Source organism: Trematomus bernacchii, unplaced genomic scaffold (assembly GCF_902827165.1).
Source record: "Trematomus bernacchii unplaced genomic scaffold, fTreBer1.1, whole genome shotgun sequence".
Taxonomy (NCBI): domain Eukaryota; kingdom Metazoa; phylum Chordata; class Actinopteri; order Perciformes; family Nototheniidae; genus Trematomus; species Trematomus bernacchii.
Window position 1 is genome coordinate 24,236 of NW_022987881.1, and position 143,265 is coordinate 167,500.

The 143,265-nt window shown below is 39.5% G+C and overlaps 2 protein-coding genes across 2 annotated transcripts in view; both read left to right on the forward strand.

Moving 5' to 3' along the window:
- Positions 1-26,382: 26,382 nt before the first annotated feature.
- On the forward strand, positions 26,383-119,044 carry tmem132e (transmembrane protein 132E; the record flags this gene model as incomplete). Its single annotated transcript, XM_034114137.1, has 7 exons — positions 26,383-26,523; positions 45,113-45,305; positions 57,553-57,696; positions 73,710-73,915; positions 86,759-87,038; positions 108,260-108,454; positions 114,740-119,044. Coding segments are annotated over 7 exons (2,245 nt in total), but the record flags the coding sequence as incomplete, so codon positions are not given.
- A 22,643-nt stretch (positions 119,045-141,687) lies between these two features.
- The window catches only part of rad51d (RAD51 paralog D), a 38,128-nt gene continuing 36,550 nt past the window's right edge, over positions 141,688-143,265 (forward strand). The window contains 2 exon segments of the mRNA XM_034114153.1: positions 141,688-142,042; positions 142,570-142,631. Coding sequence (XP_033970044.1) covers positions 141,961-142,042; positions 142,570-142,631 — 144 coding nt within the window. The 5' untranslated portion in view covers positions 141,688-141,960.

Here is a 143,265-nt window from a genome sequence, read left to right on the forward strand (position 1 = left end):
CTGATCCATTTGCCCTTGCCCTCTGGAGTCCTTCCAGTTTGCAGTATATTTAAAGAAAGTGTGGAATGATAGGATTCGATATTTCTCGGCACTGATTAATTCGGTTTAAAGTTTGCACATTACCTGCTGAAATAGAGACGATAGTTCACACAGCAGTCTGTAAAGATTATATGCCGGCTGTTTAATAATGATGTGCTGGAACGGCATTTCAAGAAGGCAGTGTTGGATGAAAATGAGTTTCACACTGTTGTCAGATTTCTGGTTCATTTTTTCTCTCTTTTGATTTCTCAGGTTTTCTGAATCATCTCTGTAAAAATGCCGCAGGGGGCTTTTTATCTGTTCCACACCTCAATCAATTTCCCAAAGCTTTGTGTTCTTCCAAGCCTGCATTTGAACTGAATAAATGGAACGCCTGATTAAACTGTCTTATCAGGATTGCATATTTGGACTGATAGCTTTGACTAGGAAGAGATTTGAAAGAAACTACAAATCTGAAGATATTCTGTGAAGTCTGTTGTGGAATAACAAGCAATGCCTTCAAATAGATTCAAGGGGCTGACTTCATATTGCAAGAAACAAGGATTATATTTCAGTTTTTTGTTAATCTTGGTTTTAGACAGGGCCGCCCCTCCCTACACGCAGACTGCGTGGGGCCTCACCTCGCGGAGGGGGCCTCATCTAGCGGAGGGGGCCTCACCTCGCGGAGGGAGCCTCACCTCGCGGAGGGGCCTCATCTAGCGGAGGGGGCCTCATCTAGCGGAGGGGGCCTCACTTCGCGGAGGGGGCCTCATCTAGCGGAGGGGGCCTCACCTCGCGGAGGGGGCCTCACCTCGCGGAGGGGGCCTCATCTAGCGGAGGGGGCCTCACTTCGCGGAGGGGGCCTCATCTAGCGGAGGGGGCCTCATCTAGCGGAGGGGGCCTCACTTCGCGGAGGGGGCCTCATCTAGCGGAGGCAGCCTCATCTAGCGGAGGCAGCCTCATCCGGAGCGCAAATGCGGCGCACCTAGTGTAAGTGCGCCACAGTTTCGCCGCTGCGAGGCTCTGGCGCGCTCCACTAGCATTCATATGCACAAAATCTTAAGCGCAGTTTTGTCTAGGAACATTTTAACTCCCAGGCTCCAACAACGCACTTAATACTTATACTTAAGACATAAAAGAGATACAAAATAGTGCAATAGAATGTTGCACTGGACCCAATGATGCACGTTTTCACTCATCTTGGTTTTAGATATAGAAAAGAAAACTAGGAATGTGTCACATGGACCTCTTTGGTTTTAAAAACATTTGAAAAGAGGGATTACGTCTCAGATAAGGAATGTTGTCCTGTTAGTGCATGTAGGCCAAGATGTATTTATCCAACAAGATTCAAAGGCTTTATTGTCATATGCACAAGATCTTAAGCGCAGTTTTGTCTAGGAAAATCTTAAGACCCAGGCTCCTCCAACAACGCAACATGCAACATGCTTAAGACATAAAAAGAAATAAGAATAGTGCAAGAACAATACAAAATAAAATAGTGCAAGCGAACGTTGCACAGGACCGAATGATGCAAGTATTTTACGTATAAAATAGAATAAGAGTTTTAATAATGTACAGCCCTTTGAGGCATTTCTTGTGATTTGGGGCTATACTAAATGTTGGTTTTGATTTGAATTGAAATACTGAGCAGTGCAATAAAGAGAGCACTAGAGAGAGGTTCATTCAGGAAAGGCTGTTAGGAAGTCAGTGCTTGGGACTGGATTAACCTTTGCTGAAGTCAAGTTCATAGAGTTATGTAGAGTTCACTCTCTGCGATGCTTCAGGGCCTATTTTACAGTCTGCTGGAATTTATAGAAGCAATGAGAAAGTTACAAGGCTTTAAAAGAAATCGACAGACGCCACGGGACGGTCTACCGGGACGCAGGCCAGCGTGCATTTTTTGGCAGTTTCTGACACTTATATGGGCGTGTGATTTCTTTGTAATGTCATTTTCTTCTCGAAATACATCTTCAAGGCGTCGCTCATTTTCATTTTAAACTCCGTGTGGAGCGACACCCAGAAGGTTTCTGTCATCTCCTTCTGCATTTCCCTATTCAGCTGTTCAGAGCGCAGGCGGCTCTGCATAAGCTCAGAGACGATTCGGTGACGTTCAGGTGGATCCTCGCTCCATCTGGGGTGGATTATTGGCTACTTTAGATTGTATATTCATGCTTCTGTCATGAGGGATGTCTCTGTATCAATTTGATATACAGTAGGTGTACAGGGAGGGATTCCAGTGCCTAAGGGAAATAAATCAGATTAGCATTTGAAAGAACTAGATCTGCAAGGTAAGGCTCTGTCAGATATCTGGGATGCTCTCAGGTGGATTGCTGTCATGTGTTGCAGGATAATTGACATCATTCAGAAGGGTGCTGCCTGGAGCTCTGTTTGCCTCAGATTACTGAAGAGGTTTTGAAAATTGATTGTAAGAGAGGCACGAGAACGCTGGTGGCATGCTGCTGTGGGAGATGGATTGTTTCTCCTGGCTGTAGGATGAGCTGCAGGTCCAATAAGAATGTGAGGAGGGGGAGGTTGTCTGCTTTTCATCCTGTCTGCAACATGACCTGTAACACAGTGAGGTTTCTCTGAGATTCAGCTGACAACGTGCCATTGAGTTGGAAGTGTTTTACAGAACGCTCTCAGCGCCAACAGACACATCATCACGGTGTATTCTCTCTCATCATCTGCTTATGCATTACAGTCATTTTTTCCTCCTCTGCCCTTATAGAATTTGTGTTTTTTACACTGTCGTTAGTCTGGTGCAGGAATGAGTCCTAAAACCCAGAAATGAGTCAGAATTGTACCACAATAGTTTTTGGTTAGTGGTCTGAAATAAGGCAAAGAGATATCCACGTTTTCTTCTATGAAACAAAGTCAGGAAACACCCCCACTCACACCACCACAGACTTGTTTGTCTCATAAAAACAGTGATTGCTAAGAAGTGTTTCAATAAACTGCTAAAAGTCATCACACCGAAGTCATGTGACTGTGCTGTAGTTCCTTTATAGCCTAACGTTAGCTTTTGACTTCTACTGATTGCATTTACGCTTAAAAAAATCATAAAAGTGGTGTTAATGTGTTGGGATTATCCTGCTGAACAAAACGTGTACGTATCATAAACGTGTGTTTGCCACAGATCTTATTTTCTGCAATAAAACCCATTGGCTTTCATTCAAGGAAACCAGAGCAGTGCTAACTTCTGACTTGGCCTACAAAAATGTGTCGTCCATGCTCAACTATTTTACTTTACAAGGTAACAACCTACACTTTAGAGATGGCATGACCTTCTGTTAATGGTATTCAGGGAGAAAACATATTTCAAAGAATGATAATGCATTTCCTTTAGAGTCCATAACAACACCTTTCCCCTATTATCTTCATTTAGATTGCAACTGAAGTCCACTTTATATCCTACAGACTTAAGTTCTAGAGACATTTGACACTTTGAAAAGCGTAAATTGGCAAGCCCTTCAGTGTGACGTTTCACATCGAAAACCGTCCTGGATTGCCGCTTTTTATTCTTTTCTCATTTTGTGATTTATGCAGAATCAAAAATGCAAAAGAAAGTTTGACTTCTTACCCGTCGAGATGCCTCACGTCATTTTCAAAAGGGCTGAGAGTGTTTGATCTTTTGCAATTTATTCCTGACATAATTATTGTGATTATACAAATGAGAGAAGACACAGTCGGATGTCTCTGTTTTGAAAAGCTGTTTTCAGGAATTCAGACTTTTGTGTCGAATTTTTACCTCCAGTAGCATCAGAATATATTTGTTGAAAATTAACCAATTAAGGGCATAGCAGAATGTTGTATCCCCGTCTTTAAGTGATTACAGATTAGCATAATTTTCCTGTTTTGTGCCCTTTTTCTATCTAATCAAATAGCATGTCACAACAAATGCATGTTGTGTGGTTGAGAGACTTTACATCAGATAATGATTATTTTCTTTTACTTTTAGAAATAAGTATTTAAGTTTCAGAAAGTCAGAAAACACGTTCAAATGTATATTTTGTTCAAATGAACCTTATTTTGGGTAAATGAGTTCATGACAATACAACATAGAAAACACTGTTATCCTCAGAGAAGCTGTCACATGTTTTTTGTCATTGATATCTATTAAAACATTGTACATACATTTTGATTGAAACATATGTTGATGGTTTCATTGTTATGTATTTGTTTTGCAGGGATCATTCTGTGTGTCTCCAAGTTAGAAAATATATTTATCCAAACAAGTTAAGTCCATGTATGGTAGGATAATTCCAAAGCTTTAAAATGCTGTGGGCTGTTTTGATTATTATCTTCTGAAGGCATCCTTTCTTTGACTTGGTGTGTGTGTGTTAATGTGTGTGTGTTCCCCAGAGAGGGATAGCATTTCTTTTACACTGGCTTCTGTGTGTGTGAGGATCCCCAGAGAGGGCTAGTTTTACTCGAAGCTGTCCAATTTGAAATAGAAGTTCCTCGGGGGAAAAGTTGAGAAGATCAGGAGCGCAGACAACGCCCCCCTGCTGGAAAAGATCTTTGAATTTAATCTCCCATTGTCGGTACCTTGAAAGGAAGCTCGGTTGCGCACTTTCACTTTATGTAATCACTGCACCTCGCTCTATAGGAACCCATCCGTTTGCTCTATCACTTAGTGGGTGCGGAACACGGAAAGCTAACACTTTGAATATCTACCGTGAGCCCTGGCTGAAATATGATTATAATCACAATGTATGCATAGCAGTTTGAACTCTGCAAATGTCAGCTACTAGGTTGCAGCACGACCCTCAATGTTTCTTCCCCTCTGCGTCTGCTGGCAGGTCTGAGCCCTACTCGCCTTATCACATAAATTGGACAGTGGCTATTTCCCCGATTGCCTCCTCAGAAAGGTTCTGGCTCACCCGAGGGTCTTCTGCTCATGGCTTTGGCTGATGGGAAAACTACTTAGAATAATTGTCCGCCTTTCCCAGCCAACGCTGTCGCCTCCATGCTGCTGCTGTGTGCGGGGGTGCTGAGAGGGAGAGACACACTAAGGCAGGAGGAAACAGCAGCGTAATACTTCTAAGTTTATGTGTCAGGATCTGTGTTCAACATGTGCACTTCTGCCTCTTGAAAGGCCAGGTCAGATTCATTTGTAGTGCACCAAAAAGCATTTGCCTTGACAGCTGCAACACAACTGTTTTCGCTGTGAAAGTATTTGTAAGTCAAAAGTGGAGAGGTTAATGTAATATTTATGAGCACTGATGTTATCTGCAGTAAGTCGGTGTGTGTGATCACTTCATTAGACCGCAGAGAGTTTGTTTATGGCTTTTTATTTAAAACATAACGGCTCCAATGATGCAGGTAAATCTGAGGTTCTGCTGTGATATTATCTGCTGCAAAGTGTTCTAATTAAAGGGAACTGCACCGCATTAGTTTATTAATCAGGAGGAGTGCTGTTCAATAGAGAAAGCAGTGGTGTAATGTCGTCTGTGTGGCTCTGGAAGAAGCTTTACAAAGACCGGTAAAAATAACTCTGATGTCATCGGTCTCAGCTTGGATTTGATATTTGAGACTTGGCTCTATGGATCAATATACTAGTCTGTCGGTTCACAAATGAAGTCCTGTCTGAAATATCTACACAACTTTCAGATAAATAGCCAAAAGACATTTTTAACAGACATTCATTGTCCGCAGCGGATGAATCACTTTTGGTGATCTCCTTGCTTTTCCTGTAGTGGCACCAGTAGATAGTGATTGAGTTGAAATATCAGAAATATCTGAACAAATATTGATTAGCACAAAAGCTTTACCTACTCATCCCATTGTATGTTTTCTACCGGCTTTGGGGATCACCTGACTTTTCTTCTACGGCCATCATCAGGTCTATTTATTTTTCGGTCAAAAACGTTGGTTTATGACCAAATATCTGCAAAACTGATTGCTTTCCTTTCAGCCTCAGATTTACTTTCTCTTTAGTGCTTATTAACAAAAGTTAATTCAAACAAAAGTAAGATAGGGAACCTGCTAAACACTAGCATCTGAGCATGTGGAGCATGTTAGCGTTCTGACGTTAGCATTTTGATAAAAGTCGCCTAAAAGGTGACAGCATGCAATGCAAACTGTAGGTTAATTGATTCATGTAGTCTAATAAATGACTGCTTTTATCAGGTGTGTTTAATTGCAGATTCACCTTTAGCAATTTTCTCTTCTGTTGAAATGAAAACAAACTAAAGAAATCATCACTTCCAGCAATTTAGACATTTAGCTGCAGCTCTGACATACTCCATGTAGTTCACACACACATGTTGTCTTATTGTAAAGGTCTTCACATTGCAATATAAGCTGGTCAATCAATTGAATGAAATGTGCAAGTCTTTTCTGAGAGTAGTTAAACTGCATCCAGCCACGTCCCAGCAGGGTTCATTTAAACGTGGTTTACGTCTAATGTGTTTGATGTGTAGACAGCGAGAGGGCTGTAGACAGAGCGCCTGCCAAGGTCACATCGAGTCAACACATGAACATCAAGAGAGTCGAGAGAAATGCACTCTTTCTTCTAAATCAGAGGTTAAAAATCAAAGGTGACAAATACTGCAAATGTTTGCCCACGCTGCCTATGGTCCGTATGCACAGATTGCATACTGCAGCTTGGAATTGCCTGTGGGAGACTTTGCAAACTCCCTCCACCCTTTTAAGCTAAAACTCACCACAAAACCCACAAGACCCTTTTCATCTGAGCAGAGACAAACAGCCGCTGTTTTAGGGCCTGTAATTGCATTTCCAAAGAAGCCAGAATCCAGTCGAAGCAAGTAGGAACACCACTGACATTTAAACTTCTGAGATACGTAAGCATAAGAAGAGCCTCTTAAAACCCTCTCCTGTACACTGTAATTATAATGTCTCTATCTTTTACCATAGCAACAGACATGCTCTGCAGGTCCAGAGAAGTCTTTTATACGGCTGCAAATATTTGTTTAACTACTTTGCTTTTTGTCTCTGCTGCGAACACTGCACAAATACAAAACAGTGTGTAAATGTTGCCTTATTAAATCAGTATTTATAAGTTTCTCTCCATGCAGCCCTAGAACAATCCTCTCATCAAAACAACTAAATGATTTCCCTGCCTTCCACTCCTCTTTTCTCCTCCAGTGAGTTGTCAGATTAGGCCGACTCCTGACTGCTGGGCCGCGCTGTGGTGCGCATTCTTGCCTTTTTTTCTCTCAGACACGCACTGAGTTTCTCGATAAGGTCCCCGTTGGCGCAGTGCTCTCGCTGCTCTGTTTACGATCAGATGGCCGTCCTCTCTTCGGACTCTCATTAGGTCTTTTTGCATCACTCTGACAAGTCCACATCTGTGACTGACATCGCTGCGCTGCCTCATGTCGACATTGACACCCCTCCTGCCTCAAGGCTGTAATGATGAGTACATTGCATGAGCTGTTTGGGTTTCTTTTCTCGCTGAGGCCGAACATTACTGCGCTGTGTGCTCATGCTGGAGTTAGCGAGGCAGTTATGGGACGTCGGGGACCCGTGAGGTGCCGGGGAATGTCATCATGCATGCACAGTAGATACGGAGCTGTGGAGCTTTAACAAAACTTTTTCTGTGTATTTTGTGTCGTCATTTGTGCTAATCACTAATCTCAGCAGCATCTCACAAACAAATGTCAAACTTGTCAGGATGTCACAGCGCTGTGGCAATTACCGTGACATATTTATTTTTTGCATTTTTCGATTGATCATGCTTGCTTTGCATACAGCACTCTAGGGTCCTCTTTCTAACCATGCTGTACATTATTATTCTCTGTTTCCCCAAATGAGCTGTTAACTGGGAAAGGGTCTGGATCTAGCAGAGTGCCGGGAGGGTCTGCTGCACCCCCCAGACGCATCCACACAGAAATGTTTTCCTCTAGTGCTTGACTGGCAGACCAGGAAACATGAGAGAAGGTTTTCTGTCTTTCCGTTCTCTCTGGTTGGCCGATCAGGCAAAACGGTTCCCAGCTCTGGCTTTAGTAAAACTAGTGGAAATAAAATCTTTTTGACCGTGAAACTAAACGCCGTTATGCATCGGATGTTTACATTAATGTCATTTTGACTCTGTTTTGATGTTGGTTGAGAAATGATTTATTATCTGTTTTGAATGCGAACTCGATTGAGCGCTTCACTGCAAACCTTTCTGCTCCTGTACACACACACATCACACACACACACATCACACACACACACACCACACACACCACACACTGCAGTAGGAACACCATGCACAGCCGACTATGTAATGGAATCACATGTCATTGGACACATAAAAGCACCATATAACTGGCACTGGACAAATACAAAAATCTGCACTTATTGTGAATTATATATATCATCGTGGGATGGATTTTGTTGTGTCTGCAGAGTGGAAAAGTTGTGTGCAGAGTGCCCCCCCTCAGAGGAACTAATGGAGCTTCTGCCTGCAGATGAGTGGGGAAATAAAAAAGGCTTCGCTGGCCAAATGTAGCTGTTCGGGCGAGGTCCTTTTTTCTGCTATAATGTAAAAGGAAGTGCAGCTAATGCCTCTGAGACGTTCAAGTGCTGACATTTTCGTTGTTTATTTACTTTTCTGCCTTCATGTGTGCATCGCTAAAGGGACAGCGGTGGAACCACGACTCCATCCATCAGAGTTTCGCTCCACAATGGTGGCACCACGAGCGATCAAATTTGTTTGTTTACGACGTCCCGCGCGGCACTGAAAACACGCCACTCGTGAATGCCAAATCTGTGTGAGGGCTGGCAGCGAGAGGAAGGGCCTGCTCGTTTATTTGATCATTTGACAGGGGGAATTGTAGCCATGGCCCGATGAAATGCACGAACCACAGCGGGGATTATTTCCCAAAAAAAGAGATGAAATTTGAGGAAGAAAAATCAAGCTCTCGTCAAAATGTCTTTTGTGTGTGAGCTGGCAGAGATCCAGTTTGACCTTTCATGCTGAGTGGAGGGACGAGTTGTAATTAGTAACTGTTATTCACCCCAAAGGGAAGGACATTTTTAATGATCCTGTCATTAGTTATCTGTTGTAAAAATGTTCAAAATTAATTGGCAATAATGACGTTGTGTCTGCGTGCCATCAGTTAATTTAATTAATGCCAGAACCTTTGTCCTTTGGTGCATATTTAACGACACATTCTGTTTTATAACGTCTTGTTTTTCCATTTTGGCCACAGTGTGTGTGAAATAGCAACATAAGACATGAAAGAATCCTGTCCATTAAGACAAAATATGTCCTAATCAGTCATGTCATTGCTTTTAATGATGTTGTCATATTTGTCACTAATAGTATTTAATTTGACATGATGAAAGCGTTGCAGGCTCTAATGTAAAATCACTACTTTCATGTTTTATATTCACAAAGGGTTTCCATAATTGAAGAGTTATTGTGGATGGGGGTTTACTGTTTACTGAACATCAACCCCTCGACATTAATTCCTTATTTTTCTAAAAGTAACTTTCTCTCGCTATGTGCTAAGAAACACCTGACTCCCTATTCTTTTTTACTTGAGAAATGACAATATCACACGTCACCAATGATTTGTTGTATGCATGTGTTTTTATACAAGGAGGAGACAAGTGAACTAAGCCCGAGTTAAAGTGGCACTGCAGCTTTTCTTCATGATTTGAATAAGTCCTAGAATAAGAAGCTTTTAAGGTGAGAGCATCTCTTTAGTTCAAAGGAAAAGAGAGAACATTTTTATAGTTAACCCAGAGGTAAAAAGTCCCTTGCCCATTTCTCACATGTTTCGGCATCCTCTTGATGAAGAAACAGAAAGAAAATGCCCGTGTCCAGACATGTAGCGTCACGATAAAATGTATTTGTGCTTCTCCTGGCACCCTAAGGTCTTCTTAAAGCGGGCAATGCTCATTGTCTAGGTTCATATCAGTATGTAGTGTCTCTACTTTAAAGAGTCCTCTCCTGCTGATGTTCAGCTGTATATCAGTATGTAGTGTCTCTACTTTAAAGAGTCCTCTCCTGCTGATGTTCAGCTGTATATCAGTATGTAGTGTCTCTACTTTAAAGAGTCCTCTCCTGCTGATGTTCAGGTGTATATCAGTATGTAGTCCCTCTACTTTAAAGAGTCCTCTCCTGCTGATGTTCAGGTGTATATCTGTATGTAGTGTCTCTACTTTAAAGAGTCCTCTCCTGCTGATGTTCAGCTGTATATCAGTATGTAGTGTCTCTACTTTAAAGAGTCCTCTCCTGCTGATGTTCAGGTGTATATCAGTATGTAGTGTCTCTACTTTAAAGAGTCCTCTCCTGCTGATGTTCAGGTGTATATCAGTATGTAGTGTCTCTACTTTAAAGAGTCCTCTCCTGCTGATGTTCAGGTGTATATCAGTATGTAGTGTCTCTACTTTAAAGAGTCCTCTCCTGCTGATGTTCAGCTGTATATCAGTATGTAGTGTCTCTACTTTAAAGAGTCCTCTCCTGCTGATGTTCAGCTGTATATCAGTATGTAGTGTCTCTACTTTAAAGAGTCCTCTCCTGCTGATGTTCAGGTGTATATCAGTATGTAGTCCCTCTACTTTAAAGAGTCCTCTCCTGCTGATGTTCAGGTGTATATCAGTATGTAGTCCCTCTACTTTAAAGAGTCCTCTCCTGCTGATGTTCAGGTGTATATCAGTATGTAGTGTCTCTACTTTAAAGAGTCCTCTCCTGCTGATGTTCAGGTGTATATCAGTATGTAGTGTCTCTACTTTAAAGAGTCCTCTCCTGCTGATGTTCAGGTGTATATCAGTATGTAGTGTCTCTACTTTAAAGAGTCCTCTCCTGCTGATGTTCAGGTGTATATCAGTATGTAGTGTCTCTACTTTAAAGAGTCCTCTCCTGCTGATGTTCAGGTGTATATCAGTATGTAGTGTCTCTACTTTAAAGAGTCCTCTCCTGCTGATGTTCAGGTGTATATCAGTATGTAGTGTCTCTACTTTAAAGAGTCCTCTCCTGCTGATGTTCAGGTGTATATCAGTATGTAGTGTCTCTACTTTAAAGAGTCCTCTCCTGCTGATGTTCAGGTGTATATCAGTATGTAGTGTCTCTACTTTAAAGAGTCCTCTCCTGCTGATGTTCAGCTGTATATCAGTATGTAGTGTCTCTACTTTAAAGAGTCCTCTCCTGCTGATGTTCAGCTGTATATCAGTATGTAGTGTCTCTACTTTAAAGAGTCCTCTCCTGCTGATGTTCAGGTGTATATCAGTATGTAGTGTCTCTACTTTAAAGAGTCCTCTCCTGCTGATGTTCAGGTGTATATCAGTATGTAGTGTCTCTACTTTAAAGAGTCCTCTCCTGCTGATGTTCAGGTGTATATCAGTATGTAGTGTCTCTACTTTAAAGAGTCCTCTCCTGCTGATGTTCAGGTGTATATCAGTATGTAGTGTCTCTACTTTAAAGAGTCCTCTCTTACTGATGTTCAGGTGTATATCAGTATGTAGTGTCTCTACTTTAAAGAGTCCTCTCCTGCTGATGTTCAAGTGTATATCAGTATGTAGTGTCTCTACTTTAAAGAGTCCTCTCCTGCTGATGTTCAGGTGTATATCAGTATGTAGTGTCTCTACTTTAAAGAGTCCTCTTAAAGGAGACTTTTTTTTTTAGAGGCTCAGTTTTCAGGCTTTTAGAAATCTGGTATAATATATAAAAATATATAATGATGCTGATATTCTATATTTTTCTTATTTTCTGTAAAAACAGTGGATGAGTTGATGGTACAGCACAAACAAGTACTGTTTATGTAGCCAAAGCCTGAAGCATTTGTACACTGAGCCATTCAGAGTAGAGCTCCCCTGTTGTTCAAAAACGATTGAAAACTCAAAAATGAGCCACAGGGTGAGAAGGGTGACATGTTCCTTCATAACGATCAACATGGACACTGAGTCACTCCCACACACATCACCCTGCTGCTGGATATCAAACCCAAAACAGCATTCAATTCAAAATAGTCCCAGATGAACTCTCTATCTCCTCCTGTGTGATGCATTTTGTTGGAAATATATCGTGTCAAGCTGTTTCCAGAAACCTTTTTCAAGATGTACATCATCAGTAGGAAGAGCCAATGTTATAAAATGTAGAATATTGTCAGCCTTATCCTTTAAAACTCTGTGTCATTGTCTTGTTTTGAAAAAAGATAGTTAAAAAGACATTTGATGCAAATGTTCAGGGTTCATATCAGTATTTTGTGTCTCCATACTTTAATGTTCAAAACCTATTTTCACCCTCTGTCTGAAACCAGAGCCCAGTTTGCTCTGATTGGTTTGCTGGCCGGCTCTGTTGTGATTGGCCAACCGCTAAGAGATGTCCCGCCCCTTTGTCTATCACCTGAAATGTGTTGGAGCGCTTGCCAATAGAAATGCGAGAGTTACGTGATGATGTCACTGTTTTGGAAGTAAACAAAGGAGTCCAATGGAGGCGTAAACGCTGGGACGTTAGCCTTTGCAGACCATTTACACGCACAAAACCCCATATAACAGGAAAGGGAAAACCCCAAAAAGCATAAGAGAGCCACTTTTACTCCCCCGTATAAGCTTTACCATCACCTGAAAGTATTTTCAAATGCTCAGAAACAGCTCTCCACGAGCAAATGGCATCATTAAAAGTTCCAGCTTTGAGGGTAAAAAGCATCAGACTGCAGATAAAAATAAAAGTTTTATAATTGCAGTGTTTAGCATGGTAGTCCCTTACCTCAGCATTAGATGTTTTCGGTGAACGTCTGCTATAATTATCGGGCTTACTCATCTCTTCTGTTACAGTGTGACTTTATTGTTTGTGTTAATCACAGAGCGCTGTAAGGCTGGAACAAAGCAGGGCGGATGGCAGGTTCAAACCAAACCGTTATGTCTGGTGCTTTGTCTGGTTGTTTTGTAAGGAAGTTTGGGTGGTTACCAACTAGGAATCTGCTGTTACATGCCATGCTTAGAAGACATATTTACCACGGCATCTACAAGAATAACATCCCTTCGTCATGTGCAAACTAGCAGTTGCAAGTTTGTTATCTGCTCAGTGATATTTCCCCAGCTTCTCCGATTCTAATTTTCAGAGCCTGCCATTAAAAAGTCTGTCTCTGGCAGGCTTCCCTCTCCCGTCTGGATTCTCCAGCTGCACGTTTCCGGGGGGAAACCTCAAAGCTGTTAATGTTGTAAAGATAAACACTATACAGTAGATATCAAAGTGCCGGAGATGATTGATAAGATTGCCGCCTCAGATCGGAGGGTGAAGACATGTTTGTCACTCCAGAGGAAATTTGATGAAACCATTAAAGTGCCAGGGACATTTGTTAGTGGTTAGTGACATTTTCAGGAAGAAGATGGGCGGCAGATAAAGTTTTCTTACTTCCATCTTGTATGGCAGTTTGGTCTGATAATTGGTAAATCTGCCCGAGTGTTCAGGGAACTTTTGTAATTTCCCCTGGGAATTAATAAAGTATATCTTCAGTGGAAATTAACCAGGTTTATTGGATACACATTGCAATAAAGGTCCATGCACTTTAGATAATATATGCTCATGTCCCCTTTGTAAAACTTGAAAAGACTCTGAGTATCAACACTTTCTGGCTCATACAATTTTAGATAACTGTTACCACATAAAGAACTGAACTGAACCCTCCTATTGTCTTCATGTCCCCCCCCCTTACTTTGGTGTTCGCGGTCAAATTTGACCGGTCCTGTTTTAACTGCTATCACATTAACACAAAAACCATTAATCATCACCACATTTCATTTAACACCCTTTCAAACTGTACATATTGTATCAGACTACTGGTATACATGAACAACTGCAGTAAATATACAAAGAACAGACACTGAACATGTATTGCGTGTGCCAGGTGTGATTCATGTGGGGGGATGGGCACATAAGAGCGGGACATGTGTCAAATTGTTGTGTGTGTGTGTGTGTGTGTGTGTGTGTGTGTGTGTGTGTGTGTGTGTGTGTGTGTGTGTGTGTGTGTGTGTGTGTGTGTGTGTGTGTGTGTGTGTGTGTGTGTGTGTGTGTGTGTGTGTGTGTGTGTGTGTGTGTGTGTGTGTGTGTGTGTGTGTGTGTGTGTGTGTTATCTGATCTGGATGGTTACTAATTCCTTTTCTTGATGGCGGTCATGACGGGAACACCATGGGTGTTACAAAGTTGACTAAATCATCCAAAGTTCAATGAAAGTGGTGATCAGCTATTCTCTATGTTCAAATGTCTACTGTGAAGGATATCATAAAGCCTTAATGCAATCGGATGTAAAACAAAAAAGCAGAGGTGGGAGTAAGTCCTACATGTGCAAGTCATGAGCAAGTCTCAAGTCTTGACCTACAAGTATCAAGCAAGTCCCAAGTCACTGTGGTGAGAGTCAAGCAAGTCAAGTCAAGTCATACGAAATTCTGATGAAGCCCAGTTTCCGCATTTAAATCAGTTAAAAGACAGTGGTTATGAAAATGGATTTAACCCACACTATGATCTTCATTACATACACAGTTAATCATTTGAAATCTAATTTAGACCGATGGCAATCATATTAGATTCATATTAACCCTAGAACTGTAGACAATATAGCTAGGACTCAATCAGTCTGTTCAAAAAGGCAGAATTCCAGGTAAGAAAATCATATATGGCATTTGTCATTACACATATTTAATTTAAATGTCTGTTAACACTAGAACCACCAACAGCGTCAGCTCCTACATAGATATCATTTTCAAATCATTGAATTTGTTCCTCTTCATCATTTCCTTATAAACTAAAAGTAGGACGATTTAAAACTCACTTAATTGTGTTAATTTAGAAATTGCTTCAGTTTATCATCATAACAGATCAAAAAGTTCAGATTCATTTTACAATAAATCAAGGAATGATGCACTTCTACAAACAAAAACATCATAATTAAAACATTTAAACAAACTACTAAAAGTAGATGAACTACATGATTCAAACAGTTTACAGTAACTTCTGATAATAACACAGGGAAATAAACGAGGCATCTCTTTTCCTCTCTCTCCTCTCTCTCTCGTCTCTCTCTCGTCTCTCTCTCTCTCTCTCTCTCTCTCTCTCTCTCCTCTCTCTCTCTCTCCTCTCTCTCTCTCTCTCTCTCTCTCTCTCTCTCTCTCTCTCTCTCTCTCTCTCTCTCTCCCTCTCCTGACAGCCCGTCAGTATCAGGGTTAGTCAAAATGAATCCCGTGGAGGTTCTAGTGTTAATTTACCGTTTTGTCTTCTCTTTGCTTAATCGATTTGAAACCAAGTCTAGCGTAGCTTAAACTTAACGTTAGCTTTCTAGCTAACACAACACATTCACGCACCTTTCTCTGTGGGGTTTTTTGTAGTGACGAATGAAGTTGGATGTTGTGGTGGTCGTGTCACTGATCTTTATGCTGCAGACCCTGCATACCGCTGTTCTCTTCTTATTAGCGTCATCGACAACATAATCCTTGAATCCAAACTTCACTATTTGTGGAGTAACGCTAGCCGCTGCCATGTTAACTGACACTCCTGCCGTCTAGTGGGTTGCCAGGTTTGCGCGCACGGCACTATAATCACCCAATCACGTTTTTCGAAAAAACTAAATGCAATATCTCACGACAAAAACAAACGCAAATATTTCATTTTAAACAGTCAAGTCCTTTCAAGTCATCTGTCTCAAGCTTAAGTCAAGTCTCAAGTCATGAATACCAAGTCAAAGTCAAGTCAAGTCTTTTATCAATGTTAGTCAAGCAAGTCTCAAGTCAAAAAATATGCGACTCGAGTCTGACTCGAGTCAAGTCATGTGACTCGAGTCCCCACCTCTGCAAAAAAGTTATGATTGATGAAAGTAGTGAATCGGTGAGATTTGACCCGAAAACAACAGGAGGGTTAATATGTTAATACCAAGGTTACGTATCAAATATACATGTTTTTCCTTAACCCTATAAACGGTGTGATAAACACATACATCCTATACAGTATGCATATGTACTTAAGACTATTCAAATGTTTATTCACAGTCACAATTCAAAATAATAAAAGTCTAAAAGTCAGTTTCATTATGTTGTCGAAAGATTCCAGCTGCTCTGCCTGTGGGGACGCTTTCTTCAAATGTGCTCAATAAATACTTTTTAAAAGCCCATTAAAGAGAAATTAAAGACTTCAGAGCTATGATTTAATTCTGGTTTGCATATTTTATTTATTAACAGCAGAGCGGACAGTTAAATTAAATCGCAGTGTGTGGCAGTCGGTATTAATTCTGCCAGCAAATGTCACAAATGGGTCATGAGGACGTCTGTGCCCAGAGAGAGGAGTCCAAAGGTTTCTAGTAAAAGAAGAACATGGAGACTCTGCAGGCTGAAAAATAAGAGTCAAGGATGCAAAGACTGAAGACCGTAGATTAATCCCACGAAGATTTACACAAAAAAGGAATTTGCTTTGGTGTAAAGTACCTACATACACACAGAGAGAAATGAAGATGTAAAATGTAAAAGCATGTTGATATAACACACATGTCTCAAGAAGGAGTTGAGAGTCCAGACAGTTAAGTTGTAGTGTCCTAAACACCAGTATAAGTGTAATGAACATGTACAATGTGCATTTATTGGAATATACAGAATTAGTTTTACGTTTCTGATGTGCTTTTATTATGCCTTGACTGAGAAATAGATTCAAAAAGTGCAACATACAATACACTTAAAGGTGGGGTAAGTAAGTTTGAGAAACCAGCTCGAGTGCGCTAGAATTTGAAAATACACAGCCGGAGAAAATCTGCCACTTCCTTACAGAGCCCCTCCTCCAACACACACGAACGCGCACATGACCAATGAGGGCACGAGATAAGTTTGTGCACAGATGGAAGGCTGACAGGCAGGTAGGCCATCCAGTTATTTTAGCCGGGCCGGCTCAGATGATTGGTCGTGCTTTTTACAGTACTACGGCTTCCACAGATGATATTTCTTTATGGATTTGTTGTCAAAGCACTTCAGATATTCATTGCTATCAGGATGTTAAGAGCATTCCATGGAATATAACAACAAGTGTATCTCGAGCCGGTTTCTCAAACGTACCTACCCCACCTTTAAGTAACATAAATACGGTAAAATAGTGCAAGTAATACAATGGAAAAGTCACATGTAAGAATAAGTAAACTATGTACATGTAAAATTGAATAAAATGAAACTAGTTCTTCTTCTTCTTCTTCTACCACATCTAATATGAAATACTGTTCAGTATAGTCAATCCTGTTTACTGTGTAAATAACAATTGATCGGAAGTGTAGTCTGAAAACCCCCTAAAGAAGTAATCTTGCTATTAACGCTGATTGATCGCAGTGTGTTGACGTCCTTCCAGTGATTATTCTACCACTTAACACAAGAATACATTTAAGAAACCCCGGGGAGATCAGAGTTCGGCCGCTCAGAAGTCTAACCTGAGGCGTGTCGACTGAAATCTGGCCTGTTTAGCAGTCTGTGGGCCGACTCGCAGTCTAATAGGTGTTGCCATGGCAGAAGTCTGTGTGGAATCAGTAAGTAATAGCTCTGTCTTCTCTGAAGTGGCTCTCGCTGACTCTCTGAGAAGCAGCAGCAGCGGGGAATTGGCATATTCTGAGAATCTGGACTGTATTCCTGCTGCTTACCGCTGCACGGCTCCTCCATTTGCAATGCTCTTTCATTAATCAGCATTAACTGTGTTCAATGGGAGCCCGATTCATGTTGCACTCCCACGGGCCACGCTTCATCCCCCCTTTCTCATTTGTGGTGCAAAAACGAACCAGAGTCTGTGAAAAAGGGCCGGCTTCTGATTAAAAAACATTGGTTCTGAAAAAGATTATGATGAATATGTAGTGGCTGGTGAGAGTAGGTAATGAATATCAATATGAGAATTACTCACCAGGGTTGCATCTTTACCAGGAAGTACACTGAGGGTGGTGATGCCCGACAATAATGTGTTATTATCTTCTCTTATGATCAGTGTTTTTTACGACTACAGTGATCAAGTAGCAACTGGGTCACCTCGTTTACTGACAGTCTGAGGGTATTACGTTTCCCCTTTTCAACTCACATCAAAGGCAACACGCTGCATCAGGGTTCTTACACATTACATATTTCTGTTTCATCTACCCTTGACGGCGCTGAATCAGATAATTACTGTATTTTCTACAACGGGACGGGGGGAGATTGATGAACGATGACAATAAGAGCTGCAATAGCTGGAAATGTGAGAAGATGCAACCTGTTAGAACTGCCTCAGGGTTCATTTCAGACAAATAGACAAATGAAATACATATTTATTACATACTAGACATGGCACGTTTTGTACAGGAAATGCAATAGTACTCATAAAGTTTAGTGTTTATGGGTTTAGTATACAAGGATGTAGTTGGTTTCACATAGTCATGAATCATTATTCTGTCAGATCACATTCATATCACATTTAAAAAACATGCTAGCAAAATGAAAACCCTTTTGCTTTTTAGGGTTTTCCCTTTTCCTGTAGTGTGTTATATAGGTTTTTGGGTTCTGTTCTGCAAAAGCTAAAATCCCTGAGTTCCCACACACTTATGAACATTGTCACATGACATGTCACAGTAGAGGCACAACACGTGAATAATATCAAATTAGCTCCAATTTCAACACAATAATGCATCAATAATACAAATCCAGTAGTGTATTACATTGTTCTAAAAAGGGCCATTACGTTTCACGAAAACTTTTACTACTGGTACATTTTACTATACGATTATACTTTTACCTCAGTAAGCTTTTGAATGCAGAACTATTACTCGTGATACAGTATCTTTACAGTTGAGTCTTGCTATTTTTTACTTACATCTGAGTTATTTTCCCACCTCTGTATCAAGCCGTGAATAACTCAGGCTGTGTAATTATAACACTGTTTGTAATTAGCTTGCATAGCTTGCATTCATCTCTTGTTAAATACTGCCAGAGAACACGGAGAGTGTTTGTGATCACATTAAAACACAGATTGTGTTCGAGCTGTCTGCAGAAGGAGACGCGGCTTCAGCTGAAAGTCAATTGCTTTCACAAATCACGGATGAGCGGTCGATGCAGCGAGCGCAGGTTAGCGTAGCAAATGGAAACACCTCAGCGGGACTTCAGGACTTTGTATCCGTCAGAGAAATAAATGGGACGATCTGGAAGATGTCGCACGGGCTTCAAAACCGTCAGCCAGTCGAATGCAGATGAGACAGTTGAGTGGAAAATATGATTTTGGTGATGCTTTCAGGGAGTTTGTCCGGAGGAAGCTGTTGTTGGGAAGGCAGTGATGTCATGAAGGGAAGAGAAATATGACTCTGGGTTTTCCTGTAAACAAAATCATTAAGATCCCCCGAGATAAGCCTGCAGGAAAGCTCTTATTTCTTTACTTTGTAACTTTTTGTTATAAGACATAATACGAATTTTAGTGCAAAGAGTAGATAAAGTGCATGAGGTTACAGTACATATTGATTACAGTGTCAGAGTTGTTGCATATGTGAGGCGAGGTACAGCGCTAGCCAAGCACTTACCTGTGTCATATTAATAATATATAGAAAGAGATACATAAAATAAATATGAGAAATAAAAACATATCTAACTAAACTTGTGGTGTCACTTTTATTAATAGTGCTTAACTTTTAACGGTAATTCTGTGGCATTTATTAGATTAAATACACTTAATTTATCCCAAATTGGGATTATTTTTTTGTTAAAAATTGAATAAATACAAATAAATGAAATACAAATAGTTAATAATAATAAACAAATCTACCTAAACAAAAACATAAAAATAGAATCAAATTTAAAAAGGGTTAGAATACTATAATAAAATACCATTCTAGTAATAATACAAACATATATATACATGGGATACTATATACGTTATAAAAGTGTACAATTTAAATGCAGTCAGGTAGTATGAGTATGTGCAAACTAATCAGGGTTATTGAAAAATGGGAAAGGGAAAACAAATAGTGACGACCCTCTGGATAACAGTGTCTTATATATACAAATATCTTTATCATTGGCTGTTTAATATAGAAAATGTTCTAGTGGCGGTGTATGAGCTCTCATTATCTTCCAGTCTGGTTTATAATGAAGTGTGTAGTAGACACAGGGCAGACTAACAAAAGCCAAATATGTTAATAATTCATCTCTGTCTTGTATTTCATGAAAATGAGACCATCAAATCAATAAAGTCCAGGCTCTGCATGTCTGTGGAAACCTCTCGAGCATCAGAGCTGTGGTCAGATCACCAGGATCTCATGATACCGGGAAGAGAGGGCTTTTTGTTTTTCCCATTTACTACTACTTGGTATTCTGCCAGTGGACACCGTAATAGCACATCTAGGTAAAGTCACAAAGGACTGCTGCCACATATGGATTGATATCAAGCTGACAGAACATTTCAAATACTTTGTCACAGCTTCTTCTTTTAAAGGGGCACGTTTATGCTAATTTCCAAGTTCATATTTGTATTCAGTGTCTCTACTTTAAAGAGTCCTCTCCTGCTGATGTTCAGGTGTATATCAGTATGTAGTGTCTCTACTTTAAAGAGTCCTCTCCTGCTGATGTTCAGGTGTATATCAGTATGTAGTGTCTCTACTTTAAAGAGTCCTCTCCTGCTGATGTTCAGGTGTATATCAGTATGTAGTGTCTCTACTTTAAAGAGTCCTCTCCTGCTGATGTTCAGGTGTATATCAGTATGTAGTGTCTCTACTTTAAAGAGTCCTCTCCTGCTGATGTTCAGGTGTATATCAGTATGTAGTGTCTCTACTTTAAAGAGTCCTCTCCTGCTGATGTTCAGGTGTATATCAGTATGTAGTGTCTCTACTTTAAAGAGTCCTCTCCTGCTGATGTTCAGGTGTATATCAGTATGTAGTGTCTCTACTTTAAAGAGTCCTCTCCTGCTGATGTTCAGGTGTATATCAGTATGTAGTGTCTCTACTTTAAAGAGTCCTCTCCTGCTGATGTTCAGGTGTATATCAGTATGTAGTGTCTCTACTTTAAAGAGTCCTCTCCTGCTGATGTTCAGGTGTATATCAGTATGTAGTGTCTCTACTTTAAAGAGTCCTCTCCTGCTGATGTTCAGGTGTATATCAGTATGTAGTGTCTCTACTTTAAAGAGTCCTCTCCTGCTGATGTTCAGGTGTATATCAGTATGTAGTGTCTCTACTTTAAAGAGTCCTCTCCTGCTGATGTATCAGGTGTATATCAGTATGTAGTGTCTCTACTTTAAAGAGTCCTCTCCTGCTGATGTTCAGGTGTATATCAGTATGAAGTGTCTCTACTTTAAAGAGTCCTCTCCTGCTGATATTCAGGTGTATATCAGTATGTAGTGTCTCTACTTTAAAGAGTCCTCTCCTGCTGATGTTCAGGTGTATATCAGTATGTAGTGTCTCTACTTTAAAGAGTCCTCTCCTGCTGATGTTCAGGTGTATATCAGTATGTAGTGTCTCTACTTTAAAGAGTCCTCTCCTGCTGATGTTCAGGTGTATATCAGTATGTAGTGTCTCTACTTTAAAGAGTCCTCTCCTGCTGATGTTCAGGTGTATATCAGTATGTAGTGTCTCTACTTTAAAGAGTCCTCTCCTGCTGATGTATCAGGTGTATATCAGTATGTAGTGTCTCTACTTTAAAGAGTCCTCTCCTGCTGATGTTCAGGTGTATATCAGTATGAAGTGTCTCTACTTTAAAGAGTCCTCTCCTGCTGATGTTCAGGTGTATATCAGTATGTAGTGTATCTACTTTAAAGAGTCCTCTCCTGCTGATGTTCAGGTGTATATCAGTATGTAGTGTCTCTACTTTAAAGAGTCCTCTCCTGCTGATGTTCAGGTGTATATCAGTATGTAGTGTCTCTACTTTAAAGAGTCCTCTCCTGTTGATGTTCAGGTGTATATCAGTATGTAGTGTCTCTACTTTAAAGAGTCCTCTCCTGCTGATGTTCAGGTGTATATCAGTATGTAGTGTCTCTACATGTCTCCATGCTTTAATGTTCAAAAAGCTCTTTATTTCTCTCATACTGCCTGTGCTGCAGCACCTCTTTTCACCCTCTGTCCGAAACCAGAGCCCAGTCTGCTCTGATCGGTTAGCTGGCCGGCTCTGTTGTGATTGGTCAACCGCTTAGAGATGTCCCGCCCCTTAGCCTATCAAGTACAATGTGTTTTAGCGCTAGCCAATAGAAGCGTGAGTGTTGAAAACCCCAAACAGCATAATTAAAGTAGATCGCAGATTTGTCATCATATTAAAAGCCATTTCTCACCTGAAATCCTCTGAAAACCTTGCGTACACTCACACTCACACTCACACTCACAGATAACATCTTTTCAATATTTAAATTGCGCTGTTTAAGGTTCAAGTCCAAATCCCTTTTTATCTCCTGCTGATTATCTTAAACAGTGAACAATTATAAATCGAGGCCTGGCTTTTCTTAATAAAACGTTAATGCGTGCCACGTCTTACAGTAATTACAGCTGCAGTCTCTTGGTCCTTCTCTGTATGGAAAATAGGGTGATAAGTGTGCACTTCAATTCAGACTTGATTTTTTTAAAGTCATTTTTTAAAACAAGCTACCTCTTTTTCTTTTCACCAATTTGGACGTTTTTGTGTGGGTCTGTTACATACAGTACAACCCCCCAATAAATCATTTAAATAACAGATTTGAATGCAATAAATGAGTAAGGCGGGTAAATAGTTCTGCAAGGCTCAGTATATCTTGCCTTTTTCTCTTTCTTTTGAAGATATTTCTTTTTGTGCTTGCTGTTTTTAGCTTAAGTTTTATCTCCTCTCAGCAGACGGGTTTGGGGACATGTACACATTAGTTATTTTGTGCAGGGTGAACATACACAGAGTGCAGATTCATGCATGCATCTTCATGTTCTGTGCGTGCTCTGTATACAGACACGCCTGCTCAGTCTGTGAACATGCAGAAACTCTGCAGGCACTAACGTTATGAATGTATGTGTATGATGTTAGCTGCATATCTGTGTATGTGTTTGGAATAGATACACATGTAGGTTATTACTTATTACCTAAGGTGTAAGAGGAGAGCTGATTTGCTTTTAAAGTGGCATGTTTACATGTCTTCTACATGTACTAAGTATTGTGTGCATCAATTGAGTCATGTATATTTATTCACAGTGGTGCGTAAAGAATTCAGTTACTTACTTAAGTAAAATACTAATAACACACAGTAGTTAGTAAAAGTCCTGCATTCAAAACCCTACTTAAAGTGAACCTATCATGCTATATTTGAATAATATAGTATAGGACCATACCTATATAAGGCATATTTATATATATTTTTTTTCAAAATACCAAACAGATCATGCATTTTAGCCATGCCTCATTTCGCTCAATTTGACAATTTCTAGCTCTGTTTGTGCAAGGGCAGATTCAGTGAGAACAGCACCATCTACTGGCCTGGCATATGTACTACAGCGTCTCCAGCGCTTTCGAACGGCAATGGCCGTGGCTGTCTCCTCCTGATTGGTGGAGTTGGCCCAATAGCCGTAGCGCCACCGTCCTGACGTCAGGACAGTGTTCAAATCTGGATCAGTTTGTATCAGATCCGTTGCAGCCCCTTTTTTAGAGATTTGGGTATGGAGGAAAATAGAGAGGGTTGTGTTTTCTGACACTTGGTGAGTTCCCTGGAACACCGGGGACACATATTCATGTAGAAAAGACGTACAAAAGTGCATTTTGCATGATAGGTCCCCTTTAAGTGTATAAGTATTATCAGCAAAAGTCAAGTGAAAGTAAAAATGTTTGCAGTAAAATGTTCCCTAGATTAATATGACGTAATAATATAATTCCATGCAATATATCTTGATATTTTTGAAGGTAACATTGTTCCCTTGTGTTATATATATAAATGGTAAACCAAAAGTAATTTGATTAATGGAGTTTCATAACTGTGATACTTATATTAGGTTACTGATTACATCTTGTCACAGATCATTTGTAATTGTAATGGAATAAATTGTTAAAGAAACCCTCCTAACCCTGGTTAATTCTGTATAAACACCCAGTGGGTGGCGTCTAAATCCTGGTGCTCTTGTTAGTGAACAGTGTGACCTGAAGTAGTCCTAGCCCATGTTTCACCACTCTGTCATCTTTATTCATCTCCGTTATTGATTCATCTGTGAAATTGCTTTTGCCATGACGCCATACAAGAAGGAGAGCTGCAGCACAAAGAGGGCGCTGACCTCTGACCTCGCACATAAATCACCCCCCTGCTAATAAAAAGATGGCAAAAGTACACACATCCTTTACTCAAGTAGAAGTACACATACTCATGTTTAAAAATACTCTGGTAAAAGTAGAAGTACTGACTAAACTTCTTTACTCAAGTGAAAGTAAAGAGGGCTTTGAAATGTACTTCAGTAAAAAGTACCCATAACTAGCAGCTGTTTTAAAGAGTACCTGACCTCCCTTTATATTAATAGAACAATAATGTCATTGTTAGCTAATGAATGTTTCCATGCTGAACAACGGCAACATGACAACGTTTTCATTGGTCCCTCTTCTTTAGAGAAGACCAGGAAATGATGAATACACGGATCGTGTTCAAATCAATAGGCACGCAATGACTCTAAATAATAATGATCACGCCACCAGACACACATTCAAACTAAAGGAACCAGCCTGTTTGGGAAATGTGAGAAGTAGAAAGTACAGGTATTTGTGTTCAACATGTAAGAAGTAGAAAGTACAGGTATTTGGGTTCAACATGTAAGAAGTAGAAAGTACAGGTATTTGAGTTCAACATGTAAGAAGTAGAAAGTACAGGTATTTGTGTTCAAAATGTAAGAAGTAGAAAGTACAGGTATTTGTGTTCAACATGTAAGAAGTAGAAAGTACAGGTATTTGAGTTCAACATGTAAGAAGTAGAAAGTACAGGTATTTGGGTTCAACATGTAAGAAGTAGAAAGTACAGGTATTTGTGTTCAACATGTAAGAAGTAGAAAGTACAGGTATTTGTGTTCAACATGTAAGAAGTAGAAAGTACAGGTATTTGGGTTCAACATGTAAGAAGTAGAAAGTACAGGTATTTGTGTTCAACATGTAAGAAGTAGAAAGTACAGGTATTTGTGTTCAACATGTAAGAAGTAGAAAGTACAGGTATTTGTGTTCAACATGTAAGAAGTAGAAAGTACAGGTATTTGTGTTCAACATGTAAGAAGTAGAAAGTACAGGTATTTGTGTTCAACATGTAAGAAGTAGAAAGTACAGGTGTTTGTGTTCAACATGTAAGAAGTAGAAAGAACAGGTATTTGTGTTCAACATGTAAGAAGTAGAAAGAACAGGTATTTGAGTTCAACATGTAAGAAGTAGAAAGTACAGGTATTTGGGTTCAAAATGTAAGAAGTAGAAAGTACAGGTATTTGTGTTCAACATGTGAGAAGTAGAAAGTACAGGTATTTGGGTTCAAAATGTAAGAAGTAGAAAGAACAGGTATTTGAGTTCAACACGTAAGAAGTAGAAAGAACAGGTATTTGGGTTCAACATGTAAGAAGTAGAAAGAACAGGTATTTGAGTTCAACATGTAAGAAGTAGAAAGTACAGGTATTTGGGTTCAAAATGTAAGAAGTAGAAAGTACAGGTATTTGTGTTCAACATGTGAGAAGTAGAAAGTACAGGTATTTGTGTTCAACATGTAAGAAGTAGAAAGTACAGGTATTTGTGTTCAACATGTAAGAAGTAGAAAGAACAGGTATTTGAGTTCAACATGTAAGAAGTAGAAAGAACAGGTATTTGAGTTCAACATGTAAGAAGTAGAAAGTACAGGTATTTGGGTTCAACATGTAAGAAATAGAAAGTACAGGTATTTGTGTTCAACATGTAAGAAGTAGAAAGTACAGGTATTTGGGTTCAACATGTAAGAAATAGAAAGTACAGGTATTTGTGTTCAACATGTAAGAAGTAGAAAGAACAGGTATTTGAGTTCAACATGTAAGAAGTAGAAAGTACAGGTATTTGGGTTCAAAATGTAAGAAGTAGAAAGTACAGGTATTTGAGTTCAACATATAAGAAGTAGAAAGTACAGGTATTTGTGTTCAACATGTAAGAAGTAGAAAGTACAGGTATTTGTGTTCAACATGTAAGAAGTAGAAAGTACAGGTATTTGTGTTCAAAATGTAAGAAGTAGAAAGTACAGGTATTTGGGTTCAAAATGTAAGAAGTCAAAGTAAAAAGTCGTCAGAAAAATAAGTAGTGGAGTAAAGTACTGATACCAGAAAAATGTACTTAAGTTCAGTAACGAAGTATTTGTACTTCACTACTTCCACCTCTGGTTATTGATTCATCTGTGAAATTGCTTTTGCCATGACGCCATACAAGAAGGAGGGCTGCCGCACACAGAGGGTGCTGACCTCTGACCTTGCACATAAATCACCCCCCTGCTAATAAAAATGGACTCACCCTATTTATTTTTCTTTCCTGCAGGGTCAAAGCCAAGAAGGGGGTGAACCTGCTGGAGACCAAGTCCAGGAACGCCCAGTGGCAGGTGGGCTGGGAGATGCAGTCCGGAGCCAAGCACTCCATCACCACCATCGACGTGAGCAAGAACAAGGCAGCGAAACAGGGGTAAGTCAAACAGCCTCGAGCCTAAACACACCGCGGCTCCCTAACCAAGTAATGCCCTCGCTACCACCACACACAGATATATTTATCTTCCTTAACAACGGACTAAAGGTCTCCGGAAAGGTTTCCTCGCCTGTAGAAGTCATATTTCACTCTCTGATTAAAGGCAGCTTTGAAATGTAAGGGATAATGTGCAAAGAACTGGTGATAAATGAGAAAATAACCGTGACAGGGCGACAAGATCCTGATTTTGACATGGCTACTTACTAAATAATTCAATTATTTGACTCACAATATTGATTTTAAAACGGTTTGGTTGATTTTAAAATGATGGTATTGCTTCAGCTAAGAAAAAAAGAGTGAGTGACTTCCCGTCTGTCTTCTTCTGCTGTTCCCTTTAGTGTTTACTTCCTGTCTGTCTTCTTCTGCTGTTCCCTTTAGTGTTTACTTCCTGTCTGTCTTCTTCGGCTGTTCCCTTTAGTGTTTACTTCCTGTGTTTCTTCTTCTGTTGTTCCCTTTAGTGTTTACTTCCTGTCTGTCTTCTTCGGCTGTTCCCTTTAGTGTTTACTTTCCTGTGTTTCTTCTTCTGCCATTGCCGTTAGTGTTTACTTCCTGTGTTTCTTCTTCTGTTGTTCCCTTTAGTGTTTACTTCCTGTCTGTCTTCTTCTGTTGATTTCCCTGACATCCAGTCCTCTTCTTCTTTCCATTTCTTTTCTGGTTTAGCCATCATAAATCCAAAGTTTTGTGCTTTTTTCAAAATGGATTGCTTGACATTCTCTGATGGAGAAAAAGTAATTTGGCCACAGCTGACGTTAAACTGACCAAATTGATATGACTGCACATATCACATTGTTTGTTTGATTCCCAGCCCTCACAGTCAACATCTTAAAATGGTCCAAATTACTGGGTACATTTTTAGTTATCAACTGCTTTGAATTGAACGGGGTATAATCAGTCTGATCGGTTTAAATGATGGTTAATTATTCAATCCACAGACTGAACTTAATATCCAAAACTTCTCTCAAACCCAGTGACGTGCGGTGAGGTTCATGGCTGGTGAGGCACTGACTCACTGAGTCAGATTTACAAATATTATATTTTAAACAGACCGTTCAACAAAAGAAGAAGAAGAAGATTGAAGATTCAACTTATTGTCATCACATAGTACAGGTTCTATGTAACGAAACGGTTTCTCTGCATTTGACCCATCCTAGTGTTAGGAGCAGTGGGCTGCCATTATGTACGGCGCCCAGGGAGCAGTGTAGGGAACGGTGCCTTGCTCAGGGACACCTCGGTAGCACTTGGTCTTTCCGGGACTTGAACTGGTGACCTTCCAGTTGCCAAGCCAAGTCCCTATGGACTTCACCGCCGCAAAGGATACCCAAAATCTAAATATTGGATTGTTCTTTCTTAGTAAGATCCCATTTTCATTACAAATGTGGTCTTACCTTGACTTGAAGATGAAGTCCATGCTGTCCTTCTGGACAACAATCTCTATTACTGTTTTGTAAAAGTCCTCCTTATCTTCCTCTAGTTTCAAAAGTCTAGTTTGTTGTTTGCGGTAGAATAACAGTAGCAACAAGAACCTGTGGGCTCACGTGCGCCCCCTTCAGTGCGGCAGAGGTTATGGCTGCCTCCCCTGGTGCTTTTTTCATTGCCGTTGTACGATGAGACCAGCGAGCCTAAATATCATATATACGTGAAATAAGTTATTTAGAGACTATGGATGGCGAGGATAAATGTAATAAAGGGATCTACATACATTACATTGGTGACCTACAGTGAGATGGTAACAGGCATGCGCTTAGGGCCCGCTTTCCAGACAGTTTCTGTGGGGTGACGCATTCTGAGGTGAGGCAGAGCTCATCTGTGCCTCACCTTACCCCACAGTAACTGGCTTGAGCGCGCTCACAAAATAAGTGGCCGCGCTAAATTAGTGCCCGCGCTCCAGCAAGTTACTGTGGGCTTACGAGAGGCAGAGTACATCCCTGCCTCACTTCTCATCGCTCCCGTAGCGGAGCTCGGCAAATTTGCTGATTTTGACTATAAAAAGCGATTAGAATCATACATAAATCACACTTACAACACAGATCAGTGGAGACATTTTATTATTATTACTATTTAGTTTTTCTTTAGTTGTTTTTCCGTTACATTGGAGTATGGCAGGTGAGGCTCTGCCTGACTGCACGTCGCTGCTCAAATCTCATGATTTGCCAACACTAGCTCAGGCTTGGATATATATATTAGTTACAATTCAAAACAGTGAAATTCAAAAGCTCAAGCTTGGTGGGTTAATGCTGAGTTTTATATGTAAAAGCACTTTAAGGCGGCGCAAATACTGGAAACAGGCTATATAATTGCAGTCCATTTACCATTTAAAAGCAAACGCCATTCTTTGTTAATGATCTACAGGAGATCAAATGTATACTTTGACCCCCAGCAGTGACTCTGCTTTAACGTTAACTTAATGGAGATGTTATCAGTCTCTCTACATCTGCTGTTAATTCTGTCTACATGGAGTGATGAGGTAGACGGGTCTTACTGCGGGCATTAAAATACCTGAGAGATGAGATCTTGTCTGAGAGCGGTAATTATCCCAAGTCCCTGAAAAGGAGTACAAAAAACACACTGATCTCACTCCTATAGTTTCACACAGGACTGCAATGGACTCTGTCTGGACAGATTCTACTTCGCTTTATGTAGTGACACGAGAGATTTGTTATGTCCTTTGTGAGCTTATTGTGGTCTTAAAGTTGTGTAGCTGAGTTATGCTCTTTTTAGATTGCTTTTAGGAACACAGTCTAATGATACCAGTAAATAAAGGCCTGGATATGAAAGGGGAATATACCCATAACTCTTTATTTTACTACAAACTGTTCTTGTGAAAAGACTTGCAGTTACGTTCACCTCGACTGTGTTGAAGTGGTGTTCAAATAAAACTAAATCTGGATGGATACTAGGGCTGCACATTCATCGAAATGTTATCAAAATTGCAAAATGGGCTAATGCAATTTCCAGATCGCAGTAAGCTCAGTATTTGATAAAGACAAAATATGTGAAAATATCTTAATGAAGTATTGAGGAAGTGCAGAGAACGCCCGGCCTACAACAGTATGCTTGAGTTTGAATAAAATATCATCATTCTAGTATCCCCAATCTTATCACAAATGCATTATCAGCCAATACACTCGCAATATTATAATCTTTATTTTAGTTTTTGGGAAATACAGTGAGTCTTTTAACAGCTGCTAGCACATAAGCACATTTACTATCAAGCACTTGTTCTTCATGGGTTTTTTATAGGAAGGACCGTTTGGCCTTCTTTTAAGCTCTGTGGGAAATAAACTCAAATGTACCACCATAAATCTTTATATGTGATGTGTTCAATTCATTAAGCCCTGGTTATCACCAAGCCTTGGAGACGTTGTTGGACAATATTGGACTCCCTTATGTCTGAGGAGAAAGAGAACAGACAGGAAAAAGACAGATTGTCCTTATACCTGAAAAACAATTCCATCTTTCCTCTCTTGTTTACTCCTTAGCGCAGCCTCTCTGCTATATTTAGTGACCCGTGTCATGTAATCTTTGCCTCCCTGTCACCATGTGTGAAAGGTCCGGCAGGGGGTCAAGCTTGGAAAGAGAAACAGACTGTCACGGTGTATTTTGTCAAAAAGCCCAGTCGATTCTGTGCCTACCTCCTACGGGCCAATAATAGACCCTTAAAGATATCAAGTCACGGGAAGACTTCATGTGTTGACGCTTTACTCCCGTGACATTGATTGGACATGAGTTTAAGCGCTTTCTATAAAAAAACAACACCTCTGGAGATTTGTGTGAATCCCTTTACTTTTATTTTGGGTTATTTGGAGGTCGGCATGAAATCTTTATTTTTGTCAAATGTTATTTTTCTTTGGATTATTTTGTGTTAAAATAAATAAATAGAGAAGGTAAATATAAATATTAAATAAAGTTGCATTAATAAAACAACATAAATACAAAAAAACACTTTACATATACAGGGTTTAATTAAAAAAACTAAATGTAAAAGCTACACACTTGAAATATAAAGCACACCCCATTAATTACACATATATGCAGAATATGTTTGAAACATGACACAGAAAGACACAGATTTGACTCATTTAACTACATAGGACTTGTTGACTTTGAGCAGTGTTAGAACAATAAAACAATACTACAATTATACTACTTATATGTCCCAAAAATATGTATTTCTTACCAATTTAATTGCTAAATCACTGTCAGGAATCCACACAAATGCGTATCATTTCATTTGCTTCTTAAGTTCTTTAACTATAGACTGTCAGATTAAATGGTTCTTAATGAATGTAATATATCCAACCCAATTTTCTTTCCTGTTTGAGTGGATTTGTTTCGACTGCAGGAGAAAAACATTGTGTAGCAGCCCAACACTTTACAGTAATGAGCCCAAAAACACATGACATCTCAGGATAATTCTCCCCCTAATTAAACCGATTCACGCCTGTAATAAGATGACTTCCACTCTGTTTTCTCAGTTCAATTATTGTTTTCATTCCCATGTCTTTTGGTTAGAGATTTCATCTGCAAACAAGTAACTGCTCACTATTAAAAGCCTCCCCCCTCCTCTCTCACACACACACACACACACACACACACACACACACACACACACACACACACACACACACACACACACACACACACACACACACACACACACACACACACACATACCATGTATACATTACTTCAGGGGACATTACATTGACTTACATGCATTTACTGGAGACTTATCCTAACCTTAACCCTAACCAACACATGCCTAACCCTAACCCTTACCCTAACCCTTACCCTAACACTTACCCTTACCCTTACCCTAACCCTAACCAAGTATTCACCCTAAAAATGAATGATTCCCCTTATGGGGACCTCCCTTTTGTCCCCATAAGGGAAGCCAGTCCACAGATTGAGGTCCCCACAAGGATAGTAATGATAGGACACATACACACACACACACACGCACGCACACGCACACGCACACACACGCACGCACACCATGTATACATTACTTCAGGGGACATTACATTGACTTACATGCATTTACTGGAGACTTATCCTAACCTTATCCATAACCAACACATGCCTAACCCTAACCCTTACCCTAACCCTTACCCTAACCCTAACCCTTACCCTAACCCTAACCAAGTCTTCACCCTAAAAATGAATGATTCCCCTTATGGGGACCTCCCTTTTGTCCCCATAAGGGAAGCCAGTCCCCACACTGTGTAAACAGATTTAGGTCCCCACAAGGATAGTAATGATAGGACACACACACACACATACACATACACACACACACACTTAAACACGCACTTCCCTCTCCACCCAGAAAAAGACAAATGAAGCATCTCATTGTTGAATACATCTGCGTAGCAATGTTTAAAAATCTGATTTTGTTGCTTTTTTATTTATGTTATTCGTATTTATAAATGTATCTTCTTAGCAGATCACTCTTTAGTCAATGTTAAAATTATTTTGGATTATTCAACGTATTTATTTATCTGTAACTCTCCATCTGTGCCAGCAGCTCGTTGATGAACCCTTGCATTATTAATTGCGATCAATGGCTTTCAAATAATTAATGCTCCTGAAAAAGCTGTGCCATTACCACGACAACAGAAATAACCACTTATAACATCATTCAGAGTTCAACAATGGATGGAAACAGAATTTATTTTTATTCAGGACCAATTTTAAGTGCAAATATTGATATGATATATAATATTGAAAACCTTTTTTAAATAAATAATGTACATATTATTTAGTAGGTAATTTTTCTTTGGCCTAAAAATGTAAATTTTAGCGTGGAGCTCAGCAAACAATGGCTCAATTTAAGCATTAACTACTTTTTTATATGTATTTGTTTGTAAGTAAGTTTAGAAACTCTCTTATTAGTATCTTCACTTCAATAAGAGTCCTTCCTCCTTCACTGCAAATGAGGCCTTTGATTTCACAGATTAAATTATCTTGAGTATTCCCACACTACTTTTAATTAATGAAATAGAAATCTAGAGGCTTTTATACTTGCCTAACACATTATAATGTATATAAATCATACTCTGTTAGAACGGAAATACTCCCAAGTGATGAACTTTTCCTTTAAATTCCTATATTTTTCAGTAAATCACCCCCATGTCAGGTGTTTTAGATGTTATATCACAGACTGGTCCATTGTGAGCCCTTTTTTTTATCTTCCTCTTGTATCTCTGCACAGCTTTGATCCAATGAGCTCTCCTTGTTAATCAGAAACTCAAACAGACCTCTGATCAAAGACAGGAATCCTCCTGAGCGCTAAAGAAGCCCCGAGCTACAGCTTGTAAAATATATAGTTGGTGCTATACAGACAGCATTTCATTAAGTTAACGGAAACAAGAGCGGACTTTATTAAGCCTTGTTTACTTCCGTCCTCTCATTTAAGTTGACTTTACTTGAAGGCCCCTTTGATGAGTTGTATTGTTCATTATCAACATCAAACCTGTGTTTTAACTATAAGTTGCTATCAAACCTTAAAGGTGGGGTATGTAATTCACTTCAGAAACACTTTTTGTTATATTCCATGGAATGCTTTAAACATCCCGATAGCAATGAATATATTAAATGCTTTGACAATAAATACATTAAAAAATGTCATCTGTGGAAGCCGTGGCGCTGTAAAAAGCACGACCAATCATCTGAGCCGGCCCGGCTAAAATAACTGGATGGCCTACCTGCCTGTCAGCCTTCCATCTGTGCACAAACTTATCTCGTGCCCTCATTGGTCATGTGCGCGTTGGTGTGTGTTGGAGGAGGGGCTCTGTAAGGAAGTCTGAAGGAAGGGGCAGATTTTTTCCGGTTGTGTATTTTCAAATTCTAGCGCACTGGAGCTGGTTTCTCCATTCTTACCTACCCCACCTTTAAAGTGGACCTATCATGCTATATTTTAATAATATAGTATAGGACCATACCTATATAAGGCATATTTATACTTTCTTTTTTTCAAAATACCAAACAGATCATTCATTTTAGCCATGCCTCATTTTGCTCAATTTGCACTTGTTTTAGCAAGGGCTGATTCAGTGAGAACAGCACCACCTACAGGCCTGGCATATGTACTACAGCGTCTCCAGCGCTTTCGAACGGCAATGGCCGTGGCTGTCTCCTCCTGATTGGTGGAGTTGGCCCAATAGCCGTAGCGCCACCGTCCTGACAGGACAGTGTTCAAATCTGGATCAGTTTTTATCAGATCCGTTGCAGCCCCTTTTTTAGAGATTTGGGTATGGAGGAAAATAGAGAGGGTTGTGTTTTCTGACACTTGGTGAGTTCCCTGGAACACCGGGGACACATATTCATGTAGAAAAGACGTACACAAGTGCATTTTGCATGATAGGTCCCCTTTAAGGGAATAATTACATTAAATATTCAAGTTGTTCTTTTTAATAATGGAAGATAATGAAGGACGGGAAAGCTCACAAAAACATTTCTTTGTGGAGTGATACTGGAATTCCTCTTTTTCACTGAAACCTTAAGAAGTGGACTCAAGTGACATTAATTAACTAACCAATACATAATTTAGTATTTTGAGGAAAAGGTCATCATATAATCCCATTAACACATGCCTTAAGGGAATGTAATAAGATATACTGTTCTGTAGAAGAGCAGCTTCTGGAGCTGGGGAGAGGAAATTGCTCACTATTTTTAGTGTCTTTTGTCAGGTTATTGTAAGGATGTTAAAAGAAAAAACCTAAAAAAGGAGTTAATAAAGTGGCTCAGTGATTACGTATGAATGTACGTCATGGAAGTTAGCATCGCAATCTAAGGGATTTCTCCATTGGATTTCTTTACATTTCACAAAATAAGATCTGTGACAAACACATGTATGATGCTTAAAATCACCTGAAGTAAAAAGCTAATGTTACGCTATAGAGAAACTGCATCACGGTCACATGACTTCACGTCACCTCCGCTAAGCTAAAGGCGGCTAATTTTTGTCGTGATGACATTCAGTAGTCTCATTCATCGTATCGTACCTTACTGTATCCTATCGTATCGTATCGTATCCTATGTTATCGCAATGTACTGAATTGTTTAGTATTGTATCTTATTGTTTCTTATCGTACTCTACCATACCGTACTCTACCATGCCGTACTGTACCATGCCGTACCGTACTTCACCGTATCGTATCATAACATGTATTGTATCGTATTATATCGTAACATTCCATATCGTACCGTACTCTACCGTACCATATTGTATCATAATATACTGTATCTTATCGTATCTTATGGTACCGCACTATACCGTACTGCAGGGGTTCCCAAACTTTTCAGCCCGCGACCCCCAAAATAACAGTGCCAGAGACTGGCGACCCCTGTCAACGGGGGGGGGGGGTGATTTCTACAGATGGCCAGTCCGCCCCTGAAAAATGTCAATGCACATGTTATTATTAATAATTATAAGAATCAAAAATGGATAAAAAATAATAAAAAATACCATTTATTTTTATTTTCAATTTTTAATTTGTAATCATCTCGTGACCCCCACTTTGGGAACCCCTGCCGTACTGTACCGTACCATATAGTATCGCATCGTAATGTTCTGTATCTTATCGTATCTTATGGTAAGGTATTGCATCGCATCAGATAGCATCGTTTCGTAACGTACTTTACCATACTGTACTGTGCCGTATCATATCGCATTATATCGAATTATATTGAATCACATCTAATCATATCCAATAGAATTGTATCTTATTGTATCGTGTTGTATCGTGATGTATGTTGTATCGTGTTGTATCGTGTTGTATCGTGTTATATCGTGATGTATCGTGATGTATCGTGTTGTATCGTGTTGTATCGTGATGTATCGTGATGTATCGTGTTGTATCGTGTTGTATCGTGTTGTATCGTGTTATATCTTATACCACATTCACAACAAAACATTGTCTTTGAGAGTAGGGAACCAGGACTTAGTCAAATGCTAAACCATTTCCTAGTATGAAGCTCATTCCTACACCATAAGGTTTCTAAGGGAAAGGAAGTGAGATTTCCTAAAAGCCTGTTCTTGTAAGTCAATGCTCTTACACCAAGTCAAAATGTCAAGTCAAACTGTTGCCTATTGCATGAAGTGTGACGGAGAAATGTTACTTTTCTGCTTTGTTTTTACAAGCGTTCACTTTCATTTTGATCAATTTCCTCTTCACAAAAGCATGCCCCGTAACCCAAATCAGTCCGTTTTGAGCATCTTTCTTCCCCCCCCTGCAGCGTGGTGGCAGTTTATTGAGCGCTCGTACATGTACTCACTCCAGCGCGCCATATTGATGACAGCTTTAGTGTGTCACAGACAGACGGGGGTGTTTTGTTTTCGGTGAGTGATGTCGAGACAAATAGGCTGAGATCTCATCACGCTGTTCCTGAGAGGAAGCCTTTGTGGGTGGAGGCTCGTAGCGAAGCAGCTTTCATTAAAAGGCTCTCAGACTGAATGGTGGGACGGCTCTTTGCTTTTGTTGAAGGGCAGACGTGGAGCGCCTCTTTCTGTAAAGGTGACATTTGGGGCGGGATGCTTGGGAGGAAAAATATTTAATTTGCCCTTTTTACCTCCAGAGAGACAGTTTGATGTAAGGCTTGTTGAACATGAGGATTACAAGCCCAAGTGTAAAGTATATATATTATGGTAGAGCAGTGGTGAAATGTAACATTCACACAGGTACTGTACTTAGGTACTAATATGACATACTTTTAACTTACTTATTTTTTGCTACTTTATACTTCAACTCCACTTCACTTTGGAGGCAAATATTGTACTTTTACTGCACTACATGTATACAACACTCATAGTTACTTTGTACATTAAAAAACCATGATTCATTATAGGCAAGGCAAGGCAAGGCAAGGCAAGTTTATTTATATAGCACCTTTCAACACAAGGCAATTCAAAGTGCTTTACAAAAATGGAAGACATTAAGAAAATGGCATTTAAAATCAGTCATTAAAAATAAAAGATAATAAAATAAACATTAAAAGAAAAAATACAATAAATACATTAAAAATTGAATATTTTACAAAGTATCAAACATTTGCTGCACTTTGACAAACTACCATAAGATGCTCTTCCAAGTATTTACCAGTGATAAAAACAAAATAAAAGAATATTCTATATAGTTATAAAACAGTGCAAACCGCCATACTACTAAGTACTTTTATTTTATGAGCATTTTGCTGATAATACTTCTGAACTTCTACTTAAGCCTGGTCATAAACATATATGCCTGTATTCAAAACACTCCAAAAGAAAGCCATCTAAAAATAAATTTGAAACAAAAGTTAATTAAAGTGAACTAAATGTGTTGAAGCGGGAGGGCAGAATGCATAGGTTATAACAAACATAGCCCTCATGTGAGTCATCTCATTTCAACATTTTTGGTCAAAGACCTCTTTGGAAATAAATACTGAAGCATATAATATAATAATCTCGATAATTTTACAACAACTTGTATGACTCCTGAACAGAAAGAAGTACTTAGATCATGAAGTAGAAATTCTTTGATCTTAAATTACTCTGCTATATAGCTCGTACTGGGCGGCTGTGGCTCAGTGGATAGTGTGCTGGACTTCAAATCAGGGGATAGCAAGTTTGAGTCCCACTGCAGTCAGCATGTCGTTGTGTCCCTGGGCAATATACTTCACCCCAAATTGCTCCCGTGGGGATTGTCCACAGTACTGAATGTATGTAAGTTGCTTTGGATAAAATGGTCTAACAAATGACATGTAATGTAATCTACTGTTTTCCTTGTCCAAACCTTTTATTAAAACGTCAGAGTTGTAAGGCATCTGAAGTACAAATGTACTTAAGTTAAGGATCTTATTGTGACGTATGGATTCTTGGACCCCAAAGCAGAGACAGACACAAGTTAAGCTCAAGGTGTTTAATAAATAATAGGCCAAGGCAGGTACTGAAAACAGGGAGCTGGCTGGCTGCAGAAAGGTCCAAAAACAAAGCAGAGGGAAACGTCCCAGGCTATACTCGAAAAGTAGCTCAAAAACTGCAAAGAAACAAAACAAAACTCAAGGCTGCAGAAAGGCACTCTGGATCGTTGAACAGCATTTAATTCTCTGGCAGAGAAGTGAGGTGAGGGCCAGGCTCTTAAAGAGCAGGTGATTATCTGAATGGGAACAGGTGTGCCTCATCTGCAGCCAGGAGAATACCAGCCACGCCCCCTGTCACACACCAGCCCTGCAGAGAAGGAGAGACAGAGTAGTGAGGGGTAAAAGGAGCAAAACAGGAAATCACACAACAAAACACATGCATAAACATAACACTTATTCCCCCTCTGCTTCTTCAGCGTGTTTGCCAGAGTAAAGTCGAGATCAAAGCCAAAGTCTTCGGTATGAACAGAGAGAAGCTGAAATATTTCAATGCATGTCCATCAGAGCAATCAGGTTCCTAACAAAAGCACCGATTGGTCCGAAGTGAATCTGCAGCCGCTGAAATTACGCTTATTTGAAAGTGAGAGGTGGAACAAAATCTTCAATCTTCCTGCACCACCTCCACTAACTGGGTCTTAAGATAGAGAAAGCTGGCCAGATTAGTGGGCAGTGATTGTTTATTGACAAGACCTGCACACTCTTTCCCTTCACTGATTAATTCACAGCATATGATAACTCCAAGCCATTAGAGGAATGTCACTTCTCATCAGTTCAAGTGTCGCTCTTAACAAAAGCCACATGCATAGGTGGACAAAGGTCAAGGAAAATGAATAAATCCAGCGTCAGATTATATTTGTTCAGTAATGCATTGATATATTCATTAATGATGACATGGATCTTTGTGTGTTGCATCAGCAAGACAAGCCATAGTCTCCCAACAAATATATTTCTATATTAAATACATTTCAAGCTTATTAAACAAATTATTGCAAAATTATTAAAAAGTGTAATCTGTACAGTGCTTTATAGAAATGTTGACTTTTTCAAAAATATTTACTAATTTAACAGGAATTGAACTAGAGAAGGAAATACCCTGAGTTCACACACACACACACACACACACACACAGACAGACAGACAGACAGACAGACAGACAGACAGACAGACAGACAGACAGACAGACAGACAGACAGACAGACAGACAGACAGACAGACAGACAGACAGACAGACAGACAGACAGACAGACAGACACACACACACACACACACTCTTTAAAGTAGAGACACCACATACTGATATACACCTGAACATCAGCAGGAGAGGACTCTTTAAAGTAGAGACACTACATACTGATATACACCTGAACATCAGCAGGAGAGGACTCTTTAAAGTAGAGACACTACATACTGATATACACCTGGACATCAGCAGGAGAGGACTCTTTAAAGTAGAGACACTACATACTGATATACACCTGAACATCAGCAGGAGAGCACTCTTTAAAGTAGAGACACTACATACTGATATACACCTGAACATCAGCAGGAGAGGACTCTTTAAAGTAGAGACACTACATACTGATATACACCTGAACATCAGCAGGAGAGGACTCTTTAAAGTAGAGACACTACATACTGATATACACCTGAACATCAGCAGGAGAGGACTCTTTAAAGTAGAGACACTACATACCAGTGGCGGCCGGTGGTCTTTTTTTTTGGTGGGGCTCTTGACGTACCGCAAGTGACCTACCCGGGGGGTTTCCCCCCGAATTTTTTTTTCGAGAAATGACCCCTTAAATGATGACTTCTGGTGATGTTAGAGGGGGGGGGAAGGAGAAATCGAGGCTTAAAAATATGAGAAGACTGATCAATACCTCCATAATCTTCAGTGTGGAAAATATTATTTATCAACCTGAACATCTACTACTTTACCAGGAATTTGTGTTCTCAGAACTGGTCTGTTTTTTTCTTTCTTAAAACTGTTCATGTTTTATGAACCAACACCTTCACCAAGTAGCTTTACAGTGAACTGCATGTGGGATATAAAATTAATAGCATCTTTTCAGTAGCATTAATTATAAATATTTAAGTGGTTCAATACAAGTCACTACAGCATTTCAAACTGAACTGTGAATAAATGCAATTTAAAAAAAATAACCACAGCACAAAATGTCATAAATTGTGTTTTTTCTTTGTTTCTCTGAGGATTATTTACAAACAGGCTTATTTACATATATCAATAACTCAGAAATGAAAAAGCTACATCGTCTAACACGAACAACCAGTTAGCATAATGATAATATATGTGTTATGTACAATGTAACTGGCAAGGCTAGAGCAAGAAAGAACATAAAGTTTGCAAAAGGTTTAAATAACTTCAAGTATCTGTCTTCAGATTACGTGGAGGTTTTAGTCCGATGGGAAGCAGATTTTAAGCGACACCGAAGATAAACCAAAAATGTGGTGGAGCTGCAAACCGTGTAGTGTTGCTGGGACAGAACAGGAGCTATAACCGTTGGAAAATACATCACAGACAATGCAACAAACGTGGAGACAGAACAATCACTTCTGTGATAAATGCCCACTTATTAATAAACTTCTAACAACCATGGGAAACCTCCTCTCTACATATAAAGTGATATCCAAGCATGGGAAACAAAAGACAGCATTTACCTGTTTGCATCCAGCTAGCCAAGCCTTTCTTGTGTACCAGCTACTTGTGAAGCCTCGTGTATAAATGTTGTCTTTTTCACGAGATTGCTGCGATATATTCAAATCGGGTTGGTCCGGTGCAAGGTCTTTAAGCAACAATTTATCTGCCAAACTTCTCCTTTCGAAAGGATTGGAGATTAGCTCTTGAACAGAATTAGGCGCGGACCGAGGTCCGGAGACTCCACCTGCACACGAAGCCATCCTCATCAACTACTGCGTCAACCGGATACGAGTCACTGTCCAAACTACTCACAGACTGCACTGGGCGCTGACATTGGCGCCCGGTGACCGTCATCTTTGACGACGCTAATTGGCTGAAATTATATTTTCGCGGCATAGTTTACACGTTACAGATAGCAACAGTCAGCTGCTGGTGGCTGCTGCTGCACTGGTTGAAGGCTCCTCTCTTAGCGCCCAGACGAGAGAAGGTGCATGGGCAAGGCCAGGCAGGAAACATGTGACTTATCAGTAACTTTAGACATCGTAACACAATTTTAAACGAGATTTTATTGTAGATTATACATTTTACTGATACCAATTATATAATATTTACCTTGTTCATTAAAATAAAAATAAAAACATATATATTTTTTTAAACATATTTTTTTTTTTTTATTTTAATTTTAATTATTATTTATTTTTATCAATATGGGAAGAGGTGGGGCGGCGCCCCTAGCGCCCCTATGGACCGGCCGCCACTGCTACATACTGATATACACCTGAACATCAGCAGGAGAGGACTCTTTAAAGTAGAGACACTACATACTGATATACACCTGAACATCAGCAGGAAAGGACTCTTTAAAGTAGAGACACTACGTACTGATATACACCTGAACATCAGCAGGAGAGGACTCTTTAAAGTAGAGACACTACATACTGATATACACCTGAACATCAGCAGGAGAGGACTCTTTAAAGTAGAGACACTACATACTGATATACACCTGAACATCAGCAGGAGAGGACTCTTTAAAGTAGAGACACTACATACTGATATACACCTGAACATCAGCAGGAGAGGACTCTTTAAAGTAGAGACACTACGTACTGATATACACCTGAACATCAGCAGGAGAGGACTCTTTAAAGTAGAGACACTACATACTGATATACACCTGAACATCAGCAGGAGAGGACTCTTTAAAGTAGAGACACTACGTACTGATATACACCTGAACATCAGCAGGAGAGGACTCTTTAAAGTAGAGACACTAAATACACATTAAAATGAACATAATATGTCCTCTTCAAGTTAAACAGCAAGAGTTAATTGCTAAAATACTTTGCTAAAACTAAAAGCTTTCCATTCAAAATCGTATTGAAGTAAAAGTATAATGTTTGCTTCCAAAATGTAAAGTATTACTTGAGTAAATGTACTTTGATTTATTCCACCGTTACACATTTATCAGCTCATATTGATTACTCTTCCAGCCCCAAAGACTGTCTACAATGTAAAGGGTTTCCTGATGTCCAGTATCACCATGCTGTCTCTCCCTCATGCTCTCTGTTTCCTCTCCATCATCTCCTCTCCTGTAATATATCCAGTAATCGCCTCCTCTCTTCTCTCCACTCCACTGAAACACACACTACAGTTATTTTGACACCAGAGCCCGACCGACAACTCATTTCCTTTTAGCAGAATATTCCAACACATTCACGTTAATTTGATTTGGGAAGAAACCGTGGGGACGTGAATAATGAGTTGGCCCCGGCTGACCCTGTTCTCCTGCTGAGAAAACCATGCTCGAGGTTGTTGGAACACTTTACTTTGTATAATTTACTCTACAAGCCCCATGTGCTCTAACCACACACACACACACACACACACACACACACACACACACACACACACAACACACACACACACACACACACACACACACACACACACACACACACACAGACACAGACACAGACACACACACACACACACACACACACACACACACACACACACACACACACCACACACACACACACAGACACAGACACAGACACACACACACACAACACACACACACACACACACACACACACACACACACACACACACACACACACACAACAAATCCAAAAGTTGAGAAATGTTAGGAAAGACTTTAGGTCAGCGATACTCTTTCTTTACCCTGGGGCCAATCTGGCAAAATGACAGGATAAACAAGCTCCGTTATTATATTAGTATTCTTTGTTTAAGCACGCTGGCACCTTATTTACATTAACACTACAAAATAAATAGTCTCTGGGCCGCTCTGCACCTTATCTGCTCTATCTGTCCTGCGGGCCATACGTTGAGTTTCCTTTCTTATGCAAATAGTAAACTATAAAAAATAAGAAAGTTCATTGCCAGGAGAGGAAAATGACTGAGAATATTTAACAGATTGTTTTCACCATCAACATTCTTAAGTGAAACTGAGCACTGTTACAGATACTGTAGTTTCACAAGGACAATATACTCTTTATTCAAGGTTTGTTTTTACCATCTTTTCCCCACAGTTCAACATGTTCTGAAGCCATTGCAAAATCAACTTTAGTTAATAGAAACTTCTCAAACATTATTTCTAAGGTCTGGAATGATTGTTAGAGAATTTTGATTTTTTTACAACACTTGTTTGATGAGTTGAGAAGGCCATGTTTCGCCATTGATCCTCAGTAGATTATTCTGCTCTGTTTGAGGCTGTTAAAGATTTCCAATGCTTCAAAATTAAACAACTTTTTGCAGGAAGTTTAAAGCAGTGAGATTTCAAAGCCTGAGTTAATACACAGCTCCATGTTAAAGGTCAAGAAAACGAGATAAAAATACAAATGTGGTGTGTTGATTCATAAGTTGTTAGATTCGCATAATGCCAAATCCAGTTGCCTTCAAATCCTTTTTATTTTTGCAGAAGGAATCTTTTGTATTCAGGGTTTGTAACAGGACAGAATATAAAGGGATTAAGGCACTAAATGATTAAATTACAGTATGAGAGAAAGCTTCACATTGTAATATGCTTCAGCTTCTTCACCTTGACTTTATTTAGGTGTGAACCCAAAGCACTTATCATAATGGCTGGATGGCCAATTCATATTAACCAAAGCCACTGGATCGTCTCTTAACAGCTGTTTGCATCAAAACCTGAATATATAACTCCTACTTATTTTTCACAAGATGTGGGAAGTAGTGGAGTACAAATACTTCCTTACTTTACTTAGGTAAAGGTTTCTGGTATCAGTACTTTACTCCACTACCTATTTTCAGACAGCTTTTTACTTTGACTTCTTACATGTTGAACCCAAATACCTGTACTTTCTACTTCTTACATGTTGAACACAAATACCTGTACTTTCTACTTCTTACATGTTGAACACAAATACCTGTACTTTCTACTTCTTACATGTTGAACACAAATACCTGTACTTTCTACTTCTTACATTTTGAACCCAAATACCTGTACTTTCTACTTCTTACATGTTGAACACAAATACCTGTACTTTCTACTTCTTACATGTTGAACACAAATACCTGTACTTTCTACTTCTTACATGTTGAACACAAATACCTGTACTTTCTACTTCTTACATTTTGAACCCAAATACCTGTACTTTCTACTTCTCACATTTCCCAAACAGGCTGGTTCCTTTAGTTTGAATGTGTGTTTGGTGGCGTGATCATTATTATTTAGAGTCATTGCGTGCCTATTGATTTGAACACGATCCGTGTATCCATCATTTCCTGGTCTTCTCTAAAGAAGAGGGACCAATGAAAACGTTGTCATGTTGCCGTTGTTCAGCATGGAAACATTCATTAGCTAACAATGACATTATTGTTCTATTAATATAAAGGGAGGTCAGGTACTCTTTAAAACAGCTGCTAGTTATGGGTACTTTTTACTGAAGTACATTTCAAAGCCCTCTTTACTTTGACTTGAGTAAAGAAGTTTAGTCAGTACTTCTACTTTTACCAGAGTATTTTTAAACACGAGTATCTGTACTTCTACTTGAGTAAAGGATGTGTGTACTTCAACCATCTCTGGATTTCACATCAAGTAATGAAATGAGTAAAGAATGGTAACATTTCAGAAGGGAAGTGAGGCGTTCAGGCGTAAAGCTGAGAGTTGTAAACAGCACGCCGTGACCTTTCAGATCTGATGGTTAGCCGCCTTTTGTCTGTCAGTCTGAGATCTGCCGTCACTCTGAAGCAGCTCTTTGTGGACGGACTGAAATGTTATGATGGACATCTTTTCATCAATGAGTGTGACGGACAGCTTACAGGAGCTCTGCTGAATGCAAAACATCGATTAGTCTCCACCGGAGGCCAAAAGATAGATACAGGCTTTTATTTTAAAATTCTGTCTGGGCCCCTTCTTTGATATTGATTCATTGATCACACCACAAGTTGAAAGGACATCCAGCTCTTCTATCATTTCAGAATAAAGCCATGGTGTTATTTCTGAAGTTGATCATTTGCATATGAATGATTAGTTGCCGCCTTTATTTATTTTATTTTACGCTCCACAAATAGACATGTCTTCGGATATGCAGATGTGCGATACATTTTTTCATAAATAACAAATCGTGCAACACATCATCTGAAAATGTCAAGTTCATGTTGAAGCCTTAATGAATACATTATTTCAACCCAATAAATACTTTAAAAATAACTGCAGAACACAATGTTTTGACAGCTCACGAAATGTCATCTTTAATCATTAATAATTAAAAACGTTCTTTTCTTTATTATATTATAACTTTTCTTTCAACTTTAATACTTTTGTATGCTTCTACGTAACATTAAGCTGTCTTTGGCTCTTTTCTGCTGTAGAAACGTAAATGTCCCCTCTGTGGGACTAATACAGGTATTCTGATTCTGATATCTCTTGTTCATCATGAATATATTGCTGTATTTTAATGGTGTTTTGTGTCTTTTTCTAAGGGAGGTGCTGGGCAATGTGGAGGTGATGCAGCTGGACTTTGAGATGGAGAACTTCACCAGCCTCTCTGTGACTCGGAGGATAAACTGGAACATCGACTACAAGGGTCAGAGCCCCCCGCCCGAATCAGAGAAGGTGGTGACGGAGCTGACGGTGGTGCAGAGAGACATCCAGGCCATCATCCCTCTGGCCATGGTGAGTGGACAAAGATACATAGGGACCCAAAGATTTAAAGGTCACCTATTATGCAAAATCCACTTTGTCATGTCTCTTCTACATCAACATGTGTCCCCTCTTCTTCATGTCTCTTCTACATCAACATGTGTCCCCTCTTCTTCATGTCTCTTCTACATCAACATGTGTCCCCTCTTCTTCATGTCTCTTCTACATCAACATGTGTCCCCTCTTCTTCATGTCTCTTCTACATCAACATGTGTCCCCTCTTCTTCATGTCTCTTCTACATCAACATGTGTCCCCTCTTCTTCATGTCTCTTCTACATCAACATGTGTCCCCTCTTCTTCATGTCTCTTCTACATCAACATGTGTCCCCTCTTCTTCATGTCTCTTCTACATCAACATGTGTCCCCTCTTCTTCATGTCTCTTCTACATCAACATGTGTCCCCTCTTCTTCATGTCTCTTCTTCATCAACATGTGTCCCTCTTCTTCCATGTCTCTTCTACATCAACATGTGTCCCCTCTTCTTCATGTCTCTTCTACATCAACATGTGTCCCCTCTTCTTCATGTCTCTTCTACATCAACATGTGTCCCCTCTTCTTCATGTCTCTTCTACATCAACATGTGTCCCCTCTTCTTCATGTCTCTTCTACATCAACATGTGTCCCCTCTTCTTCATGTCTCTTCTACATCAACATGTGTCCCCTCTTCTTCATGTCTCTTCTACATCAACATGTGTCCCCTCTTCTTCATGTCTCTTCTACATCAACATGTGTCCCCTCTTCTTCATGTCTCTTCTACATCAACATGTGTCCCCTCTTCTTCATGTCTCTTCTTCATCAACATGTGTCCCCTCTTCTCCATGTCTCTTCTACATCAACATGTGTCCCCTCTTCTTCATGTCTCTTCTACATCAACATGTGTCCCCTCTTCTTCATGTCTCTTCTACATCAACATGTGTCCCCTCTTCTTCATGTCTCTTCTACATCAACATGTGTCCCCTCTTCTTCATGTCTCTTCTACATCAACATGTGTCCCCTCTTCTTCATGTCTCTTCTACATCAACATGTGTCCCCTCTTCTTCATGTCTCTTCTTCATCAACATGTGTCCCCTCTGTGTAAAGAGACTCTGAAAGTTTCAGGAACAAAGATTCTCTCTCTTTTTGATCCATTTCTATAAAAACCTGTCTGAAAATGAGCTGATCAGATTTTGGCCACTTTATGATGTCATAACGATGTTTTGGCTTGGTAACCATTAGCCAATCAGCAACCAAGGTAACCCCCCCCCCCCACCTTATCACCTGAATCTCCTCCTAGAGCACCATTGAGTTCTTTGCAACCAAATCTCTCTCAGAGGGGCGTGGGGAGGGGCTCCTTATTTTCATCTAAAGTAACAGACAGAGAATCAGCACTTTGGAAACAGGGCTGAAACAGAGGGGATTATGGGTAATGCTGCAATGATCTGTTTGGTGTTTCAGCCAATCAGAGACATGTTCTGTATATATCTGAGACCTGTAATATATTGATGAAAAACAGTATAATAGGGGACCTTTAAATGTTTAATTGTCATATGCACAATAGCTACAGTACAGTTGTTAGCAATGAATGATGTGTCTTGATATCTGTCTATGTTGATGTTACAAATGGAGCTGCTGTGATGCAAGTCAAATGTCAGACTTGATCTGACCATTAAAGTATTATCTTATCTTAATGAAACTCTTAAGTCCCAGGCTCCTCCATTAGGACAACATACAATATACTTAAAATGTAAAAAGAAAGAGGAATAAAATAGTGCAAGTGATACAACGGTGCAGGAGGATTAGGTTACCTACTGTATGTCCATGTGTCTGAAGAAAGACAACACCTTGATTTTTTATATTTTAGGAAAGTTAGAGTGAGTTTGCATGTTGTTTAATCGAGTGTGCAGTGGAGGGAACACAGAGATGTTAGCCTTTGCAGACACAACAACCTATATAACACACTACAGGAAATGGAAACTCCAAAAAGCAGAATAAGGCCTCTTTAAAGCGTGCTTGGTGAGGCTGGATCCCAAACCTATGGATCAGTTCAGGACATCCGGAAAAGTGTCCTGTGCTGCAAACCGTGTTTCTCATAATCAGAGATCTGTGTGATCTTCAGCGTTATGTAATCCCATAATGATGCTTCCACTTCTTAAAGCCCAGGCAGCAGAATCTCTCTTTGCATCAGGAATCCTTTAAAGCACCGCTTCAGCTTTACTAAAACTGCATATGTTAATATATCTTTCTTTCTTTCTTCACTAAGGTAAGTAAATATCATGAACAGAGCGGCCGACATAATGCAGACAGATGGTCATTAAATGTAAATCTAATCAACATCTACACTCGTTAAGCAAGGCAACCACTCCTGGAACAATTAGCTATCTATTACTCTTTTCATTTGGGCTCTTCTCCTTGTCGTGAGAAAGGTGCAATTAAGTGAAGGTAGTAAAGATAGATAACGGGAGCAAAGGGAGATCAATCAAGGCTGTGCTAAATATCTCCAGCTATACTGTGATCAGAGGAGGGAGGTAGTGGAGTACAAATACTTTGTTACTGTACTTAAGTACATTTTCTAGTATCAGTACTTTACTCCACTTCTTATTTTTCTGACGACTTTTTACTTTGACTTCTTACATTTTGAACACAAATACCTGTACTTTCTACTTCTTACATTTTGAACACAAATACCTGTACTTTCTACTTCTTACACTTTGAACACAAATACCTGTACTTTCTACTTCTTACATTTTGAACACAAATACCTGTACTTTCTACTTCTTACATTTTGAACCCAAATACCTGTACTTTCTACTTCTTACACTTTGAACACAAATACCTGTACTTTCTACTTCTTACACTTTGAACCCAAATACCTGTACTTTCTACTTCTTACACTTTGAACACAAATACCTGTACTTTCTACTTCTTACATGTTGAACACAAATACCTGTACTTTCTACTTCTTACATGTTGAACACAAATACCTGTACTTTCTACTTCTTACATGTTGAACACAAATACCTGTACTTTCTACTTCTCACATTTCCCAAACAGGCTGGTTCCTTTAGTTTGAATGTGTGTTTGGTGGCGTGATCATTATTATTTAGAGTCATTGCGTGCCTATTGATTTGAACACGATCCGTGTATCCATCATTTCCTGGTCTTCTCTAAAGAAGAGGGACCAATGAAAACGTTGTCATGTTGCCGTTGTTCAGCATGGAAACATTCATTAGCTAACAATGACATTATTGTTCTATTAATATAAAGGGAGGTCAGGTACTCTTTAAAACAGCTGCTAGTTATGGGTACTTTTTACTGAAGTACATTTCAAAGCCCTCTTTACTTTTACTTGAGTAAAGAAGTTTAGTCAGTACTTCTACTTTTACCAGAGTATTTTTAAACACGAGTATCTGTACTTCTACTCGAGTAAAGGATGTGTGTACTTTGCCCTCTCTGACTGCATGTTTTAGTGAATGCAGGTGGCGTGTAGGAGTAAATATCGTGTAGGAGTAAATATCGTGTAGGAGTAAATATCCAGCAGAAGGTTGTTGTTGTTTTTCTGATGACCGCACTTCTAAAGATAGACTTTAACAACAGAGAGGTGTTAAGTCAGTCGGCGTTCATCATCATCTATTTTCTTAATTAACAAATGTTCTTTACCTAAAGCTCCATTAAATAAACTTGTGCTGCCGTGGTGACTTTGTGTTTTCGGCACATCTGCTGCAACATACGGCTCGCTTCAGATCCCCGGTGCCCTTCAAATGTGGGATTAGCAAAGCATCTTGTACCCAGATGTGATTAGCTGCGTTGCAAAATTACATTTCTGCTTGTGTGACTTTGCCTTGTTAGATTTGCATTTTTGAGGCAGGATGGCAGGACATAGTGGTGCCTTTTTTTTTTTTTAAAGAAGCATGCCACCTCTGCACTCTACAGTAGTTGGTAGTTAGATTTCAGGGTAAATGGTTTTGTAGTTGTATAATTGTAATGCTTTTAAGATATTTTGTAAAAAAATGGGACAGGTTGTGTTATCATGTCCAATATTTTAGTTGACAGAAAGTTAATATCTGTAATATGTTCAGATAGTTTAGACAGAAATAATTGTTATTTAATCTAATAAACCTTTGGAAAGGGTTGAGGACAAACTCGGATAACACAAACTTTAAACAAATAAAGTACTTTTACAGTTTTTTGCATTGTTATTATTTTGAATTTAGATTCTCAAGATATTTCAAGCACTTTAGTCGTTTTTTTTATGGCTACATTTGTTTTGAAATAGCAATGAAGAAGAAGGAGAAGATCAATCTGGAAAGTGTTCACACCCTGGGAGTTATTCTAGTTAGACCATCCAGTAGCAATGACATGTTTTAATGATATTTATTGTCACAATTCACTTCAAACCCAAATTTGAGACCTTCTGATATCCTTTAGCCGATCATTCCTCTTCCTAAATTGTCAGAAAAGCAAAACAAGAGAGGAATCTGAGTCAGACTAACCCCTAAAAACGTTAATCTTGAAGCAACACTTATTGATTTTCCCACCTGTGGTCGCTTCGAGAGAGACGACAGTTTAATCCATCATTTGAGTTGTGTCGACTAATTGGATTGTAAATGATATCAAAACAAAAAGTGGACGTCCCCCCCCCTCCCCCAGCAGAAGAAGTGGCAGTTAAACAATGGTAACAGGCCATTAGACATGATTGATGAAGTGAAAACAGTGTGTGTTATCAGAGCAAACACAGCAGACCATCTTCATCATCATGGCAGCTTGTTGAGAGGCTTAATGGGATTGTGTGTGGTGTGTGATGAACAATCAGAAAGTTCAGATACGACTTCACTCAGCCTCCCAACACCAGTTTAGATCAAAGTGAAATCATAATCAGTCTGAGGAGCATCACGTTGAAGTTACTTAAGGATACAATTGGGAAAATAGCAGGAAGCCTTTTTTCATCATTCATTTTGGTAATATTGGTAAAGAATCTTCACTAGATAATCTGATCCTAGTGTCATTTTTTAAACTGGCAGCTTTTATTGAGTTTTTTGGTTCAAAGCTTTATCTTTTCTGACATTACCCTTCAATAAATGTGGTCAAAAATGTAATTTATGAAGCTGTAAGTGTTGTTAGAATGCACTTTGTTTTTTTAACATTTATATTTTATTAGACACATAAGGACATAAGGACAAGGACATAGCTCACACACATCACAAACAGGACAGGACAAGAACATGAATGGTGGGGGGTACAACAAATGTATAATAGATAAATAAATAAGTAAATAGTCAAATAAATATATATATCCACACATATATACACACACATAAACATTTCTCCCTTTTCTGATTAATTCACCTATTCATCCATTTCCCATTTAATTTCACTTCTTTCATTATTATTACCATTATTTTTCTGTTTCTTCATAGCTTATTTATTTATATTTATGTATTAATATTATTATAATTAGTTATTGTTGGCAGCCGAGATGGTTTGAGTCCAGGAAAGCCCTTATCTTATCCCAAAGCCTGTTGTCTGGCTTAACCAAATATAACAGGGAGAAAGCAGCTTCTTCCATACTTCAGATGTTTAGGAAGTCCTCCAGCCATCTATTGAAATTGAAGCAGTTGGGCTTTCTGACTTTCCAGTTCATAAGAACGAGGCGTTTAGTTGAAAGGCATGCTAGGGCTATCAGTTTACTTGCACATTTTGATTTTATGCCATTGAGCGGGGATCCCAGCATGTAGCTGGAGTTAAGAGTATCTCTACGTCCCAAAGAGATTTTACAACCGGACAAGACCAAAGATAATGTAAAAGGGTACCCACTTCCGCACAACCATGCCAGCATAGGCCCGAGAGTCTTTGATCCATCTTTCAGAATGCACTTTTAATGGAGAGCATTACTGTGCAAAGCATCACCTTTTTGACAGCGTTAAAAATATTACTTTTGAAAGTCTTATCACCAACAAGTATGAACCGTAGTGGGATATTTTCTTAGATATAAACGTCTTTTTGAATGTCAAATGTTCTTTTTCTAAAACTGTTGACTTTTAAACTTTTAAAATACAATGAAATGTTTGGATCACAAAGTCCAAAACAGTCATGCGCAGCCACTTTTGGAATCTTAATCTAAATATATTACAGTATTTTTACCTCAGTGTAGCCAAATGTCCATATTCACCTTTGAGGAAACTCAACAAAATGAAAAGACATGGAATTTGAATGTGAACGTTTGAATCAAGATTTGAAGCTCTGAACTATTCGACAACCCCCTAAAAAAACGAATACTGACAGTCAGTGTTTTGTGCTTTCCTTATTTACAGTTGTTTTTTGCAGTTATGTTTTTCCTCTCCTGCATATTTTGCTTCAAAAACCCCTGAGGCTACTTTAGTGGGATGTGAATAATCTAATGATTGATATCTTAAATGTGAGAAATGTATTAAATAACAGCTGTCACTGCTGTTGGAGTTTAGTTTCTACTCTACCCTGCAGCAAATGCTTATCTCTTTGTTAAGACATGATGTTTTTACGTTTAAAACCAGCAAGAACATGGCCACTGTGTATTCATACATCAAGTTATCCGTCTCAAGGGCTTGTTCTGAGCCTGTCTGCTCCACTCAGGTCAAGATCTAAAGCGTTTTGCACAAGAAGGAACCAGGTTGAAGGAAAATGACAGTGTAACATACAGTAATGCCTCTCATCCTTGGACTCTTTTTTGTGCCTTAGCCATTTTAAGGTTAGCAGTGGATGCAAACAATTCAGCTCCTTTCACATGGTGCCATACACCCACTGAGAGCTGGAAGAACAGATCAGCACTCTCAGAAAAACGCTGAGATAAAGAGGTGGGAGGTTGTTCTGTCTCAACATACAAGCAGGATGCATTAAAGGCACGGAGATGAAGGGTTAGGGAGGATCGCCGCAGTCATTTCTGACCGTTAACAGTAAGGAAAAAGCCGGTAAATGGACAGTAAAAAGATCGGAGAAGGTTTTATGGTCTGTAGATTGTGCAGCTCCAGTTGACCTGGAGAAAAAGAGCAAGAGAAGAGTGTTATTACCGCGATGTGAGAGGAGAAACAATTCCAGGACAGCGAGGTTTAAATCAACCCTGAGGCTTGTCACATAGTTTAGGCCACTGTTAACACAACACCCTCTTTCCCAGGACATCCTTTTCACTTTAAGAGAGGAGCGCTGAAGAGGCGAGAAAACAGGAAGCAGGAGCTGTTATTTCAGATTTCCCCGACTCCATTAGCTGCTCTGCGCCGCGGCGGCTACCAGATGTTAAATAAAAAATGATGCTTCGTGTTGCACAAAGCCCGGAGCTGCACACATCACATTTTTATATGTTTATCTTTGCGTATTCGTAAAGATACGCATGGCAACATGTAGTGTTTACATTATTCAAAGGCAGGGGGGAATGGTGCAGATTTAACATGAGCATTTAACCTCACATTAACCGCCTTAAGTTACCTCGCCTCAATAAAAACGTGATGCCAACCAGGCTCCATAGTGATGGACTATATATAATGGGAGGACAGTCAACATAAACACCTTAGTATAAGTCTTTAATCTAACCACATCGTTTGGACAAAAAAGGAAATCATTATTTATATAAAACCCTGAGAAGGCGTAAAGACTGCTTAACTAAGATTACATAAAGATACACACATTCACAATCATTTCAAATAAACACAGCCTGGCATCAACAACGATATAGTCTTTACATAAATTATGTATTTTTAAATAAATTCCTTGTTGAATTTTATGTTATGTCATACATTTGATGAGAATCACTAAACATTTAATGTATATTTTAACAGATAAATACATATATATTTATTTATAATTATATGTTTTTCCTTAAAGGTGGGGTAGGTAATTCACTTCAGAAACACTTTTTGTTATATTCCATGGAATGCTCTTAAAGGTGGGGTAGGTAATTTTGGAGAAACCGGCTCGAGTGCGCTAGAATTTGAAAATACACAGCTGGAAAAAATCTGCCACTTCCTTACAGAGCCCCTCCTCCAACACACACGAACGTGCACATGACCAATGAGGGCACGAGATAAGTTTGTGCACAGATGGAAGGCTGACAGGCAGGTAGGCCATCCAGTCACTTTAGCCGGACCGGCTCAGATGATTGGTCGTACTTTTTACAGTACTACAGCTTCCACAGATGACATTTTATTATGTATTTATTGTCAAAGCATTTAATATATCCATTGCTATCGGGATGTTAAGAGCATTCCATGGAATATAACAAGTGTTTCTGAAATAAATGACATACCCCACCTTTAACATCCCTGCTACCTTTTGTGTGTGTTGACTCATTTAATTGAGTTACAGCGTATGAGTTTTACAGGTTATAGAACAGGTTATTTAATAACTGTTTTGCAGTTTGGTAGAGAGCGTGGTAATTAAGAGGAACAATAGCTCTGTGAGGAGTTTTTGTTCCGAGATACATTCAGGTAAGCATAATTAGTGCCTCCACAGCAGCACACGTGTAATTATAAAGTGTGTTGTGTAGTGTAATGCCAAACAGATGCCAAAACAGGAAGTGGAGCCCAGGGAAGATGTCTTTCAATTAGGATCCCGCCCCAGAGTCCAGTCAATTATTCCTCACAGGTCTGCTGGGCTTAGCTTCACGTACATTGGCCATGTTTCATAAACCAGATAGATGGATGGATGGATAGATGGATGGATGGATGGATGGATAGATGGATAGATGGATAGACGGATAGACGGATAGACGGATGGACAGATGGATGGATAGATGGATAGACGGATAGATGGATAGACGGATAGACGGATAGATGGATGGATGGATAGATGGATAGATGGATAGATGGATAGACGGATAGACGGATAGACAGATGGATGGATAGATGGATGGATGGATAGATGGATAGACGGATGGATGGATAGATAGATGGATAGATGGATAGACGGATAGATGGATAGACGGATAGACGGATAGATGGATGGATAGATGGATAGATGGATAGATGGATAGACGGATAGACGGATGGATAGATAGATGGATAGACGGATAGATGGATGGATGGATAGATGGATAGACGGATAGACGGATAGACAGATGGATGGATAGATGGATGGATAGATAGATGGATAGACGGATAGATGGATGGATGGATAGATGGATGGATGGATAGATGGATAGACAGATGGATAGATGGATAGATGGATAGACGGATAGATGGATGGATGGATAGACGGATAGACGGATAGACAGATGGATGGATAGATGGATGGATAGATAGATGGATAGACGGATAGATGGATGGATGGATAGATGGATAGACGAATAGACGGATAGACAGATGGATGGATAGATGGATGGATAGATAGATGGATAGACGGATAGATGGATGGATGGATAGATGGATGGATGGATAGATGGATAGACAGATGGATAGATGGATAGATGGATAGACGGATAGATGGATAGATGGATAGATGGATAGATGGATAGACAGATGGATAGATGGATAGATGGATAGATGGATAGACGGATAGACGGATAGGCGGATAGACGGAAAGACGGATAGACGGATGGATAGATGGATAGATGGATAGATGGGTAGATACTTTATTGAACCCAATTTGGGACATTTTTGCATTGCAGCAGCATAACAAACACAAGGCGATATACACAAGAGAAATTAAGATATAGATAGATTAGATCATAGGGTATAAGTTAGAATAAATCAAATTGCTTCTTTAATGATAAAAAACCAACGTTCTGACGGATGTGATTGGCATCAAGGACATCTTTAAGCCTTTGAAAATGGTCTGAAATATCAAAGTATATAGATTGTTTTAAAGCAACAAAAAGGGGCCTTGTTCTGCTCTGATTTTGACTTACTAAAAGAAGCTCTGTGGTTAAGATAGAGGTTTAAAAAGCCTTACAAATGCTCCAGAAGATACAAGGCCTAAAGTCTCGGGAAGATCCTTCAGTGTGAAATAAGATGAAGAATTAAAAACTGATACGGATAAAAGTTACTGTCCCCATTTATCTGAAAGTAGCTGCATATTTGACTCATTGATGCCTTCAATATGTCATCCCGATCTTTTTTTCTAAATAAGTACAAGCTTATTTCTCTAATTGGTGGAAGCGAGGGATATATAACTGAGTGGTTTAGAGAGTTTTTATGTTCTTATGCTGTTTTTTGCTAAACATTACTTGGGATTTCAACAGTTACTGCTGCAGTGTGAAGGAGAGTATTGAGTACATACAAGAAGTCGATTTCTGAGTCTATTTATTGGTTTGTCTTAAGCCTAAACAGAAGTCCATTAACAAATAAATGCCTGAAAAATCGGCGACCGTAAAATACCCTAATGGGAAAATGGTTCAAACTAAAAACTGTTTTCTGAGTGGAGTATTTAGCAGCAAAAAACAGTAATATAAATGATAAAATAAGGTGCTTTCAGTGTGACGTTAACATGCATGGTTGAGCCAGAATTAGGATTGGAAAAGAACATTCTGGCTATTTTATTTGTCATACTTCCTTTCATAAACATTAAAGTTTACTCTTAATCATAGTGACAGAAACACTTCCTGCAGCATTTTCCGGAGTTGCAGTGTACATATTTGATAAGAGCATCCATCTGTTCTAAACTTCCTAAAAAACCTGTCTTCAAGTCAAATTTCCACTTACTTTTCCTCGTCTTATAGCACATGGAGTTTGCATCAGATCCTGGGGAACAGTACAGTAAATGTCACGTCTTTCATGCGGTTTGAACTTTAAAGCTTGATGCTGTGATTTACCGAGTCGGTCCACACTCAAAAAATGAGTTTCCTGGAATAATTTTAAGGCTAAGATTATCTTCAAATTATGTCACTTCCAGATGCTCAGTGAAATGAAAATGTCAGTTGATGAAATGCAATGAAAGAGTGAAATTAGTTCAGTTCACCTGTGCGGCCCAGCAGCTCCGATGGAGAAGGTTTTAAATGTGGACATCAGTAATGGTGATGAAATAACAAGGAACATTACCGACTACCTCTCACTGTTTTATGAATATTTAACAAAGAGAGGTCATTTAAGTGTTTAAGCTACACTTCATCTTGTAGAGTTGATTTAAAAATCCCTCTGCTGGTATACAAAGCTCTCTTATTTCACTGAGTTTCTATTATTTTATTTCCCTGTGCAAGCCTCAAACAACCTCAGCAAGACCTCAACAGTAGGTTTTTAAAATACACCAAAAGTCCCGAAAATCAAATTGGAGAAAAGGGTTTTATCCACTATGCTCTGAAAATGTGTAACACCACACCAGAAAATATGAGGGGGGAAAACTAGTTTAAACAATGCACTAATTTAATTGTTATGATTATTGTGATTATTATTATTATTATTATTATTATTATTATTATTATTATTATAATTATTATTATTTATTAATTTAAATTGTTTTCATCGTTTTATTCATATTCCTTTATTCATTGGGTCTTATTTAATTTTTCACTTTAATATTATTATTATTATTACAATCTTATTTTATTATTATTCCTTGCTCTATACATTTTTTTAATTATTTTATAGTATTTGTTAATTTTGTCCTATTTTTTTCACTTTCACTGAATGGGTTATCTGTATATATATATATATACGGAGTGTCTATTTGCACCCGGGTGTAAATAGACACACGGCAGCTATTCGGCTATTTACGCCCACCCCAAAAAACGTCTCATAACTTCTTTCCGACTGTTGTGGCAGATTAATTAACCCCCTTTCATCAGGGGGTCTGTGGGACATGTATTACCTTACAGCCATGTTCACAATATAGCACAGGTGTTTTTTGTCCCTGATGTTCAGGTAACCTTACCAAGCAATCGTAGAAAGAGCAAGAAGAGATGCATACAGTACAACACCCGGGTGTAAATAGCTACAGTGCTTAAGATAAGAAGTGCCTTAGACGCAGCAGCACAAGGGAATGAAGTTATCAAAGAAACATTTCCATATATACCTATACATCCAAAACAGTATCTAATGTGTAGCCCGGGTGCAAATAGAATTGTTAGCTACTGACACCCGGGTGTTAATAGCATCTGCCATATATATCTATATCTATGTCATGTCATAATGCTGCGTGTGTGCTAAAAGGTTTTAGCGTTTAACTTGAATGTAATGTCTTATCTACCGTTTATCTTTTGTAGATAACATATTGTTGAAGCACTTTGAGCTTCAACATTCTGTGTGTGAAAAGTGCTTTTATAAATATATATTTCTCTCTCCATAGGACACTGAAATCATCAACACAGCGATTCTGACCGGACGCACAGTGGCTATTCCTGTCAAGATGGTCTCCATAGAGATGAATGGAGCCGTCACTGACGTCTCTGCCTTTGTGCAGTGCAAGTCCTCCAATGAAGACATTGTTAAGGTACAGTAAACCTGATTTCCTCCATCTCTGTATCTGGGATAAGATGTCAATTTAGACAGAAGTAATCCCCTTACTCTCGCAGTAATACTGGAGAGTGGCCCAGCAGCAGGCACAATATCAGAGAAGCATAAAAGCTTTATTGTGGGTCGCTCCATATGTACTCATGATTTGATTATTCCCTTATGCCTCGGACAAAATCAATGGATGTTCATAAAAGTCTACTGATAAATCAATATGGTTACAGGGAGGCAGTAAGAGCAGCCTTTTTGAAAAGAGCTCACCTGCTGCTTGTCAAGGAGACACTTAGGCTCTGGTCGAATTGTCAAAAAAATCAGATCCTACGTCTTTTCCAAATTACTTTTCCTTAACCTCAGAGGGGTTACGGAACGATGTGAAGGAGAACTCATAAGGACTTAGGAAAAGAGACTACATTTACTCTATTAACATGATTCTGCTGTGTTCAGACTCAAGTCATGTGTGTGATGCCACATTCAGGACCTTCAATGTCCTTTTTTTAAAACAGAAGACCGTAGCTAGAAGCTGCAGCTAGACTGCAGAAGTATTAGTTTTTTGTTTTTGAGGATGGAACAATTTCACACACAGATATAGGGAGGCTAGACCTATACATATTATGGTTTATAATTTCATGTCAAGACGAAGAAGAAGAAAAAGATGGCTGAACTGTTCAGTGTCGATCCTGTGGAGATGGAGGTTATAAATCTCCAAAATCATGTTCAACTTAAGTCTCAGCAAAACTCACAACATTTCTGGAGCCTTGTAGACCCAGAAAACGATAAGAACATTCACCAAGCAGCACTGAACATGTCTGCTTTATTTGGCTCTTCATACTTTGTGAAGCAGCTTTTTCTGACATGAATGAAATCTAAATCCAAATTGAGCAAAATGAGGCATGGCTAAAATGCATGATCTGTTTGGTATTTTGAAAATTAGAGAGAACTCTATTAGAGTGAACCTAAGTGGGTCCAGCAGACCCCTCTATGGTGGACTCCATGCAGCGCCATTCATCTCGCTAACTGTGAAAAAGAGTGAATGCACTTATTTTACACATGTGCCATAAGATGCTTGTCAGGTGGTGATTCAGGCGATGTATTTATTACTTTGTGGGCCATAATAAGAAGTGAAATGTTTTTCTCTTTTCTCTTGGACCTTGATGTGAAGTAAAGATTTGTTATAAGCTTTGGGTATTGCAATTTCACACGTGTACAAAAGTAGCTTAATTCAACTGATGAGGGCTATGTGAATAAATGTAAGTGATGTGATGCAAGTAGCTCTTGGCCACTTTCATTTTTTCAAAGTAGCTCTCAGATGAAGAAAGGTTGGAGACCCCTGATCTAGAGAAATCAAACTGCTCTTATCATGGCTGACACTTCCTGTTCATTTCCCTCTGTTTTAAACCTTCTTAAACTCAAATGATTCAACCGCTCCCTCTCCTCTCAGAGATCTGCTCACCTGACGTGACGCAGTGTAAATCCCAGCATCTCTTGTTCCTCTTTAAGTGCGACGCAGATTTGACACGAGTACTTCAGGTTCCTGGGAACAATCACCGCTCGGGCTCGCAGGGAATCCAAGCTGAGATGCAATATGAAGTGTCGTCGGTTGATTAAATAAATTAAAATGGGATCACAACAACTTGCAGCGCACATTAGAGACTGTGATTACACCCTTATTATTTTCTCCTGTCAATTACAGTCACAATAGATTGCACTATATGCACAGTGTATAATTGTATAAGCAGTACAGTGAAGTGTTGCCGTGTGGTCCGCTCGTTTGATCAAATTTAAAAGTGATGTCCTCAGACAACAATCTATAATGATACTACAACAATTACCTTTTCTTATATGGCTATTTATAGAAGCAGGGATCTTTTTGAAATGCATATCAAGAAGACCTTACAACAATAGAAGTAGCATTACAAATAGAATAACGAATGGTTTGCAGGTTCATGGTTCAGATAAAAGAAATGTCATTAACCCTAAACTGAAAATCTATTTAATGGATAGTTTTTATGAACAAAATGGTAACTGAAATTTGAAAGCAGTTGCAGCAAATCTTAGTTTAACCATTTAATTATTGTTTGGTAAAGATGTCCTCTCCCAATAAAGTTATTACTCGTTATATAATCAACAAAATTAGGAAAATATACACTTTTCTTTTGTGCATATAATGATAATTCATGATTATCCCCAAGTGAAGGAGTTCAAGTATCTCGGGGTCTTGTTCTCGAGTGAGGGAACAATAGAGCGTGAGCCAGAAGGCAAAGCTCTCTGTCTACCGGGCCATTCTCCTCCCTACCCTCACCTATGGTCATGAAGGATGGGCCATGACCGAAAGAACGAGATCTCGGATACAAGCGGCCGAGATGGGTTTTCTCCGCAGGGTGGCTGGCGTCTCCCTTAGGGATAAGGGGAGAGGTTCAGTCATCCGGGAGGGACTCTGAGTTGAACCGCCAGTTGAGGTGGTTCGGGCACCTAGTAAGGATGCCACCTGGGTGCCTCCCTAGGGAAGTATTCCAGGCACGTCCAGCTGGGAGGAGACCGAGGGGTAGACCTAGGACCAGGTGGAGGGATTATATCTCTTCGCTGGCCTGGGAGCGCCTTGGGACCCCCCAGTCAGAGCAGGTTGATGAGGGGAAAGGAACGTTTGGGGCTCTCTGCTGGAACTGATACCTCCACGACCAGACCACGGATAAGAGGGAGAAGATGGATGGATGGATGGATGGATGGATGGATCTTGATAGTTTTATGAACAAATAGATTGCCAGACCCCAAAGTAAATGCAAGTGTAGTAAAGTAGTAGTAGTAAATGTATTAGAAGGGGATCTATTGAATAGGCAAACCATACATTTCTCCATGCTATCTGAGTATGTTTCCCTACAAAACCAAACGTAATGTATAGATTTTTACTCAAATATCCTCTTGGGAAAGTGTTTCCATGGTTAGTCTTTAAATGTAAAACTATAATTGGTACCTTAAGCAGTTAAGGTTAAGGTTTTCTTCTTAAAGGTGTCTAACGTATCCTAACAACTCTTTCCATCATCACTTTATCCGTGACGTTCACTGGTTGTTGGACACGAGCGTTTGCTGCACAAAGGCAGCCGGATGAAGGAGGAAGTTAAGTGTGTATTGTTCCCGCTGTCTTACACACACTTTCTAATTACCAGGAGGGTGACGCTAACTGTCTGAGCATGAATTATGTGAACAAATAAACTCTGCGTTCAGCAACAAGGACCTGCAGAGTGTTTTAACCTAGGGACTCTCATAGCTGTATTCTTCTTGAAGTAGTCTATACTTCTCCAACTCTGTCTCCTTGTCATGTAAAGGTCATGCAGCTCTTGGAAACTTTAAATACAGTAGCAGCTGCATGTTAATACTCTGCGCCGGGGAACAGCCGTCGGGAGAGAAGGACGGACGTGACTTGCAGCGTGATCAACTCTGACTTCTTAGGCTCGTCTCGTAATAATAACAGAAATCCTTAAATTCAACAGATGAATACATCATATTTGAATAATGTCAAATCCACTCTGTTATAAAGCCTATTCAGATTTAAATTACTTTGCATTTGCATAAAGTGTGTCCTTGGCACCGGCCTATAAGACATCACTCACCATGAACAGCAATACACACATGACGCACGACAATATTGCATCTTAAAGAGGACATATTATTCACATTTTCTGACGTGTCTCCATGCTGTAATGTTCACCCTCTGTCTGAAACCAGAGCCCAGTCTGCTCTGATTGGTTAGCTGTGTGTGTGTGTGTGTGTGTGTGTGTGTGTGTGTGTGTGTGTGTGTGTGTGTGTGTGTGTGTGTGTGTGTGTGTGTGTGTGTGTGTGTGTGTGTGTGTGTGTGTGTGTGTGTGTGTGTGTGTGTGTGTGTGTGTGTGTGTGTGTGTGTGTGTGTGTGTGTGTGTGTGTGTGTGTGTGTGTGTGTTAGGCTCCCTATACACCCTGGGAGAGGATGGAGAAGCGTGTCTCAGGGGGAAGGGAGGACTTGCCGGCCATCATAAGCAGAAACCTCCATCCCACACACACACACACACACACACACACACACACACACAAATGGGGAAGTCTCAAGTTAATAGAATATGTGGTGGGTAAAATATTTACCATATTGATGTGTTGTGTCTTGCAAGACGTATTCATTTTGCAAAACATATCTTAAAGGCCGGTTCCTCTAAATGAGTTTACACCAGGAATCTCACCACATTTGTATTTCTATATTTATTCTTAAGATTATTACAAAGGTGTTTGTTCATATATCGTTAGGCTGATGTGTGTCATGTAATCCTAAAAAACATGGAAGGTAAGATATGTATTCGGCTTTTGACAGCATTAACAAAGAGATATCTCTCTGTAAAAACCTTTAGTGCTAATATGTCAACAAAATAATACACTATTTATTAAGATGATGATAATAATAATAATAATAGATTACATTTGTATAGCGCCTTTCAAGGGACGGCCGCTTTACATGGTGAACAAACAAACAAAAGTGCCTGATATGCATGTTTAAACATCAGATTTCAGAACATTTGCAATACAGAACAGTGGGGTGTGGTTAAAGTTGTGGAGAGGAACAGGTGTTGCTTTGGGACGGCTTGCCTCAGCACGTCGTTGATCATTTTTCATTATCCATTAAAGACAGGTCGCTGGGCCATGTGATATTGAGTGGGCTCGCTCCAGTGCACCTGCCATTGAACAATCCAGATCATTTAAAATGAGCCCTTCAGGCGCAGGAAATACTCCAGTCATGACAGTTCAATGAAACGTCCCTAGAATACTGAAGTACACTACAAAAACTTGAAATCTTGCCAAGTATATTTGTCTAATATCTAGTCAGAATATATCTTTACACCTGATATAAGACATAATAACTTCAGAAGTAACACTGCAGTGAGATATCAGGTCTTGTTTTTAGACAATGCATCATCTTGTTAAAGGTCACCTATCATGCTATTTGTAGGCAATAGCATAGGTCTCAGATATATACAAATATATAAAAAACATGTCTATGAAGTGTTTTGCTCAACATACCAAACAGATCACCCATTCTAGCCATGCCTCATATCCCTCTATTTCACTTCCTGTTTCAAAAGTGCTGATTTTATTTATAAAGCTTTAAGAAAAACAAATTGATTAAAAAAAGAGGGGCGGAGCTTATGCCTGACATGCGGGAGATGCTACCGGCAGATACTGTCTAAACTAAATGCTGCCGTGATGAAACGCCATATCATGGATTATCAAGGATTCTTTCTGAAACAGTATGGAGCTCAAAGGCTTTCTCTCTTGCCGGTTATACCACAAGGTGAGTTCCTTTTTATTTCCTGCTTCTTCACACACATGCTCCAGTACAGGTTAGCTCTGAGTGTTAGCAATGCTAATGTAAACACAGACCATATTACGTCCAAAACAGTCGGGCATTGTTTCTGATAGCAACGTTTCTGATAGTGCTGTGGGTACGTTGCCGATTTGACGTCATATCGGACGCTAATCTGGATCAGCTCCGTTGTTCCCCCGTTTTTAGAGATTTGGGTACGGAGGAAAAGAGAGAGGGTTTTATTTTCTGACGCTGCGTGAGTTCCCCGACACACCGGGGACACATATTTATGTATAAAAGACATCAAAAAGTGCATTTTGCATTATACTGTAGGTCCCCTTTAAGTCAAAAAATCGTATTTTGAGTTGTATCTCAGATGAAACACATATTTTTTTACATATTTATTAGAAAATCACCATTTAACATCAGAAAACAGAAAACTTTTGGCTTATATTGAAACACAACATGTCCTGATTCTGGTCAAATATAGTTCAAAATGAGTTCTCCCAGCTAACTACAAGATCTGATTTATCTAAAATATCCCTTCTTATTTCAAGAACTCTTACCAAGCAGATATTCACTTGTTCTATTGGCAGATTGTGTTACTTATTTCAAGTGAAAACAGCTTATATCATTATTGTTTAACATGTTTTTGGACCAGCATTTTTTTCCAGTGTAACAGAGTGAATCAGATAAAGCCGGAAACACACCGTTACTTTGTGTGTTTCTTTATATACCACACATACTTTACTGTCATGTCAAAAGCCACGTCAATCTATTCTAATTAGATACTCGTGTTATTCCGTATTCTGAGCACTCCAGATGCTAAATACATTCAGAGCTTTCAAGTAGCTTGTCACGTCTCCTGCTGGCCTCGTGCCTCGAGACTCCACCAGCATTTTAACTAAAATTCCAGACTTCTTCCCTTGAACAAAGCTTTATTTTCAGCGCTGTGTTTTCCTCATTTGAATGTTTGCACCCCACACTCTTGTTATATATTCCTTTTCCAACTTTGCGAGTAAAAATAGGTGAGAGGCTGTCATTTTTATTTCTTTAGTTCCTTGGAAATAACTAAGCTGCAATGTGCATCAAGAGCAGATAAGCCAATCCTGTATGTGCACGACTGTAGCTAGCTTGTGTGTGTGTGTGTGTGTGTGTGTGTGTGTGTGTGTGTGTGTGTGTGTGTGTGTGTGTGTGTGTGTGTGGTGTGTGTGTGTGTGTGTGTGTGTGTGTGTGTGTGTGTGTGTGTGTGTGTGTGTGTGTGTGTGTGTGTGTGTGTGTGTGTGTGTGTGTGTGTGTGTGTGTGTGTGTGTGTGTGTGTGTGTGTGTGTGTGTGTGTGTGTATTAGGCTCCCTATACACCCTGGGAGAGGATGGAGAAGCGTGTCTCAGGGGGGAAGGGAGGACTTGCCGGCCATCATAAGCAGAAACCTCCATCCCGCACACATACACACACACACACACACACACACACACACACACACACACACACACACACTCCTCATCTCTCCCCTGGCACTGTGACTCATATAAAAACTCATGTGAAGGCACAGATAAGGCCTTGTGTCTGCACATTACATCTCATGCCTGTGGTCACCCTGCACACATGTACCTGAATGAAGGCTCCTTGCTGCATACTAGTGTGACACATTCTCCCTTAAATGTGTAGCACTGAAAACCCAATAAATCCTGTTTACTGTGTGCTCTCTGCAGCTCAGGAGAGAAGGCATTGTTTAATGATTGCTTGACCATGCAGCAATAATTGTGCTGGAGAAAATGCAAGCATGTTATTAATTGGATGAGATCCCTTGAATTGCAAATAATGCACAACCCTTAGCCAAATATCACATTTGCATTTCATCTACAGACATATGTGTGAACGCAGCTGGCCACATTTTTACCTGGAGCTGTTTCCCTGAATTCCCGTTAAGGTTCATCTTAATGCCACGACATTGAATGACATGTTTAGACTGCAGTGCACTTTTTTCCACAATACAATGCCCAAATTGTGAAAGCCAGGTCCATAAATTAAGAATACAGAGGCTGAGATATCAAGTTGCGAATCTAACGCCGGGATCAAATCCAATGTCCAGGCAAGAGTCTAAATACAATACTAAGAACAGCTGCTTTACCTTGTTCATGCCCTGTGGCTTGTCAAATTAAAACACATCTGCCTTTCCTGTGCCCAATCCTACCAACGCCCCAAATGAACTTAAATGATTATTATTGTTGAACAGTTTGGTGTGGAAAGACTTCACAGGCTTGACTTCAAAATAGTAAAAAACTGGAAAGCCAGATTCAGGTGTCCACATACTTTTGGCCATATAATGTAGTTGTGGTTTTATTTGCTGGGGATATAAAGACTATGAAAGCTCATATCCTTCTTTCATAGACCTCAAAGCCAGCAGAGGAGCGTGTTTTTTAATTGAAATGAACTACCCTTAAAATTATAAACATCACTGCTTTGCAATATGAAAAAAAGAATATGAGGATTTCTTTTATAATTACACCCAAAAGACTCCAAAGTCCCCTCTATTCCCAGAACAACAGATCATGTTCACCCTGAGCATCATTAATCCCACCAACAACAGGCTAATGGGGGCTGGCTCATTTAGCTAACAGAGCTAAATGAGCTCGTCGGTTGCTCTGCTCTTGACGCCAGCTCACATCCATCACACGGAGAAAAAGCTTCATAACAGCTCCGAGACACAATCCCAGTAATGCTACCCATATGTCATCTTTCATTCCCTGCTCATTTAATACATATGTTATCCCTAAGTGGAGTTTGGCAGAATATTGTGGCAGCTAATTGAGTGAATATTTAAATTTGAGAATAAAAACCCGGCATAAATGCAGTTTCTGTATGGAAACACGTGCCAGGCAGGATGAGTGAATGTCATCAAGATGGCTCCATTGTTCTTCTTTGTTATGTGGTGACATTGAAACGTGGCTGAAAAAAAACATGTCACTTGTCCACTCGCAGTCTGTTAAATAAGCCGCTCTTAAGCACTGTTTACTTCCAGCCACATCTAGACAATAATTGCATCTCCAGCAGGGAAAAACACAATTTTGAGTCCTTTATGTGCATGCATCTGTTTTTTATTCTTCTTCTTTTCTGGAAGGACCTTTTCTGTGCTTTGCAGTTACCTTGTTACCATGGCAACTAAAGTTCAAGTCCGGTATGAAGCAATATGAATATGAAGCTCTTGCAATATACAAATTTATATAAAAAATAGTTATCACTGCAATAAACCGTATGTAATTGTGTCTTAATTTACATTATTTAATTTAATATTCTGTTCTTGTACATATCAAATTCCATTGAAATGTAAATAGACTTTTTGCACTACTTTTTCATTTGTATTTTTGCATTTTATTATATATGTTGCATTGTTGGAGGAGCTCAGGTCAGAAGAATTTCATTGCCATTTCTACACAGCAGCTTTGTGCATATGACAATAACACCTTTGAATTTGAAGCACGAGATATTTTTACCTCAAGACCTTTTCCTGCTAATAAATACGGTGGCCGACAAGGGCAAACGTGCTTCAACAGCCCAAAGCACATGCAAATGAAGAAACTAACTTATAAAACGTCTAACAACTTCACGAAACATGTGCAGCATTGACTAAAAGCTCTGCATAAAGGAAATGCTGCCAATACAAAACATTACATGTCACTTGTTAGACGCTTTTATCCAAAGCCACTTACATACATTCAATACTGTGGGCAATCCCCACAGGAGCAATGTAGGGTGAAGTGTCTCAGGGACACAACGACATGCTGACTGCAGTGGGACTTGAACTTGCTATCCCCTGATTCAAAGTTCAGCGCGCTATTCCACTGAGCCACAGCCTCCTTACGTTGCAAAAAGCTTACAAAATTACGGAAACCAGGGGACTTTAAAAAGTGTCGCACACAGTTGGGACCGGAGCGCTTGATGATTATTAATTATTATTAAAGTTGGCTACTGTCGGCAGAGTTAATCTGTTTCATAATTGTAAGTGTTTTGTCAGTGACTCGGTTAGCTACGTTAGCTATCTAGCTTACATCAGTTCAGCAATAATATTTGAAGGAATCACGTGATCACATTGTTCAAATAAGCCAAAAAACGTCATCTCTTGGTAAGTTTCCAACAACAGATACAGGTGGCAAACTTTATAATCTCCGAACGCCACGAAGCGGTCACCAAGTGCTCGGGTCCCAGCTGTGAGCGTCACTTTTTAGTTTCCCCTGGCTTCCTTTGAGTGTTGAGCTTCTTGCAGTGTTTTGTTTATGCTGCGTCTGTCACTTCAAGATGGTGAAGATGTTACTTCATTTGCATGTGTTTTTAGCACATTTGTGTTTCTATATTTGCATCGTTTCTGAAAGTGCAGCAGTGTTTTGGGCCGTTGCAGCGTGTTGGCCCCGGTCGGCCACCATGTATAAGTACATAAAAGTCCAATATACTTTATAAATTTAAGACGTATATACTGTTCTGTCACACTCCACTGTACAAAAACCAACCAACTTTTAAATGGGACATTGGTTTGTTGTTTTTGTCACATCACTCATTCTGTGTTGATTTTATAGGCTTATTTTACTCAGACAGGTTTATTAATGAAATGATGAATAATGAATTAGAGCCTCAGTGTTTTATTTCTTTGTATTTCTGTTTTCCACCCTCTCAAAGACTAAAATCGGTTTTGATCAGTCAGTCTTCTCTCTTTGTTTACTCCGGTCACTGGAGGCTCTCTGGCTCGTTGGTGTTTTTCTGTTGAAAGGGAACGACTGAGCAGAGCGTCAGCCTGTGAAGAAGTTGTGAAATGACTTCAGGTGCTTTAGAGGAACTCTGACAAACCTGACAAAATAACTGTTATCGGGTTATCTTGGCCGAGGTGTCAGCACACAATACTTTTGTTTGTATTAAATACAGTCAATTAAGTCAATCAGTTCCACCTTTACCAGCTTGATAAACACAGACTTTGAAATCTGCATAATGAGTACTTTTACTTTTGGTACTTTAAAGGTGGGGTAGGTAATTTTGGAGAAACCAGCTCGAGATCGCCAGAATTTGAAAATACACCGCCGGAAAAAATCTGCCACTTCCTTACAGAGCCCCGCCTCCAACACACACGAACGCGCACATGACCAATGAGGGCACGAGATAAGTTTGTGCCCCGATGGAAGGCTGACAGGCAGGTAGGCCATCCAGTTATTTTAGCCGGGCCGGCTCAAATGATTGGTCGTGCTTTTTACAGTACTACGGCTTCCACAGATGACATTTTTTAATGGATTTTTAATATATTCATTGCTATCGGGATGTTAAGAGCATTCCATGGAATATAACAAAAAGTGTATCTCGAGCCGGTTTCTCAAACTTACCTACCCCACCTTTAAGTCAATTTAGATGCCAATACTTTTTTTTTTTACTTGAGTAACATTTGGCTTGTACTTGTAACAGACTATTCCTACACTTTGGTATTTCTAATTTAACTTTGAAGTACAAGATCTGAGTACTTCTTCCACCTTTTACCAGCTTGATAAACACAGACTGTGAAATTGACCAATATGCATAATGAGTACTTTTGGTACTTTACGTATATTTACTGTAGATGCCAATACTTTTGTACTTTTGAATACAGGACTTTTACTAACAGAGTAGTCCTACACTCTGCTACTTCTACTTTTACTTTTAAGTGCAAGATCTGAGTACTTCTTCCACCTCATCATCATGTGTCATCTTCACCTTTATTAACCCATAGCCCCGCCTCTCTCTCTGCATCATGTGACCGCTGCTACACAGAGCTGTGAAGTAGTTCAAGGTTCAAGGTTCTTTATTTGTCATACGAACATACCTACAGAGTAGTTATGTCGATGAAAAGCTTAGGTCACAGGCTTCTCCAACAGTGCAACACAATAATACAGAAAAACAGAAAAATATAGTGCAAGTAAATATTAAAAAGTAAATACAAAAATAGTTTAAAAAAAGTGAAATAGTGAAATAAGTGTCTATATGCAAGCTATTGGAATGATATATTAGATAAATAGATAAATAATTACTAAGTAGCAGATGAATGTTATGGATGTTGTTTCAGCAGTTCAGGTGTTTAACAGTCTTATTGCCTGTGGGATGAAGCTGTCCCTGAGCCTGGTGGCTTTTGTCCGGTTGCTGCGGTAACGCCTGCCAGACGGCAGCAGACTGAATAGTTTGTGGCTGAGGTGATGGGGGTCTTTTATAATCCTGAGGGCTTTCTTCCTGAGCCGCTGGGAGTAAAGGTCCTGCATGGATGGCAGCTCCGTCCTGGTGATGTGCTGTGCAGTTTTCACCACCCTCTGTAAAGCCTTACGGTTGAGGGCGGTGCAGCTGCCGTACCAGGCCGTGATGCAGCCAGTCAGGATGCTCTCTATGGTGCACCTGTAGAAGGTCAGGATACTCTCTATCGTGCACCTGTAGAAGGTCAGGATGCTCTCTATGGTGCACCTGTAGAAGTTGCAGAGTATCCTGGAGTCCATGTTGAACCTCCTCAGCCTGCGGAGGAAGAAGAGCCGCTGTCGAGCTTTTTTGGTGATGGTGGTGGTGTGAAGAGTCCATGTCAGGTCAATGTGGAGTACAAATACTTTGTTACTGTACTTAAGTACATATTTCTGGTATCAGTACTTTGCTCCACTACTTATTTTTCTGATGACTTTTTACTTTGACTTCTTACATTTTGAACACAAATACCTGTACTTTCTACTTCTTACATTTTGAACACAAATACCTGTACTTTCTACTTCTTACATTTTGAACACAAATACCTGTACTTTCTACTTCTTACATGTTGAACCCAAATACCTGTACTTTCTACTTCTTACATGTTGAACCCAAATACCTGTACTTTCTACTTCTCACATTTTCCAAACAGGCTGGTTCCTTTAGTTTGAATGTGTGTTTGGTGGCGTGATCATTATTATTTAGAGTCATTGCGTGCCTATTGATTTGAACACGATCCGTGTATCCATCATTTCCTGGTCTTCTCTAAAGAAGAGGGACCAATGAAAACGTTGTCATGTTGCCGTTGTTCAGCATGGAAACATTCATTAGCTAACAATGACATTATTGTTCTATTAATATAAAGGGAGGTCAGGTACTCTTTAAAACAGCTGCTAGTTATGGGTACTTTTTACTGAAGTACATTTCAAAGCCCTCTTTACTTTTACTTGAGTAAAGAAGTTTAGTCAGTACTTCTACTCAGAGTATTTTTAAACACGAGTATCTGTACTTCTACTTGAGTAAAGGATGTGTGTACTTTGCCATCTCTGCTGCCACACAGCACAATGCAGGCGGCGCCCTCACTTGTCCCGATGATCTGTCTCCACCCAGGCAATCTGCTGGCACCAGGGAAGATGCCACAGCGCATTAGCAGCGGTGTGACGGCATGTGGCGGCTCAGTGTGTGAAAGCCCTCCTCAGAACGGCCCCGCGGGAATACTGAGACCCGCAGCCGCTAACAGCTTCTGACTCGCAATTAGCCAGCCAAGTTTATCAGCAGCAATAGCCCCAGGAAGTGAAGCGGCTCTGCGGATAGGGCCTGTGTGTGTGTGTGTGTGTGTGTGTGTGTGTGTGTGTGTGTGTGTGTGTGTGTGTGTGTGTGTGTGTGTGTGTGTGTGTGTGTGTGTGTGTGTGTGTGTGTGTGTGTGTGTGTGTGTGTGTGTGTGTGTGTGTGTGTGTGTGTGTGTGTGTGTGTGTGTGTGTGTGTGTGTGTGTGTGTGTGTGTGTGTGTGTGTGTGTTCAGGGGAGCAGGGAGTACATGTCAGGCAGATGTTCTCCACTCTGCATACAGCCAGACGTGCTGAGATTAATTAAGGTGGCCGAGGTCGTTGTGTTGAGTTACTCCAGCTTTAACTCACACTGCAGACTAACACACACACACACACACACACACACACACAAACACACACACACAGGGTTGGGAGGGTTACTTTACAAATGTAGTCCGTTACAATAACTAGTTAGATGTGAAAAACAGTAGCATCATTTAAGTAACACAATATAAAAGTATCCTGATTACTTTCCATTACTTTTGGATTACCTCAATAATAAATGCAAATCAATACGGGGGAATATAAAGATCAAAAGGATGTTTTTTACTAAGTGTTAAGTGTTCATATTGTATTTGTTCTGTTATAACGCCGTGTGCAGAATGCTTTGGCAATACTATGTTTAAAATGTGGTCATGCCAATTAAGCCCCTTTGTATTATATTGTATTATGTATTATCTCCAGTACATCTACCTATAATATACCTGTCCTTATGCCCAAATGTTTTGTAACATTGTCATCCTTGCAGTTATCCCCATTTTTAAACAATGCACCAGTAATCCGACTACATCCGTTTCTATGTAACTGTAAGGGAACACAGTTACCTGTAATCTGTATCCTGATAATCCTAAATGAAATGTAATCCGTTACTCCCCAAGCACGCACATGAGGTCAAACCCTGCACGATTGCATTAGCTGAAGCAGAGGGGAAAGACTGTCATCTTAAGAAGTTCATCCAGGGGGGGGGGGGATCATATTACCCAGACCTCCTCCCAGTTTTGATGAATCTTCAGCTCTGAGAAAACCGGCCGCCCGACCTCCATTTTCCGCAGATTAGATCCTCTGATTACAATGCCAGCTCCCTCCCACCACCAGATAAATCTCCCAGCCCAAAAGCAAAGCCCTCCAGTTCCAATGCAGTTAATAATTTAGCGTTAGAGGGGGACAAGTATTTATGATAATTCAAATGGAGCTGGAGCTTTTCTGACTAGGCGGGGGAAAGCTAAAGAATGGTTTAAAGTATAAAATGGCTGAGAATTAAATGTAGCACTGCCCGTAGTTCGAATTCAAACTCACTCACTCACAAATGATATCACATTACATTAATGTCCTAACCGTGAATATGTTTATTAACATGCCATGTAGGTGTTATGAGCTGAAGCGCATGTGAAATGTCACACTGCTGTCGGCCTTCACATCACATGAATAATGCGTTTGCCTAAAAGCTTTTGTTGGTAGTACGCGTCTGTGTAATTGTTCATAGATCATTATTCTGAGAGGTGGAGGGTTATGACGTGAGACGCATGCCGAATTCTCACTGTCCATGCTTAGCAAACACTGGGTTACTTGAGAAGCACTAATTTGGCCGCATAACAGATGCAAATTAAATGAGAGACCAGCCCACAGTCGGTGAGCTCTGTGTACCGCAGTGTTTCTCAGCCTGCAGCTTTTTAATTCTGACCAAACACAGCAGCAGCTGATTTTCACTGATTTGTTCCACGTTTCTGTTTAAAGCTGTAAAATCAGCTCCTGTAGTGTTTGAATAAAAAGCTGCAGTCGGTGGCACACGGCAGGGATTACATGGTGTGCTAATTATTAACATACAGCCTCATTTAAAAAGAGGACATTTCATGCTCATTGGTTCATATTTGTGTTCTGTGTCTCTCCTGTGACATGTCTCCATGCTTTAATGTTCAAACAGCTCTTTATTGTTCTCATACTGTCTGTGCTGCAGCACCTCTTTTCACCCTCTGTCTGAAACCAGAGCCCAGTCTGCTCTGATTGGTTAGCTGGCCGGCTCTGTTGTGATTGGTCAACCGCTTAGAGATGTCTCTATTATGGTGGGATTTTCCATTTCCTATGTTGTTAGGTTTATATATCGTGACATCACTATATAACACTCGCGCTTCTATTGGCTAGCGCTCCAACACAATGTACGTGATAGGCTAAGGGGCTGGACATTTTAAGCGTTTGATTAAAGCATGGAGACATGTCCCAGTAGAGACACTACATACTGATATACACCTGAACATCAGCAGGAGAGGACTCTTTAAAGTAGAGACACTACATACTGATATACACCTGAACATCAGGAGGAGAGGACTCTTTAAAGTAGAGACACTACATACTGATATACACCTGAACATCAGGAGGAGAGGACTCTTTAAAGTAGAGACACTGCATACTGATATACACCTGAACATCAGCAGGAAAGAACTCTTTAAAGTAGAGACACTACATACTGATACACACCTGAACATCAGCAGGAGAGGACTCTTTAAAGTAGAGACACTACATACTGATATACACCTGAACATCAGCAGGAGAGGACTCTTTAAAGTAGAGACACTACATACTGATATACACCTGAACATCAGCACGATAGGACTCTTTAAAGTAGAGACACTACATACTGATATACACCTGAACATCAGCAGGAGAGGACTCTTTAAAGTAGAGACACTACATACTGATATACACCTGAACATCAGCAGGAGAGGACTCTTTATATGAACTAACCGATAAGTTGAGTGTTATGGAACTCTTCTTGAGTCAAAGACACTCTCCAAACCTGGCAGGTAAAGCAGTGAAACCCTCAATTCCCTTTTAATTTATTTGGGTGAACCACTTCTGTAAGACAAAATGGAAGTATTGGCAGAGATGTTTTATGTGCCCTGAACTCTCACATCGCATTCAAATATCTGAGAGATCCTCACTTTATATTTTCTCTGCGCACCACGTCAACCTTGAAATGCTCTTTGATGAATTGTCGTGCTGACAGCTGCAGCCGTACTGTAATGTATATCATCTCTCAGCACTCAGAGTCTGTGCCAGCGTCCGGATCATTTCCATATAGATGGCCTCTGACTTCTGACCCTGATCTGCCCTTTAGGTGTCCATGAATTGCGACTATGTGTTCGTCAACGGGAAGGAGACGCGGGGGTCCATGAGCGCCAGGGTGATCTTCAGCTACGAGCACCTGAGCGCGCCGCTGGAGCTGACCGTCTGGGTGCCGAAACTCCCCCTGCAGGTGGAGCTGTCCGACAACAACCTGAGCTTCATCAGAGGCTGGAGGGTCCCCATCCTGCCCGACAGGAGGTGAGGATCAATACAAACTGAGATAGTATAGCATGCATGCAATGTTGTTGAAAGAAACTACAGTTTTTTGCAGATTTTTTGTCATTTTTTGTAGCTTTGGCCATTAGTCCTGCTCAAAAATTGAAAGGAAATGTCAAAAAAAAGTATTGTTTTAAGTGGGAATAAAGTGTGCATTGGAGTTAATGCCGATTTAATTTCCTTTTCCTTAAATGTATGTATGTATAGCACTATCAGACAGACTTACTTCTCACATTTTCTACCTAATCCGGGATGTAGGAGCCAAAATGCTTATTGTTCCTATCATTATCATTATTTGTTGACACCGCACACAGTTGTAATTGGTCACCTTCAGGAAGTATATTAATGGGTGTGGTTTAAGGTATTTAATCCACCTGTTTTTTTGCTGGGCTTGTGTGGAAAGACAGAGGGTGAGCTGGATATTTTTATGTTGACCGTATTGTCCCACTTTAGTTATTGTTTGTTTTACTTTCTTCATTAAACCTTGTTGAAGTGTAACTTCAGTACAGAATGCTTATTTGGGAACAAGCCACAGTGCAGAGCCAAGTCTCAGCGACATCATTCATTGAGAATTTTTACGCTACAGCTGCGTTTTTGGGGGTTATTTCCTTGTCTGTAACGAAGTAGTTGTTGTGCTGTACACACTGTTAAGCCACCTGATAATGTGTATGTTGTGGCTACATGAAAAATACTTGATTGATGGATTAATCAAACATTTTTTCTAAGAACTGTAAAGTTATAACCAAAATGTTCTATTCATCAGAGCTGAAAAAAAGGCTTTCCTTAACTTTGAACAACCGTAATAACTGTATTTGTATTTTTGAACAGATGTAGCGCCTATTTTCCAATTTGACTAGAAACAAAATGGTTTATCTGATCTAGGGAGTTGGCGTAACAACATGTACCTCAAGTCCAAACTTTCAATAAAACACGCCAGAAGTTAACCCCGGGTGAAACCAACTTTTAAACTCTGTAGATGTAATTGAATGGCATGTTGAAAGGTAGCATCATCTTTTTAAATACCCTGAGTGTGTTAGGTTCAGTGGATTCTTTCCTCGTATTATTTCTGGACATAATTACCAGAGCACTCATTATCCAAAGAGCATGAACCCCCGCAGTCTCCAACATCAGAAACTAAAAAGCTGAAGGCCGCCTCTCTGTTTCCCTGGATTATATGTGAAGCTGCTTGTTTTTCGTCCAATTAGACGCTCCGGCTCAGGTTCAGGCTCAGCAGGAACGAACTCTGCAAAATGAGGCTCTCGAGTGGAAATTGATCTACAGGGTGGTGATGTTTGTGTCATCTGAACCAATTTTGTACAACAAGTCCAAGACACAGAAGTAATTTGACTTTGGGTGTGTGCAGAGAAAGGATGGATCTTGGTTGTGCTTTCAGAGAGATAATGATGTTCTGTGACTAACAAGCAGGTCAGTCGGGTGTTTCTCAAAAGGAGTCCAGGGTTCATCATGGTTTGTTTACTTTTACTTCCAGGATGACGTCACCCTGTTGAACCAGAGTCAGAATACTCTATTTATCCCTGGGGAGCATTGGGTTGTTAACAGTTCCTCCATTTAGAATAAAATAAAATGTGTATATTCACATACGAATTTAGAATAAGATTGTGCAAAGAAGGATAAGATCAAATATAGTAAACAAAAAAAGGAAAAAAATTACTGGAATAACAATATTAATTAAAATGTAATAAGTAAGTAATAAGAGGCTAATGTTAATACGTGCAACAAACATTTCAAATCAAATAATATAAAGCACAAATGCAAGAAGGAAATGTAAAAACTTGCACATTGCTTATTATAGAACAATTATACATATGTTAAAATGTGTATTTTACAATAGATGCAATGTTTTAATAGAGATATTAAAGGGCCCATGTCATGCTTTTCTGGTTATCACCCGTCCCCTTGTGTGTTATGAAGCTTCTGCATGTGAACGGTCTGCAGAGTCACAAACCCTCAAAGTACACCCTGTAGCGAGTAAAACTCTAACACAGAAAATACCGGTCTATGCTGCCCCAGAACACCTCGTTGGACATTTCTCTTTTTCCATTGTTTGCTTCCTGGGTTCTGTGACGTGTGAACACCCACATCAACAACAAATGACCGGATTGGCCCAAATGGACCAATCCTTGGAGCCCCTCACACACCAGGATCCCTTGGCTAACTAACAGGGAGTCCCATTGACTTGCATAGAGCTCCCTGAACGCTGGTAATAGACGAGTTGGGATGGTGGAGAAATGCTCTCCGCAGACCCATTCTCACAGCGTTATAAACCTTTTTCTTACTCAATATCAAGCCACACTTATTGTTTTGACTTCGGCTGTGAGTGTTTGTGTGTGCTCAGGATGAGTTTCGCTTGTTCTCGCTGTATCGCCGACCCGGAAACCTGTCCGCTCCTCGCAGCAGCAGCGAGCCTCGCAACGTCCCGACCAATCAGAGCACACTGGGCTCACAGGGAGGGGGGGGGGGCAGGAGCTCCAACAAGCCGTTTAGGACAGAGAGTGAATACACATACTATACAGAGATGCTGTTTGAGAAACCAATGTGATTTTGGAACATTGAACAATGTAAATCTATTCTAGTAGACCTCAACAATGGAAATATGATCAGTAGAAATGGCCATGACATGGGACCTTTAATGCAGAATTGCACATTTAGAGTGTTTTAGCTGCTGATTTTAAGAGTCCAGCTTCAATCTATTGACGCGTAGTACATTCAGGTATTATTTTAAATGATCATACCTTTCTCCACACTTATTCACATTCTGTAACGTTCCCCATTGTAAAGACTCTCGTCCTGCATGTCAATATTAAACCGTCAAAGCTTCTGTCGATGGAGGGAATCCAGCAGGCGATACAAAATTAATGAGCTGTTAGAAATATAACACCTTTTAGATGTAAGAGGAAAAAATGGCACCGGAGGGAGATTAAGGTTGTCGGAGCGGAGACCCCGATGAAAGATGTGTTTTCAGGTTAGGGGACCCTGCGCTCATTAAAATATCCCAGCATTCCTGTCATGCGTGCAGCGGTAACAAACAGGCCCTCAGCCCTTCGTTTAGGAGATGCTTAATGGGCGCATTAACACTCTGCGGCTGGCTGCTGGAGTACATCGCATCACAACCAAATCCATTCCCACCCCACCTGAATACAAACGGCGTGTTTAAGGAGAAGATATAAGATGTTTCAAATGACCCAGAGTGCTTTGCAAACATCTCGCATAGCGTCATTTCTCAAAAGGGGCTTTAATGTGCTATAGGTGGTGTGGTATTATGTAAAATGCATCTTGTATGTCCACTTTAGCACCGTTCATTCATTTATTTATCATCAAAAAGGCGCAGGATTTTAAATTAGCAGATGAGAAATCATATAGATAGATAGATAGATTTTGAATAGTGTTTGCCATTTGTCCATACTAACCAGGCCCAGGTGTCCACATAAGGAATAACTCTTCTATAACGATGTTTCTCCGTCATTCAACACCCCCTGAATATCAATAGTTGGTGATTCCAAAGTTTATTCAAATGATGTATCGCTGCAAATCTTCCAAACTATTTCCCAGGCATATAACTTGTGTTGTGCCCCCATGAAAACAATAATCAAACAGCCCTTGTGAGCTATTTTAGGTTTCTGTGATTGCCACTCAGCCCGGCCCTAGAATTCATTTCACCGCAGGTCGTTTTTTTTGTTGCATGCTGTCATTTGGATTTGCTGAGAGGATGCAATTTCCTTTTACTTGTCCCTGTAGTTCTTTGCAGCATCAGGTAACTGCAGACAAAGGCAGATTCTAGTATTCTCACTGGTGCCACATGCAGACATTTGAAGCTGCTGATACTGGCTAGACCTTTCCAAAAGAACTCATCGTATTCCAGGCGGGGGTGTCGGATATATCTTTGGATGTATGAGATATAGTATTTTGTATTCTTCTGTGGCCTGATCCACACTAATATCAGTATCACACTGGTATTCACTTGGTGCTATTTGAACATGAAAAATGTATTTTAGAGTCGTAACAACCTTTGATTTTCAAGTCTTAGTGTGGCTTGTGCTGTTTGGAAAGACGTTTTACTTCACAGGAAATCAATTCCTCCTCATGTGTGCACCTCTTGATTGATTCAGTTGCATTTATATTATTTTGAAAAGAGCCCAAAATCTAATTTCAGGGTATTCTTCTTGTCAAAGTGTCTGATGCTGAGGCACGAATCAACATCAAAATAGTCTGGAAAAGTAATAAATAGCTCACGAAAAACACATAGATTCACAATTTTTAACACATGATGAATGCACACGTATTTACACATATCTTATGCAAGATATCACATTTGTAAAAACTATTTTTTATGCAGATAACACAATTCCAGCCAAGGTAAAATGACGCTTGTTCTTCAGTCATGTGAACGATATGACTGCTTCATATGGCCTTCATCAGTAGATTTAGTTTGCTCAGTTGCCATCGACATGTAGTTATCCCATGATTCTGAAGCCTTAAAGCTGGAATATGAAAGCCTTTTTCATTCCATTTGTCCATTAGGTTTCTACGTTCTGGGGTTTTCCATCCATCTGTCTATTCGCTCTCATTAACGTGATATTTCGGGAATTCGTTGAGGGAATTTCTTCAAATTTGGCAGAAACTTCCACTTGGACATAATGATGGACTGATTAGACTTTCATGCCAAAGTTTATGACCACTTTGACCTCAAAAAACATGCTTCTGACCATAAGTTTAGAAGTCATACTGTAGACTAATTTAAACAATTTCCCAAAAAGGTCTAATGGGATGAAATTACAATATTTCCGGTTTTCGAGGCAGTAATTGCAGTTTGGACATTTCACTTCTCTGGAACAAATATCCTACATGTAAGGTCACACAGGAGTTTAAAGGCCCGGACACACCGAGCCGATTTCGGCCGTCGATAGATGTCTGGCTGTCGATGAGCGTCCTGTCGCCCTACTCAGATTGGTGTGTCCCGCACCATCGTGTCTTTTCGGCCGTGCCGACACCTTCCACTCCCGACAAAATAAATCACTCTGATTGGCTGTTCAGCTTAGCGAATCAGTGCATGAGAAGCGAAACGGAATTGAAGAAGGCACACACGGACAGCTATTATTTTTCATTTTCCAGTACCGCACTAAACATGTTTTCGATTATAAGTCGTTATGTGAAACAGTCTGTGATGGACGAGTATATATCACGCAGTCTGTCTTCCGGTTGTTTCCTCTTTTGAATGACGAATACACACTACCGCCGCCTGCTGGTAAGGAGAGTTATTGCCACTCACGCATGCGCAGTTCGTACGTGCTACTTGGCCGTCGGCTGAAGTCTTTGCGGTGTGTTCCAGTGCGACACATGGCCAAGACGCAGGAGACGTGAGGCGACACAACAGTCGGGTCCATCGGGACGTGTTCTTTGGTGTCAGTTTGGTGTGTCAGGGCCTTAAGAGGCTGAACATGGCATCACAACTTCCCAGTTTAGAGGCGGTTTACCTTCCTTTCCTCCAGCAGAGGATAAGGGCATTATGGGAAGTCTTTTTTAAGATCTGACTAAAAGTAAAACATGTTTTAAGATCTGAGATTTCTCAAAATAAAATCACTTTTGGTCAGATTAAAAAAAATGATTCTCATGTATTATCATCATGTAAGTAGAGTAATATGTTTGTATATCAATTTGACACTGCTTATTTTTTGTATAGTATAATAATTCTCATGTTAAATATTTGTATTTTTGTTTTACACATTCGAAATAAATCAAATCAAAATCAAATCAAATGTAGCCCGAGACCTCTTCCGTACTTTCGCCTCTCTTCCTGTCAGCGATCATATTCAAAAAGTCCCCAATACCTCCAAAAAGAACATTTATTTTCTGAGATAAATATCATACCTGACATTCAACATTTCACATGTGTTTCGTATGCATAGTTTTCCCCTTAAAGGTAGGGTAGGTAAGTTTGAGAAACCGGCTCGAGATCGCTAGAATTTGAAAATACACAACCGGAAAAAATCTGCCACTTCCTTACAGAGCCCCTCCTCCAACACACACGAACGCACACATGACCAATGAGGGCACGAGATAAGTTTGTGCACAGATGCAAGGCTGACAGGCAGGTAGGCCATCCAGTTATTTTAGCCGGGCCGGCTAAAATGATTGGTCGTGCTTTTTACAGTACTACAGCTTCCACAGATGATATTTATTTATGGATTTTTTGTCAAAGCATTTCAGATATTCATTGCTATCGGGATGTTAAGAGCATTCCATGGAATATAACAACAAGTGTATCTCGAGCCGGTTTCTCAAACTTACCTACCCTACCTTTAATCACGCTTATTGAATCATGGTAACTTGTTATACCTTTAACTATACAGGTAGTTGTATTGGTGTTTCTTATTTTGACTTGTTTAGGACTAAAACCCAACGTCTAGAAAACAGGACTGTACTTGATTTGAAGACTTGAGACTTTGTGACTTGAAAAACAACAACCTGGACATTTGCCAATAACAAAACAACGCCACTGCCAAGCAGACTGGCAAACTATAGGCTCCTGAACTGAGATGCCAGGCGGAAAATAGACCGGAGAGACAGCAGCAAGATTTACGAGAAATCATCTTAATTCTGACGAACGATGGCTCTTAGAAAAGCCCTGGCAGAGAAAGCAGGATCTATCTGTCTTGACCTTGCTCTTGTTTGTTTACAGTCATTATGAAGTGCTTTGATAATGAATTAGATGATGTTTGCACAAAGCACTGTAAATAATACCTCAAAGTAAGCTCTCCCAAGCAATGTATTTTAGCTCGTTAATCATCTCAACCATACTCCAGCGCCCCCAAATCGGGTGTTTATCTGCGTCAGACTTTGCGAAAGCTGCTTCGTTTTGCCTGAGTTATTGTCTTTTCATTAACTTCTCTCTATCCTCCCATCTCGTGCTTATTCACTCCTCCGACTCTCCTTTAGACGACCTTCGACACTCTTCCCCTCGCCTTTTATTGTTCCTTTCCGTTGCAGTCTTTCCATCCTACGTACCTTCTCTTAACGTGACACATCCTGAGCTGTGCTTCACAGAGAGGTCTCCTGCAGTGGGCCGTTGCTGCAGAATTGCTCACTGGCAACATGCTCTAAAAAAAGAAAGAAAGTGTAATCGGGCGGGCAGCCTCGTGTGCACCGGAGCTTCAGCTTGTTCGTTTGTATCAGAGACTCTAATAAGAACAGACCATTTTCTTCTGGGGGAGAGGAAAATATCAACCTTATTTTCAGGTACTGAGTCAGGAAAGTAAAGTTCGTTGTGGAAGTCCTGACAGAGACGGAGAGTCTGACTGTCTCATTGGGTTTTACACCGCCTTTAACTGAATGAGTAACGAGGTGTGCGGTGGAGTTAACTCACTTACCAAAGTACAACTGCAGCTACGTGACCCTAAACCACACTGTCAGCCCCCCCCCCACACACAGAGGGCCACAGTCCGAACGCCAGGGAGCTCGTATTTATATATATCTGGGAAAGAAATGTCTCTTAGGTTAGTTTTAGGCGTCTGAGTTTGATTTGTACAGAAGAGGATGAGAGACACATGTGATCTTTGTCTTTGGATCTGACCAAAAGTGATTTTTCTTTATTTAGATCCGAGAAAAAAAAGGAAATATTCTGAGAATAAAATCTGAATTCTTATTTTTATCTCAGAATTCCTTAAAATAATTATTTTGGAGTTAATTAATTATCTGGAAAACAAATTCTGTATGCCTTCAATTAGTTTTAGGTGTTTAAGTTCGATTTATTCGGAAGAGAATTAGGGTTAGGGTTAGGGTTTGTGAATTAAATTGTTTTTTAATTCAGATTTTTTTCTCAGAGTTCAAATCTTTCTTGAATTATGAGTTTAATCCCAGAATTCTCCCTTTTTTTTCTTAGATTTACCTCTGATTTCTGTCTTTTTCTCAGATTTCTGACTTTGACTTTGACTAAGAATTCGTATTTTTCGCAGATCTCTGAGTTAAATCTCAGATTTCTCACTTTTCTTGGATTTCTCACAGTTTTTTCGGATTATGACTTGATCTCAGAACTAGAAATAAACAAATTAACTTCTGTTCAGACCTTGGTTTGCTCATTTAGGCACTTGTAATTTGCTAATGCATTGTTTTACATGTCTTGTCTTACATAATTCAAAATTGATGTTGTAGAAAACTGATAAAAGTGAAAGTCCTCCCTATCTCCCCGACTACATCCTACATGTCCCATAATGCATCAGCTTGTAAGACCTTCCGTTAGGAAGACTTGTGTCTACCAATAGTTTGTAACATAGACTCTCTGTTATAGTTTGTAACCGAGCCATTAAAGAAATGCAGCTGTTTCTACCGTCTAAGTTCACTTCTCGTGGTGTTATCTTCAAATCTTTAAACAGTCTACATTTTAGGATTATGAAGTTTGAGGTGATTGTGTTTATTCAGCTTATTCTCTGTTACTTACTAAGTAATCAAAGACAATTTCCCGATAAAAACTAACCGAGGAATAAAACACACAAACACTCGACAGAGACCTTGTGACACTGCAAACGACAGCTTATTATTTTCACAACAATTCTGTATTTCTTCAGGTTTGTTCCATTTGTTTAATAAATAACTTTGCCTGCTAGTTATGCTGTCATAAAAACGCTTATTCATACCATCTGGAAAAATAAAATAACTCCTTAAAGGCTTACTATGCAACTTTTAGGGGCTTGTAAGCTTGTAATATCTGAGACAAAATCCATATGGAAGATCATTTTAACGCCCAAATGGCTCAATTACTGCAGCAAAACCAGTATCTCCAATCACCTTTTATAATTATATTGAATTGTTATTGTTTTAAAGACTGCATGGACGCAGTTTATGCTAATGTTATGCATCAATTCTCTCACTAATGTTACGTTTGCAGCTTTTCTACCTGTCATGGCAATCATTTCCTCAGTATTGACTTCATAGTGGCTTTGATACGTTGCAACAACATCACATGAGAGAGCTTTGCATTTTTTATAGATTTTTTAAGTAAAGTACTCAACCAACCATAGACTCAGATGTGATAAGTGTGTGACCCGAGGTTAATCACGGCGAAGGAGATTCATGAGGTGAACTTACCGTTACTTGAATGAACAACCGCATACTGGAACCTTTAATGATCCATGAGCGCCTTATAGGAAGCTCAGTTCTTTTTCCAATACGTCATAAAAACCTGCCAGAGCTCAGGTATAAACAGGCTGAAGCACTGGGGTGAAATGATGCGTGTGCAGGGGTGGCGTGCTAAGAGAAAGTAGCAGAAGGGAGGGAAGGTGGAGAGGTAAAAGCAACAATGCATTGTGCTGTCCAGGGACTTATTCAATCAATGTAATTCTATTTATACATCCCAATGTCACAAATTATACATTCGTCTCAGGGGTGTCTTTTTAGTGTGTACAGCATGGAGCGACCTCTTTCCTTAGAGCCGTGCAGTGTGCAAGGAAAACTCCCCAAATAAAACAATAATCAACGTAAAAAACTGTTAGATATGAAGAGTTATTTATTTAATTGAAATCAGCAGCAAAAACAAAAGTCTTCAGTCTGGATTTAACAGAAAATGGCTCACTTTTGATTAACTTTAACGTTTAAATTATATTAAAAAAAGGTTTACTTTTGATACTGTTGTTGTTAATAGTCTATTCTTCTTTTTACAAAGTAAGTAGCATTTAATATTCAGGACTTTTACCTGTAATTGGATATTTTAAGTCTCTGTTATTTTATTATTTTACGTAAGGATCTGAGTACTTCTTCCACCTTTGATTAATGGGACATTAGTGCATTGAAAAGTCGGAGCAGAGATGTAACTGATGAAGATGTTACTTTTCTGTTTCCCTTTTATTTGTCTATTTTGAAATGTTTGTTTATTTGTTCTACTCTTTTTCATTTCACATTATGTGCAATGCCTTGTTTACGTACATGCTGCTGTGACGGACAAAAGAATACCAAATAGGGATGAATAAAGTATATCTGAACTTAAAGGGGACCTATCATGCAAAATGCACTGTTGTACGTCTTTTCTACATGAATATGTGTCCCCGGTGTTCCAGGGAACTCACCAAGTGTCAGAAAACACAACCCTCTCTATTTTCCTCCATACCCAAATCTCTAAAAAAGGGGCTGCAACGGATCTGATAAAAACTGATCCAGATTTGAACACTGTCCTGACGTCAGGACGGTGGCGCTACGGCTATTGGGCCAACTCCACCAATCAGGAGGAGACAGCCACGGCCATTGCCGTTCGAAAGCGCTGGAGACGCTGTAGTACATATGCCAGGCCTGTAGGTGGTGCTGTTCTCACTGAATCAGCCCTTGCAGAGCAGAGCTAAAAAAAAGTGCAAATTGAGCGAAATGAGGCATGGCTAAAATGCATGATCTGTTTGGTATTTTGAAAACAGAAACGTATAAATATACCTTATATAGGTATGGCCCTACAATATATCATTTAAATATACCATGATAGGTCCACTTTAACTTAATTTATGAAAGGTGAAAGGTGCGTTCTAAGCGTCTATGAGTCCTTGTGACAGAAGTTTAGCCTTAGGATCGAAACCTGTTACTCAAACTGATTTACTGGCTGGTAAACAAACGTTGTGAGTGCCGCTGCCTCTCCTGAATCTAAAGTCAAAGAGTCAGAGCTGAGATTAAGCCGCTTCTTGAAGAGGAACTGGCAGAGTGTCAAGCCTGCTGAGCGAAGCTTTGGTAACTCATACATCTTGTTGTAGAGCAGATTGCGCTCAGTGGGGGGTGCACCTGGCATATTTAACCCCGCTGCCCAGGGCTCCTGTGAAATAAGAAGGGCATCGGTCCAACAAATCTGCTTTTTGGTGATTATCATCCCTCCCTGCTGGCACAGAGAGCTTCTTTCTAGCACATCAGAACAGATCAAATGATGGATTTGTGTGGAGGTGTTTCACATCAGTGGTTCGATGTCAAATTATGAAATGAAAAGAGACCCTTGAGAACAGAAGGCCCTCGTTGAGACGTAGCATCTGAGTATCATTCAGCGACTAGTAATGAGTGGAGATGGCTTTAAGTTTTTTAAGGCTTCTCAGTCCGTTTGTTGCCCAATTCAAGTCACATTTTGCACAAGTGGCACTCTCAGTGTTCATGGGTATTTCTGAAAAGCACTGCTACTTTATTTGCTTCCTCCTCGACTATTCAGGAACTAGTTTGTCTCTAAAAAGCTGTTTTCACATTCCTCTACTGAAGGGGGAAACCAATTGGGACTTCCATAGCATTTTAGACTCCAACTACATTTGTTACTTCACGATGGAAAACACCAAATCCCTGTGTAGTACACCAACATATTGACAAGAAAACTACTCAAATCAGGAGAGAGCTGACTTGTCGCTACAGGGAGCGAGAGCTGCTGAAAGTTTGGACAAGAAACATCAGAGTTTGCGGTAGATGAATGTAAATCGGACCTCTGAGCTTTTTGCACCATCTACAAAAACATCCAACGAGATTTTGAAATAAAAAAAGGTCCAATGCACTCTTCTGGCACAAAGTCACAGAGCATTTAAGGGCTTGGTTTAACAACCCCCGCAAAGCAGCAAACACGCAGCCCTGTTTTTATCTTTTACAAGCTTTTTTATGTTTAAGTATATCACTCTGAAATAGCAATCGGATAAAAAAAGGCTTTCAGTGCCTCCGATCTTTTTTTGTCTTACTTTCTTTTTCCCTATAAGAACACTTTCATAAAATCTTGTTTGAACTTCCGAGCGCTTTTTCTTTTTTGAAGCAATAAGACCTTAATGTATGTTTTACAACCACTATTGCTTTGTTAGGCCCTGCCAGCAGAAAGCACAAGCTCGTGAACAACAGAAACAAATCACTGATCGCTACTTGTAGAACACAGACGTGAAAGAGATGAAAATGATATCTCCAGAAGTTGACTTACAGTGTTGAACCAAGCACAAGTAGAATTTATCAATAAGAAATAAAGTCTAAATGTGGAGGGAGAACCTTTTTTGTACTTTTTATATGTGAAATAAGTATATATCATAACAGAGAGGACTTTAAAGAGGACATAATATGCATATTCTCAGGTTCATATCAGTATGTAGTGTCTCTACTTTAAAGAGTCCTCTCCTGCTGATGTTCAGGTGTATATCAGTATGTAGTGTCTCTACTTTAAAGAGTCCTCTCCTGCTGATGTTCAGGTGTATATCAGTATGTAGTGTCTCTACTTTAAAGAGTCCTCTCCTGCTGATGTTCAGGTGTATATCAGTATGTAGTGTCTCTACTTTAAAGAGTCCTCTCCTGCTGATGTTCAGGTGTATATCAGTATGTAGTGTCTCTACTTTAAAGAGTCCTCTCCTGCTGATGTTCAGGTGTATATCAGTATGTAGTGTCTCTACTTTAAAGAGTCCTCTCCTGCTGATGTTCAGGTGTATATCAGTATGTAATGTAGTGTCTCTACTTTAAAGAGTCCTCTCCTGCTGATGTTCAGGTGTATATCAGTATGTAGTGTCTCTACTTTAAACAGTCCTCTCCTGCTGATGTTCAGGTGTATATCAGTATGTAGTGTCTCTACTTTAAAGAGTCCTCTCCTGCTGATGTTCAGGTGTATATCAGTATGTAGTGTCTCTACTTTAAAGAGTCCCCTCCTGCTGATGTTCAGGTGTATATCAGTATGTATGTATGGGGGGGGGGGGGGGGTTGTTGGAGACACAGGGATTTTAGCCTTTGCAGACCATTTACATGCACAAAAACCTATATATCACACGACTACAGGAAAGGGAAACCACAAAAAGCACAACAGGACCACTTGATGTATCTAATGAATGTCCCCTCTCTCCCCCGTAGGAGCACCAGAGACAGCGATGCAGACGAGGATGAGGATGAGCCGAGGGTGAGTCGCGGCTGCACCCTTCAGTACCAGCGGGCCGGGGTCAAAGTGCTGACCCAGTTCCACACCACCTCCACGGAGGGCACGGACCAGGTGATCACCATGCTGGGCCCTGATTGGCAGGTGGACGTCACGGACCTGGTGCAGGACTCCCTGAAGGTGGCCGACCCCCGGATAGCAGAGCTGGTGGACCGGACGGTTCTGGTGGGTCTGGAGCTGGGGTCCACCACGCTGAAGGTAAACCAGACGCCTTTTTATTTGATACGATACGATATACTTTATTGTTCCCGTAAGGACATTTGTTCTGGACTCCGTCCTGCAGTTCCGCATACATGTACATATACAAACGGTTAGAAAAATATCACTGGTCACCGGCTTGAGCTTCAATCTCAGGATCCATGTATCTCTGATCCTCTCCAGAATGGAAGTAGTCATCACATACAGAGCATCAACTAGTTCCTGAACAGTGTCCTTCACATGCTGATATCCAAGAGAGGGAGTTACACAGTCACAAGATGGAGGAATAGAAAGCAGTATTCAATGTTTACTTCAGATTAGCTCCACGTCAGAAATGAGCATGCTTGTCATATGTCTATCTCCATAGAGGCTGAATCATCATGTTAATCACATAGCTATCATATGCCTCAAACAGTCCTGATGCTCTTCTAGGTAATCATACATCCTGTCATGTTCACAGCTACAGTTGGGATACCTTTGTTATCATGTGTACTCTGATATTGGAAGAGGACATTCAGTATTTTCCCAATACAAACATAATAAACATTAAAATACATACACATATCATCACTCATACACCGTTTGCACAAACACAAAACACAGACGCACATACTGACAATGGCGACCTATTGTACAACCCTTATGGCCAACATTTAAAAGTATATTACATTACATGTGAGTGTTAAGAAGCCTAATGGACAGAGGCAGGAATGAGTGCGTATATCGGTTCGATGCTGTGATTTGGCATTAATCAGCAGTGAAAAATGAAGTGTCTGGAGGTGACAAACGACGCGTCTGAGTGAGAGGCGTGGAAGCAGCCGTGGTGTTCTTGAACGTGCGCACCACACACAAACTGAAGGTTGAGTTTAATAGATGAGGAAGGAAGATTTCAAAGTTGGAGATCATTACTCTTTCTGAGTTTCTGAAGGAGCTGCTTTCTTTCGGAGATTGTTGATGCCTTAAAATGCAGGTTTCGTACTTTTTTGTCATAGTTTTGCTGAACTTTTCAATTGATATCAAAGGGTAGTTCAGTCTGTCGCCATTCAAACCTCTGATCCTCCAACTGGTAGACATCCATTTTCCCCGTAACGCCGTCCTAAGTTATCTTCAACAATATATTCCCTTCAAGCTAATACAGCATTTCTATCCCTTTCATCTGACTTTTGAACCTTACTTGTTATAAAATAGAAACCTCTTTGATTGTTGATGTCTTTAACATAACGTTTAATTTAATTTATCTGACGCTTTTATCCTTAGCAACTTGCAAAGCATAATGTTTACAGCCCTTTTTATTCCTTTCATGTTTCTATTTCAAGTGTGTGCTGTTGTGAAAGTCCACTTCTCTCTCAGGTATAAGAGCAGATAAATTAAAGTGCATTTGAATGCATCGAATGAGACGGGTGCAGAAGTTCTTAAAGAGAGGAAGCGGCACAAGTTATGAGTCCTGGGCAGTGATTTACGGACGCTTCACCGGTCATTTATGGGGACAGAGAGAAGTAACGGTTGGCGAGAGTTTTGATCACCATAAAAGATCTCAGTTTTATTCTGTCAGCAGAAAGAATGGCTGCCTGATTGATGCGTCCGATGATGGCGAACTAGGGAGGACAGATATAAGTCGCCGATTCATCATTTTAAACGTGCAATGGATCATTTGTAATCTGTTGAAGGGTTTGAATAATTATACACCAATTTACCACCAGACCTAAGTTGCCAGACTGGCTCATAGCAGTTGTAAATAAATGAATGAATAAATAGATAAGGTGCCCAGAAAAGATTTCGTCCCTCAAAACACTTTAAAAGATTATGGATTGATTCAGAAAAACCTGCTAGACCTAAACTAATCCTATTGCATTACAGTGATCTAGAAATAAAACATATATTTTTTCCGTAAGGTTGCCCTCTCCTTAGAAAATTACATATTCAAAGGAATGATTGCTAATTGCTACTGCTAACATGCTAACACTGAAGCTAATATGTTAATGCCTGGCAGATGTCTTCCGGTTCCTTCGACAAAAACGCAATGCAATCTCTCCATAGGGTTTAGGAAAATATCTGGAACTAAGGTCTGTGGTTGAGACACATTGAAGAGACGGATCACGTTTTGTTCAGTCGGATAATCTCCACATGTCTACCCTACTTTTATTATTTTCTAATCATAAATCTAGTCGCCAGAAGCAAAATGCTAACGTTATGCTATAAAGGAACTACAGCAGGGTCGCTGCTTCAACGCCACGCCAACTTCAGATCCATATTCAAACATACAGATTCTAAATGGTACGAGTTGAAGCGTTTGTTTGAACAGTTAGCAGGAGGCAGGGACTTGCTTTCAAGCAGAACACGGCAAACAAACTTAGAGGAGTGTTTACGTGTTCGGCGTAATGACGTACAACGTCCTCCACGACTTCTGTAGTCCTATTCAGCCACTTGGTAACAACCATCGTTTTTCAGACACGTACACTCTTCAGAAATCACCAGTGGGGTCACTGCTGATGGATTTAATGTCGTAGAACAAAACGTGATCCGTCTCTTCAATGTGTCTCAAAACCACAGACCTTATTTCCAACTATTTTCCTAAACCCTATGGAGAGATCCCATTGGCTCTGAGACGAGGGAACAGGAAGTGGTAACATGCTAACTTACTTCCGGGTTTTAGGACGCGTCACTGTGGCACTCTATAGAAAGTGAAGCCAATGAGGTTAAATCCTTAAATGTGCATTTTGTCTAATGGCCAGCAGGGGGCGGCATAAATAAGTCAGATTGTATAGAAGTCTGTGATAAAATGACCCTTCCTCTTCCTTAATTTACTAACTTTGTCAACATTTCCCTGATGAGTTTATGGTCTTGATCTTTAGTCTCAAGTCTTCTTGAATACACCATGATGTTGATTTAGTAAATTGTGGTCCAATGGACGATAGAGCAGGGAAAGCTTTAGGGAATGTACACAATTTACACTTAAATGTGTCCTCCTGGCAGCTAAGTGTTATGATTCATGTTCATGGCCCCATGAATACAGCATCAGTGCAAAGATGTCGTGGTAATCTATGCAAAAGTTCTCAAGACACATCACTTCAATCTAAACCAGGACTCACTATTTACCACATTTCATAGCAATCGATCTAGTAGTGTTAATGATTGTGATATTTCAGTCTGTAAACAGGGCTGACTGGGCTACTAATAACGTGGACATGTTATGTGAAGGGAATGACTGAAATGGCATGAAACAAATTCCTATAAAATCTTTAAACAATCCTTAAAATGCCATGAAGAAAACGGAAATGATGTACAATGAATGCTTTTTTGAAGTCATAGTCAAATATGTCCAGTTCTCAGTGCTTATTTCACAAAGGACAGTGAAATGAATTTCTGAAATGAACAGAGTAGATCTCAACAATGGTCCTTTCAGTCTTTGAGAGGGTTTGAATGAGTGTTTGAGTCTCAAATTGTCCACCAGCCCGAGAATAAGAAATAAGAAAAGGAGCAGCTTTTATTCAGTTGTGAAATATTTCAGAGAGTCGTAAGATTGCTCTCTTTTTTTGGAAGTATGTTTGAGGATTATTGCTTTAATTAAGTGTTTCTAAATTGGATTTGACAGCTCTGCTTGATTAAGGCCCAATCCCAAACCGTCCCCTACACACTACCCCTCCGTTTGTGCGTTCACGCGGAGGGTCCGCCACATTAAGTGCTGTTCCAAACCAACGAGTGTGGAGCGGTGTGGAGGGGGAGTGGGCTATCAAGCCCTCAAACAGCGAGTCTGCATCAGTGCTGACTGGAGACCGGTCTCTACCTGACCGGTCTCAACGCTGTGTGTGTCCGTCAGGAAACAAGCTGTTTACAAGTAGTTCCAGCAAACGTCCACTGATACGCTCCGTCACGGAGGGGGAGTGTGTAGGGGTAGGGTGTAGGGCGTGGTTTGGGATTGGGCCTTAGGATACAAGCAATATTTGAGGTTTAAAGGTAAAACTAAAGATAGAAGAGTTTAATTATTCTGTGTTTATTTTCTTGTGATTACATGGCAGATTGATGACTTTCTAAGGATTCACAGAAACCTGGTGGGAATGGGGGTTTAATCCCGAGGATTACTGAACAATAGCTGCTTCTCAGAGACAGAAGCCAGACTTGGGCAGAATTCCCCGAGCGTCCTGTGATCGCAGATTATTTAATAAATATCTGCAAACAATAACCACTCGTCCAACAAAACACACAAACACAGAAATAGATTTGAAGCTAATCTACAAAATCTTTCAATCTCACTGGAAAATGAAACTTCAATATTTACTGTTTGATGAAGGAACTGAGTCCTGTTGTATCTCAGCAATGTGAACCCTTCGTAAGAATAACGACCAGAGATGGCAAAAGTACACACATCCTTTACTCAAGTAGAAGTACAGATACTCCTGTTTAAAAGTACTCTGGTAAAAGTAGAAGTACTGACTAAACTTCTTTACTCAAGCCAAAGTAAAGAGGGCTTTGAAATGTACTTCAGTAAAAAGTACCCATAACTAGCAGCTGTTTTAAAGAGTACCTGACCTCCCTTTATATTAATAGAACAATAATGTCATTGTTAGCTAATGAATGTTTCCATGCTGAACAACGGCAACATGACAACGTTTTCATTGGTCCCTCTTCTTTAGAGAAGACCAGGAAATGATGGATACACGGATCGTGTTCAAATCAATAGGCACGCAATGACTCTAAATAATAATGATCACGCCACCAAACACACATTCAAACTAAAGGAACCAGCCTGTTTGGGAAATGAGAGAAGTAGAAAGTACAGGTATTTGTGTTCAACATGTAAGAAGTAGAAAGTACAGGTGTTTGTGTTCAAAATGTAAGAAGTAGAAAGTACAGGTATTTGTGTTCAACATGTGAGAAGTAGAAAGTACAGGTATTTGGGTTCAACATGTGAGAAGTAGAAAGTACAGGTATTTGTGTTCAACATGTAAGAAGTAGAAAGTACAGGTATTTGTGTTCAACATGTAAGAAGTAGAAAGTACAGGTATTTGTGTTCAACATGTAAGAAGTAGAAAGTACAGGTATTTGTGTTCAACATGTAAGAAGTAGAAAGTACAGGTATTTGTGTTCAACATGTAAGAAGTAGAAAGTACAGGTATTTGTGTTCAACATGTAAGAAGTAGAAAGTACAGGTATTTGTGTTCAACATGTAAGAAGTAGAAAGTACAGGTATTTGTGTTCAACATGTAAGAAGTAGAAAGTACAGGTATTTGTGTTCAACATGTAAGAAGTAGAAAGTACAGGTATTTGTGTTCAACATGTAAGAAGTAGAAAGAACAGGTATTTGTGTTCAAAATGTAAGAAGTCAAAGTAAAAAGTCGTCAGAAAAATAAGTAGTGGAGTAAAATACTGATACCAGAAACATTTACTTAAGTACAGTAAGGAAGTATTTGTACTCCACTACTTCCCACCTCTGATAACGACACACATATAAATGGGTTTTATGGGGAAATGGTGCCATTAACTCGAGGTGGAGGTTTGATGAGTGAATATGCAGCAAGTTCCCTTATTTTTATGTAAAGAGTTATATAGTCTATACAACTCTATAGGTGAGAGGATAATTCAGTACATACAATAAATTAACAAATAACAGCCCCTATGAGATGTCACATTCACAAGAGCATTGTCTTTATTGGAGGAAATAAATGGATTTTATGGTCAAATTAGGCCAATAACATAAAAAAAGGGGTTTTGAAGGTTATATGTATCAAGTAGAAGACGTTCCACCTCCATGTTTATCTAAATATCTCATAGTCAGACTCTTGAGATATTATATGTCATGTAATCTATGAAAGTCTTTAGGGAGACGATCATACATGCTATAAAATATGGAAACCAATAACGACCTTTATGAGATTTCATATTCACAAGAGCATTGTTTTGTGACTTCACTGGAGGGTAGAAATGGATTCATGATGAAATGGTGCCGTTTACATAAAGAAATCACAAGGTTAAGGTTTGTTGATTGAAGGTTACATATGATTGTAATCTGAATATAAGACTCTTGAATTACTATCATATCTTTTATAACATAGGAAGTAAATGTAATCTATGAAAGTCTTTAGTGAGACGATGATAAATAAATGTCAAAAGCAATAACGACCTCTATGAGATTCCACATAAACAAGATCATTATGTCTTTGTGTCTCTCCAATCTTTGATCTGTGTAATAAAGTGAAATATGTCCCCAAAGGGAGTAATGAAGTATGGCATCAATAGAGAAACACTTACATGTAAATACAGGGGCTTGCTTATTTAGCTACCATGCTACATGTCCCATTATTTAACTATGTTTACTTTAAATAACAGAAAGATGAACTAACTCAAACTCTCATTACGTTAACTAAACTTGTCTCAAATCAACAACAATGTGATCAGTAGGAAAAGTGCTCTAAACAGAAACAAGTAACAGATTGTAAAGTATATTTTTAGACATCCCAGTGCATTTATACAGCAGCTCAGGCAGTAAGATGTTACGTTTGTATACACATATCCTTAAATTACATCATCACATATGCTGGAACTGCTACCTCCGCGACCCGACCACGGATAAGCGGGAGAAGATGGATGGACGTACACAAGATACTAGGCAGTGCAGTTAATACAGCTGAGTGTTAGATACACTTTTTAAGCATTTATCATTTCTTAAGGAGCACCATTTGAATGTGCATGTTTTATACATCATGAATCAAAAAGAGTTGTTTAATCAAAGTCAACTTAATCTTTCAGTTTGTGTGTACAGACAGAGAGATCGAAATGCCATTATTATGCCAAAATACAAACATATATAAATATATGTATACTTAAGCAATAGCTCACGACAGGCCGTGGTATATGGCCATTATATCACAGTTAAGGGGCGTGGTTCGGCCCGACGCGAAGCAGGCAATTTGCTTTTCAGCCCAACTGTATACAGTTTTTCTCAGACGCGGAGGGATACTGACTTGTTGTGAAAAGTAACTACAATTCTACCCGTGGTATACGCTCAGTATACCACGGGTAAGAACCAATCAGATTGCTTGATTTTACTTGTCCGTTTTATAAAAATATGTACATCCTACTGTATATAGACACAATCAACAGACACATTTATACATATGCACACATTAAGACATAAATAAAAGCACAACAATCAATATACAAAATAACAGACTTGTAATCTATACAACTCTAAAGGTACGAAAGCAATGAAATGTGGAAACAGATAACGGCTTCTGTCCCGATGTTACATTTTCTTAACGACGTTGGACATGTGTCTCGTGTCGTTCCGCCTCGCTCTGTCTCTCCACACTTTGATCCGTGTAATAAAGTGAAATCTGTCCCACAGGAAGTGATGAAATATGGCATCAGTAGAAAAAAACATAAATACAGTGGCTTGCTTATTTAGCAATCATGTTACATGTCGAAAAATGTAACTATGTTTAGCTTAACCCTCCTATTGTCTTCATGTTCCCCCCCTTACTTTGGTGTCCGCGGTCAAATTTGACCGGTCCTGTTTAAACTGCTATTACATTAACACAATAACCATTAATCATCACCACATTTCATTTAACACCCTTTCAAACTGTACATATTGTATCAGACTACTGGTATACATGAACAACTGCAGTAAATATACAAAGAATAGACACTGAACATGTATTGCGTGTGCCAGGTGTGATCCATGTGGGGGGATGGGCACATAAGAGCGGGAAATGTATCAAATTGTTCTGTGTGTGTGTGTGTGTGTGTGTGTGTGTGTGTGTGCCAGGTGTGATCCATGTGGGGGGATGGGCACATAAGAGCGGGAAATGTATCAAATTGTTCTGTGTGTGTGTGTGTGTGTGTGTGTGTGCCAGGTGTGATCCATGTTGGGGGATGGGCACATAAGAGCGGGAAATGTATCAAATTGTTCTGTGTGTGTGCCAGGTGTGATTCACATGGGGGGATGGGCACATAAGGGGGGGGGAACACATCTAGAGTATTTGTGTGTGTGTTTTATCTGATCCGGATGGTTACTAATTCCTTTTCTTTATGGCGGTCATTTTTGACCGTGCCACTAAATCATCCAAAATTCAATGAAAGTGGTGATCAGCAATTTTATATGTTCAAATGTCTACTGTGAAGGATATCATAAAGCCTTAATGCAATCGAATGTAAAACAAAAAAGTTATGATTGATGAAAGTAGTGAATCGGTCAGATTTGACACCGAAGACAACAGGAGGGTTAAACTCAATGATGTTGAGTAAACTCGTCTCAAATCACCACAACAATGTGATCAGTAGGAAAAGTGCTCTAAACAGAAAGTAACAGATTGTAAAGTATGTTTTTAGACATCACAGTGCATTTATACAGAAGCTCAGGCAGTAAGGTTTTACGTTTTATACATATATCCTTAAATTGCATGTTATATTAATCATGAATCAAAAAGAGTTGTACAATCTATACAACTCGAAAGGTAAAGCGATAAGAAAAGCAATGAAATGTGGAAACAGATAACTTCTGTCCCGATGTTACATTTTCTTAACGACGTTGAACATTCGTCTCGTGTCGTTCCCCCCCGCTCTGTCTCTCCACACTTTGATCTGTGTAATAAAGTGAAATCTGTCCCTGCAGAAAGTTAAAGTGTTTATAGGAGTGACTATCAGGGACATCCGTCTGTTGTGAGGATCTGTCGAGGGAACCGTTTCCTCGCGGGGGGGGGGTGAAGAGGTTTTATTTTTTACCGCTTTTGCACCCACTTACTCCGCCATGTAGGACGCCGTGTAATTGCCTGAAAGTTTACAGCACGGTAAAAGTTGAAAAGCGAGGGTCATGTTTTTGTCATCGTTTTTCAAGTGGTGTTACGTTTGAGTTTCATCAGTTCATCGTCCTGGAAGAGAAGCACTTTGTGTTGTGTGCAAACAGGCAGAACGAGGCAGGAGAGGCAGAGCTCATTACACTGATGGAGGGGCTGATGATGAAATGGACATCGTTTTTTATTTTGTATTCTACTCAATCTCAATCTTTATTTATTTATATAGCACATGTAAAACAACCTCAGTTGACCAAAGTGCTGTACAGGCAATACATACAATATCAAATAACACAATAGGAGTAAAATAATTAAAAAATAATTAAAAACTTGAATAACTAGAGACATATAAAAACACATAGAAATGTAAAAATGTACAACTACTAGTTTGACATGTATTCTACTGATTCAATATAGTACAGACATTGTCCTCCCGTTAGTCATCCAGTTTCAGGATAACAAAATTATATGAATAAATAATAAATAATTCAGTATATAACACACACAAATAAACAAAATGATATATATACATGTACATACACATTCACATATATATTCACCCACAAATGAATGCATACACGTCCATGTACAGATTACAAGAGAGTTTCATTTCTCAGCCTATTTTTAAATCAATTATGGTTATAAAAACAATGAGTAAAAACAACAACAACAATCAAACAAAATGCATAAATATGTTGTTTTTTTCCTTTCTTTGATTCTAGGTATCAGAATCAGAAATCCTTTATTTGTACCGGGGGAAATGTACATGATTACCACAGCAGATAGTGCAGATATATAGTAAGGACATGTCTAAGTATAATAATAATAATACGTAGCGCTTTTCCTAATGCTCAAAGACGCTTAACATCACAGAGTGCCACAGTGACGCGTCCTAAAACCCAGAAGTAAGCTCCTTCCGGTTCCTTCGACAAAAACGCAATGCACTTTCTCCATAGGGTTTAGGAAAATAGCTGGAACTAAGGTCTGTGGTTGAGACACATTGAAGAGACGGATCAAGTTTTGTTCAGCCGGATAATCTCCACACGTCTACCCTACTTTTAGAATTTTCTAATCATAAATCTAGTCACCAGAAGCAAAATGCTAACGTTATGCTATAAAGGAACTACAGCAGGGTCGCTGCTTCAACGTCACGCCAACTTCAGATCCATATTCAAACACACAGATTCTAAATGGTACGAGTTGAAGCGTTTGTTTGAACAGTTTGCAGGAGGCAGGGACTTGCTTTCAAGCAGAACAGGGCAAACAAACTTAGAGGAATGTTTACGTGTTCGGTGTAATGACGTAAAGCGGCCTCGACAACTTCTGTAGTCCTATTCAGCCACTTGGTAACAACCATCGTTTTTCAGACACGTACACTCTTCAGAAATCACCAGTGGGGTCACTGCTGATGGATTTAATGTCGTAGAACAAAACGTAATCCGTCTCTTCAATGTGTCTCAACCACAGACCTTATTTACAGATATTTTCCTAAACCCTATGGAGAGATCCCATTGGCTCTGAGACGAGGGAACAGGAAGTGGTAACATGCTAACTTACTTCCGGGTTTTAGGACGCGTCACTGCGGCACCATATACTAGCATGTACACTATAGAATAGAATATAATAGAATCATTTAATGTCATTATCCATGTACAATGAAAGAAAGAAAAGCTTCTCCCTTTTTAAAAGGTGCCATCAAAACAAAAACATCACAACATACAGTACGCCAACAAATACACGCAGCATACATACTTATGTAAGAATAATGTGCAGTAATTAAATATGTACACCATGGTGAAAAAACTAAAAGGGACCATATTGAATTAAAGAGCAGCAGGTACTGGTGTATTCTTTTCATTCTTACAGGTTGAAGGCTCAGCTTGTAGAAGTCAGAGAAACCAGACTGATCTGTTTCTTCAGATCACACAAAAATGCCTCGTGCTTCAACTTGCCGAAGTCTTTCTTCTGAGCAGTAAATAGGCGTTTTATTTATCGATGTTGTACACGGGTTGTTTCCTGACTGTTACACGCTGCATGTGAGCTGCATGTTAAGTGAATTCAAGCAGACCGTAAACAGTTACACAGCAAACAGGGCGCAGCTGTCAAGGTGAGCTGAGTTTATATGTTCAACCTGTGAAGGATATGGAATATTGTATATTATATAAAAAGGTCTTAATGGTCCTTAAGCGCCAGGAGAAGAGAAGCGCAACATAAATAACCTTGGATTATTATTATTATAAATAGCATTGTTCTATATCTACTGTGTTCATTTCTACTTGTAGGAAATATATGTTTTTAAAGAATGCAAAATATCAAATTTGATTCAAATATCCAACGGCTTTATTGTATATAATATAATGCACAACAGCTACACCAAAGACATACAAAGAAACACATCATTTTGCAATAATGAAAAGCAGGTGAAATATACACAGATACAATTATAATGATGTGCCTTTCCTTGAAAACAATTGTTTGAATTTCTAAAATGCAAACAGTGCTTTCAATATTCTGGGTTCACACTGCAGTCATATGGATGTTCAGTCTCACAGTCTTTACTCTTACTGATATTGTCTTGCAGAGTGCAACCAGCACAGTTTATTTTGTGTGAATGAAAGCATAATGAAAGTAGAACTGAGGCCTGGTTTGCCTTCTGCAGACACCTGCATTAGCACCTGTGGTCAAATAAAAAGGGTACAGCTTTCAGTGCACACAAAAGGTGTTAATGATCTCCAGGTGTGTTTAGACTTCTGTGATACGTGTGATTCTCTGCTGAGGTGTGAAGATGCCTCGCTGTTTTCTTCTTATGAGTTTCTGCTGCAGGAAACAATGCAAGATAGGTGTAAAGTAACTCATTTACTCAAGTACTGTACTGAATTACAATGTTGAGTATTACTTGAGTATTTCCATTTTATGCTACTTTTTCTCCACTTCAATTCAGAGGTACATGGTGTTCTTTTCCTCCACTACATGTATTTAATACCTTCAGTGACTTCACAGATGTGGATGAATGATGTGAAATATAATCAAGTGTTAAATCAGACTTTAGTTCCACCTGGAGTAAATCCACAAGCTACCCTGCAGTATACAAAGTCATTCAAACTAGCTGCACCTTTACCAGCTTTGAGAACACTTTCATGATCAATCATTATAAAACATATCATATATATTATTCTGAAATGGACCAATCTGCACAATGACTACTTTTACTGTCGCTACTTTCACTATATTTTGATGAGAATACTTTTATACTTTCACTTGAGGAACATTTTGAATGCAGGACTTTTACTGTAACAGAGTATTCCTACACTCTGGTACTTCTACTTTTACTCAAGTACAAGATCTGAGAACTTCTACTTTTACTCAATTACAAGATCTGAGTACTTCTACTTTTACTACAAGATCTGAGTGCTTCTACTTTTACTCAAGTACAAGATCTGAGTACTTCTATTTTTACTCAAGTACAAGATCTGAGTACTTCTATTTTTACTCAAGTACAAGATCTGAGTACTTCTATTTTTACTCAAGTACAAGATCTGAGTACTTCTATTTTTACTCAAGTACAAGATCTGAGTACTTCTACTTTTACTCAAGTACAAGATCTGAGTACTTCTATTTTTACTCAAGTACAAGATCTGAGTGCTTCTACTTTTACTACAAGATCTGAGTGCTTCTACTTTTACTCAAGTACAAGATCTGAGTACTTCTATTTTTACTCAAGTACAAGATCTGAGTACTTCTTCCACCTCTGAAGGTAGCCATGAAAAGTAAAGTATGATTTATGGAATGCATGGTTTGAGATATTTTATTTATATTTTATTTGTATTTACTTGCACTTTTAACTATTGTATCAGTTGTATTGTGTTGCTCTGTTGGAGGAGCCTGAGACCTAAGGTGTTCATTGATATATCTGTAGCTATGTACACATGACAATAAAAGCCTTGGATCTTGAAAAACCAAACAGAAGAGCAGCATAGAGTGTAGAAGGAGAGGAGATAATGCAGTGATCTCCAGGTGATCTCCAGTGTGATGAGTGAGTGTTTAGTGAAGACTCCTCAGTGTCAATCCGCTGCTTGGACTCATCATTGATCTTCTGTTTGCCTTAAGCATGGATGAAGTAGCAGGCTGAGCGCTCAGTGGTGACTGATAGAGCCGCTCCTCCTGGAAGAACATGTGGAGTGTGACTACTTCCTGCTTCACTTCATACACATACGTCAAAGTAAAAAGTCGTCAGAAAAATAAGTAGTGGAGTAAAGTACTGATACCAGAAAAATGTGCTTAAGTACAGTAACGAAGTATTTGTACTTCACTACTTCACACCTCTGGAGACACAACTGCAGCTGACCTCTCCTCACTGCTCACACACACACACACATGCAAAAACACTCACACACACGTGCAAAAACACTCACACACACGTGCAAAAACAATCACACACACGTGCAAAAACAATCACACACACGTGCAAAAACAATCACACACACGTGCAAAAACAATCACACACACGTGCAGAAACACTCACACACACGTGCAGAAACACTCACACACACGTGCAGAAACACTCACACACACGTGCAGAAACACTCACACACACGTGCAGAAACACTCTTCATTCATCGCTCGCTGTAAATCAATATGCATCCCACCTTTTGTGTCCAAATAGCTGTTTACTCTCAGCCAGGAGGTGCTGGCTCTTCATATGTTAATTATCTCACCATCAAAAGTGTTTTCAAAGCAAACACAACAGACAGAGTTGAAGATTATATGTTTTTTATCTTTGTATTTCAACAGCTTTGTCTCTGTCCAATTAGGGATTTCAAGTGAATGAAGCTGCGAGGTTCACATTGTGGAAATTGGCTTCATGATAAAAGTGAACATGAAAAAGGTATTTTCTAAAGGTATAAAAGCAGCGATAAGCAGTGTGAAAAAACAAAGATACAATCTCAGATATTAGCAGGTTAATCTCAACTCAAGTTTTTTCAAGGTCGTTCAGCCCAAAGAAAATCAACATTTATGTAAATTAAAAGCACGTCCTTTACATAATTATATGGTTAGCCCTGTAGTATGTACAACAAGTCAAATTAAAAGCAAAGGCTGAATGTAAAAAATGTCTCTGTTCTAAAAAAAATTATAATAATAAATAAATGTTTTTTTTTATTTAGAAGTACCTACTAAAAAAGATCACACTTGCAGCATAGTAAATATTAAACGAGACAAAAAAAGAAATCTCAGATATTAGCTGGTAAATCTGCTTTAAAAACAGTTCACTTCCTGAAGGTCATTAAGCCCAAAGAAAATCAACATTTATTGAGATCATTTTACTTAAAAGCACGTCCTTTGCAGTACATATCAATATGGTTAGCAGAGTGGTACTGTATGTACAACAAGTAAAACTCATTGGTTTCAACAAATGGCAAACCTGTGTTCTCAAAAACACATAATAATGGAGCGGTGCAGGGATGACGTATTGTTGTAGGCCGACCCGGAAATAAACTGCGCATGGGTTCCCTCGACAAAAAAGCAATGGGCTTTTGGAAAATAGCTGGAAATAAGGTCTGTGGAAAACGAACCTGTTTGATAAATGCACGTTTTGTTCAGCCAGATAATCTCCACATGTCTACCCTACTTTTATCCTTTTCGAATAATAAACCACAGACCTTATTTCCAGATATTTTCCCAAATCCTATGGAGAGATCCCATTGGCTCTGAGACGAGGGAACAGGAAGTGGTAAAATGCTAACTCACTTCCGGGTTTTAGGACTTGTCACTTCACCACTCTATAGATATATGTATTTTATTAAGAAAAGATCACACTTGCAGCAAAGTAAATATTATACGAGACAGATGAGATTTCTCCTCCCAACCACAATATCCTGTGTGTTGAATTTTGAGTCATGATCCAGCGCTTTTTATTTACTGCTGATGTTATCACAATCAATAACCCCCCCCCCCCCTCTACATGCAGCACATCTCAGAACGTTCTGCAGCGATTCCCACAGACGACGTTGGGTAATTTCAGTAACTGGGGTGAAAGAAAATGAGGCAATCTGCGGGAAAACGAAAAACTAACTTGCAGCACTTCATCAGCAAACAGCCTGGAATACATCACAAACACGGCAAATTGATAACAGCCTGGGAAGAAATCCTCCCTCCATGGTTTTCATTTTTAATGTGACAAAAGCTAGTTTAAATTTCTTTCTGCAAGTGCCAGCAGTTCTCTCTACCAAGTTTTATTTTTAGAATACAGGATAAAGTGAGACCATCCGCTGCCCGTTAAACACTGTGGGTGTCCTGGGGGAAAGCTAAAGTTGAGATATTTTTACCGACATAACATAATGTGACTCGTGTTGTTAGCTACGTAGCCTTTTTTTAAACCCAAACCAAGCGTGATATGAAGCTTGAATGAAACATTGACATTTAACGTGTCTGTGGTTTTGCAGAAACGTACAATCCCAATGTTTTACGTGGTGTTGCACACAAGTCAAAACAGGACCAACTGTAATATCCTGACTTCTCTACCTGACTTTTGACATTTTTAGCATTTAAGAGAACATAGTTTCAAACAAGGCACCCGGTAACACCCCTTCAATTGTTTTAATTAGTAGGACTTCAATTTAAACATCGAACAAAACATGAGATATAATTCCATGATGGTGACAAGCGTTATTTACATAAAAAGGGGCCCATTTTAATGCACAAACTGTTATTATTCTGCAAAATGCTTTAGATATAACACAGAAGTAAGTACATCTACATGGCCCAACTTGACTCAAATCAGCAAAGAAATGTATTATAAAGAGTGCCTAAAACAGACAATGTTTTTTTTTTCCTTTACGTGCAGAGCTAAGACTAATAAAGTATATATATGTTTTACAACCACTGTGCTTGTACACAGCACCATGGCTCAGACAATACGATTTGAACATGTATCCATACATTATTGTATCCAAAACACAAGAGTTCCTGGCTTGACAGTGAAGAAATGAAGTGTAAATAAACTTTTAGCATTAATAAGAAGATATATATATATTTGCACATTATATATATAATGACAGTTCACTTCAAACTCTTTTAATGTTTGCTCTCAGTCTTTTCCCTCCACATTTACACCTTTTTGTATATTTTGGCACCTGTGGGTGGCAACTGCTATGACCTTTAACCCTCCTGTTGTGTTTGGGTCAAATCTGACCGATTTACTACTTTCATCAATCATAACTTTTTTGTTTTACATGCGATTGCATTAAGGCTTTATGATATCCTTCACAGAGACATTTGAACATAGAGAATTGCTGATCACCACTTTCATTGAGTTTTGGATGATTTAGTCAACTTTGTAACACCCATGGTGTTCCTGGTCAAAAATAACCGCCAAAAGGAATTAGTAACCATCCAGATCAGATAAAACACACACACACACACACACACACACACACACACACACACACACACACACACACACACACACACACACACACACACACACACACACACACACACACACACACACACACACACACACACACACACACACAGAACAATTTGACACATTTCCCGCTCTTATGTGCCCATCCCCCCACATGGATCACACCTGGCACACGCAATACATGTTCAGTGTCTGTTCTTTGTATATTTACTGCAGTTGTTCATGTATGCCAGTAGTCTGATACAATACTTACAGTTTGAAAGGGTGTTAAATGAAATGTAGTGATGATTAATGGTTTTTGTGTTAAAACAGGACCGGTCAAATTTGACAGAGAACACCAAAGTAAGGGGGGGAAACTAAGACAATAGGAGGGTTAAAGCTGGAAATATCACTGGATACCGCTCTTGTCCAAACATATGTGTATTAATTAGCATTTCTAAAAGGTTCCTGTCAATTTGGCGTTAAAAATCTATGAACAACTAAAGCAGAACGTGCTTTAAATGTGATGTTTGAGAGCATTGATACCAGACTTGCATCAAATCTGCAGTGAAAAAAAAGATTTTTCTAAACTATCCCTGAAATTGGAAGCATGATAGCTCAGGAATAAATGCCTCCAAACCATCAGAGATCATAACCCAGAACAAGATTAGTTTTTTATTACATGTTTTGATTTCACAATGTGATGGATTTTTGAATTGTGTTTTGACATACAATATTGATTGTAATAGTATTAGATGTGTTTCTCTGTAGTCACTTTATTGGCCTGTGGACATATCAGTTATAGTGGAAAGGAAAATGAGAACAGCAGAAAATCAATTATTTTCTTTTGTTGATGCATTGGGTCCTCAGCAGGATTCATGTTTAGTGATGTTTTTATACAGAAACTGACTTTAGTCTCTCATAAAAGACTTCTGGTGTCACTTCTGTTAAACTGAGTCTATCCCTGAATGAAGTTAATACAAAGTTGAAGAAGCTCCAGCTCTACTGTACGAACGATCCATCACGCAACCCAGTGTCCTCATGAACACGTATTTATGCATTCACTAACTGTGTGTGTGTGTGTGTGTGTGTGTGTGTGGTGTGTGTGTGTGTGGTGTGTGTGTGTGTGTGTGTGTGTGTTGTGTGTGTGTGTGTGTGTGTGTGTGTGTGTGTGTGTGTGTGTGTGTGTGTGTGTGTGTGTGTGTGTCAAAGTGGAATCTGACTTCAGAATTGTGTTGTTTTTCTGTAAAAGTGTATTTCTCTCCTATGTTTAGCCCTGAAGTATTAAACACTAGAGGATAACTTTCTACTTTTTTAAAACATTTTCCACAATACTTTTGGAACTTTAAAACAATTGGCTTTAAAAGTAATGCAGCGAAACACTGTCGTTGTTCTTTACGGGACATCATCGTTATAGTTTTTGAATAAACCATACATTATCTTTGCATTTTCCTCATGAATATCCTCAGTTATCTCTTCTTGAATGACATATTTCATTTCATTTCATTTGTATTTGTTCCGCTCATGGTACGCAAAACCCAATGTACAATAATTGCCAACAAAACATGTCTCTACAAACACACCATTGAGCGAAAAGGAGCAGGGAGAAGAAACTAATCTTATACGACCTTTTTTCACAGACAAACATAACAGTATCTTAGGATACTCAGAGAAACACGAAAAGTACTTATTTCCCACTTGACAAAAAACAACAACAAATATGGTTAAATGAAAAGGGTGTTTTTTCTTTAGCCGAGGGTTGACAGTGCAAACATTTCCCAGTTACAAATCTTTTTAGTGAATCTGTGATCAGACATCTTCCCGTATCTCCAGAAACGTCCAGAACTGAAGTGGATTGATCGGCTCCTAAAAAGGATAAAATAGCTTTATGCTGCACGGTGTTACAACTTCTATGTTTGTTCGAAACCCAAACACCACAAGCACTACTAGAAAGTAAGCCTGAAGTAATTGAAGTAAAAAATACTTCACCTCACTTACTAAACAGTCCAAGCTGCAGGGGCTGTAATAAAGGAGATTAGCCGGCCGCTGCACTCTGCGTGTGTAAATTGGATATTTGTGCATTTTATTAGCGGGTTTTATGAACAGAAATCCAAGTGTATCGAGACCAAATTAATGAACCCACACACCTGCAGACATGTTTCCACTGGTGATTTGTCTCGAGCGCCTGCACGACTAATTGCATTGCACAAAACACAATAAATTATTGCACCAAATGATGTGGCACTAAGAAATGATGTAGAAGTCAAGCAGGGAGGAAGAAGCAGTCATGGCAGCTGCTCCGTATAAAGAGAGAGAGATGAAAGGCTTCAGGTGAACAACCATGTCATTTTATTTTTGGGGTGTTTGAATCTAAGTTTCATTGCTTGACGTCACATTAGATTTAAGGCTTCGGAACTATTTTCTGGGATAAGAAATGGATGTATCTTGCTGCTTACTTTGTGGTTGATTGACAATGATTGGGGAAGATTGTCAGAGCACCGAACTTCACTGATTGAGCAGACAAGACATTTGAAAGTTTCATAGGCTTTATTTGTCAAATGCAAAGTAACTACAGCTTAGTTGTGTCAGTTTGAAGTCTCAGGCTCCTCCAACAATGCAACATACAGAAGTAGAAAACCATTGCCCATTCCGCTCTGTTGTTGATTGGCCAACCGTTTAGAGATGTCCCGCCCCTTAGCCTATCAAGTACAATGTGTTGGAGCGCTAGCCAATAGGAGCGCGAGTGTTACATAGTGATGTCAATATGTTCTGGAAGTAAATAAAAGGAGTCCAATGGAGGTGTTTCAGGCAGGGGGGACACATGGATTTTAGCCTTTGCAGACCATTTACATGCACTCAAATCTATATAAAACACTACAGGAAAACAAAAAGCATATTTGCACCCCTTTAACCAAAAAATAAAAGACATCAAATTGTGAAATAGACAATATGATTCAATTAGGTTTCGGGAATAAAACAACAAATTACACATTAAATAGAATTATACAGCATAGCATGTTTTACGAGCTCCAGCTAGAGTTGGAAACATTTGGTGGAAAATCTTTCTCCGTCTTTCTTCGAGGACAAGGCCACTGCTTCGCTGAATATCTCGTCACTTTGTTCAAGTCTCTCGTGACCTTTGCTTGCAACCGAAACGTGAAATGATGATCTTTCAAAAGTGTAGAAAGTACCGGGCACAGGCGCCTGTCTAAAGACTGGCATTACCAGAGGAGCCCGGCTTTTAAATCCTTCTGGTGTTTCATGTGGTGACACTTCTAAACGTCACTCTGAAAGTGTGCGGCGGCCGCCTCAGATTGTCCCTCATTGTCTGTTTGCTGATGGATTCCATCTCGAGTGTTGTTTTCTCCCCTATGATAGACAGAGAGGCTTTGACATATGGATAGACTGGAAAAAACAGCAGCACCGAGCACTTTAAACTAAAATTGGCTTGTCAAGGGCTTTATGATGTTCAGAGAAACAATAAAGTGGCTGTCTCTTCTCTGTCATGTGGAGAAACAACAGCGGTGGGAAGTAGTGGAGTACAAATACTTCGTTAATAATAATAATAATAATAATAGATTTATTTTGTTAGCGCTTTTACAGGTGCTCAAAGACGCTTTACAGATATAGTGAAAAGAAAAGAACAACAAATAAATATATATAGTTTAAGACAAATTAAAATCAAGCAATACAAAAACAATCACACATTAAAAGCCAGATTGAAGAGGTGAGTTTTTGTAAGTGTTTTGAAGGTGGTGAGGTCAGGGCAGTCTCTGATGGGCTGTGGGAGTGAGTTCCAGAGGGAGGGGGCAGCGACGGAGAAGGCTCTGTCCCCCCAGGTCCGGTGATTGATGCGGGTGGGGATGGATAGGAGGTTGGCTTCTGATGAGCGGAGGCAGCGGGAAGGGGTGGGGGTGCAGCAGGTCTGTGAGGGGGGGGGGCTTTGTGAGTAATCAGGAGGACTTTGAAGTCGATTACTGTACTGTTGTTACTGTACTTAAGTACATCTTTCTGGTATCAGTACTTTACTCCACTACTTATTTTTCTGAGGACTTTTTACTTTGACTTCTTACATTTTCAACACAAATACCTGTACTTTCTACGTCTTACATTTTCAACACAAATACCTGTACTTTCTACTTCTTACATGTTGACCACAAATACCTGTACTTTCTACTTCTTACATGTTGAACCCAAATACCTGTACTTTCTACTTCTTACATTTTGAACACAAATACCTGTACTTTCTACTTCTTACATTTTCAACACAAATACCTGTACTTTCTACGTCTTACATTTTCAACACAAATACCTGTACTTTCTACGTCTTACATTTTCAACACAAATACCTGTACTTTCTACTTCTCACATGTTGAACACAAATACCTGTACTTTCTACTTCTTACATTTTGAACACAAATACCTGTACTTTCTACTTCTCACATGTTGAACACAAATACCTGTACTTTCTACTTCTTACATGTTGAACCCAAATACCTGTACTTTCTACTTCTTACATGTTGAACCCAAATACCTGTACTTTCTACTTCTTACATGTTGAACACAAATCCCTGTACTTTCTACTTCTCACATTTCCCAAACAGGCTGGTTCCTTTAGTTTGAATGTGTGTTTGGTGGCGTGATCATTATTATTTAGAGTCATTGCGTGCCTATTGATTTGAACACGATCCGTGTATCCATCATTTCCTGGTCTTCTCTAAAGAAGAGGGACCAATGAAAACGTTGTCATGTTGCCGTTGTTCAGCATGGAAACATTCATTAGCTAACAATGACATTATTGTTCTATTCATATAAAGGGAGGTCAGGTACTCTTTAAAACAGCTGCTAGTTATGGGTACTTTTTACTGAAGTACATTTCAAAGCCCTCTTTACTTTCACTTGAGTAAAGAAGTTTAGTCAGTACTTCTACCTTCACCAGAGTATTTCTAAACACGAGTATCTGTACTTCTACTTGAGTAAAGGATGTGTTTGCCATCTCTGAGAAACACTAACCTCTTCCCTCTCTGCAGGTGGAGTCTCCTCTGGCCGTGGACGCGGTGTTGGGAGAGTCTTCGTTCTCCGTCACGGACGATAAGGTGTCCATCACGGAGATGAAAGTCCACGCCATCTCCGGCCTGACTCTGTCTCTGCAGCCGAGTCCTGGAAACAGCCACACCATGGTCGCCAAGGCAACCGGCGTCCAGACGCTCACCGCTCCCAAGCAGGTAACCCATCATTGGTGCAGAAAGACAGAATACTACTTTATTGATCCCAATTTGGGACATTGTTGTGTTGCAGCAGCATAAAAAGACATGGCATTGTACAATACAAATTAAGAAATAAACAAGAAAGTATAAATATACATGTTGAATGTTATTTCAAATATCTTTACAAGTGGCTTCATAAAAGTGGTTCAAAGATTGACTGAAATGTGAACGTTTAGACCTTAGGTGTGAGTTGCAGAGTGTGAGGGATATTGATGAAAGGTCTGTCTTCTATTAAAGATCATGGCACTTGGTTTGTGGCAAATAAATACATTTGAGCAGCGACATTTCTCACACTCAAGGATCGATGAATACCACTACAAGTGTGGATATCCCTCGATTTCAAAAAGCTTTAATATTTCCATTATTTTCAAATCCCCACAATAAAAAGGAGACTCAGAAACCTCCTGAAATAATATAAACAGTGCATTCGACTGTGATAAAAACACAACAGTGTCATGAAATGTAGCACGGCACACTATAACACATGCTGAATATTTATTAAGGCAATCGCCTGCTATCTAACTGTGGTAAATAACAAAGACTACTTTCAAAGCTGCAATGTAGACGGATTACACTGGGGCCTCGTCTGCATCTCCCAGACAAACGCATCCTTATTGGGGACTACAGAAAAAGTTACTTAGTAATAATAACTATAATAATAATAAAGCTTTATTTATACATATTTGAGCTGCACTTGTCATACAACACATGCAGCTCAAAGTGCTTTACAAAATGACACATCACAAGTCACTCTCCATGTTTACTGTTGTTGTTGTTGTTGTTGTGGCATCGTTTTCTGCACATGAGATGGAGCAAAACAACTTGTCAAACCCTTTTGAATCTCATCCGTATCAATATTAGATTGTAACTCAACACACTCTCCTACTTAGAGGCTCCAAACGTAATACTGTTGACTTCTAAATAATAATAATACATTTTATTTGTATAGCACACCTTAAAGAAACGTCATCTCAAGGTGCTAAACATATTTCATTTTTTTAAAAAGACATACCAAAATTAGGAAGCTGAGTTTTTAATAAAAATGTTAAAAAAAGAACATGTTTTTTATTATTTAAATAGATAAAAATGTGTCAATGAACCGATTAATATCAGTACATGTTGTGCGGCTTCTTCTGCCCTCACATAAACGTTCTTCTTCATGTGTTTCCTTACTTTTGTTAAAAGGAAGTGTATTTTTCAAATCCCCATAGCAGCTTTATACCAACAAGCAGACACTAGTTTCACTTCAAAGCATTAAAATAATTTCCCAGCTAAATCTTTTAAGCTCCAGCCAGCATTGTTAGCAAGGACACCAGATAAAGGCAGCGGCAGTAAACTAATAAGAGTCCTCCGTACTGTTTTATTGCCACTTTCACATTAACTAAGCTTCTGGTACGTCCAAACACATTTCCTCAAATTGATTTATCGCTCAAGTGAGAAGTGAGAAGACTTCAGGGTGAAAGAAAAGAAACTGCTTTTGGTTTGCCACCGTCTCTTCGCACAGGAGTACGGATCTATGCAGAGGACTTAATTGGAAGCACTGTTTCACCGTGTGTGTGTGTGTGTGTGTGTGTGTGTGTGTGTGTGTGTGTGTGTGTGTGTGTGTGTGTGTGTGTGTGTGTGTGTGTGTGTGTGTGTGTGTGTGTGTGTGTGTGTGTGTGTGTGTGTGTGTGTGTGTGTGTGTGTGTGTGTGTGTGTGTGTGTGTGTGTGTGTGTGTGTGTCCTTTTCCCTCTTCCCTCTTTGCCCTTTCATTGGCCTGCGAGTAGCTAAAAGTGCAACGACATCCACATCAAGCATCAGTGAAAGAGAAGCGGGCATTAAATTCCAATTTCTCTTGCTTTCCGCTTCTTGGCCACCTTGAAATTTAATTATTGTAATGTATTGTCCTAAGTGCTCTCCAAGGCCGGGCCATAAAAGGCAGCCAATCCCCTGCAGCGAGGCTCTCAGAGGAGCTGGAGCTATTTCAAGCCATTTGATTCTGTTTCACAGGAAAACTTTGTCAATGTCTTCAATCGCTCTGAAAATGATTGAAACATATCAACTATGAAAAGGAATCGTTGGACTATCAAGGTCTCTTTGCATTATTCTCTTCCAATTTGACGCATTCAGAAATCAAAGACAGTTACACATAGACTATATTTGGTGCTACAACTAACCCACTGTTACTGTTGAATTATTATTATTTATTTTTGTATTATTATTTATTCTACTATTTCAATAATTAGACAGTTTATACATCCAAAAAACACATCAAAATGAGTAGAAGCAGGAGGGCAGAAATAAAAGCTTACAGTATACAGAAGTCGCTCTCCCGTTAGTAAAAAAAAAAGATAATTCCGTTATTAAATACTCACACAGATAAACACAATTCTATATATACATACATATGTACACATATACATACATTATATATAGATAGATAGAATGGGAGGGATGAACCCCTCTGTAATGGTCTCACATGCAGAGCACACAGCACACACAGTGACATGTGTTCTCTGCTTTTAACCCATCCTAGCACCAGGAGTCTAGTACTAGGAGCAGTGGGCAGCTATTGTACAGCGCCCGGGGAGCAATGGGAGTGAGGGGGGAAGGGGGGTGTCTGGTGACTTGCTCAAGGGCACCACGGCAGGGCAGGAGGTGAACTGGGACCTCTCCAAGTAGCAGTCCACACTCCATATTTAGGTCTGTTCGGGGACTTGAACCGGCGACCCTACAGCTCCCAGTCCAAGCCCCTACTGACTGAGCCACTGCCGGACATCAATATCAATATTAACAGGTGTTAAAGAGGCCATATTATGCCATTTGGGGGGTTTCCCTTTCCTGAAGTGTGTTATTTCGGCTTTAGTGCATGTCAATGGTCTGCAAAAGCTAAAATCCCTGTGTTACCTCCACATGAAGTTTCTCTCCCACACTTTTTGAACATTAAAGCATAGAGACATGTCAGTAGAGTAGAGGCACTAAATACTAATATGAACCTGAAAGTTAGCACACTATGTCCTCTTTAATCAAGTGTTTCTCTACATAATTTATAATCCAAGCTGTTTATGTTTCATTTACATCCACATGTGTATTCCCTGATACCATAATCAGAGGAAAAGTGGAAATCATTCATAGGAAACTTCCTCATTCAGAATATCACTCTAACTTTATGTAATTGCACAGATTACATTCATTCTGTGCCAATGGTTTGTCAAGCTAGATGCACAAAATAATATCATCGCAGTCCAGATTTCCCTTTGGGTCTCGTCAGTTCTTTGATGCCTTTTTTCGTTTTTTAGCAAATAAACCAAACCCTCTTCGCCACATGTATATCTTTCATGCATTGGATCGGAATAAGAAATGTGCCAATTGTTTTTTCCGCATATAAACCGCCATTATTTGCCTTTTTCCCCTCTATCAGCTGTTTCGTTGCAGAGTCAGCTCATAAAAACAGATATGCAATATTCAATGTATTATTTAAGTCATCCATATCAAAGGCTGCCTCCACGCTGTCACGCTGGGCCGATAGAAGTTTGCCTCTCAGTGGGACACCGCCACAACATAGCAGTCCAAACTGGACCACAGGGATTTTTGGTCCTGGAAAGGCTGGGTGTGTATCTCCAAAAAGCCTAGAAGCTCTCCAACTCTGTTTTAGAAAAGAAATGCTCCCTGTTTGTCAGCGATGGTTGATGATGTTTGAGCAAGCTGTGAACAAAGGGCTCTTCAGATGCAGCCTTCCTTTAATGGACACCGCTGTCGAAGCTCACTCTGCGACAGATGCTTGTTAGTTTTGCCAGCATTGTGGACCCGAAATGTTGAGTACCTGAACGTTGTATGATAGAAATGTATAACGAGGGTCCCCAGCACAAAGAAACTGCTGGATGCTAACTTGCATGTGTTGGCAATTTGCCCAATTAGGATACAAAATTGCAAGGGCCAATATGTGTACACTCATTAGGCTGATTTGGACTATTTGAGGAGTGTCGTGACCATTGGATATAGAGAGCACAAGATGAACATTATCATCCCTACTGTGGACAATTTATTTTCAAATAAATAAGCTTTCTGTCCCAATGTCCCAGAGTCCATTAAATCTTCAAAATCCTCCCAGAATTAATCAAAATCAGCCCATGGAGAGTACAAATCCTTCCATCTTTTGGTTAAAACTGTCTTTTTTGATCCTGAAAAAGTCATAAATTGATTCAGCATCCCTAATACCCCCAAAAAATCGGCCAAGCCATTTATTTTACTCTTGTCCACATCAGCTATAATGCTAATTGTGCAAATTGCCAACCTATGCAAGTAAGCATCCGGCAGTTTCTATGTGCTGTAGACCCCTACTATACATTTCTATCATAAACTTTGGGGTTCTTAAAATGTCCGGGTTCACAATGCAACTCTATGAGCTGACAAATAGATGATGTTACCATCACCAAGAACTCATTTTATACAGTTTCTCCGTTGGGGAGCTCAAAAAATTAAGAGTGATAGAAAATACAAAATGAGAACACCACACACAACAAACACAGAGAGACTGGACACACGCTCATCATTGGAAGCACATGCAACTGTGTGTGGGTTATCTGTGTGTGTGTGTGTGTTATCAGTGTGTGCTGCAGTGTTGTAGCCCCTTCCTCCTCCTCCTCCTCCTCAGGGCTTGAAAGTGGTGTGCAGATCAGAGGAAGGCCGTATGTGTGCGTGTGAAAGCTTGTTCTGAGCACAGGGCACTGCGGATGTTCACAAACACTCTGGAGATTTGGGGTCGAGAACTTCAAAGGCTCATTTGGGAACAGATATTCAAATCACGGGCCATGCAGAATGGATCCGAAGCATTAGAATATTCTCATGTTGGATATAAACACAGGGCAGAGTCTCAGCCTTTTGAATTCATCTGCTGAACTTTATTAACACTTTTTGTTAATTTGCGGATATTATCAAGGATCCGGGAGAAATTGCATTGCTATCACCTTTTTTACATGTCCTTGATTCTATTCATCACTTTCCTGCCCAACACTTAGCTCCACTTGATAAGGTAGACATGTTTATGAACCCCTTGAAGCCTAACCCTGATAGACTTCTGAAATGCAGTAGAGTTAGATTAAAGAAGATTGAAGACTTGTTGAACTTGTCCTAATGTGTATAATTGGATTTGATATTACTTAGAAAGTAGTAAGGAAGCAATTCAGGCTCCACAAAGTCATTAACCATTGTTATTTTTACATGTTTTAATATTAGGTCACACACTTACATTGCAACAGTAGTTAAAGGTGGGGTAGGTCATTTTGGAGAAACCAGCTCGAGTGCGCTAGAATTTGAAAATACACAGCCGGAAAAAATCTGCCACTTCCTTACAGAGCCCCTCCTCCAACACACACGAACGCGCACATGACCAATGAGGGCACGAGATAAGTTTGTGCACAGATGGAAGGCTGACAGGCAGGTAGGCCATCCAGTTATTTTAGCCGGGCCGGCTCAGATGATTGGTCGTACTTTTTACAGTACCACAGCTTCCACAGATGATATTTCTTTATGGATTTTTTGTCAAAGCACTTCAGATATTCATTGCTATCGGGATGTTAAGAGCAATCCATGGAATATAACAAAAAGTGTATCTCCAGCCGGTTTCTCAAACTTACCTACCCCACCTTTAAGATATTTTAATAAAAATGTATTGCTTTTCAAATGTATTCTCAACCTCATTTCAAAATGAGCCTTGAAGAAATATATGGAGCTGTTGTTATCATTGCAAAGTCCTTTCCGCCAATGACCCCTACAGTATTCTGTCCTCAGCCTTATAATCAAAATGTGGGATTTCTTCACCCTCTAATTAGATGCGTAGATATTGGTTGTCCATCTAACTAATTAGAGGGTGAAGAAATCCCACATTTTGATTATAAGGCTGAGAAATTAAAAAAACTAATTTCCAGAAGAAAATACTCTTTGTGTGTTAGTTTTTTTAATTTGTAAAACTTTTTCTCATGAGCTCAGAGTAAGAAAATGCATTCCCTGGAGGATATTCATTTCCTTGCTTATTAAGATTTGATCAAGTTATGATTGGATATTAATGATCTGAGAACAGACAATCATGATTATGTCTGTTGTGATACCAGTAAATATTAAAATACATTGCAGTGTGATTGGAAAGTTAATGCATTTTGTAATGTTGTTTGTTCTTTTTTATATTGGTTTTGAAGAAAACTAATTTTGAAGTGTAAAGAAACAACTCAACTAAACTGTGTTTCCGTCTTCTTTTCGTCTGACAGGAGGCCAGTTTGTCCATCTGGATGCTTTTCAGTGACAACACAGCTGCCACTCTGACTAACTTCGATCCCAAAGACTACAACTTCAACGCCTCCTCGCTGGATGACAGGGTTGTGATGGTTTCCCAGGAGCCTCAGCAGCGCTGGCCTGTGGTCGTGGCAGAAGGGGAGGGATCCGGAGAGCTGGTGCGTTTAGAGATGACCATCTGTGAGGCCTGTCAGAAGACCAAGCGCAAGAGCGTCATCGCATCTGCCTCGGTTTACGTCAAGGTCCGCTTCGGCCCAGAGGAGGATTCTGAGGAGGAGGGGACCACCGAGGGGGAGATAGAGCTGGCCCCCTTCACCAGGCGGCCAATCATTGATCCCAACATCAGTGGAAGAATTTATGAGACATCTAATGAGCAGCCTGCCAGTGTTCCCATCGATTACACCAATTTCCCCACCATTAGCAACCGAGAGCGGCCAACAGAGAGCGATGAAGAAGAAGAAGAAGAAGAGGAAGACGACTTTGTGCACTCACCTCGCAACATGACTGACCTTGAGATCGGCATGTACGCTCTGCTGGGAGTCTTCTGTCTGGCCATCTTAGTGTTTCTCATCAACTGCATCGTCTTCGTGCTGAAGTACCGCCATAAGCGTATTCCTCCAGAGGGTCAGGCCAACATGGACCACTCCCACCACTGGGTGTTCCTGGGAAACGGCCAGCCGCTGAGGGCCCAGTGTGAGCTGTCTCCTCAGCAGATAGAGAGTCCCAGTAATCCTCTGGAGAGCGTACAGACTTGCTGCCACGGGGACCACCACAGCAGCGGCAGCTCCCAGACCAGCGTTCAGAGCCAGATTCACGGGCGGGGAGACGGCAGCTCCGGAGGATCCACGAAGGAGAACGGAGGAGAGGAGGCCAGTTCCCCCACCTCCAAGCGCAAGAGAGTCAAGTTCACCACCTTCACCACGCTTCCCACCGAGGAGCTGCCGTACAACTCCATCCCCATAGCAGACGAAGAGGACATTCAGTGGGTGTGCCAGGATATGGGCTTTCAAGACCCAGAGGAACTGCACGATTACATGCGTAGAATAAAGGAAATAGCCTGAGATCATGAGGTGCAGCGTGAAGCACGGCTCTCAGCTTTCTAAAGAAACTTTCCTTTCTATTTTTCTCTTTTTCACCTAAGTGAAAGATCATTTTTCACAGACTAAAAGGCCAACTGTTGTTTCGGTTAGGGTGTGTTCCATTTAGTTTGCACAGTGCTGTAATCTCATACACGCTCACACAGAGGAGGATGCGAGGAAGCCAAAGACTTGAGCAGATCTCAATCACTAGAGAAGTCTGTACATCCTGGCTGTGTTTCACTGGGAAGCTGAGCCATGGCCAGACGTGAGAGCCGCGGCAGCTCTTTTTATTTCCAGGATGTTATTCTAGAGAACAGCCTGACATGGACAGGAATATTAGAAGTTGTTTGGTATCGGTGTTTTTGATGGCTCAGTGGGACTGACTGTACTGTACCTACTCCAAACAAAGATGCCTTTGATGAACAAAATCACTGTCAAAGACTCTCATGAAAGCTATGTTTTAAAAAATAATCATATTGTTTTTGCCAAAGTAGGACAAGCGTTCTTTTAATGGCAAAAGCTTCTTCATGTGTTGTTCTTGGTGCAGCACACTCATGATGTGTACTCATGTTCATTCATTACATTTTTCTACATTTCATAGGTAGTCAGAAGCAGTGCCCTATTACCAGTCCTCTTGGTCCTGAACAAATCTAATGCCTTATAAAAATGGTCACAGTTCACTTCTTATATCAGCGCGTTCACCCTGTGTTCTCACCACGGCTAGAGGCGGCGTAGTAAGATGTAAAATACTACAAATGATCTCGAGCATGAGGTAGAATTAGAGAAAAGCTCGTTTATTGTGAGGGTCTCCAACTTTCTTTGCATGGAAGGGGATCTCGAGGCACAATCAGCAACTATTTCCAAATTTGTAAATGTTTGTATTGTAATTATATAATCATTCATACACAAGTAAATATGTTATAATGCATTACACGCATGCCGTGTCAGGCCTACATACATGCAGACATTCCTCTCTAGTATATGTATATACCGTATCGAGCACGAACGTTCAACAAGTTCCTTACTCAGAGCTGGAAGAGTGGGAAGCCGGTTGAAGTCTTGCAAACTTTAGTCTTGTTGTGAGTAGAAGGTTCCCCTTGGTGATGTCCTGACAGAACCGTAGCTTTTGAACAAAGTGGTATCACATGTGACTGTTGAACATGGGGATTTGCTATGCATCAGAATTGTAACAGATATAATATTTTGATGATTTATTTTTTCTCTCCTCAAATTCTACCCTCTAGCCTTCTGGGAAAATAACAAACGTACTAGTTGGAAACAGTCGCACTGAACACAAGATCCTCTAAACTCTCCAGGAAATGTCATTCACCCGAAAGAAAGACTGCTGAATAAATTATAGAATTGTCTCCATCGTTTGAATCATGGCCATCTCATTTTTGAAAACACACTCTACTATGTAAGTAGTTCTTATTTTGTTGAATATATTCCAGTGAACACATGTATCGAGGTCACACATTTGCTTTGACTGAACGCAATGGGCAGGGTGAGAGACGGAAAGAAATCAGGAGTTGTGTGGTTGTGACAACGTGTAAAAGTTTCTCAGGATTGGCTTCATTGACGAATCAAAGTGATTGAAACAGTACAGCTAGTGGATGTCATTTGCAAGTCTTGTTGTGCAGAAAGTGCTAATTGCTATGTTTAAAGGTTTACTGACACGGGTTTGAAAGTACAGTCAAGCAGAAAAATGGAAAAGAGCTGGCAGATTTAGAAATCTTCAGTGAGTTTTCAATCAAAACATTGCAAAGGCAGCCGGCGAGTGACAGCATGGAGACAGCAGAGCTAATAGTATCTTTAGTTGCCCTGTTAGTGTAGCTGCTTTTTAGTCGTAGTGTGGATCATTGGAGATGACGTCTGAAGGTGGATGTTATTCAAGCTCTGATCTCACATAAAACATGTTATTTTCAGGACTAATGAAGCAGCCATGCGATAAAAAAATGTGTTTCTGTGTCACTTTCCTTTCATTCTGTTCTGTATCTAAGGGCTTGGATTCTTCATTTGACTTATTTTGGTGATCCTATGAGAAGACTAATGTTACTTGCTCCCCTATGTGGTGATAATGAGCCTGAGCTCTACGGTACCATATATGTCACTCAAATCTGTCACGGTTTTATTGCAGATCCTCGCTGCTCTTCAGCCCCCACAGCCTTATTAAAGACCCAATCCAGAATTGTTCTATTTGTGGCAGCACTGTTTTACTGAAACAGAATGATATGGGAAGAAATCATTCAATCCAAACTCATATTTCATATTTAAGATGTGTTTCCTGAGCTCCTTATTCATTGGCTGGTGACAAGTAGTGCTTAATGTGATCTGAAAGATGGAATTGGTTTGCTTACAGCAACATTGTAAATACTGGAGCAAAACAGGCTTTACTTTTCACTCATCTGAAAGTTGCAATGAGATTATTTTCAATCAGCAAACTATTCAATATTTTACATGTATATAGATCCACATGTGATCCTGGATTGGGACTTTAAGTATTTGGTTTACTGCATGCCCTCTCTACTTTCCATGTGGTTGAAATGAATGATGACCTGATTCTTGTTTGATTATATACAATCTGTGTTAAAAACATTATATTTTGACAGTCCAAGCCCTGCCTTCGCCCTCAGCATCAACACGATTTGCCATGAAACTAAGAGAAGCAGCAGCCAGCCCAAAGTGTTTCCCTCCTAACCCTAAATGATGGATTCTCAGGATGAATGTAGGATTATTAGCTAAACCTGGCTGTGATAATTTGGTCAGCCCAATTTGGTGACAGCACTATGACAGATTAAGTATCTAATAGCAGCTTTACACACTGTTTCCATTGGGTTTCCCCATTATAATACGTCTCACATTGATTCTTAAATTCTACTTCCCCCTCCCCTTTCCATTTTAAGTCTTTTTGTAATGCTGCTTTGGTGGTGGTGCACATGTTGCTCATTTTGTATTTTCTTCAAGCTGCTAATAGAAACTTAGTCTTTTTACAACATGTTATTGAACATCTTGACTTATACCTTCCCCCGCCCCCCCATGGAAACTGTGCACGATGTGCACGGCTCAGTCTGTGCCAAGTAACCACTACACTCACAATAATATGTTATTGTACAGAGCACTGTTGAATTTCCTGTATTCTCTTGAAAATAAACCCTTGTATTTTTCCCGTTATATGTAAAGTACTAAAGAAAATGCAATACATACATGACATGGTGTCTTTTTTATTTGACCTGCAAGAGTTGAAGAACACAAGAGTATTTATTTTTGCTATTTCTTATGCTTCTGTATGTCAGCTATTTATTTAGCAATTCTGCCTCAGTAGCTTTATATAAGAAGGACTTTAAAGGAGTGTGCACACTTTATTTCACATTATGATTGGTATTATAATCACAAACAGGTCTGATTTATACGATAAGTTATGAGTTTTAGACATTTTGCAAATAGATTTAAACTGCAATCAAGGGTGACTATTTTAACTTTCACTCATATCAATATTTCAACAAACAAAAACGATTTAACAAAATGAATCGCTGACAAATTCAGGGACTCCGAACTCCAAAAAAGAGAGGAGGCTGATTGCATAAGAGTGTTTATTTATTTCCATTCTGTAGCTGTCAAGTTCTTCTGGGTTTTGGCCTGTATTCAGTGTTTGCCCAAACTTGAGAGGCTGGAGGGCAACAGAGGACGCTTGGACAACTCAGATTCTTTCATTTTGTCTCAGCAGTTATTTATAAGACACTTTTCATCAGATTCTCATCAGGTTGAAAACCTTCAAACACAGAGGACAAACAAATGTTAGCACGCAAACAAAATCACAAACATTTTGTATGCCTCATTGCATTATTTCTAATAATAATAATTCAGTCACATTCCATTTTCAGGGTATTATAATTCAAATGATAAATTGTGAGTTACCTACATCATTAACTTAAATGAATTAATAAGAAAGTCTCTTTCTCTACTTGAAACCAAGCAACCCAGAAAACCTCAGTGAACACCATCTGCGCTGTCTAAAAATGTACACTAAACAAAACGGAGCGCAACCACTCTTACAATAATAAGGCAACAAATCAAGAACGCAAAACGCAATAAACAACGGAGAAACAACGGCGTCTCTGGAGCCTCACACACGCTGTCGCCAACTTCTCCCTCCGTGGCGTTGGGAACAAAAGACCGCCCCATCACAATTCCTGCCCCTTTTGTTGCCCTGTTACCGGAAGCGGCATTAATATTTTTTAATAACAGCTCGCTTATCATTAAGAAAAGTAGACTACGCTATCCAAAATAAAACGAATACCTCCTTGGTATTGAACAATACTATCACAATAATAACCTTAAAGGGCCCATGTCATGCTTTTCCGGTTATTACCCGTCCCCTTGTGTGTTATGAAGGTTTTTATGCATGTAAACGGTGTGCAGAGTCAAAACCCTCAAAGTACACCCTATAGCGAGTAAAACTCTAACACAGAAAATACCTCCCCAAAACGCCTCGTTGGAGATACGTCATTGTCCATTTGATTCTTCCGGGACGGCATGATGTCAACCCGTACCCGGAACGAAATGGACCAATCCGTGGAGCCGTTACGTTACGTCCGCGGAGCCGTTACGTTAAGCCCCCCGCTGATTGGTCCAAATTGACCAATCCACGGACTTCCTCACACACAGGCAGCTCTGCTGATTTCTCCTCCCTGGCTGCAGGCTGATAACAGACAGTTGGGATCACGGCAAAATTCTCTCTGCAGACCCATTCTCTCTGCAGACCCATTCTCTCTGCAGACCCATTCTCACAGCGTTTATCAACCTTTTTCTTACTCAATATCAAGCCACACTTATTGTTTTTACTTCGGCTGTGACTTTGTGTGTGCTCAGGATGAGTTTGGCTGTGTTTGGCTGTGTATCGCTAACAAGGAAACAGCACCTCCACGGAGCTCAGCGCGATTCACAACGTCCCGACCAATCAGAGCACACTGTGCTCACAGGGAGGGTGGGGGCTGGAGCTATTGGAGCTACAACGAGCCGTTAAAGGCAGAGAGTGAAATTCAGTGAATACACGTAGTTTACAGAGATGCTGTTTGAGAAACCAATGTGAGTTTGGAAAATACATACAAATAATTATTTATACGTCCGTCTTTCTCGGATATTATTATTTTTCAGTAGCTTACATCTGACGATTTTGCTGATGCATGTTTTTCTGCCAGTGATCAGATCGCTGTTTGAGTCTTACTAGTGTTTGAAATCTCCGAATCAATGCTGTTCCCCCCCCCCGCTGTGCAGAGTCTGAATGCAGTCCGATAATACTCACTGCCAGTGCCAACACTTGCAGCAGCATGAAGACCCTGCTGAGAGGAGAGAAACCTACTCTGCTACAAAAATCCATACTTGGAGCTGTTTTCTTGAAGTTTGTAGTGTTTACTGTTTACTCCTGTTCGCTTCATTTGGGCAGCGGAGATCAAAGCCTTCTGATCTCAGGTAAAGCACTCGGGTCATTAGGAGAGAGTTATAGTGGGTTTATGGGGCCGAGCAGACAGATGATTACATCGGAAACCCGCTGGAAAATAAGTTTGTTATGCTTTGACCAGAGGCCTGTACTACGAAGCCGGATTTTCCTAACCTGGATATGTTTGAGTTAGCCGGTTGGCCCAATCCAAAACATACGCGCTCTCGCTAAACTGTACTACGACGCCGGTTATCAAGTGGATCGCTCAAGCCAGCCGTGTCCTATCTAGTTAGGTGCGCGTTCACATGAAAGGGGTGGTATTTGGAGCATTCGACCAATCTCAAACACGGACAAGCGTACTGACAGCGCAGCGTCATACTTCCTGAATGAAAAGTGAACTTTAATATTAGTCAAATATGAAGAAGTTAAACTTTAAACATCCATGACTTAAACACTTTATCCAGGATCAAAGCCACATAGCTGCACCTGCAAGGTGAATACAGCTGGTAAAAGAAAAAGCGTTTGAATGCGTACATTAACAGATTTATGAAATCACTGCCCCGTCCAAGACACGATCTGACTTTAATTACATTTGACTCGAGTGTTTCGTCAACTTAATGTGTTGCTTAAAATAATACTTCTGCATACAGTATGTGACACTGTGAGTGTTGCACGGCCAGATACGGCTCAGCTGACTCAGATAAGGAAATATATGATACATTATGATGTGATATGATATGAATGATAATGGGACACATCGACGTCTGCACTCACAGTGCCGCGGACTGTACTTAATGTTACTCTGATCCGGTTACTTATGTCGTGGCAGATATTTAAGTAAGCTTTATTAACGCTAATGTTATAATAGTCAGATTGCTCTGAAGATGGGAGGGGATATTCTATTAATTTTCACGTTCACACAGTCAGTTGATTTTTGCCGGCCGTCTTTCCTGCAACGGCAGTTTTTCTGTATTTCCTCTATCCTGTAATATGGCTTGATAGCTTTAAACTCCGCACACGGAGCTCTGATTGGTCAGCAGGCGGTGCTTTCACTGAGTTGATCTCTTAGCCTGCAACCTAACCTCCTCCGGAGCAGGTTAGCCGCTCAGCATAAGTTACCATGGAGATCTAGCCCGGTAAAAAGAGAACCAGCGTCGTAGGACCGGAAAGCCTGAGTTTTCCCTGAAGTCAACCGGCTAAGCGAAAATCCGGCTTCGTAGTACAGGCCTCAGATCTTCACACTCCTTGGTATTTCTGCAAACCAATTATCTAATTGCAAAAATCACAAATATGGATTCTTAACTAAATAATATCAGCTGCTTTTTTATGGACCAGATTTCAGTACACAGGCCTTCACACAGAACTGGTAGATGTTCAGTCAAAACTAAAAACTTTAACACAATAGAGGTAAATACACAAACGTGTTAAAGATAAAGAGATGTATGTGTGAATTGTATATATACTGTAACGGGGGGGTAACACAAGAATGTATTCCTTTAAATATTTGCATCTGAATAAGCAAAAAAACACGTATTCAGTCTTTATGAAGGCTCAAATTTCACATAAAATTCATTTCAGATAGTACAGTATGAGCCCGGACTTACATTTCATAATCTTTAAAGCAAAGTAATTTACCTATTTAACCTTAAAATAACATCTTCAAACCTTCAAACTCAACCTGATGCTACACTGTCAGTCTGCTTTTAAGCGAGCAGGGCTCTCCAACACGTCGATCGCGAGCTACCGGTAGCTCGCGGGCAGCTTTTCAGTAGCTCGCCGCTCGATTATCGATTATAGCGTAGTAACGTTGCTTCTTGATTTTTCGGCCGCGGCTGGACAATAACGTTTTTTTATTTTAGAATTTTTTCTGTGACACGAATATCAAATTGGTCGGTGACGCAGAGATCAAGGAACAGACGTGACAGCGGCACAGCGACACCACACACGGAGCAGTGGGCAGTATCCAGCAACACCAGCAACACCAGTCCAGAACCAACAGCAGAATGACACTCTCTGAATCATGCCCGAGACACACAGGGATTTGTGTTTTTTTTAAAACACTCGTTATCGTCATGTCAGGTTTTTGGTGGATTTAATCAAGTCTTGGATTGCAGAGTATGAATGTCCTCTTGCTATTTTCAGTTGATAAATACCATAGACTGTAGACTTATTTTACACATGTGCCATAAGGTGCTTGTCAGGTAGTGGACATGTATGTGAATTCTCAGTGATGTACGTATTATGTGGGCCATAATAATATGTGAGAAATTGTCGTTTTCTTGGACCTTGATGTGAAGTTAAGATTTTTGATAAGCTTTAGGTATTGCAATTTCACACGTGTACACAATAGCACCCTGATGAGGGCTATGTGAATACATGTAAGCGATGTGATGGAAGTAGCTCTTAGCCACTTAAATGTTTTCAAAGTAGCCCTCAGATGAAGAAAGGTTGGAGACCCCTGCTTTACACCATGGTGTTAGCAAAGCTGTCAACACCCAGTTCTTTAAACATTCATAAGTAATGTAAATCATAACCACACTTGACAAGGGTACAAAAGTGAATTGCAGTCTATGTCACATCACAACATGACTGACTATTACCTATCGTTACTAACAGTATATGTGTGGGCATTTACAGTCTAAAATGCTGGATTTAACAGCTGGTCACATCACAGACTGTGAAATGTACAATCTATGGCTGTGACAAAAATGGAAATATATACAGAAGGCTTTTTACAGCATGCGTTTATTTATGTCATTTTGTACTATAGTGGTCCTCTATCTCAGCTGATTCAGTTAATAACGCACAGTTGATGCTCAGAGAACAGCCTCAGTGCCCCTTTGGTAATAACATGATTTGTCTGGTTTAACATATTATTTCTCTGATGCCGTATGTCAGTGGCATTTCAGCCTGGGAATAGATTCCGTTTTTCAATGTGGAGAGCAGGGGTGACTCAGAGTGAATCAATCTGTGAGCACAGCAGCCATTTAGGCCTCATCTAACCTGTAATAAAGGGTCATTTCTGCAGAGGGACTCCCAGCCAGTGTTCACATCCACAGATGGAGAAAGTACACGCATCCTTTACTCAAGTAGAAGTACAGTGTTTACAAATACTCTGGTAAAAGTAGAAGTACTGACTAAACTTCTTTACTCAAGTAAAAGTAAAGAGGCTTTGAAATGTACTTCAGTAAAAAGTACCCATAACTAGCAGCTGTTTTAAAGAGTACCTGACCTCCCTTTATATTAATAGAACAATAATGTCATTGTTAGCTAATGAATGTTTCCATGCTGAACAACGGCAACATGACAACGTTTTCATTGGTCCCTCTTCTTTAGAGAAGACCAGGAAATGATGGATACACGGATCGTGTTCAAATCAATAGGCACGCAATGACTCTAAATAATAATGATCACGCCACCAAACACACATTCAAACTAAAGGAACCAGCCTGTTTGGGAAATGTGAGAAGTAGAAAGTACAGGTATTTGGGTTCAACATGTAAGAAGTAGAAAGTACAGGTATTTGGGTTCAACATGTAAGAAGTAGAAAGTACAGGTATTTGTGTTCAACATGTAAGAAGTAGAAAGTACAGGTATTTGGGTTCAACATGTAAGAAGTAGAAAGTACAGGTATTTGTGTTCAACATGTAAGAAGTAGAAAGTACAGGTATTTGTGTTCAACATGTAAGAAGTAGAAAGTACAGGTATTTGGGTTCAACATGTAAGAAGTAGAAAGTACAGGTATTTGTGTTCAACATGTAAGAAGTAGAAAGTACAGGTATTTGGGTTCAACATGTAAGAAGTAGAAAGTACAGGTATTTGTGTTCAACATGTAAGAAGTAGAAAGTACAGGTATTTGGGTTCAACATGTAAGAAGTAGAAAGTACAGGTATTTGTGTTCAACATGTAAGAAGTAGAAAGTTCAGGTATTTGTGTTCAACATGTAAGAAGTAGAAAGTACAGGTATTTGTGTTCAACATGTAAGAAGTAGAAAGTACAGGTATTTGTGTTCAACATGTAAGAAGTAGAAAGTACAGGTATTTGGGTTCAACATGTAAGAAGTAGAAAGTACAGGTATTTGTGTTCAACATGTAAGAAGTAGAAAGTACAGGTATTTGGGTTCAAAATGTAAGAAGTAGAAAGTAAAAAGTGGTCAGACAAATAAGTAGTGGAGTAAAGTACTGATACCAGAAACATTTACTTAAGTACAGTAACTAAGTATTTGTACTCCACTCCTCCCCACCTCTGTTCACGAACTGCTTAGAAGTACAAATCCTGTAAGTGTGAAGCCTAAGAGCATACATACACTTCTTCGGTGTCTGGGCTTAAAATAAATGACATGTTTAGACGTGTTATGTGAAATGCTGTAACCTAAAGGGGAAACAACACGCAGAGCAACATGTGGTGACACGTCGTACATTTATCGCCCTACTTTCATGTTTTGTAATGTTTTTATTTCAATCCCGTGGAAAACAAGTCAGTCACAGAGAATGTTGTATCATGTCAAGATATTTCCCGAGCAGCTACAATGAAGCCTGGCAGCAGAAATATCTTTAACTTTATAAAAACATCAATTGTAAATGTCAGGTTTCAGCGTCAGCCCCTCCGAATCACAGAGAGAGGCTTCTTTCTTCTCATTTTCACTGCCGTTCGGCAATCATACCGGGAGAAATCCATCATAGGAAGGGCAGAGATAACAGCTCACTGACAGCTGCCTCCACGGACCACAATGCATTGCAGAGACAAGATATGTTGCATTTTAGGCGAGGGCCGCACAGCTCTTCATGTGACTGGTGAAACTCTCGCTGTGCTGTTCGCATTTCTCCTGTCATATATATCCCTGTAAGTTCCTTCTTAGGAGAGATAAGGTAAACAAAATAATACCTACCTGAAATAGACTGATAAGTTGAGGGAAAGTTTATCTGCCAATTTCAACACTTTTTCACCTTGGACGGTATATATAAGGTTTTAAGATACACATGATTTCCTCCTCAACCCCAATACAATGCCAGTGGATAGCGTTTTCATTTTGGTTCTCACTGAATGGAGAAAAATGGATGTGGCTACACAATTCTGTTATTGTCAGAAAATCCCCTTTAGAAAAACAGCAGTTTCTTTGTCCGACTCTCAACGTCTTTGTCCTGTTTGTGGCACTCAATATTTCCAACAACTTTTCTTTTTCAAAACGTATTGTATAATGTCCTTTTGCAAGCTACTACTCCAGAAAGGATGTTGATTTGTCTTTCATGCAGATTCCCATCTAATTGACTTGTGTGTTAATATAAAGAAAGGGATAGCTTCCTATTTACTGAATTGTTTTGACCGCTTTAGATGACTATACAGCTCTTCGAAATGAATGTGCTGTGTAGTATTCAATTACAATACCAGTACAGTTCTCACTAGGGCTGTGCAATTAATCGTATTTTAATCGCAATTACGATTTTGGCCTGCCACAATTACGAAAACAACATAATCGAAAAAAACTTATTTTGCTTTGCTTGGTTGTGACAGTGCAACATATTTGATCTAATTAATTTTGGTCTCATTTATTTATATTTATCATATTTATATATGTTTAGTAGCTTGTGGAAGTGTGCTCCAAAATATTTGTTGATCTTGTTTATTGGTATTTATTATTTTGATATTATTTATTTAAATGTATCTTTTATTTATTTTTGTATTGGTTTTTCAGTTGAATTATACGTTCAGGGTAATCGACAGTTAAAAAGATACTGTTCAAATTATTATTTGTATTTGTTTTAAAGTTCAATAAATGGATTTTTTCAAGTCAATGAATAATCGTATTTAATAATCGTGATATCAATTATTGACCCAAATAATCGTGATTATGATTTTTGCCATAATCGCACAGCCCTAGTTCTCACTTTATGTATAAAGAAAAAGCTTAGAGTATTTTAATTCATGATTAGGTCAGTCCAAATCCACATTGTTTTAATTTACAAATATATAAACCTAACAATAGTCAATGTTGCAAAAAGGGGCAACTTTTCATTGTGTATGTGTAATGTGTATTACTTCCTTCAGTTTTTGATTAATACACATGTTTGGGGTTTATTGGAACACCTTAGTCCTTTAGTCAGGGGGTCACAGGTTCAAACCCCTCTGCAGTCAGCATGTCGTTGTGTCCCTGGGTAGGACACTTCACCCCAAAAATGTTTTGTGTTTTTTTTTTAAAACACTCGTTATCGTCATGTCAGGTTTTTGGTGGATTTAATCAAGTCTTGGATTGCAGAGTATGAATGTCCTCTTGCTATTTTCAGTTGATAAATACCATAGACTGTAGACTTATTTTACACATGTGCCATAAGGTGCTTGTCAGGTAGTGGACATGTATGTGAATCTTCAGTGATGTACTTACTATGTGGGCCATAATAATATGTGAGGAATTGTCGTTTTCTTGGACCTTGATGTGAAGTTAAGATTTTTGATAAGCTTTAGGTATTGCAATTTCACACGTGTACAAAAGTAGCTTAATTCAACTGATGAGGGCTATGTGAATACATGTAAGCGATGTGATGTAGCTCTTAGCCACTGAAATGTTTTCAAAGTACAGATGAAGAAAGGTTGGAGACCCCTGCTCTGGATAATCCACCTCACTGTGATCAGTTTTTTTTATAGGAGCTTTTTCTCCAGCGTAAACTTGTTGCAATAAAAAAAGTAGTTTACTGAGAGTTATGTGGATTGATCAGATCCCAGGACATTTCTTTCTGCAAAAGGCATGTTGTCATTGTCGTATTTTCTGTGTCATTTTTCAAAGCTGTGAAAACCACCAGCAGAATCCCATTTCCCTGAGGTAGGGGCGGAAATCTCAGAGGCGCATATCTTTAAAAACAGGGAATAACAGTAATTTTCACATGTCATAGAAGAAAAGCACGGGTGTAATTTAAGGCAAGACAACCCAGGCAAAAACATTCTTTGTTATATTCACTATATCCATTTTTTTATGTGGAAGGAATCCTCGATACTCCACGATTACATATTCTCTGCACACAGCTCTGATGCACTTAGAGGAAAATACAAATCTATATTTGTTAGTTTTGGAAACACAAAGAGGCAGCATCAAAGCATTCACTGACACATGTTGGCATTTCTACGCCAGGTCCATTCTCTGTACCAAACCCTCATTATGCTGCGTTTTAAACGCTGTGTAATCAGTCGCTCACGAGGCTATATCCATTTTTTGAGATTTTGCCTCCATAAAATGTCTTCTTTCAGATTATATTGGAAAGAAAACATCAAGAAAACATTGAGGTGTTTATCTTTCAATTTTTTACTGTAGATTTATTTAAAAATTCACCATACATTTGCATGAGATAATACTTCATCTGCATATTTGAATATACACTGTGAGAGAAGGAAAATACAAGAGACAAGTGTCTTAATGTAAGTAGTCAACAGTTTCATGGTGATATCTTTTTGTTCATTTGTTTACCTCTTTTCAAAATGTAGAACAAATTGGATTTATTCACAAACCAAAACTCCAAGCAACAACATTTCCATTTGTATTCCAATTTATATTCTGAAGGTCTTTACAGCTTGTTCATGTATGATTCATGGCCTAAACTTTTAAAACATTTTATTCCCAAAAACATGGACTCTCATATGCCTACAAAATAAAAAGACAACAAGAATTCGGAACCTGGCTTCATCAAATGTCTAGATTTCTATTCTGGGAATGTATGGACATTGGCAAACATTCAACCCAGTCTCACGGCATTTCGTGTTATAGTCACGAAATTAATCTATTGATTCGTGTTCACCAACACGATTTCGCACATTTTTTTCGTGTTACACAGAACGATTTTAAAAGCAATGTAAATAATAACAAATTAGAAGGAAAAAGACATTTAAAAAAATACAGATTTCAGTATTCTGACACAGAACGATTTTAGAAGCAATGTATTTCTATTGGTAGTATGTTTCGTGCCTGCACCAAATAATAACAAATTAGAAGGAAAAAAAGATGACATAAAATACAGATGTCAGTATTCTGAGGCTCTGAGCCATTTCTTTTCCTCACTGACGGCAAAAAAACTCAGACATTATACAATTTAAAATAAAAGGGATAGGGTTAGGCTTAGGGTAAGATATTGAGTAAGAACATGTTTTTATGAACCACACAGCTTCTGGTCTTCCAAGACCCGACCGGACAAAAAGACGTGTTGCAGGCACGAAACATACTACCAATAGAAATACATTGCTTTTAAAATCGTTCTGTGTGACACGAAAAAAATGTGAAAATCGTGTCGGTGAACACGAATCAATAGATTAAATTAATTTCGTGACTAATAACACGAAATGCCGTGAGACTGGGTTGAAACATTTCATTAGACAATGCCTTATTTGCATATTTTAATTGTTGTTGTTTTTTTATAATTAATTGTGCTGGCATTGTGTCGTCTGACAGTTGGGAAATTGTACTAAACAACTACAAGTAAAGTCATGTAACAGTGACCAGTGCAATTACTCTTTAAGGGGTAATTAGTCGGCAGTATTTGCCCTCATATTCCCATCATTTCATAAATACAATACATTGATAAAGTATAATTGAGAAATGGCTAACCAAAGGCTGACCTCCAATTAGTGTAGAAATATGTTTGATTGGCAAAAGTAGGAAGAATCTGATATATAAACAGATTATATAAACATATCACTAACTTTCTAGGTAAATGCAGGCCTCATGTCCATTAGCATTTCACTAGCATAGCCCCAACAACAGATCAGCCATGCAGAAAACTCGACCTGTGCGTGCCGTGTTTCGAAAAATCCATAACGTATAAATACATAAAGTCAGCCTAAAGCCTTACCATTTAGTACTTTTCAAACCTGTAGGGCCAAACAGAGCTGAAGTGTGCAAGGAATCCTCGATACTACACGACTACATATTTTCTGCACACAGCTCTGATGCACTTAGAGGAAAATAAAAATCTATATTTGTTAGTTTTGGAAACACAAAGAGGCATTTCTACGCCAGGTCCATTCTCTGTACCCAAACCCTCATTATGCTGCGTTTTAAATGCTGTGTAATCAGTTGCTCACGAGGCGATGTTTCCTCCCACTGCTCCACTTCCATAAGTCCAGCATGCGTTTCCTTCTTTATCAGAGGACTGGCTGTGAGACTGAGTGCAGCGACCAGTGTCCTGCTGGCTTTTTAAATACATCTTTCTATCTATGGTTTTCTGTTTTCTACGGCAAGATGGTTTTTTGCAAACAAGGACAACAAAACCACTATTCATCATGGCTGGCAAGACAGCAGTTTAACGTTTCATGGCGGCTCAGAGTGTTACTTTGTAAGCGTGTCTTGCCTCCAGAATTGAGGGGAAAGCATTTATTTGAATGCCTTTTTTTTTCTCCTGATAACTAGTTTCAAGCGTTGAAGCTGTGTAAACTCACAGATATTAAACACTTACCAAAGATAGACTTTAAAGGCGGCGCAGATACGCTTTCCAAGTGTTTGTAACTTCTTATTTGTCTTTTTGTGCAGAAACTATACAACACATACATGATTTATGAACATAGTGCCCATAAAAAATTCAACTTTTCTCTCCCAAACAGAGTTGTCATCTTGTCTTGTCCTATAAGGACTGAAATCACATTGAGAGGACACGCTTCAGTTATTATTTATTTGAGTTTAATGTATGCACGACAACAACAGTGTTGACAGCTCCTGATGTCACATCGTGACACCTTCGCTCGGTGTGACAGAGTTTCAGATCCCGGTGAATGTGTGGGAGTCTACGGTGCTCAGGAAGCAAAAGTCGAAGCTTAAGAACATAGCTTTTGGCCACAGCTTGACACCTGCTGTGATGGGTGTGTGTGTGTGTGTGTGTGTGCGTGTGTGTGTGTGTGTGTGTGTGTGTGTGTGTATGTGTGTGTGTGTGTGGTGTGTGTGTGTGTGTGTGTGTGTGTGTGTGTGTGTGTGTGTGTGTGTGTGTGTGTGTGTGTGTGTGTGTGTGTGTGTGTGTGTGTGTGTGTGTGTGTGTGTGTGTGTGTGTGTTTAAACAACCACCCACCTCTATGTGTGTGTGAAGACGTAGCAGCAAAGTGTGGTTTATTCGCTTTATTCCAGATCTCTGTGTGGATCATGGTGTCAAAAAGAATCTGAAATCAAAGTTTATTTATATAGCCCAACATCACAAAACACATTTCAAGATTCAAGATTACAAGATAACATATAGTTTAAAACCAGCTCTAACTATAGGCTGTATGAAACAGGAAAGGCTTCCACACACTCTGAACATTTTGGACACTGTCTGCCTCCCTAAATGCAGACAATAACAGTTTTTAAAAGCCTCTGCCGGCGGCTGTGTGTCTCCCTGCTGCCTGGCCGTACTTCCCTTCATGTTGGGAGCTGCGAAGAAAACATTTCTGATTGGGCGGCGCAGCGAGCTCCGTGTAATGACATGCAAATGTGTCTCTCAGACGGTGAAAATGTGTTTTTAGTCCACTGCCACCTTCACAGCAGGCCGGGGAAACTCAGCTGGCTTTGATGTTGGAGCTGGTTTTCCACGAGGCGTTCATGTCATGTTGGAAATCTGCGTAGGCTCCAGTGTCACCCACTGAAGTGTTATCTCGAGCAGCAAACATTGCAAGGAAATGTTGGCAAAAATGATGCTTAAAGATGATGCTGTGTTTTGATCATCTCAATGCAATCAATTTTAATTATGTAAAGCAGTTTCTGCGTATCTATGGAGGACTCGAAAGTCATGGAGAATTGTAAATGAGTGGGCCTGAACGATTAAGAGAAACGTTGATTTTGATTGATATTGCAATTGTGATTTGATTTGAGGGATTGATCATGTTTGAAACATAATTCACATTATCACATAAGTGTCCTATTATGCTTTTTGTGGTTTTCCTTTCCTGTAGTTAGTTATACAGGTAAAGCCAGACTGGGCTCTGAAAAATAACGCGCTTTTTGAACATTAAAGCATGCAAACATGTCACAGTAGAGGCACTACATACAAATATCAACCTGAAAATAAGCATAATAGGGCCCCTTTAATTTATAGTAAGGGTCAGTACAGAAGAAAGATTTTTTTTAATAACTGTAGAATTAGTTTGAATCTGCATCTCTTGGACTTCATTCAGATATTTTCACATATTTAGCATTTACCAAATATTACACTTTTATGCTATTTTGATATTACGCGAGTCCATATTGACTCTTTTTTTTTTTATCGATTGATCGTATTTTTTATTTCACATAGGCATCAATCATAGAAAAATCTTTATAAAAAATAAAAGTAGTGACGTAATAAAGCATATTTTTTTTGCGTGATTTTGACATCCTTGAGGCCCCATTTACACGGGAACGCAAACGAAACGCAAACGAACCGAATTCGATATCAAAAAAGTCTTCCGTCCACACGGATACGGCTCAATAAACGTGTCCCTCCACACGAGACCGCTCGACCCGCTGGAGACGCTGTAGTACATATGCCGGGCCTGTAAGTGGCGCTGTACTTCCGCCACAAAATACACCAAAAGCAGCGAAGAAGACCCCCGAGCATGGTTGCCATGGTTGCCTGGTTGCCCTTCTGTTTATTCTCCGCGGTGGATGTAGCAACATGTAGTTCATGTAGTTCTCCATGTCCACTTGTTGCTGATGGTTGTGGTAGAGGAGCTGTAGATTTTGCACTAACATCTATAGCATGGTCAGTAGCAGTAGCTACGTGAGCAGCAGAGGTGGGGAGAGGCGGGGCTATGGCTTCATCGTTATCAGGAAATTATCGTATAGGACGTACACACGGAGCCGTTAGGCCCCCCAGAGCATTCCGTCCGCAGATCTATCCACCTTGGGACCCGTTATCGTTTTAGGGGTCCGTTCCCGCGTTTCCGCCACGGCCTCGTGTGAACGAACGGGCTATACGAAAGAGAAAAGTAGCGGATACAACCCGTTTCGTTCCCGTGTAAACAGCACATAATGTAGATGTCTTTGGCATTTCCGTAAACACACACACACACACACACACACACACACACACACACACACACACACACACACACACACACACACACACACACACACACACACACACACACACACACACACACACACACACTGTTGGCAGCCTCTTTAAATAGCGGAGAGAGAGGGGGGGGTTACAACTCAGCGGGACTCAGCATGTTGTCAGGGTCCATCGTCTGAGAGCCTCTGCAGCGAGGTGATAACCCCGAGCCAACACTTCACACTTAATCATGAGCAAGAGTCTGACCCAGAAGAGGAAATGCAAAGAAAGCAAGAATAACTCTGAACAACAAACACACCAAATATTTATGTTGCTCAGAAGGCAAGTCTGATGTGACAAACTCATGAATATTGGAGGATGCCTTCTTAGTTTTAGTTTGAAAAAGAGTCTCTCTCTGCTATTTCCTCGCGAGTTGTATTATAGAGAAATATTTCTTTAAACTAAATAAAAGTAAAAGAAAATCACCAGGTGCAATTTAAAACAGTTTGACGTCCATTTCCTTTATCCTAAGGCTCCATAGAAGCTTCATAACCCTAAACATTGTAGACATAATAAGAACGACGTCATCCTTTGTTCAACTATACAAAGGCTAATGAGGTATACTTATATGTAATCATTGCACTTCTAAATCGACACGTGGGAAAAAAAGGACATCAATCTATAGATACACTATTGTATAAGTTATAAGTATAATACGTTCCCTCGCTGAAAAGATTCCTCACACATTTATACCCTGAACTTTTCCTGTGTTGTTTAGGGATGTATTCATTGATGGAAGAAGATCAGACTAAAATCAATCATAATCGATTTTGATTTAGCTCTCTGAAGTTGGGTGTTTTGAGCGTCCTCTAGAGGGAAAACAGGGATTTTAGACTTTGCCGACAATTTACATGCACACAACCTTTTCAACACACTACAGCAAATGGAAACCCCCCACAAAGCATAAAAGGGCCTCTTTAATTGTTTTGCATTGGACTTAAAGCCTCTTACACACCAAACTGACACCAAAGAACACGTCGGGACGCGTCGCCTCACGTCTCTGCGTCTTGGCCATGTGTCGCACTGGAACACACCGCAAAGACTTCAGCCGACGGCCAAGTTGCACATACGAACTGCGCATGCGTGAGTGGCAATAACTCTCCTTACCAGCAGGCGGCGGTAGTGTGTATTCATCATTCAAAAGAGGCAACCGGAAGACAGACTGCGTGATACACCGAGAGAAGAAGAACAGACTGCGTGATAACCGAGAGAAGAAGAACATGTGTGCGTTCCATTTTCACTCTACAGCGAGAAGCTCATGGGGCTTTCCCCAACCTGTGTCGAGAGCTGGAGTTAAATGAAATCTCACATTTGCCTTCTTAAAAGTTTGTTTGGGTCCCTCACTTCCGTTTCGCTTCTCATGCACTGATTCGCTAAGCTGATCAGCCAATCAGAGTGATTTCTTTGCCTCCCGATTCAACATGTCGAATCGGCGGCGGAAGGTGTCGGCACGGCCGAAAAGACACGACGGTGCTGTACACACCAATCTGAGTAGGGCGACACGACGCTCATCAACGGCCTGACATCTATCGACATCTATCGACGCCGAAAATCGGCTCGGTGTGTAAGGAGCTTAAGAGCCTTTAACTTGTATTTCTTCATACTGAAAGCAACATGTAAATGTAACACCATGAGTTTAAAAGGTGCAAATAAGCCTGCAGTCATTAATCCATATTCATTATTTACCACTTTACAGAAAATACGAGTGTTACATGCAGTGTTTGGGGCATTTGAACTATTCTATATTTTATATTCTGAGCCAGGGGAAGAGGTTAAAGAAACAGAGTCTTCTTCTTCTTCATGTGCTGCTGTACAAAGTGCACCCATCATGTAACATCACTTTCAAAGACACGTGTTATATGATTTATACTTCTTCATACATGATTTAAACCCTAGCTACAGTATAGCAGAGAGTGAGGGTCAATCTGATTTGAGAATTGTCCCCAAACACTCTGGTTTTGATCGTTTGCATAAGAGAAACTTTAACTCAGATACTTTAAAGGGGACCTATCATGCAAAATGCACTTCTTGATGTCTTTTATACATAAACATGTGTCCCCGGTGTGTCGGGGAACTCACGCAGCGTAAGAAAATAAAACCCTCTCTCTTTTCCTCCGTACCCAAATCTCTAAAAACGGGGGAACAACGGAGCTGATCCAGATTTGCGTCCGATATGACGTAATATCTGAAATGTGGACCCACGGCCCTATCAGAAAGTTGCTATCAGAAACAATGCCCGACTGTTTTGGACGTAATATGGTCGGTGTTTACATTAGCATCGCTAACACTCAGAGCTAACCTGTACTGGAGAGCATGTGTGTGAAGAAGCAGGAAATAAAAAGGATGAGGCATGGCTAGAATGGGTGATCTGTTTGGTATTTTGAGCAAAACACTTCATAGACATGTTTTAGAGACCTATGCTATTGCCTAAAAAATAGCATGATAGGTGACCTTTAAATCAACGCTTTCTAAATTGATGAAGATGACGAGTTTGTCCCATCTTCATCTCCTGTATGTTTGAGTTCTTACAGCCAGGAGTTATTAACTTGCTCTGAGTATTTTTGTGATGCAGATAATGAGGTTCACTTATTTAAAAAGGCACTGTTTGTACCAAATAGCCAATTTCATGCAACATGGGCAAAGCTAGATGGATGTGTTGTATTTAATGGTTATGATTAAAGTATTGATTGCTGTGGGGGGAATGAGGGTGTTGCAATGATTACAAAAATCATAAGATCATAATGTAACGTGCAACAAACAAGTTGTTTCCAATACATAAAAGGAAAGGAAACTGATCGTGGATATTATGAAATAATATTGCTGCAATTATATGAACACCAAGTATCGCCAAATGTCAGTTCTTACTTCTTAGAAACCAAATAAATAGCTAAATGTGCCACTTTTGAGATAGTTCTTGTAATATTTGTATCAGCACAACAAGAAAAAACAACCTTCTTAAACCTCAGGAAATTAATTCAGTCATTCTATTCTAAAAGAAATGTGGAAATCACCAAACTTGGAGATGTCAGCAGCTCACAATGTCTCCACAAAGCTAGATACTCACACACAGAGACAGCTTTAAAGTAGATTAGGAAACAAACACGTGTTCTTGTCCTAAAACAACAAACTCTAATGAGCAGGACATTAACATTAGAGCATTAACATGGTGTCTCTCCTGCTGAAGCAGATATACAATCTAAATTGATCACCAATTAGCCTTCTTTTCATTGAGAGACACTGTGTTCACACTCAAAGCTCCTGCTGGGTGATGGACTGCGGGTGAATCCTGCGACATCAATCACTTTCCAGAGTCCAATGAATAATTTCAGCACTCTTAATACCCAGTCGTAAATTGAATTCATTATTGATAACTATCATCAGATAATACAAGTTAAAAAGGCCGACTTTAGTGGGAAAACGGCCTGGAAATGCTACAAACATTCATTATATGTTTGATGTGATAAATGATCAGTGGATGCTCTGTGAATAGAAGTGCCTTGAGAACAGTTCTCTGCTAATTCAACACTTCCCCACTGTGCCGTTATTTTTTATTACTTGTCTCATTTGTTTTGACTGAGACAGGCAATTGAGTTTAGAAATAACACCGTTGCAATAATGGAGGCTATTTTAAAATGGCCACAGGGTCCAGTGAAGGTTTTTTTTCTTTTTTTTACACGTCTAGACTTGATTGCCTGAATAAAGTCAGATGGGACTGATGTGAAGTTTAGTTACTATGGCAACAAATAAAGGCAAGGATTCATCAATTTGAAACCAGAAAAATAAAGTTAGCTTCAAACTCAACTCATGGGATGGGACCTTCAAAAGAGGTGTTTTAAAAAATGGAAAATTGTTTATTCACTTTGTGTTATCTAGATGAAGTTCTGAGTCTCTGCAGGGATCCACAGCCGCTTCGCTGCATGGTCATGATTGTCATTTTCTATTGATGTATCCCAGTGTGAACTTCCCCACTGGCCAAATAACAACAGATTTATAATTTATGCTACTGTGACAATTAGTCTTTCATCCTACCAGGACCAATGGAGACTTTTCTATGTTTACGCATAAATCGATAGTTACTTTTCTATTATAATGACAATGATTAAATCATGTGTTTCCATCTGGATGAAGAATCAGTGCTTGTGAGTTTTTGAGAACGAAGAAGGAAGCACCCTCTCTACAAAAATGTAATTAGAATACATGCTCTGACTATATAGGCCTTACTAGCTTTTCAGAGCTTTTGTTTGTATGTCGCTGTCTTCTTTAGCGAGTGGTGCTAACTGAGGTGTTGTGATGAGACCAGATGAGATCTCTAGATTGTAAGATTCGATGTCATTTGATAACAGGTGGTTGTTTATGGGGGCAAAATGGCATCCCTTATATTTGATGAAAATTCATTTTACGCAATAAATAAGTTAGAAAACGACTGAACTAACGCTAGAACCAAACATCAGCTGTGGAAAGAGGTCAAGGCATCGACCAGAAGTCAGTGGGTGGTCGAGGAAAGATCAAAGAAGCCATTAGTCTTGTTAATATGTTATGGATGTAACACACATCAAATATGAAATTGCTCTTCATACAGTAAAAGCCTGTCCATAAACTTTGGAGCTCTTGTTGAAACCCTTACTGAAATACCCCCAAGAGATAGTACTTGCACACCTTGGAAGTATACAAGGGGTCTTTCCTTAAAGTGGACCTATCATGCTATATTTGAATAATATAGTGTAGGACCATACCTATATAAGGCATATTTATACTTTTTTTTTTTCAAAATACCAAACAGATCATGCATTTGAGCCATGCCTCATTTCGCTCAATTTGACATTTTTTTTGCTCTGGATTTGCAAGGGCTGATTCTGTGAGAACAGCACCATCTACAGGCCTGGCATATGTACTACAGCGTCTCCAGCGCTTTCGAACGGCAATGGCCGTGGCTGTCTCCTCCTGATTGGTGGAGTTGGCCCAATAGCCGTAGCGCCACCGTCCTGACGTCAGGACAGTGTTCAAATCTGGATCAGTTTTTATCAGATCCGTTGCAGCCCCTTTTTTAGAGATTTGGGTATGGAGGAAAATAGAGGGGGTTGTGTTTTCTGACACTTGGTGAGTTCCCTGGAACACCGGGGACACATATTCATGTATAAAAGACGTACAAAAGTGCATTTTGCATGATAGGTCCCCTTTAACACTTACAGTTATTGTAATATTACACCTAGTTTGAGTTATGAAGAATGATTTCTAGAGGAATCTCCCAAAAAGGGTTCAAGGCATTACCACATTACCTTCAGCAGGCCAAAATGGCTTTCTGAACAGCACTATTTAAAAAAAAAAACTCTGATAAAAGCCCAATTTCTAGAAGTGCAACTGCCAAAAGAAACCTCTTCAGGCATGAGAAGAATAGCTTCACACAGTGTTTTGGCATAGACAAGTGTGTGTGTTGTACTCACGAGACTAGACAACATTTCCTCACCAACAAAGTCCTCGTCTAGACGTGTTCTGCTGATGGTTACTGACACTGCCTCAGACACACATCTGGACTCGCTCATATGTGTGAAATCGAGTTGAAGTGTGATGACTGGAAAGACTGTGGCGTATGTTTTTGAATGACAAGCTCTGTGTGAGTGAGACTGGCTTTGGCAACACTTTGGTAGAAATGTGACTGAGCCATGGTTGGTTGCTGTTATATCTTTTTTTGGCAGCGTTTCTACATCAGATGGTCAAAGTTTTTTTGAAACTACAGTATGAATTATTAATCCGTACCCACTAGAGATGATGAAGGTAGAGCAGAGATGGTGCTGCCTCGATATGTTGTCGACCTGAAGCCCAGAGAGTCTGTAAATGCTGAGATTTTAGGTAAAAGTAGACCTATCCAAACATCACATTTGTATTCCTCGCCGCCTTTAAAATGCATGATTTTGGCTGTATTTTCAAATAACTCTCATCAAACACATTGAGATGACGTTCAACGTTTTTACTTCAATTAAAACAGGCATTGTTGCCATGGGATTTCTAGCCCTCAGTTACATTTTGTATGATTGACATTTCCCTCAATGTCAGTTACAGCAATACCAGGAAAATGGACTTCACAAAACAGCCTTAATAACAACCTTTTACTCTGCTAACAGCACGGGAACGGACCTTATTTGACCTCCTTTAGTGCGCACATATTCTCATGTTTACTTTGTTGAGCACAGACTGAGAGGGATGACTCACCTGAACTTTCTTCTTTCTCCATGGTTATGAAAATCAATGTGACCTGTGTGATAGAAAAGTTTTTGTTAAATGAAGGAACAGTTCTCTTCTTGCAACCTTGAATGACGTTCCCTTTCAACTGAACTGCATTACTAATTCAATGAAACAAACTATCCAACTGTTTAAGGTCGCAGTTTCAAACGTACATTTAACGTTGTGAATAAAAACGTAAGAAAACCAAATCACACAAAATGACTTGCGTATGTTCAGACAACAAATCTACTTCGTTATGTTTGATATACGATCATGGTTTGGCTTGAAATAGGTACATATTGAAAATGAATCCAAACAAATAGTAGTGTGAGAGGTAAATGTGGGGAAACAGTTTAGAAACACAATTTCTTTTGGGAAGGAAAACTCCATTTTTTTTTGTTGGACTTGTGAGTCTTTGTTTTTTTCAATCGACTTCATGTATGTGATGTAAAATGCAAAGGCTTGCTGCCTCATGATTGATAAATCAATGCAGGGAATTGTGTTTCGAGACAGTAAAGGAGCCCCAAAGCGCTGGCACAAATCACTGAGAACTGCTTTGAAGTTGTATTAGTTAGAGTAATTGGCAATTCATTCAATGCATGACAAGTTAAGTGCTTGATAATTATGGGGTCCTTCTTGCAATATATTTTAAAAACCTCACCGGTCAAAGTGTTTCCTTTTATTGTTGCTGTAAACCTTTAAATGCAGAGTATTTTTACACCATATTGTGTGCAAACTGGAAGATCTTGTCTCTCTTTTCAGTGGGGCAATATACTGTCAGGATTATTCAGGAAACAGAAATAACTTTCCAGAATAAGCCTTTGGTAATTGAGTGCAAAGCAGCAAGTTTTATATTAAAAACTTCACCATCACAAAGTAGAACTTCATTACTCATACACCAGCTATAGTCCAAAGATGAATCCAATATCCGATCTATATCCACCATTTTAATATGCTTCATTTGGAGTGAATTATATTAGCATAATGATGGTTATTACAGGATTCTTTATTGATCCTCGGGAACATCACATTTTATCTTGTTTCCTTTTCTTTCCCAAGACATTTGATCAAATAAATCCAGCGCTATTAATAAACCAGACATGGTACGTTGAAGTGCTTTAACAGAAGAAGCCATCTGTGAATATGAGATTTAAAAAAAAACTTTAAGTAACTTTTGAGCAATCAAAGTAGATTCATGTTAGAAAAGAAAAAAAGCAAAGAAGTATATTATGGCTCGGCTTATTTCTGATGGAAAGTGACTGCTGACAGAAATACTACAAATAGAAATGGGTCTTTAGGTGAATCAGAGAGTACTGAAGAGTCACGGATTTTCTCAGTATTTTATGATCAATATGTAACAAGGTTTACGATTAATGTATTGTCCATTGAGAAGCCTCTCTTAAGGTACATTAAGTGCCATCAGCGTCCAAAGTGCCATGACCACTTCCACCATTGTCATAGCATTGATTTTTGCAGAGAGGACTAGGTGATCCCGAAAATCCTTGTTATTGCTGACTTTATGAGAATACTTATAATGCAAGAAAGGGACTCAAATCCATTCCAGGCAGTCTATTAAAATGAAAACCCTACCAAAGATTACTGAGCATGAAACGCAGAAACACCGAATGATTAGCTTAGTTTCCACAAATGGGAAATATTATGTAGCTCTATCTACACATTTTTCTCATTATGATGGATTTACAGACTAGAAGTAATTTCTAAAGTTCTTCTGTCATGACCCAAACTGTTTCAAATGGTGTTTATATTTATTTAGTATTTTAGATGTTCATGTCCCATGTTGTGTTTTTCATTGATTTTATCAATTGCATTTATACTTTTTGGTAGACCTGTTTAAGTCGGTTTGAGACTGAATTAAATTATTATTATTTTGTATAGGCCTATGCGGTACTTTTTTTTCTAATGTTCTGTATTTAACTTTGTTTCAGTTAATAAAGTAGAACGAATGAGAGAGAAACAAAATCAAACAAATAAACTGATGAATGAATAAAGCTTAAAAAAAGAGGCACTAAATTAAGACACAAATGAGCAACAAACAAGAAACTTTGGAGCAGTAAACTACATTACCCCAACTAAATGCGAGCGCACATTACTACGGCAAGCGGGAGGAGGAAATTAAACCTTCGCGTTTCGTTTTTGAATCCGTTTGCTGCTTAGGCATCAGTAAAGCAAGTCGTAAAAGTTTCGTAAAAGTCTTAGTTTGTCGTTAGTAAAACCTGTTAGTGTTTTACAGCCGTGAATCTTCAGTGGAAGTCATTCATAAGGTCCACTCAGGCGGAAACGTTAGCCATGTAGTTAACTTAGCCGCAAAGCTAAAAACAACTGTGGCTAACTGTACAGCTAGCTAGCTCTTTACTTTCTGATTTATTTTTTTAACGGTGTTATTTTCTAACATCAGACAATGCAACACCATGGTAGTCTTGAGAGAAGGGATGTGTCCTGGACTGGATGCGGATTTAGTGCGTGACCTGCGTGCTGCAGACATTAAAACAGGTGAGTGTTTGAAGATGCTTCATTTGAAATATAAACTACAACAGAAATAACAAGCATGGCTTCTTGTCAGAGGTGTAAAGTAACTAAGTGCAAGTACTGTACTCAAGTACAATGTTGAGGTACTTGTACTTTACTTGAGTATGTCCATGTTATGCTACTGTGTACTTCTACTCCACTACACTTCAGAGGTAAATGGTGTACTTTTCCTCCACTACATGTATTTAATACCTTCAGTTACTTTACAGATGTGGATGAATGATGTGAAATATAATCACGTGTTAAATCAGACTTTAGTTCCACCTGGAGTAAATTCACAAGCTACCCTGCAGTATACAAAGTCATTCAAACTAGTTGCACCTTTACCAGCTTTGAGAACACTTTAATGATCAATCATTATAAAACATATCATATATATTATTCTGAAATGGACCAATCTGCACAATGACTACTTTTACTGTCGCTACTTTCACTATATTTTGATGATAATACTTGTGTACTTTTACTGACTCTGCTTCTTGTCTCCTCAGTGGAGGACGTGGTCTCTTCTGACATCGAGGATCTGGCTCAGAGATGCTCTGTGTCGTATAAGGTATTTATCATAGACTGTTATTTATACATCCATGCACTAAATATGTTGCTCATTCACTTTCACAGGACCCTGAAAACGTTGCATGTGATTAAGCAACAAGTAGAAGAAGTACTCAGACCCTTAACCTAAGTAAAAGTAGAAATACCATGGTTTTAAAAAACGTCCTGAATTGAAAATGTTAATTAAGAAAAAGCTAATCAAGTATCATCAGCAGAACGTATTTCAAGTCTCAAAAGTACTCAGTATACTGTATTATTCTGGTTTATCGCCAACAAATGCATTTCAAAGTGAAGCCAGTTTTAGTTATTTCTTTAAATACCAGGTAGATTTGTAGTACAGTACTGCATCACATCATATAAGCATATTATGTATTTTTATATTGCCAAATTATCTAACTAGATTGTATTAAATGAAATTTTTTCATCCCAAATTGGAAAATAGTTTTGTCACGGCAGCAGAAAGTTAACAGGTTTCACACATGAGTTAAAAATAGAATAAAATAAAAGCAAAATACAAACAGTAACAATATCAACAGTAGACAAATTATACAAATAATGGTTTGTTTTGTCTCTCCGAAATGTGTTGGAGTTGAAGTATATTTAGCATTAACAAAGTATTACAACATTATACTTGT